Source organism: Carya illinoinensis, chromosome 10 (assembly GCF_018687715.1).
Source record: "Carya illinoinensis cultivar Pawnee chromosome 10, C.illinoinensisPawnee_v1, whole genome shotgun sequence".
In the NCBI taxonomy this organism is placed as follows: Eukaryota; Viridiplantae; Streptophyta; class Magnoliopsida; order Fagales; family Juglandaceae; genus Carya; species Carya illinoinensis.
In genome coordinates, this window is record NC_056761.1 from 5,386,712 (window position 1) to 5,507,349 (window position 120,638).

At 36.6% G+C, this 120,638-nt stretch overlaps 9 protein-coding genes, 3 long non-coding RNA genes and 1 pseudogene across 34 annotated transcripts; 5 read left to right on the plus strand and 8 right to left on the minus strand.

The window, feature by feature from the left end:
- The first annotated feature begins 7,246 nt into the window (after window positions 1-7,246).
- On the plus strand, window positions 7,247-15,433 carry LOC122279580 (transcriptional corepressor LEUNIG-like). 6 transcript variants are annotated; one of them, XM_043090284.1, is made up of 18 exons: window positions 7,247-7,483; window positions 7,586-7,651; window positions 7,783-7,880; window positions 8,363-8,472; window positions 8,586-8,824; window positions 9,189-9,228; window positions 9,315-9,405; window positions 10,079-10,137; window positions 10,285-10,464; window positions 11,615-11,689; window positions 11,876-11,929; window positions 12,041-12,059; window positions 12,448-12,554; window positions 12,637-12,786; window positions 13,483-13,638; window positions 14,196-14,312; window positions 14,393-14,593; window positions 14,873-15,433. In XM_043090284.1, the coding sequence occupies exons 2-18, from the start codon at window positions 7,617-7,619 to the stop codon at window positions 15,017-15,019; spliced, it is 1,878 nt and encodes a 625-aa protein (XP_042946218.1). In that variant the 5' UTR covers window positions 7,247-7,483; window positions 7,586-7,616; the 3' UTR covers window positions 15,020-15,433. The 6 variants fall into 6 exon arrangements, with proteins under 6 accessions (XP_042946218.1, XP_042946217.1, XP_042946214.1 ...); XM_043090280.1 differs by having other exon boundaries at window positions 7,249-7,483; window positions 12,041-12,191; XM_043090281.1 differs by having other exon boundaries at window positions 7,251-7,483; window positions 10,088-10,137; window positions 12,041-12,191.
- Window positions 15,434-15,435: 2 nt separating this feature from the next.
- On the minus strand, window positions 15,436-24,508 carry LOC122279581 (annotated as a pseudogene).
- A 265-nt stretch (window positions 24,509-24,773) lies between these two features.
- LOC122279582 lies at window positions 24,774-30,015 on the minus strand. 8 transcript variants are annotated; one of them, XR_006229630.1, is made up of 4 exons: window positions 29,806-30,015; window positions 29,619-29,650; window positions 27,553-29,527; window positions 24,774-26,401 (listed from the first exon to the last, which is right to left on the minus strand). It is a non-coding gene; the product is annotated as an uncharacterized LOC122279582 (long non-coding RNA). The 8 variants fall into 8 exon arrangements; XR_006229634.1 differs by lacking the exons at window positions 29,619-29,650; window positions 29,806-30,015 and having other exon boundaries at window positions 24,930-26,401; window positions 27,553-27,886; window positions 29,217-29,260; window positions 29,408-29,422; XR_006229633.1 differs by lacking the exon at window positions 29,619-29,650.
- Window positions 30,016-30,500: 485 nt separating this feature from the next.
- On the plus strand, window positions 30,501-31,849 carry LOC122278302 (ABA-inducible protein PHV A1-like). The gene is made up of 2 exons (XM_043088489.1): window positions 30,501-30,684; window positions 30,785-31,849. The coding sequence occupies exons 1-2, from the start codon at window positions 30,547-30,549 to the stop codon at window positions 31,538-31,540; spliced, it is 894 nt and encodes a 297-aa protein (XP_042944423.1). The 5' UTR covers window positions 30,501-30,546; the 3' UTR covers window positions 31,541-31,849.
- Window positions 31,850-33,921: 2,072 nt separating this feature from the next.
- LOC122279426 (dof zinc finger protein DOF1.4-like) lies at window positions 33,922-36,289 on the plus strand. Its single transcript, XM_043090084.1, has one exon. It carries the CDS (start codon window positions 35,044-35,046, stop codon window positions 35,971-35,973), a length of 930 nt encoding a protein of 309 aa, XP_042946018.1. The 5' UTR covers window positions 33,922-35,043; the 3' UTR covers window positions 35,974-36,289.
- Window positions 36,290-42,612: 6,323 nt separating this feature from the next.
- Window positions 42,613-44,798, minus strand: LOC122279427 (dof zinc finger protein DOF1.4-like). The gene is made up of 2 exons (XM_043090085.1): window positions 44,625-44,798; window positions 42,613-44,444 (listed from the first exon to the last, which is right to left on the minus strand). Exons 1-2 carry the CDS (start codon window positions 44,682-44,684, stop codon window positions 43,437-43,439), a joined length of 1,068 nt encoding a protein of 355 aa, XP_042946019.1. The 5' UTR covers window positions 44,685-44,798; the 3' UTR covers window positions 42,613-43,436.
- A 9,146-nt stretch (window positions 44,799-53,944) lies between these two features.
- LOC122279050 (squamosa promoter-binding protein 1-like) lies at window positions 53,945-65,022 on the plus strand. 4 transcript variants are annotated; one of them, XR_006229433.1, is made up of 4 exons: window positions 53,945-54,476; window positions 58,794-58,944; window positions 64,783-64,854; window positions 64,995-65,022. XR_006229433.1 is itself a non-coding variant. In XM_043089362.1 (3 exons), the coding sequence occupies exons 1-2, from the start codon at window positions 54,151-54,153 to the stop codon at window positions 58,921-58,923; spliced, it is 456 nt and encodes a 151-aa protein (XP_042945296.1). In that variant the 5' UTR covers window positions 53,945-54,150; the 3' UTR covers window positions 58,924-58,944; window positions 64,783-65,022. The 4 variants fall into 4 exon arrangements, 3 of the variants coding, with proteins under 3 accessions (XP_042945296.1, XP_042945294.1, XP_042945295.1); XM_043089362.1 differs by having other exon boundaries at window positions 64,783-65,022; XM_043089360.1 differs by lacking the exons at window positions 64,783-64,854; window positions 64,995-65,022 and adding an exon at window positions 61,432-61,722.
- On the minus strand, window positions 59,348-64,829 carry LOC122279051. 3 transcript variants are annotated; one of them, XR_006229436.1, is made up of 4 exons: window positions 64,178-64,829; window positions 63,912-64,001; window positions 63,480-63,710; window positions 59,348-62,875 (listed from the first exon to the last, which is right to left on the minus strand). It is a non-coding gene; the product is annotated as an uncharacterized LOC122279051 (long non-coding RNA). The 3 variants fall into 3 exon arrangements; XR_006229434.1 differs by having other exon boundaries at window positions 63,480-63,769; XR_006229435.1 differs by lacking the exon at window positions 63,480-63,710 and having other exon boundaries at window positions 64,178-64,699.
- A 2,919-nt stretch (window positions 65,023-67,941) lies between the features above and the next one.
- Window positions 67,942-74,835, plus strand: LOC122279054 (putative E3 ubiquitin-protein ligase RING1a). Of its 2 annotated transcripts, XM_043089369.1 has the most exons (10): window positions 67,943-68,257; window positions 68,398-68,443; window positions 70,758-70,816; window positions 72,115-72,196; window positions 72,361-72,481; window positions 72,574-72,615; window positions 73,035-73,577; window positions 73,757-73,864; window positions 74,027-74,236; window positions 74,413-74,835. In XM_043089369.1, exons 1-10 carry the CDS (start codon window positions 68,164-68,166, stop codon window positions 74,467-74,469), a joined length of 1,362 nt encoding a protein of 453 aa, XP_042945303.1. In that variant the 5' UTR covers window positions 67,943-68,163; the 3' UTR covers window positions 74,470-74,835. The 2 variants fall into 2 exon arrangements, with proteins under 2 accessions (XP_042945304.1, XP_042945303.1); XM_043089370.1 differs by lacking the exon at window positions 72,574-72,615 and having other exon boundaries at window positions 67,942-68,257.
- A 653-nt stretch (window positions 74,836-75,488) lies between these two features.
- On the minus strand, window positions 75,489-77,387 carry LOC122279055 (auxin-repressed 12.5 kDa protein-like). Its single transcript, XM_043089371.1, has 3 exons — window positions 77,168-77,387; window positions 76,801-77,023; window positions 75,489-75,860 (listed from the first exon to the last, which is right to left on the minus strand). The coding sequence occupies exons 1-3, from the start codon at window positions 77,271-77,273 to the stop codon at window positions 75,824-75,826; spliced, it is 366 nt and encodes a 121-aa protein (XP_042945305.1). The 5' UTR covers window positions 77,274-77,387; the 3' UTR covers window positions 75,489-75,823.
- Window positions 77,388-79,493: 2,106 nt separating this feature from the next.
- LOC122279056 lies at window positions 79,494-86,455 on the minus strand. Its single transcript, XR_006229437.1, has 3 exons — window positions 85,022-86,455; window positions 84,706-84,943; window positions 79,494-84,627 (listed from the first exon to the last, which is right to left on the minus strand). It is a non-coding gene; the product is annotated as an uncharacterized LOC122279056 (long non-coding RNA).
- Window positions 86,456-89,392: 2,937 nt separating this feature from the next.
- LOC122278348 lies at window positions 89,393-91,520 on the minus strand. The gene is made up of 4 exons (XM_043088545.1): window positions 91,489-91,520; window positions 91,338-91,393; window positions 90,425-90,891; window positions 89,393-90,337 (listed from the first exon to the last, which is right to left on the minus strand). The coding sequence occupies exons 1-4, from the start codon at window positions 91,518-91,520 to the stop codon at window positions 89,393-89,395; spliced, it is 1,500 nt and encodes a 499-aa protein (XP_042944479.1).
- An 8,954-nt stretch (window positions 91,521-100,474) lies between these two features.
- On the minus strand, window positions 100,475-107,752 carry LOC122279052 (protein FRIGIDA-ESSENTIAL 1-like). Of its 5 annotated transcripts, none has more exons than XM_043089365.1 (5): window positions 107,184-107,752; window positions 105,286-105,760; window positions 102,421-102,653; window positions 100,778-102,345; window positions 100,475-100,702 (listed from the first exon to the last, which is right to left on the minus strand). In XM_043089365.1, the coding sequence occupies exons 1-5, from the start codon at window positions 107,551-107,553 to the stop codon at window positions 100,673-100,675; spliced, it is 2,676 nt and encodes an 891-aa protein (XP_042945299.1). In that variant the 5' UTR covers window positions 107,554-107,752; the 3' UTR covers window positions 100,475-100,672. The 5 variants fall into 5 exon arrangements, with proteins under 5 accessions (XP_042945299.1, XP_042945301.1, XP_042945297.1 ...); XM_043089367.1 differs by having other exon boundaries at window positions 102,421-102,644; window positions 107,184-107,751; XM_043089363.1 differs by having other exon boundaries at window positions 100,475-102,345.
- Between the last annotated feature and the right edge of the window lie 12,886 nt (window positions 107,753-120,638).

A 120,638-nucleotide genomic window follows, 5' to 3' on the forward strand; every position in this document is an offset into this window, starting at 1 on the left:
TCTCCACTCTCCAAGAAATCTATTGATGAAGAAATAGAAGGTATAAATAACACAGAAAGTCTCAATCTCAACAAAGAGAAAGCAATAGAGGAAGTTCAACATGGAGCCATCAGGAAAGATCATCAAAATTTAATACAAGATGCAACCAAACAGTGGAAATTTGTGAAAGATCATCCAGTGGAACAAATTTTGGGAGAACCTTCACAAGGTGTAAGTACTCGATCATCTCTTAGAAATATTTGTAATCATACTGCTTTTCTATCTCAAATTGAACCCAAAAATATTGATGACGCACTTCTTGATGAATCTTGGATTCTAGCTATGCAAGAAGAGTTGAATCAATTTGAAAGAAATGATGTTTGGACACTTGTTCCTAGACCCAAAAATTATACTATTATTGGAACAAAATGGGTTTTTAGAAACAAGAAAGATGAGTCTGGAGTCATTACTAGAAATAAGGCTCGACTTGTAGCCCAAGGTTTTAATCAAGAAGAAGGAATCGATTATGATGAGACATATGCACCTGTCGCAAGATTAGAAGCTATTCGAATGCTACTTGCATATGCTTGTTATAAAGATTTCAAACTTTTTCAAATGGATGTTAAAAGTGCTTTCTTAAATGGTTTTATAAATGAAGAGGTATATGTTGAGCAACCTCCAGGTTTTGAAAATCATATTTCCCCAAATCATGTTTTCAAACTCACAAAAGCACTATATGGACTTAAACAAGCTCCTAGAGCTTGGTACGAGAGACTCAGTGGTTTCTTGATTGAAAAAGGTTTTTCAAGAGGAAAAATCGACACAACTCTTTTCATTAAATATAAAAATGATGATATTCTTTTGATTCAGATTTATGTTGATGATATAATATTCGGTGCTACTAATGAAAATATGTGTCAAGTTTTTGCTAAAACTATGCAGGAAGAATTTGAGATGAGCATGATGGGTGAACTTACATTCTTTCTCGGATTGCAAATTAAGCAAGCAAAAAGTGGGACATTCATCAATCAATCAAAATATATTAAGGAATTACTGAAGAAGTTTGGGATGGAAAATGCTAAGGAAATTGGAACACCAATGAGTCCATCAACTAAACTTGATAAAGATGAATCCGGTAAGCCAGTTGACTCGAAGATATATCGAGGTATGATTGGTAGCTTATTATATTTAACAACCAGTAGACCAGATATTATGTTTAGTGTGTGCTTATGTGCACGTTTTCAATCATCTCCAAAAGAATCACATTTAATTGCAGTTAAGCGCATTCTTAGATATCTTAGTGGTACAATTAACCTAGGGTTATGGTACCCTAAGCACACATCTTTCGATCTAATCAGCTACACAGATGCAGATTATGCTGGCTGTAAAATAGATCGAAAAAGCACTAGTGGAGCATGCCATTTCTTAGGTCATGCATTAGTTTCCTGGTTTAGTAAAAAACAAAATTCTGTTGCACTATCTACTGCTGAGGCAGAATATGTTGCTGCGGGTAGTTGTTGTGCTCAAGTTCTCTACATGAAGCAACAACTTGAAGATTTTAAACTCATGTATAATCACATTCCAATCAAATGTGATAATACAAGTGCTATAAATCTTTCAAAGAACCCAATACAACATTCTAGAACTAAGCATATTGAAATAAGGTATCATTTTCTTCGAGATCATGTGCAAAAAGGTGATATAATGTTAGAGTTCACAAACACACACGATCAGTTAGCAGATATTTTCACAAAACCTTTACCAGAAGATAGATTATGTATGATCAGAAGAGAAATAGGTATGATGCATGCTATGAATATCTCTTAAAAGATAGACCAGAGTCAATAAAAATAGAGATAGATTTTTTTTTAATACTTTTACATAAATTTGAGATTCTTAGCCTCATGTTTGAGACGCTCATTCTCTTCATACAATATCATGTCATTCTTATTCATGGGAACCGGCAAGCGGAATGAAGAATCTAATAAAGATTTCAACTGTTTATTTTTCTGCCGAATGATTCCTTCCCTTGTGTGAGACTCTTGAACAATTTGTTAAAGTACAACAATTTGTTCTTTGAGCTTTTCAACTTCGTGATTTTTGGCTTGTAGCCACTGAGAAAAAGCTACAATAGAGGAAGAGTAGCGAGTCCCAAGACTCACCAAGTCATAAATAGCATCAGAATCTGACTTATTAGTCAGATTATTATTTTCTTGCTGCAACATGGCACCAATGGTAGCTGCAGAAAGAACAGGAGGTTGAGATGCAGAATACCTCATGGATGGATCTAGAGAAATGTTAGAAGAATGAGCCATTGAGAAAAGAATAGAAGGCTTAAAACGAGAATGCTGAAGGAATGCAGATGAGTTATAGAGATGAGATGAAAACTTGATGCGGATTAGATGAACTTCAGGACTGATTTTATAGAGATAGCATAAAGAATAAGACAAACTATTTTCTCTTCAAATCTTATTTAGTCAAAAGAAATACAAGATATGCTGGACACACATTGTCAAAAGTTTTCTTACTAAGCCAGCGAGATTAACAGTAGATTGTCCCTATTTTTCTAGTAAACGATGAACCTCTGCTGTTATCTGCCGATGTTGACCTTGTATCTGAACCCTTTCTCGTTCCAGCTCTTCTATTCGTGGTTGCAGATCATGAGCATACCAATCTGCAAATTTTTTCAACTCTTGGTTTTCTTACTTTAGCCTTTTATTCTCACTATCCTTATTAGCAAGCTTCTGTCGTAACTCAGATATTTGCATGTTAAGATGATCAATCTCACTCACCCTCGCCATTAACCTTCGAGACATGATCGTAACAGAGGCAGCATATTGATTACTGAGCATTCTTGATTCTGCAATAATCTCAGAATCAGCCTTACTAGAAAAACGGTTCACTGCTCCTATCATGGTATTGACGGCCTCAGGAGAGAAGATTGATGATTGATGCGTCAAGGGTTCCTGATTCAAGTCTGGAACATTAGTGGAAGAGAATTGCTCAGCCATTCTATCGTTGTGGAAAAACAGAACTCAGGTCAAGAAGTGATTATTTTTTTGGCATCCGATAGATGAAAATGATCATTTTTTTATAGAAACTCGGAGCCTTCAATCCCGTTTGTCAACAACATCAGGCGATTGTTTAAATCTTCAGCCGTATTAAATTCATAGAGTTAGGCCTCGAGGCTTTGCAGCACTTGTCGGGTCACGGACGGCTCCATTTTTCAACTATCTACAGTGACTATTAAACGCATCGTTTTCTTCAGTCCATTTTCTTGTTGCGGATCCTTTTTAATGATGCCAAAAGGGGGAGAAGTGTTAGACTAGAACATTAACATTGTTTAAATTGCTAAACTTGTTATATATGCTTGGAATTATATTTATACTTTTGCTTGAAAAACTAACGCATATTTTCAGGGGGAGCTTAAGTATTAATATAGGTTTCAAGTTCTATCAAATATTTGTCATCATCAAAAAGGGGGAGATTGTTGAACTCAAGATTTCAAGTTTCATGTGATTATAAATCTACACATGGATTTTGATGATAACAAATGAATTCAAAGAATAAAGAAGTCTCAAGCTCAAGTTGTCTACACAATGGAGTCAAGCACATCAAGGAAACAAGCATGAGCAAGAAGGGAACAAGTTCACATTAAAATTATAGAGTAATGTTGTAAATCTCTTCAAAATTCGAAATTAGGATTAATGCTCAAAATTAATATTTTATCATAAAGCATTAAAATACATTTTCCACATGTGCATGAATATTTTTGAAAATTAAATTTGAAAATTTTGAAAGATGATTGATTGTCATCTTTTGCATGTGCATGCCTTGATTAAAGGGTTGAACTTTGAAAATATTAAAGATGATTGATTGTCATCTTTCACATGTGCATGTTTTATTTGAATATTTTCAAAAGTAATTGATGCTTTTTTAGACTTATACAAAAAGTAAAAGATTAGGTTTGAATTTTTTGAAAATGAAAGTGTGCTCATTTTGTCATATGCCAAAAGTAAAAGATTAGGTTTGATTTTTTTGAAAAAGTGAATGATGTTGTCTTTGACAATTGAGAAAGAAGAACCTTTTATTTGAATTTTTTGAAAAAGTGAATGATGTTGTCTTTGACAATTGAAAAAGAAGAACCTTTTATTTGAATTTTTTGAAAAAGTGAATGATGTTGTCTTTGACATGTGAATCTTTTTAAATTTGAATATGAAGTCTCATATGCCTATAAATAGATCATTTGAGAGCTTCACATTCACAACACCAAGAGCATACAACATTCATTCAAAACTTTCATTCTCTCTTCTCTAAACATTGAGCCTTAATCCTTGTTCATTTTGAGAGATATAGCTTGCGCTGTATTGTTCTTATTTCACTCGTTGAGGAGTGTTTTCTGATAATCTACCCACTATCAGCTTTTGTATCAGAAAAAGGGTGTGTATAACCCTTGTGTGTGTAGAAAGTATTCTACACAGGGAATAGTTGAATCACCACGTGTAAGGTGATTGCAAGTGTAGAGGGTGTTCTACACGGATCCTTTGTAGCGGTGTTGTTCAAAGGTGTAATAGGTTTCTATCTCCACCTGAAGGAGGTTGAATAGTGAATTTGGGAATCCTCAAGGGGTAGCTTGAGGCGAGGACGTAGGCAGTGGGGCCGAACCTCGTTAACATACTGAGTTTGCTTCTCTCTTACCCTTACTCTTTATATTTATTGTTATTTCATATTTTGTTTATATTTTATATTATATATTTGATTTATAATTGTTATTTTTTTTTAATACAACTCAATTCACCCCCCCTCTTGTGTTAGTCATCTGGGCAACAGAATGAATAAAGATGACCATCAATATTTTGGGATGTGCCATATTTTGTCCAGATATCTGCGAGGAAGTCTATGATTCTTCATTTTTTTTCCTCATATTTTTTTAAAGAAGTGATAGTTCTTCAGATTAAGGACTCGGATTGTATGAAAATTGTCTATCTATACAGAAGAGCATAATACACTCGATTTCACATGGGGTGAGAATGACATGTAAAAAGGGTTATTTATACATGAATCATTACTCTTCACACAAACAGCTAATCAACGGTCAGTTTCTTAGGCTGTGTTTCTGAAGTGCCAACTTGTGGCCACTTTGGATAGCTTCTGTGTCTTCTGTTCTTCCCAGTTCCGAAAAAGAAAAAAAGAAAAAAAAAAAAATTCCAAAGGCGTTAAGCTCATATCTAAACAGCCTTAATCAAGCCAGGCTGGCTGTGAGGCATGCTAATTGCTATGAACTATTTGGATGAACTGGAAATTTCACCAAAGTGAGGCATCAGACCACTTGGTGAAATTTATTATCTGGAGACTGGAATCTTATTTTCATGAATTGTTGTTGGATTTTCTGCAGGTTTCTTGCACAGGCTGGTTTGGTGCCAAATGATTGTCCAGAGAAGCAGAAACAACAAATATTTGTCTCTCTTACGGCATCACGAGCAAATACGATATCAAGTTTGGGAAGAAAGAACTTCAAGAGGATTCTTAGTAACAATTCATTTGGAAGGACTGTATGATTATGATGCTTTCCTTTGGAGTAAGGAATCGTGTGAAGACAAAGGATGAAAGAACAGTAAGCAAATGACAGTATTTCTTCCATTATTTTTGCTAGAATTGCTGGAGTGCTTACATCTATGAATCAGTACTCTTTCCTTCCTTCTCCTCATGCTTGTTGCTCTTCTTGGCCTCGATGAAGCAGAAACACGAGCAGCAGGGTAACTGGAACAAAAAATTCATATCCTTCTGTTATTATGATTTCAAATGCTTGCAGAACATTATGCATATAGAACTCCTCCCCGACCCTGTATTTATTATTCATTTTCTTTTGCATTTATTCCTCTCCACCTTTGAATCCAATTCGTGTTTGTTGTAGATAAGAAATGCCTAGCTTCTCCATTTCCATTGCCATTGCCAGTACGCTTTTTCAATTGGAATATGTTGCTATTATATATTTTTTTAACTCTTCTAAACAGAGAGTAGCTTTCTTTATTTGCTGCAAAATAGGACAAAATATTGATATGCTCAGCAGTGATGTTGACGAGCCGCCCTTTGCCTTTTGTGATAGCATCTGTGTTTGTGCCGCTGTGCGCTGTGACTGCACATGCACCTACGCTTCTTGGCATAAATTATGTATCCAAAGAAAAATGACTAATAGAATGCGTATCGAATAAATATGAAATGTATATACAAAAAAATTAATTTATAAATAGTAAATTTTATTTTTTTTAAAAAGAATGCATAATATTTACATATCTCATAAATGTAGTCAGACTCAGTAGATTGTAAAGGAGGAAAAATTTTCAAAAAAAATTTTATGTAATATATTAGATTTATTTTATAATAAAAATAATTTTTTAATCTGATATTATTATATTAAGAAAAATACTATACACTATATTATTATTTCATTAAGTAAGATGTGTCATATTTATAATTATTGAATGATTATTTATTGCATGTTTTTTTTTATCATTCAATGATGATGAATGTATCACATATTACTAGATATGATAAAAGTAAGGTAAGAGTGATGTATAGCATTACTATTATATTAAACTTTCATCTTACTCTTTTTGGCTTAAGAATTAATATTTTGAATATTATACTGGATGTCGTACCGATCAAAGCACTGGAACGAAATATTTCTGTATCGATACCGTTTCGTGTACCTTTTGAAATAGTTGATATATCAATAAATTATATATATAAATATATATAAATTATATTTTAAAATAATAGTCTATATATGAATAAATTATATAAATTATAAATAGTTTGATCTGAATGATGGGTAAAAAATGAACTTGTAATTTGGAAAAAAAATAAAGATTGAAATATTGACCAATACAGGCCGATATTAAAACCAGTACGAAATAAGTAAAATATCTATATCAGACCAATAACCGATACATCACATAGCGGCCGTACCGGTACAATATAATATTTAAAACACTGTTAAAAATTGTTTAAGAACAGTTCATCGTTCTTTGAACCATCATCATTTTGATCAAATAAAAATATTATGGTTAAGATAAAATAATAATGGATAGCATATTTATATAGAAAAATAGAATGGAATGCGTAAACAATGACTACGTATAAAATTTTTAAATTATATTAAAACTTACTACAAATTCTGCTAATAATAATAATAATAATAATAATAATAAAGCATTTACAATGTGTCTGGGCCCTACAAATGGTTCGTACACCCTCTCCGTACAGAAGCTGCTCCGTGGACCGTGGCAATGGGGCCAGAAGCGCACATGGTCTACCGTCCATCCAATTTCTTCGCCTTGTATATAAAGTCCCGCTGACCTTGTCTCTGTCGCTCTCTCGCCAAGAAAATAATTCCATTTTCTTTCTCGCTTTATTTTCGGTTCGCTTTTGCATGGCACTGTCACTTGCTCCGGCAAGGTCGGGGTGACTATCCTCTCCATCTTGTCTGTGTAAGAAACCCCAGGTGGGTCACGCTAGAATTGCATATACTAAATATGGATGTATTGCCGTCCATTTTTTGTATTTATATTCCCAACCCACTTTTCATTTAATCTTTTTGGTGAAGGCTTGAGAAGGTGGTGTGTTGGAAAGAGATCATGGCTGGGAGTGATGGCTGGGATGCAGGGAAGATGTGAGTATCTTTCCTTCAACGGTGTTTAATTTCCACAGCGGTGGATATATGGGTCACTTTTTTTTTTTTCCCCTTTTTTTGTCTTTTTTTAATGCTTAAGTGGTGTTGATTTGGTTTGACCGGGGCCATAGGTTTGAGTTGTATTTGCATGATTATATGGTGAAAAGGAAAATGCACAAGACTGCTGCAATTTTCAGAAATGAGGCCAATGTTGGCGACACTCAAGTTGGTAATGTTCTTTCTTTTTTCTTTTCTTTTTTTGAACAGGGTAATGTATTTTTCAAGAAAGAAAAAAAACGTTTTATGTATTTTTCTTTCTTTCTTTTTCATTTCAACATGCTTCTAAAGGATGAAATAAGTTATTTAATTATTACTGAGATGTACTCATGGCGTTGATTTCCTTAGTTCTATTATTGAAGTTATATATTATCTTCTTTCTATTAGCTGGAGTATTTATTGCTTAATTTTGTTGGTAAATAACTTTGACTGCACTCCTTTTTTTCTTTGTAATTTTCCTGAAGAATTGAGAATTTGGGGGTATCTGTTTAATGCTTGCCCCCTGAGGTATTAGATCTTGCAATATAGATCATTGTAATTGTTCCCTTCTGATTAGGCGACGCTTCTTGCTCTCTGCATTGCAAATGATATTTTGGGTCAGTTTGATGTTTACATTGATAAGTCAATCGTTAGAAATGAAATTCTCGTCTGCAGTGGTTGATTCCACCGAAGGATTCCTGCATGAATGGTGGTCGCCGTTTTATGACACATATGCCTCTAGGCAACTGAAGTATCAGCCAGCCAAGGAAGGGGCCCCTATTCAGGTGGTAATTTTGTCAAAATTGGGTTTTATTTTCTTTAATTTTGTTGTAACATGGTGCATTGTAGGAGGTTCCATGCTTTATCAGGTTACCAAATGACACATAATGATCAACAGAGAACCCCCCCTTCAACAATCCCACAGGTACCGATGAATCGGCACTGGCCCGGACCTTTACCTGTTATTGCTGACCATGCTGACCATGTCAAATTTGGGGCACCATCTGCTTGCATTTTGGCTCGAAAAATGTATGAGGAAGACTGTCTTAGACATCATACTGCAACCTTTAATCCCAATTTGGGTCCACTTGATGTGAATAAACCGAGTTTCCCAATGTCAGCTGCAATCGGTTCAAGGTAGTTTTGAAATACATTTGCAACTTTGTATCATGTCAAACGGATTTCAGTGTGCGGCTATTTATACAGTTTATTTGGTTCCAATACACCCCATGTACCCATACAGAGGATTGGAACTTATCATTTCACCTGAAAAGAAATGTTTTCTCGGAGTTGTCTTTGTTCAATGAAAGGAGCATTAAACTCCTTAGTTCCGCAGCTCTAGTATAAATGAAGTTTTTCATGGGGACTCTCAGAAATTATTTCCCATACATCAAGAGGGTTGAATACATGATCCCCGTTGCTATTAATTAGCTTCACTTAAATGTGGAGGGTTTTATTTATTTAACCTTGTCCCTTTGACAATTTCTTATTCATGTGTCAGCCATCCACAGCAACAAACTCTTAAGCGGGCTCAAATTCAGGTTGTAAGAGGATTGTCAAACCTTTTTAAATTCACGAAAATTCCAAGCTTCTAAAACTCTGAACATTTTCTTTATTGGGCGTGCAGGACATTAGCATGGAGAAAACTACACCTATGGACTCCATGCTGTATGGAATACCAGAAGCCGAACTCCCAATAACTGGGCCATATGATGCAGGTTTTGTTAATCTTACTTCCTAGATTTGCGTTTCTTCTTTGGAGAATCTTGGGTATCAGCTTAGCTAATTTACCTAACTGTTAGTTATCGACAAAACTTATTGCTACGGAATTGAAAAGATAGATGATATGTGCTGTTTGCTTTTTCTGCCTTTTGTTGTCTTAAGAAGGAACTACACCAATGATATATTATATTGCTTCTATTGTTAATCCACTGTACTCTTTACAAGACCTCGATGCCTTCAACATCAAACAAATGCCTCTTACGTTTATGTGGCCTAACAACAAAGCTACAAATTGTAATTGAGTTCCTTTTTCTGTCTTTTTTCTTTTCCTATTTTCTCTGGGGAGTGGTCCAGGATGAGTAGGGATTTCTTGTAGAAAGTGATGTGCATGATGAAATGATGAGCGGTTATACTCCATGGTGGGAAATGGTGGGCATGATACCATTTAGTTTTGGTTGCACCCTGTCTAAGTTTTAATCAAGCAATCATTCAACCAGTTAGTGACACTGGATACAAATGGTTTGATAGGCCTTTTAATTTGGCACTTTAGCTCTTTTAAGTTCTAGCTTGCCAATAAATGGAAGGAAAATTAGAAAGGAATATTTCATTGATTTACATCATTAAAGGGCATGGTTTTGTCTATTTGACGTTTTAATGCCTAATTTTTAGTCTTTGTAGGGATGAATCAAGGAATCAATTCTGCACCACTGAACGGATGGCCTTTAACTGTAAGTTGTGATCACATTCTTGTTTAAGGAACTCCGTAGTGGGCATTTCTGCATTCTATCTTGTCACTGTTAATAAATTCTGTCAAGCATTGATCAGATTCATCACATTATGTGACACGGACACCTGGTACCAAACTCATTTTGCAGGTAGCAAATTCTCAGAAACAATTTCAGATGTTGACACTAGAATGTTATCAACCACCTTTGGCTCAAGTACTGTCAAGTACACATGGAAAACAGGCATCCACTTTTCCGGGAAGCCCTGTCAATTTTGGTAGTCCAAATCTGATGCTTCCCAGCATAGAATCCTCTATGAAGAATGGGCAGGTTAGGGGAAACAATGACTTTCATGTTCTATCTGATTGGTTTTCCTTTTTATGAAAGAAGCTGGAGTTATGACATGACTTTGTTCTGGTAATTTTGTGCTAATCATATAAAAATGTGACAGCCACACAACCACCCAACTATTTATTTCACATGCTTGCATTTGGTGTGCTTTGGACTAGTTCCACTAGACTTCACTTTTGCGGTGAATAACTACATGTTCATCTTATAAGTAAAGAATCCAAAAGCAATAGCAACAGCTGCCTAAGAAATTTCTTACTTGCCAACTCCTAACACTGAAACAATATCCTGATTATTACATAGATAACATAATCATATATTAGTCTTCTGTTGATTGTTTACCCATCATGTTTACATACCAAGAACTTCTCCTGAACAGTTACTTGGAATTATCTCCAATGATAAAGATATAAAAGCATATGCACTCTGTCAAACTTATGATAGACATTGGATCCTAAAATTTATTTAGTGAACATCATTTAAAGTTGTGGAAAATTCAGTCAGCTAAGCCGGCAAAGATTGGGTAGCAAGAAAATCATAGCGAAGATCTTGGACTTAAAGTTGATTTTCGTGTATTCTTTATCTCGTGACTGATCCCAATGCCAACCAGGATATGTAACTAAAACAAATGTTATAGAAGAGGAACACGACCATTTATGGTACAATTCCTTTTCATAGACCTTATAAGGATGTCCACTTTCTATTGTATATAGTTTTAATACTTTATGACCAACCAAAACAAGAAACCATATACAGAAGAAGTAAATTGCCATGTGATGGCTTGGAAAAAGCTATCTTCATCATGCACTCATGTAAAAATCTTAAACAGAAGGACAAGGGGGCAGCCCCAGAAATGTCTGTTGACATAGAGGAATGACATCATGCCTATAATATTATTGAAACGTGGCCTTGATAGATCAGGATTATCCAGAAAAAGTAAAGGAGCGAAGCTTATATTTGCATTGATGCCTTTCTCAGTTGAATTTAGATGTCATCGGGTACGGAGGCCTTTGATCTATTATAGGAGAAATTCCTTGTCCCAGTAATGGTTTTCAAAGAGATTTTTGATGCTTTTGACATTCCATCTAAAATTTTCAGAATCCATTTTCCTGATAAGTTGATTATGACTCAGACGATGGTCCAAATGAAGCGAACTTTGGAGAACCAGTTCCAACATGACGAACTAGAGCATCAGCAGTTGCTAGAAGTGAGCCGTAACCCTCATTTTAGCCTTTTTTTTTTTTTGTTAGGAAAGTTAATGATGAATGATTCCCTTAGGGGTGGAAGATTATGGTTTCTTACATAAATACATGCATTTATATTTACATACGTCAATTTTTTTGCAATAATTTATTTATTTATTTATTTTCTAATGGTACCCATTCTTGATCAGAATGGCAGAAAGAGGAATACAAAGCCATACTCAAGAGCTCAAGACCATGCCTTGGTAGGTCATACTCCTTGGGAGGAAACATGAAGGCTCTCTACTTTACTTGGCCATCATATTCATAGATGATGTCTTCTAATTTCTGCTCTCTTAATGATCTCCCCATGACAGGATTTTAAAAACACTGAAGGTAAACCTGTGGAAAATGTTGAATCTTTCTTGCCCCATAATGATCAAAGTTCTGAATCTTCTGATAGTACAAGCACTCCTTTTGGAAGTTCAAAACATCGTTCTGTTGCTTGCATTAAAGATGGGTATAACGGTAACTCCTCTATCCTTGCAGTAGCTTGTTGGGAAGAATATGGTATGTATCAGAATTATGCTGAAATACTTTCAATTAAATATGCGTGATATAGGGTACTGAAATGGAAATGATGCAACGTTAGCAATAATATTTTTCAAGATCTTTGAGTAATAATAAAGTTTTGTTTACCTATAAAAATAAAATAAAAAATAAAAAATAAAAATTCAAGAGTAATTGATATTTGGTCTAAGACAATGGTCGTCAACATCTGTAGGCTTCACTTTTGAAGAGGTTATTACCCTCCAATGCAGCAACGGCTTGTCGTGCTGCCACTTTTCATCAGATGGAGAGTTGTTAGCTAGTGCAGGGAATATAAGAAAGGTGTTTTTGATGTGTTTCGTCATTTAAATTTAGTTGGTCTTTCTTTTGCACAAGTCCTGAGCTATTCATTTTCCACTGCCAGGTTATGATTTGGGACATGGAAACTTATGGTTCCATTAGTACTTCAAAAGGGCATACTTTTCTCATCACAGATCTTCGGTTTAGACCAAGTTCAACTCTTTTTGCTACTTCTTCCGTTGATAGAACAGTGAGAATATGGGATGCAGCAAGAGTAAGCTTTTTTCTTGCCAGTTCTGACGTTAATTGTTTGCGTCTGTCTTCTTGTTTTGGACGTCAGTTCTCTTTTACTTTCATTTCCCATCTAATGCCCTTTTTCTTCTTTGTTTACCCTTAGAATTAATGCAAGGAATTTTGACATTGAAGGTCCTAATTTTGGGTAATGGACCTAGATTTGTCCCCTATTTTTGTTTTGTCTTCTTCTTTTCCCCCAAATTCAGTATCTTTTTTATAGCTTAATCTCATTTTTGGTTTATATCCACGGCTGCTTGCTCTTATCTATATGAAAATCCAGCATGAAACGCTCACCCACATTGCCCTTATCTAACATACTTTTCTTCAGTTCAAATTGTGTCATAGGTCTATAATACTTCGAGGTTTTAAATTCTTTATAGTAACAGATATACATCATTCGTGTATGTTGCTATGGCCTACTTGTATGTTTAGTTGGAATTTATTTTTAAATTTGAACATTCTTTTACTTATATAGGTCCAAGCTTTGCATTTGTTGTTCTACCAACTATTTAATTGTAGTTTGTATTCTGAAGAATATCAATAAGAATGTGAATGTATATATATTTTTTAAGAATTTGATTCTATAGGTTAATGTGCTTTATCAAATTGAAATGTAATTGAATAATCAAATCCTTCAACACTAGTAAGTTATCTTTTGGTTTATGATTTTATGTAGCCAAACAAATCATTGTACAAGCTTCTTGGGCATGCTCAACAAGTAATGTCACTGGATTTCCACCCACAAAAGCTAGACCTCCTTTGCTCTTGTGATCTAAACAATGAGATTCGACTGTGGAATATCAACAACCATTCTTGCACACGCGTCTCTAAGGTCAGGTCTTGATCTTTCCACTTATAAGAATATAATCAAAGCATCAAAATATGCTAAAATTCAAGTAGCAACAGGTGTGTAGTTACATTTATTAGTTGTTGGCACTAATATCAGCTTAGAAACACAAAAGTACTACGGTGCATGATTAATTTCATAGTAGCATTAAAGTGAGTGGCTGTAACCAGTTATATATCGTATTGGTGTTTTCAGCATTTCTTGTGATTGATTTGGTTCCAAATGTTGAGAAGGGTCAACTTAATGATTCCCTTGATTTTTTTAAAGGAGATAGTCATATAATGAACTGCCTTAATATGTGTACAGTCAAGGGAAATGCCAAATGAGGCTTTGAAGAGTGAGTTAAATCCATAAATTATATTGTCTTCATGGCAGGGATTTGTTCACATGTTTGGAAAAACATTATGAAAGCATGTGTTTTTATGTCCTGAAACTTTTTCACATTCTTTAAATCATTTTGCCGCATACTAGTTGGTATGTAGTCAAACTTTTCTTGCATTTCTATTTATCAATGTCTCAATCTACCTTTGGAGTAACTGCAGGGAGCTACTAAACAAGTCAGATTCCAGCCACAATTTGGAAAGATTTTGGCCACTGTTGCAAGAAACATTATCAATTTAATTGATGTAGAGACTGATAGCCTCCAGTTCTACTTGAAGGTAAATCATACAATCATGTAATGCAGATAGATTATTATGTTTGGATTCGTTCTCTGTTCTTTACATTTTGTTTCCTTTAGGGACATGTCAAAGATATTCTTTCAATTTGTTGGGATACTAGTGGGAAGTATATTGCCTCTGTTAGTGAAGACAGTGCACGAGTTTGGTCGGCTATTTCAGGCGGTAAATGCATAAATGAACTTAGTTCGAATGGCAAGAAATTCCGGTCATGCACATTTCATCCGGGATATTCACAGCTCCTTATCATTGGTGGCGATCGGGTAAATAGCTCATTAATCTTAAGTTCTATTTGTTTGTCCAACTAAATGATAATAATTAGAATGTGATTACATGATAACTGGAAATATAACTGCAAAGAGAAGGAAACATGTTGGCGGTAAATGCAATAGACTAGTGTCTACATGTCGTTTTGTCTCAGTTTTAATGACTAGAGGCCAACTTTAGCAGTCACTTATTTTGTAATCTGTTACTGCTACCTTGATGTTTCTGTACACAATATCCTCCTCTGGTTAGATTTAATGGTCCATGATTTCTTGCAGTCTCTGGAGTTGTGGGATCCAACTGAGAACAATAAAACATGTTCAGTTCCAGCTCATGATGGGTTAATTGCTGCACTAGTAGATTCACCGCAGACTGGAATGGTTGCCTCCACATGTCGTGACGACTGTGTGAAGTTGTGGAAATGAGACTTATCAGTGTGCACATGGCGGTGCACCCCACCCCATCTGAAAATGCGCAGGTTTTGTAAAGTGGTTGATAGTTCCAGTTACATTTCGTGGTTCAGTATAGAGGCAAAATTCGCAAAACAGTCCCGAGTCAATCGCCAAGTGACAGTTAAAGATAAACCTTCTTATTTTAGAAGAAACAGTTCAAAAGGATGCATATACTTGTTTTCAATCTATCCAGCTACAGTTTTTTTTATTTTTATTTTTTTATTACAGCATAGAGCACTGCCTCATTTTGCTTTCAGATTGTTTCTATAACGAGTTCCAAGTTGCAATGCTACACCAAGTGATACATTGCTTGATTTACTTGGGTCTTGTTGGAAACTGCACATAATTTAGAATTCTTTTCAAGTAATTGATATTCTTTATTTTAAATTTTGCCCCTCTTGATGTCAGGAATGCTTCCAATGACTTCTGGCCTTGAGTCATGACCATCAAAACCTAAAATCAGTGGTCAATTCTTATGATCTTATTAAAGATTGTGAATATATCCATAAGAAAATGAGTAATGTTAGCTACACGTCTATGTAGGCCTTTGTAAAAACATAGATCCTGCTAAAAAAAAAGTGATTTTTTTAATACTTTTTCATTATGAAGTCAACTATTTTTTTTTTTTAATATCTGTGAGTATCCGCACCAACTTGTGTGTACTTCGACTAATCTTACAGGATCCTGAAGTTAATGGATAAGTAAACCTCCAGTGGCCTTATGAGACTCGAATTGGTGACCATTGAAGAACAAACCTAAAGCCTAACCAACTGAGCTACCCTTAAGATTTGAAGTCAACTATTTTACAAAGGGCAGTTCGGAGCATTAGACATTGTGTCTTGGATCAAAGCTGAATGGTAAATAAGCATGTTGGACTCTACAACCAAACCTGATTTGGAATTTTCATCTAATTTGGAATATGAAGTAAAAAGTCAAAAGAGTCATTTTTTCTTTGCTTCTTGTATCTAATTTTCTTCCTCACCAATACAAGAAGCCTTCGTCACAAAGTCAAGTGTATAAAATCTACAAAGAACAGCTTCTGCAACTGCAGTCACTTCCACAACTCTACCATTGGGATCTCTCACGAAAAACATCACGGAACTGTCTCATTTTTTGCACTGCAACAACTGTCGCTCCAGCATTGCTGAGGGCATTCTTACTCCTCGATTTGCTTTCCCAAAGCATTCTCAACACCCGCCTTTTCAAGAACAATTCTCACAGCCCCTCCAGCAATCACTCCAGTACTAGGAGAAGCAGGTCTTAACTGTTGGGAGCTGTTCTGACACAGAGACGATTCTAAATAAAGGAGGGACGAAATTTAACGTGGTTCGGCAATTGCCTACGTCCACAGCTGTTGTTATTTCACTATGAAATGATTTTTACATAAAAACTCTCTCTGCTCACCCACTCTCTACACTGTCTGCACACACGCAGCACACACTCTCTGTTTTCTCTCTGCACTTCTCTGCTGCACACTCCACACACTTAAGCTCTCCTATTTATAGGAGAGCAGATCACTACATTGCAGCAATTTGCTGCATGATGCTTGGGGAGGTGGGGAGGTGCCTAACAATACAAAAGAGCAAACGGTGCAACGGTGCATTCGGTGTCTTTCGGTGCACTGTTCACTGTTTTTGTCTCCACCTGCAACAATCTCCCACTTGGAGACAAATGAGTCTACATATCTTCATAGCAACTATCACAGCAACTTCAAGTCATGCCTTTAAGTACGAAGTCCAACTGAAGCTATACACAGCTTCAGTTTGTCAGCAGTAACTACTTTTGTGAACATGTCTGCTGGATTCTCTGTTCCTCGAATCTTCTCAAGTATCAGCTGTCCACTATCGAGAAGAGATCGGATAAAATGGTATCGCAACTGTATGTGTTTTGTTCTGGAATGAAAGGCTGGATTCTTTGCAAGAAAAATAGCACTCTGACTATCACTGTGCAGAATGCCTTTTTCATTCTTCTTTCCCAATTCCTCCAAGAATGACTGCAACCAAACCATTTCTTTCCCTGCTTTAGTTATAGCAACGTATTCCACTTCTGTAGTTGAGAGAGCAACAATCTTCTGTAACTTAGAAGCCCACAATACAGCTGTATCACCCAGCGTATACACAAATCCAGTAGTACTTTTTCTGCTGTCAATGTCACCTGCTAAATCAGCATCTACATATCCCTGTAGTTTTAAACCTGCTTTTGTAAAGCATAGTGACGTATTTGAAGAGCCTTGTAGATATCTTAAAATCCACTTGACTGCTTCCCAATGCTGCTTTCCTGGATTACTCATGTACCTGCTCACAGCTCCCACTGCTTGTGCAATATCTGGCCTTGTACAGACCATGGCGTACATAAGACTACCAATAGCAGATGCATAGGGTATTCTGTTCATGCATTCTTGCTCTTCCTTTGTCTTTGGCGACTGATCCTTAGTTAGTCGAAAGTGACTAGCTAAGGGTGTGCTCACTGGTTTCGCCTTGTCCATGTTAAACCTTCTGAGCACCTTCTTTACATACTCCTCCTGAGAGAACTTGAGAGTATCATTAGACCTGTCTCTAATAATTCTCATACCAAGGATTTGTTTTGCAGCACCCAAATCCTTCATCTCAAACCGCTTTGACAACTGCTTCTTCAGTTCATTGATTTCCTCGATGCTTGACCCTGCAACGAGCATATCATCCACATACAACAGTAGGATGATATAAGACTTGTCAAAGTTCTTCATATAGCAACAATGGTCAGCCTGCAGTCTTGTAAATCCATTACTGCACATGAAGTTGTCAAACTTCCGGTACCATTGTCGTGGAGCTTGTTTTAGGCCATACAAGCTCTTCTTCAGTTTGCAAACTAGATTCTCTTTTCCCTTCACTGAGAATCCTTGTGGCTGGTGCATATAGATGTCTTCCTCCAAATCACCATGAAGGAATGCAGTCTTCACATCTAACTGCTCAAGATGTAGATTCTCTGCAGCCACAATTGCCAACACTAGCCTGATCGTTGTCAATTTTACAACTGGAGAGAAAATGTCTGTGTAGTCGACACCTTCCTTTTGTTGAAACCCCTTCACGACCATTCTGGCTTTGTAGCGCTTGCTACCATTGTGCTCTTCCTTAATTCTGTACACCCATTTATTGTGTAAAGCCTTCTTGCCTTTTGGAAGCTTAGTTAGCTCCCAAGTCTGATTTGACATCAATGACTCCATCTCATCTTGCATGGCTTTCTCCCACTTGATCGAATCTTCAATTCGTAGAGCTTCATCATAACTTTCCGGTTCACCACTATCTGTTAACAAGATGTAGTATAGAGATGGTGAGAACCGCTGTGGTGGCCTGATTGTCCTTGAAGATCTTCGAGTAGCAGTGAGTGGTGTACGTTGTTCGATCTGTGTATCATCATTTTCTTGATCCTCGTTCTGATCAGTGTTGACTCGAGTAACATCAAAATCAACAACCTCAGGTTTCTTTGGCTGTTCCTCAGATTCAGCTTGTGACTTAGCTTTGTACAGAATCTGCTCATTAAATATCACATTTCTACTTCTGATGATTTTGCGATTTTTATCATCCCAAAATCGGTAGCCAAATTTTTCATCACCATAACCGATGAAAAAACATTTTCTAGATTTGGCTTCTAACTTGTTACGATCAATAGAATCTATGTGAACATATGATAAACAGCCAAAAACTTTCAAATGGGAAAGATTTACCTTCTTTCCGCTCCAGACTTCCTCTGGTAGATCGAACTTTAAGGGAGCTGAAGGTCCCCGATTAATCAAATAGGCTGCATGTTAATTGCATCAGCCCAAAAACATTCAGGCAATCCTGAATTCAGCCTCATGCTTCTGGCACGTTCGTTGAGAGTTCTGTTCATGCGTTCAGCTACGCCATTCTGTTGCGGTGTCCCGAGAATAGTCTTCTGAAATTTAATCCCATTTGCAGCACAGAATTCTTTGAACCCTCCGTCGATGTACTCTCCTCCATTGTCTGACCTCAGACATTTTAACTTCAAGCCTGTTTCATTTTCAACCATGGCTCTCCACTTCTTGAAAGTATCAAATGTGTCAGATTTATTTTTCAAAAAATAAACTCATACTTTCCTGCTTGAGTCGTCAATAAAGGAAATATAGTACCGCGATCCTCCAAGAGAAGTGACTGGGGATGGCCCCCACAAATCTGTGTGCACCAACTCCAATTTTGTAGATTTTGGAGTTCTACCATTTTTCAGGAAACTAACATTTTTCTGTTTCTCAAAAATGCAACCTTCACACATGTCGAAATGAGTTGATTCTAACTTTGGTAACTTCCCCTTGGATAATAGTACCTTCATTCCTTTCTCACTCATGTGACCAAGCCTTTGATGCCATAGGTTGGCATTTGCATCAGCAATTGTAATAGTATCTCTAGTGCTTAAAGTCATATATAGAGTACCTATTTTTGTGCCTCGAGCTACTACCATAGCTTCTTTTGTTATCTTCCACGTGCCACCGGTAAATAGTACCAAATGCCCATCAACATCAAGTTGTCCTACAGAAATCAGGTTCCTCATGAGCTTGGGAACATGTCGCACCTTTTGTAGCAACCATGCACTTCCATTGGGCAGATTGATTGGTACATCTCCCATGCCTTTGATTTCCAACGTTTCACCATCTGCTAAGTACACATTCCCGAAATCACCAGTGACATAATTCTGCATGATTTCTCGGTGTGCTGTAGTGTGGAACGAGGCTCCTGAATCTAACACCCAAGATTCAATTTGGTTGTCGACTGAAAGGAGTAAGGCATCTCGGAGCTCTTCTGTTGTGGCATTAACAGAGTCATGCTCATTCTTCTTCTTTGCTTCCTTGCAATTATTTTTGAAATGGCCAATCTTGCCACAATTCCAGCACTGTACTTGTTTTCCGGATCTAGATTTACTTCTGCCTCTTCGGGACTTCAATCTGCCCCGATTTGAACTTCTACTAGCTCCTCTACCTCTCGTCTCGAGGTTTAAGGCAGAACTGGAAGTTGATGTTTCTCCCGTATCTCTTCTGCGAACTTCTTCGCTAAGAATATGGTCCCGGATATCTTGATACTTCATCTTTGTTTTGCCATAAGAATTGCTGACAGCTGTTCTCATGGCCTCCCAGCTCTTTGGCAATTGAACTAGAGCAATCAGTGCACGTACTTCATCATCAAATTCAATCCCCACTGAAGCTAATTGATTGATGATGGTGTTGAACTCATTCAGATGCTGAATAACTGGAGTTCCTTCTGCCATTCTCAAGTAGAATAGCTTGTACATCAAATGCACTTTGTTATTGATTGATGGTTGCTCGTACATGTCCGATAGAGCTTTCATCAAATCCGCCGTGGTCTTCTCATTTCTCACATTATGTGCAACTGATCTCGACAGTGTTAGTCTAATGACTCCCAACACTTGTCTATCAAGGAAACTCCAATCTTCATTGCTCATGTCATCTGGCTTTCTTCCTAGGAGTGGAAGATGTAGTTTCTTCCCATAGAGATAATCCTCTATCTGCATTCTCCATTAGGCAAAGTCTGTACCGTCAAATTTCTCGATACCAATACCTTTAGCTTCTTCTCCAGCCATAACTTTACAAATGAGTTCAAATTCAAACAAACAAAGATCACCGTTGCATCCGAAACACTCGAATTAGTTGGAAACGAGTCCGGAATGATCCAAATAGTTTGTCAGCACTATTTGATCGTTGCGATGGAACTCCAACTGGCGTGATCTAGCCCAAAATGATCTGCAACACGTGGATGGTTCAGATCCAATGTACTGATGCCGAATCTCAAAATTTCGACCGTACGGATGAGTCCGGAATGATCCAAATAATTGGAAAGCACTATTTGATCGTCGAAATCGGACTCCGAATGACTTAGATCTAGCCAAAAACATATCTGAAAAACGGACGGTTTTGATCTGTCCGGCGCGTGAGATACACGCGCTGCACAGTGCGCGTGGGCGCATGTAATACACGCGCGTACAGTACTGTGCGCGTGGGAGAGAGTGAGGTGCGTGTGACACACGCGCTGAACCTCTCTAGGGCGCGTGGGGGCGCGTGGGCGCGTGTCCTTCACGCGTCTTCAACCTCTGGCGCACGTGGGGGTGCGTGGGCGCGTGTGGTGCACGCGTCTTCAACCTCCGCAGCGCGTGGGGCGCGTGAGTTGCAGCAGATGCACTTGTCGATCTTCTAGGGGCGCATGTAGCCTTGTTCGACCTCCGTTTTCGATTCCGTTTGCGGCAACGGATTCGTCTCGACGCGAGGAACACCGTGGAGTTGTCAAAAATTGATTTTGAACAACTTGAATTTTCGGACAGCTCGAACCAGTGCTCTGATACCAATTGTTGGGAGCTGTTCTGACACAGAGACGATTCTAAATGAAGGAGGGACGAAATTTAACGTGGTTCAGCAATTGCCTACGTCCACAGCTGCTGTTATTTCACTATGAAATGATTTTTACAGAAAAACTCTCTCTGCTCACCCACTCTCTACACTGTCTGCACACACGCAGCACACACTCTCTGTTTTCTCTCTACACTTCTCTGCTGCACACTCCACACACTTAAGCTCTCCTATTTATAGGAGAGCAGATCACTACGTTGCAGCAATTTGCTGCATGATGCTTGGGGAGGTGGGGAGGTGCCTAACAATACAAAAGAGCAAACGGTGCAACGGTGCATTCGGTATCTTCCGGTGCACTGTTCACTATTTTTGTCTCCACCTGCAACATTAACATCACTTTTGCTGCTCCGTAATCTCCCTCGGATCTGCAAAACATTTGCTCAACAAAATAAGCTCTAAATTCCCGCAACCCAACCAATGCCTCCACTTATTTTACAAGACAACCCATAATTTTCTCTTTCTGTGGTTCAAGTTCAACTTCTGGAATTTTCAATGTACGTTCCGAATGCCAAATTGAAGAACTGAAAAACATCCAAATATTCCTCATTTTTCATGTCCACAAACTCCCCTGTACTCAATGCTGTAAGGGGAGGTATAACTATGTATTATGAGACAAACATATAAAACCACATCTTAGTCCAAGATTTGGGCCAGTAAGAGCATCTCATTCGGTTTCCCATCTCCTCTGTTTTCCTATTATTTATTGAAATTTTTAGGATTTTTCCTAAAACCAGCCCTCCATCCGGTTCCTTAAAATGGGGTTCTAATTTTCGGGGTGTACAGGAAATCCCCATCTTTGGGGACATACTGTACATCCCCAAATCTCATTTCCGCATCGTGTCCCGCATTGTGCGAAGCCTTGATGGTTGGTTCCTTCCTCGGACTCGAGCCAATGAATGGGTGTGAAAAGTGAAAACAGCAAACAGGGGAAATTGAAAAGTCAAATGTGGCTCACCTTGGAGCTCGAGGCACTCGGACTCCGTCCGATCCAAGAAGCCGACGATGTAATTCAGATCGGCGATCGACTTGAGAATGTACTGTTTCTTACCGGCCGAGTTGTTGGGTACGATACAAGCCTGCAACTCGGAGAACTCGTCCGGTCCCCTCCGAATCCGGACGAGAATCGACGTCTCCTTCTTCTTGTAGGCGTCATGAAGAACCCTCTGGACGCCGCTCTTGCTGTTCTTGAACAAGGCTGTGAAGAGGAGGAGCATACCGGAGGTTCCCATTCGGCGGGAGGAGGAGTTGTCAATGCGGAGCTCCTCAATTATGTCGCCTGTCTGGAGGAAATTGCCGGTCCACTCGTCAGCTTTGGAGCTGCCTTTGGGGCACTCGATGGAGAGGACGGTTGGGGAGGACCTTGAGTCTGAGACGGGCTGAACTCGATCCATAGGTATGAAGCTCTGCGAATACGACCCACTTCGACTAAAAACTCCATCCAAAATCACACTTCCATTACTTCACAGTAGAGCTTGAGAGAGAGAGAGAGAGGTACACCCCCTGTTTGTTTGGTTCCTTCTTCTACTGTTTGGGAACCCCGAAAATCATCCATGATATAAGCTGTCAATTTTTCCTTCTTTTATTGTTTGGTTGCTGAGAAAAGATTGATTATTTGGTTGGTTGCCCCTGTTTGTTTGGTTCATTCCTCTATTGTTTGAAAATCCCGAAAATCATTCATAATAGCTCACATGTATTGGATAGTCAAAATCTCCAAGAAATATTTAGTAGAATTTGATATTTGAAAAAAGAAATAATAAGAAAAAAGAGTTAGTAGTTAAGATTGTAAATTGAAGAGAAAAAAAAAAGTAATAAAAAATTTTTTAGAGATAAGGATGAGGAATAGAATGTAGGAGGTTTTTAGAAAAATAAATTTTAGGAAATAATTTAAAAAAATGAGTATTTAAGTTAAATTATAGAAATGAGGATGGAGAATTGAATGTGATGCTCTAACGAGAACATTGAAATGGTTATGAGATTTCTCACAAATCTTAAGTAGGAGTTTGTATTAACAAGATAACTATACCAAACAAATTGCAAATTGACTCGAATTCATTTTCTATTTTGCGCACATTCTTGATTCATTAAAAAAAAAAAAGTACCAAAAAGTGGAGACGATCCAAATGGATATCCGAGAAAAAGGCGCTAGATTTTAGAAACCACAATTTACCTGTGTGGGAAAGTAAGGTATTTGGTCGTTGGCACCGAGACAATGTTCCGCCTGGCATTCACGGCGGACTTCTGAACAGCCGTAACAACCTCCTTGGCCTTCCCAACCCCAACACCCACTTGGCCTTGCTTGTCACCCACCATCACAATGGCCTTGAAATGCAGTTGCTTACCTCCTTTGACCACCTTGGTCACCCTCCTCACCCGCACTACTCTCTCTTCGAATCCATCTTTCACCTTCTCCTTCTTCGCTTTCGACCCGAACCCAGTTGTCTTCTTGACCTTAAGAGTCCATAACGTAGATGTCATTTCCCAGATAGCTCTCTCCACTGTACGTGGGGCCGTAGAGTTCTTCTTAGGCTATGACAATTTCTTCTTCGGTCTCCATAGGACCCTCGTCGAAGGAAGGTGGAGGAACAAAATCTTCGGGAGGTTCAGGAGGGTTGAAGACGGTGTCGTTTTCATCGTTGGGGTTGAAGTTGTCGAAGAAGGAGGTGTCGATGTCGAAAGAATTGGCTTTGAGGGTTGGGATTGGGCTTGCGGAAAAGGAGTGGAAAATGGACCTTTTGTAAGTTCGGAAAAGAAGCGTCTCGCGGGTTTGGAGAGGAAGGAGCGAGGAGTGGTGGTGTAGAGGGAGAGAAAGGACAGGGAAGCGAGAGTTGCAGAAGTAGCGGCCATGCTTCTTGTTCTTAGGTTTGGAATTTGGGTTGGCTTAGGACAGTGAGCCAGAGCGTGGATGAGGCTAATCAAAATGTCATCAATGTATCCAAATGCCTAAGAAGGATCAGCAAGACGACGATGACGTATGAGAGAGTGAATCGATAATTTTTAATTTTAGACGATAATTAAAATATTATTATTATTAGTTTAGAATTTACAAATGTTAAATTAGAATCAGAAAAAATTAAATTATTTATTATATTTAATATAAAAATTTAAAATAATAATAAAATAAAAATTTTATATTTAATATGAGAATTATGAGTTACCAAATTTTTGAGAGAATTCTTCATAATTTATCGTCCTTAATCATCTCAAATGATTTATCGTCCCATTAAAACTCAATAAAAAGTTGAGGATGAAAATACGATGGATAATATTTTTACGAGATTATTATATTAAATATGTCTATATATATATATACACACACACATGTGAAGTTGGGCACTAAAGATTACGAAAAAATGGAAAATACCAAACAGCTTTACAATTATTACATGATTAAAAGTTACGAAGTTACAAGGGAGTAGATAAGAGTTGCCATTAGAACGTCATCGGGAAGGATTGGCTCCTGCAATAAAATACATGTGATGACTTGGAAAAAAATTTGCGTTTTCATTCATATACTAGGCAGGTAAACATCTATTCAGACCGAGACTTCATTGATGATGATAGGCAACATTTGAGGTCTCATCTGTGTTCCAGTTCCACATCATCCTAAATAGGATTGTTAACCAGAATTCTACAGCAATCTCGGCAACTGCGGATGAACAGAATTTGGATGTGGAAGTTAACAGTACAAGCAGTTCCAATCAGCAGCGCTTGAATTTTGAACAGACAGCAACAACAATCGAATTCGAATCATAAACAGCTGCAACGTTCAAAGCAGTAGCACTTGAATTTAAAACATGGCAGTCTCGGGTGATGAAAGTTCTCAGCAACAGTACAGCGTTAGAATTCAAAGTTATCACTGAAAATCTAACATGAAAACTCTTCCTCTATTTTCTCTTAATGCAGTAGCCTTCCAGTCACCGAAATGGACTCAATAAATACATGTACAGGTAGAACCCAAAGCGTGGTGCTTCTACTTTGCATAAACAGAGTGTATTGTTCTCTTTCGAGGGTGACAAAAAGTTCATGAAAGGATTAGAAAATATCATTGGCATCCGCCATCTGGTGTGCCAACGACCATTACAATTTAAAAGCTTGTTGATAATGTACTGAAAGGAATCTCAATGGTTCATAGAAGGAGAACTAGGAGGTCTGAGGACAACCCGTCTTTGCTTGCCTCATACTGGCAATGATTGCAGCGGATGTCAGTGGTGCGTGCATGGTGTAAATGAGTGTAATGAAGTTTCGCTATTATCAAAATGAATATAAGGAGAAATTAATGGTTGTGAAGAGATTAGCCTGCCAGAATGTTTATTTGTTTTTCTTTTTTTTTAAAAGGTGGTGAGTTTGTTTCCAGTTTGTGAGGTTAGTCTGCAGAGGCTATGCGGCCATGCAGAGGGGAGGAATGGAGCGACAGCCATCCTAGGAAAGGAATGGAGTGACAGCCATTCTAGGGAGGGAATGTGTGTGTGAGACTTGGCGCCCCATGGTAAACATGTGGGCGAGACTTGGGCTTACTCTGCAGAGGAAACAAGCAACCACAAATCACCATATATTCATGGTCACCCTTCAAAAAGCAGCCGGATTCCTCTGCAGCATCCCAAGGGCTATACACGCGGTTGGAGTGGCTGGGTTGTAAGTATTGATTTCAAGGAAAAGGGTTAGGGGGTTTACAGTGTTTGCTGTTGGTGTTTAAAGGTTTTTAAAACCTGGTTCATATAATGTTAGGAATGTGAGTAAAAGATTGTGATAATGTTTGGAATGTGAGTAAAAAAGAGCAACTCTTGATTGATGAAATTTGTGCTTCAATGACGAATGACTTCTCATTTTGAACCAACTCAAGTCTCAAGGTGGTCGTTAATGGAAGGGGATTGTCATCTTGATGCCATGTCTGGCTTGTTTGTAATCTGTTTGACCAGATCCTGAGGACCAAAGATGCAGTCAGGTCCATCCTGCAAAACAAATCTCTTCGTTAATCATAGTGCTGAAGAAGCTAGCAGGCTTGGTTCAACGTTTGAAAAAAGAGAAAGATTCGTATAAATCCTTATCATTACACTGTAATAGTCCATGACATATGCTGTAAATGCATGCAGATGCGGATAATGAAGGAAACAAAGTACAAGACAATGGTATCTTAATATGCCCCTTGATATGTTAACCAGTCCGAATATGTGGCCTATAATCCCCAAAAGAAAAAAATCCAAATGACTTATAGCAGTACGCATGAAGATAATTCTGTGAATCTGTGATTGACCATCATAGCCTTTCACTCAAATGAAGTGTGATTAATATTTCCCGACAAATGTTTTTAACATTTCATACTTCACAATCAATACGAAAAAGTTGACATTATACAAACAGGAAAAAACAGAAGTAAATTTGCAGTCAAAGTAATCGATTTGCTGATGTAATTAGCATGGAGATCTTTGTACAGATGCATGTTTAGAGCTAAGCGGTATTTTAATGGATGATCATAGTTGGCCCTTTCTGCACCTTTTAGGCCTAGAAAGGATGATTAACATCAATGCCAAATCATTATCTGAGTTGATTGAATGCATTTATGTTTGAAAAAGAATGGTTGCGTGTATTTATGTTTCCAAAGAAATAGTTTCACATGCATTTTCCTTTCAAAATGGGTGAAAGTAATGGCCATATGTTCTTTATATTCTTTCCTTATTTTGCTTTCTTTCTTTTACTTCCTCTTTTCCATTCAGAACTTTCATGTCAACCATACCCAACCAAATTTTTATACAATATGCTAAAATATGACCACAAGTTTCAAAAGAAATGAGGTTTGTATGCAGGATCATAGTGTGAATCTACAGAAAATTTTGACTTTTAACATAGAAAAGTATTCCAATTCAACATGCAATCAACTAGAGGTCCAAACAATAGGCATGGTAACTAGTCCTTCATACAAAATTCAGACATAATACCTTCCTCCTCAGAAGAAAGTTAATCATATGATGATACTAATGATGAAAATGGAAATGCAACTAGCTTTGCTTAATAATACTGAGAATAAAGCTTCATCAGGAAAAAGAAATCATATTAGACAGAACTATAGAAGGTCCTATCATGCAGCATGGGGCCTCTGACTTACAGGGAAAGCCACTCTGATGAGGAAGGGTTTCCATCAGAATCAATTGAGCTTACAACCATCGCTATGTTGGTATTCCTATGTGGAAAACTTCTAGTACTACAAGAAGAAAAGAAACTTTCATAAAACTAAAAGAAATGAAACTGAAGGATTAAGTTGTACTGGATGAGTTTTAGAAGAGACTCTGAGCCTTTTTATAGGGGCGATCCAGTGAACTGCATGTAACCGAAAGCTTTAGGTGATAACACCTGCCTAAGTCTGGTCTATAGCTGTCCATCAAAGCGATAACGCCTACAAGAGTCCAGTCTATAGCTGTCAATCATCGGTCAACAGTTACCTGCATCAATTAGCTGTCAATCATCTAGAATGTAACGTTAAATCCATCCAATGGTGGCCAAAACTTTTGTGGTATAATGACAAATGGGGTAAGCTGCAATGAATTCATCATGCATGACTTCTTTATGTGTTATTTTGTTAACATTTCTGACCATGAAATTGAAAAACCACTACCTGAAAATATTCAAATTTACAAGCATGCCCTATTATCTAAAACTAAATGTAGTCTAGCCATCAAGCTAGCATTCACTGCCTTGAGAAACATAAATCTACATGCAGCCTGAGAGAGAGAGAGAGAGAGAGAGAGAGAGAGAGAGAGAGAGAGAGAGAGAGAGAGAGAGAGAGAGAGAGAGAGAGAGAGAGAGAGAGTACGATCATGGTAACATTCCATAGTCAGTAAGAGAATCAACAATCTTAGTTTTGAACCAAAAGTCTAGGTATATGCTAAAAATGAAATTAAGCAGTAAAAGGCACGAGTTACACCAATCATAGAATATGAAGTAGCACACTATGATCAGTCTCCAATGGATCAGAGTACACTACATGAAAAAGTTTGCAAACTATATAGTATTGATCTATTTATCTGACGTCCAAGGATAAAAAAAAAGTGAGTGTTTTGTGTAAGTTGCATGAAAGTTTGAAACAATGTTGGTCACACAATAGAAAGCCATTCCCAGATTAGGTCCAAGCTAATGTTAGAGAGAAGTGGTTTATAAGTTCTTATGCAGGGGGGATTGTTCAATTATTCTTTTATATGAAGCCAAAAAGAAACAGTGAAATGATCCTTCATTTGTAAAGACCAATTCAAATTCCATTTCATAATAGAAAGGGAATCTACACCAGTCCTGTTCCTTTATAATGAAATGCCATGTTTACATGTTCATCAATCTGTTCCCAGTTTTAAATCAGACTTTGTGATTCATAAGTTCCCAAAGACTTCGCATAATGGGATAAAATGATAATGTAAATCAGTTTGAGGATTTCATTAGTGCTTCTTCTAGAAATAAATTTTGAGCTTCTTAAGGCTGTTTGAAATAGTTTTTAGTGTTTAACTTCAAAATATCTAATCCCATGGAAGTGAAGGGAAAGTAAAAAGAAGATGACAATGCTGATGATGTTATTGAGGGTAATGAAAGGAGAAGAAAGTAATTTAATCACAAAAACTTACTGACAAATAATTCAGCTAACTATCTTGAACTCATGCTTGTTCACTTGAGAAAAATGTATGAACTAGGATTTGTAACCATAGTCTTTCACAAAATAAGCTTCAAAATCAACTTGAGAAAACCATATAATGCAGAACTCGTTTAAAAAATTTGAGCCAGGTCTACCTGAATAATCCACTCTCAGCCATCAATTCCGAATACCCAATGCCCTATTGAAATGGTAGCATCATGCAAAGAGAAACATCCACTGCTGGTAAATTTTTCCAATTCCATATACGCATTACTAGTCAAACACGACGATTTTTGAAGAAATTGACTACTTTCTTGCTAGGATTTATATTATGTAGATTACGTACTCCGAAATACTTAATATCCTCTTTCTGGGTGAGTAACAGGTTTCAATTTAAGCTCAAAACTGCCTGCAGTTTCCCTCAACCATACTGATATTGATCAGGATATTGTCTTGTAGCTTTAAACTGCAGCACATAATGTGCATTGCAAAATGCAAAGGGGATCAATTGAAATTATATAATTCAAATTTTACAATGTTGCAGAAGCATTACTGACCGAGAACTGTCAGCTTGGAACTGATAAAGAAACTGCAAAAAGACCATGTTTTGCATTTTACAACTCTGTTCATAACGTAAAAAGATCACAAAAATATATTCGGCTCAGCCTAAGTTATTCTCACAATTGAGAGTGCTAGTGGGTAATTAAAGAGATTAAAAAAGATGGCGTTTTTCATGATTGTTACCTGGAATTCGTCACATTATATGCACTTCCCTGCATGAGCAATGGCAGCGGAACTTGGTAAAGTAGCGCAGGGGCACGCTCCTCACCCTGGCAGTTTGTGCAAATGAAACCGCCACGCAAACGACGTCTCTGGCAAACTCCTACGTCCAAAGCCAACTTTAACACCGGTTCCGAGACAAATACAAGGCTTTGACATTTTTTTGGCGTCCAAAACAGAGGTAAATGTGGAGTGAAGCCTACCTGTAACTTAAATATCTCTATTTTGACATGAGTTTGAATTATTAGAGGTATTTTATTTTTAAATCGGTGTACGAAACGTATTTTTTATATTATTTAAATAACAAAATTTAATTTAAAAATTTTCAATTTTAATTTTTTAAAAATTTAATTATATTATATAAACACTTAATTAGATAAATTATTAAATATAATTTTTAATTATTATATATCTTTTTAAATTAATTGAAATGAAATTGTATAATTATTCTTAAGTTTCGAAAATTATATTTTACAGTTTGGGAATACTCCCGGATACTTAGCACCACGTGTTGGCTACTACCTTAAACCGACCGACAACGATTTAGCAAATGTCAAAACACGTGGCTCAATCAACCCACGTGTGAAGGCTCTACGCTGCCACCTTCCCCTCCTCCAACACCTTATAAGAAGCAATCAAACAAGGCATGATCAAAATCCGTGTAATCTACACGAAGAAAAGAAAAAAGTGAAGACAAAGAAAACCATGGCAGCCATGTCCATGACAAGAAACGCAATCTTCAACTTCTCAAAGGCCTTCCCTACGAGAAAATCTTCACTCTCCTTCAGATATTCCCGCAAAGTCTCGAGGGTTTGCTTCACGCACTCCTCTAAACACTCCGAGGTAAAACTCATATTTCAAATTTCTTTGAGGTAGGACGAAACCTTAATTTGCTCATGCTCTTCTTTCTCGTCTTTTCTTTTCTTCTCTTTTTGCGCTTCAGGGCCAACATGCCTCGGAAGGAAACAGAGACTCGGCGCACTGGTCCAGGGAGGAGCCCGTGACCGAGCCTGGGGATCGACATGTGACCGACGAAGCAAAAGAAGCCGCGAAGGAAGGCTTGGAGAGAACCAAAGAACGTGCACACGGAGTGAAAGAGAAAGCAAAAGAGTATTCTCAGGATACCAAGGAGAAGACGAAGGAAGGGGCATATAGAGCGGCAGAGACGGCAGAGAGTGCAAAGAAGAGAGCCAAAGAGTACGCGCACGACGCAAAGGAGAAGACTAAAGATGTAGCCGGTTCGGTGGCTGATAAGGCCAAAAAGGGAATAAATAGAGCGGCCGAGACAGCACACAGCGCTAAAGAGAAAGCAAAAGAGTATGCTTACGACGCCAAGGAGAAGACCAAAGACACTGCGAGGTCTGTCTCTCAAAAAGCTAACGAAGGGGAGACAAGAGCGGCCGAGACAGCGGAAGATGTTAAGGAAAGGTCCAAAGACAATGTCCATGGTGTAAAGGAAAAGACTGAACATGTGGTGGGGTCAGTTGCCGAGAAGGCGGCGGAGGCAGTGCAGAATATCGGAGAGAAGGCGAAGCAGACGGTGAAGGACGCGTGGGGTGCCGCCAAAGAGACTACGCAGAAGATTAAGGAAACTGTGGTTGGGAAAGACGATGATGATGATTTTGGAGGGAAAACTATGGACGATGATGTGGTGGAATTGAGGAGGCGTGCTGGAAACCCAAATAAACAGAGCGATTAATGGGGGTTTTTCTTCTTGCTATATTTCCATAGCTCTATAGATAACTGAGAGGTCATGATGATATGATGCTTTTTCTTTCCAGTGTTTATGGAGTTCAAGCTGTAACAGAATTATTTTTCGTTTTTTAATATGATCATATAACTGCAATTAAATAGAAGACCGGAGGCTTCTTGCACCGTATGCATGAGAAATTGGGAAATTTTCAATCTAGTTAGTACAATTGAAATCCTGTTTACTTTAAAATTTTAAAATTCATGTAGAGCTCTTTACTTTAAAGAAGATTGGTTGGACACTTTGAGCTGCGCTGAATTCTCATTTCTCTCAAGATTAATATTTTTGTGCTGTGTCAATTGTTCTTTGTATTTTTGTGCTGTGTCAATTGTTCTTTGTATGTCTGATTAGTAAAGAGCAATACTATATACAATCGTGGAATTGTAAATTTTTTTAAAAAAAAGTAGAGTCCACGATTAAAAAGTTAATTTTTTTTTCATGTGAATCTCATATTAATTTATTTTTTTTAAAATGAATACATACCGCTTGTACAACTATAACTGTAAATATCATTTCTCAATTGATAAAGGAAGTGCTGTAGCATTACTAGTAGCATATTACGGATTGTCCCGAAACAAATTGGGTTAGAACTTCATTCACTGGATTCTTTGAGCCCAGCCCAGACTTGAATAGGAATTCTGACATTTGGGTTCCATCACCCAAAACCCAACAACGCTCCCATTTCAATTTGGGGCAACCTTTAGCCATAAACGCTTGTCAAGACTTTGCACATACATCAGGAACATGTTTGGGCAATGGATGGAAGTGTCGTCCTAATCGCCTCCTACTCCTACCACACTGACAGCACCCACTCAACACTTTCCTTCAGTCCCTCGTGCCAAATATTCTCAAACCCTCGTGCAAAATGCTCCCATCCAAATCAGTAATACCATGCGGAGTGTGTAAGTGTGTAAGTGTTTTGTAAGTGTTGTGTAAAAGAGTAAAATTTATTATAAAAAATTAATTATTTTATGTGAATTTTATATTTATTTAAATTTTTTAAAAGAATTACTTAGTAATTACTTACTCTACTACTACAAATATCATTTCTCTTTATAAAATCTTTGTGATATCTTCCTCTGCAATCTTCTCTGCCGAACACTCTCAATTGCCAATTTGATTTCTTTTCCTTACAAAATCGAGTGACAAAATTAGATTTGAAAGATATGTTGTAAAATTAAAACATATTGCCACTATTGCATACTCCCATCAGCCATCTTCCCCAACCAAAGAAAAGAATCCTCTTCCAACCATTCCACTCCTCCAATCCCTGGATGACGGGCCTTTCGAATACGACCGTTACAAACAACAGGTGTTACACTTTTTATTTTTGAATAATCGTTTGATGATTTAAAATCGAGTAATCTTATATACAATTATACCGTATATAAATATCGTAATTTTAAAAAATAATAGAATTTATAATTAAATAATTAATTTTTTTCACATAAATATTATATTTATTCAGTTTTCCAATTATCATTTACCTTTTTAAAATAAGGAGGGGAACGTATATGCATGGTAGGTGCTCCTTTCGACTGAAGGGAACAGGAGTTACAAAACGGTAGCGTCTGTTGACAGAGTGACTGGTGTCCGTGGAAGAAGCAGTTGTAACTTGTAACCCCTGAACGGACGCCTGCGTCACCTGGTCCTCCCCCTCCCACTGTCTGGGCATGCTCCTCTTCTTCGGTTACGTTTTGCTTGGAGAAGGGGGAGGGAGGGGAGCACGTGGCACTCCCACACTGATGATATAACACCTGCCCTCTCCTTGGCCCCCCCATTTCCAACTTCAGACTTGTCCCACACCCACTTCATACTTTATAGGACCTTGACCCCCTTGAAAATTATCCCGTTTAAATTAGCAGTATGTCATGTCAGTATGTAAATTTCTTTATAGGATTCCTTTTATCACTATTGTTTTTTGTAATATATATATATATATACACGTGCATCTTTTGATACTTTATCGTTTTCTTTTTGAGATGCAGGGCATATGAATTGAATGTCTCGATCGAGTGCTATAATGGTATCTCATTATATATCATCTACACCTGAGATGTGATCATTTTGTTCATCTGTCTTTGTTTGACTGTAGACAGAAAACTATAATTTCACACGTACGTAACTCTTGTTATGAAAGTTCTTTGGATATTTAATTGAATTAAAAAATGATTGTATTAAAATAAACTAGAACCTTCCGGTACTCATCATGTTTCGATATAATTATTTGTTGAAAGCACAACGAGATCCTGTCCTGAGATTGGTCTTCACAGGTAAATACCACGACGGAGAAATTCTCTAAAATGTTGGGGACACTATCGTCTATGTGGAAAGTGGGTGCCGGAGCTATCAAGGAAGGGTGCCCGAAAGGCACAAACACAAACATGGTGGTGTCAGTCAGAACATAACTGAAAAATAAATTAGAATAAAAATTAGAATAGAAGACTAGTCGAGATCAGAGATTGTACATGAAATGAAAGAGAAACGAGAGAGAGAGAGAGAGAGAGAGAGAGAGCGAGAGAAGAGTTGTTGATGTCTGACGCAGCCACCACCCATATTGACGACCGTCATGCTCCGTTTCTTAGCCTGCTCTTTCGCCGCCTCGTGCTTTCCACCTTTTTCTCTGGTGGTTCTTCCTCTAATCTAATTCAGTAATACTCTTCGCCTTTAGTTCTTGGGTGTGATTGTTATTTTGGATCGGAAATATTACTCTTGGTTGAGTAAAGCTTTTGAGTGAAAGATTTGAGCGTTTGGAAGATTCAGGTAGAGCTAGCTGCGATGTGATTTGTGTGTACGGACGTGTTGTGCCTCTCTGGTGAAAGCAGTCAGCTGGGGGTTTTCCAACGCTGTATAAATACCTGTTTCGTTTTGATCGTGAGGGTTGGTGAGAGAGGAGAGTACTGAGTCTCAAACCCCGATTGCCTTAGATCTTTCCTGCCCTCAAATTAAGATCTCTGCTTTTCTGGATTCATCCACGTACACACTTCTCTCTCCAGACAGCGGAAAAAACAGCTCTTTCTCCTCTGTCTTTCTGCCTCCTTTATTAGAGTGAGAAAGGGCCGAGCTGGTGAAAATCTTGGGGGATATTGTAGGGTTTGCACAGAGATAGAGTTATTAATATTATTACTCTATTATTCTTTGTATTTGGTAGGCAGGTTGGAAGGAAAGGATTGCATGCACAAGCTGGTAACGATGGCCGTTAGTTTTTTACACTAGAGATTCTCAAAGCTCAGAGACAGACACGTCGAGTTTCCAAAACTGAAACGCTCAAAATTGACTCCTCCCCAAAAACCTGCATGCTCATCAATTAACGGAAGACAACACCACACCCCCCCCCCCCCCCCCCCCCCCCCCCCCCCCCCCCCCCCCAAGCCTTTCTCGATATATAGACGGAACCACAAGAAGAAAAACCACACCTCAAAAAATAAGAGAGACGATTTAGAGAAACAAAGATGCACCAAGAGAGAGATGGAGGAGGACCAGAAGACATGAAGGAAGAAGACTCGAAACTAGAGCCTATGCAAGCTGAAAATAATCAGCAGCATCATCCTCAAAAATGCCCTCGCTGTGAGTCTCTCAACACCAAGTTTTGTTATTACAACAACTATAGCCTGTCTCAGCCCCGTTACTACTGCAAGGCTTGTAGAAGGTACTGGACTCAAGGAGGAACCCTCAGAAACGTCCCCGTCGGAGGCAGTTGCAGGAAGGGGAAGCGTACAAAAACCTCCTCATCTGCTGGCGAGAATTCTCGGTCTCAGCAGCCCCCACAGCCGCAGCAAGTACAACAAAATTTTACGAACCCACCAGCTATAATCCCCTCCGATCCAGTTTTCACCCCAAGTCCAGCTCTAATGACCACAGAACCCGGTAATTTGGCTTCACAATCTGGAGCATCGATCCATTCAACTGGGCCGTACTATGCGGCAGGTGGGTATTTATCCTCTTTGGCAGCAATTCAATCGTTGAATCAACCACATTCTTTCAGTCAAGCTCTCACTTATGCTAGGGGAGGTTTGGAGGGTTCTTCAAATTTGGATCTTCTACAAGGCCGGTTTACTGTCCCTTCGTTTGGGTCACAACAGCGGCAGCGACAAGTCCAGCAAAGGCAATTTTATCCCATGGGTAACATCGATAGAGGCATGGAACCGCTCCATTTTACTGGACAAACATGGAGTCAGTCAAGCAGGCAGACCAACACTTCTTCCCATGACTGGCATCAGAGCTTTCTGATCAATACTAACGCCAGGGCCGCTGACACCACTCTGTGGAGTATTAGCACCGCCGCCACCGCCACTGGTAACGCTAACGGCAATAACAATGCTGCTTCTACTTCGAATCCGAGTCAGTGGCCTAATCTCCCTGGATTTGGTCCTCCACCATGACCTTCTTCGCCCATTCTTAGAACTCCCTCAAGCTCCATAGATCAAGCAGCTACATAATTTGGTGGAGTTTTTTTTTTTTTTTTTTTTTTTTGCTTTGTATACCCAAAAAAAGAGTCCATTAAACCTCTATCTGTCTACCCTTTTTGTCTTGTTTTACTTTGGATGTTTTAGGCCCTCAGGGAATGATTCGGTTCGTCATAGTTAGAACAAAGAGAGTTGAGCATCTTGTGATGCGATTAATCGTAGATGAAAGAATAGCGGCGTTAATCGCCGCCTTTTTTTATGTCATAAAGATTTCCTGGCTTGAGTTTTGTTATCTCGAACTTCTTAATTTTTTATGCTAAGGTATATGCTTGAGCTTTAATTTTGTTTGGTTGTCTTAATTCTCGGCTTTATTATGCACATATGATTAAACTGATTCTTAATTAAAATTTGGGAAAATAAATGTTATTTATTGCTAATTAGCAACCAAACAAAAGCACAAAAAGACTGGCTTTCCTTCTAAGAGAAACAAAACTGGTCAAAAAGGAGAGAGACCTGATAAGAATGTAAGCTACATAGATGGGGACAGACAAATTGGTTCTTGTTCGTTCATGCATTTGGATATATGACTGAAAGTCTGAAACCTTTTAACTTTTCAGTTCCAAATGCTCATTTGCAGTATCACTTATACAGTCTCGTACCCTTTGATTGTTCACTTCACATTTTTAATGCCTTTTACCCATGAGCTCCAGAGTTCCAGTTCCATTACATTCAACTCATGTTGTCCTGTCCTACTGTACACGTCTTTCTCCGTGTCGCGCTCTCTATGATCTGGTCACATGCTGCTTCAATTCGTGCATGCTTTTGTCGTGCCTGACGTACAGATTAATGAAATGGCTGATGGTGGCGTGCATAAGTGCAGCTTGCATGGACATTTTCTACCCAACAGTACCGAAAGGACAAGCACGTACGTAACGCAGAAGATGAAATGATCAATGATATTGTTTGCTAATGAAGCAGACACACCCGAATTAAGCATCTAATTTGAACTGAATCCTTGCTCTTGATGCCTTCAACAAAACTAATAAAGAAACTGGGTTTATATTTTACAGCTAGCTAGGTTAAATTTCCATCTTGATGAATTGTCAAATCGCTCAACAATATTACACTGTCAAAGATGACGATTTGAGAGAACATGTATTTTAATTTATCTTATAATTAAAGACGTCTTAACAGTCTAATCATTAGGTTGTTATTATTTCAAAAGAAATAAAATCATTTATTAAGTAATTTTTTGCTTGAGCTTTTACAATTCATCAACGTGACATTTTAACATAATCTAGAATATATTAATTTTTTTTATAAATATATACTAATATCAGATTGTATATTCAAAATATGTGATAACAAAATTAAGAAATATACAAATATGGTGGTAAAGTAAGTTTGAGGTCCAGGCCAACAGTTAAAAAATTATAATTCTCTTTTTTATTTTTAACATAAATAGGAAATAATTTAAAAATAAAAAAAAAAATTTTGTTATCTGCCAGACAATTTTTGTAATTCGATTTGATTCGAACATTTATAATTAAATTTGGATTTGAAATAATGACATTCAAATCCGAATCCCTCTTTTTAACGTAATTTAAAATCTAAGATTCTGAAACGTCGTCAAAATCTGATATCTAAATCTAATTTTAAATACATAATCCGAACTAACGCTCTAGATTTTAAAGATCTAAATTTAAATATTTTGCCTTAAATTCAATCGTCCAAACGCATCATTTAAAAGTTTCTTCGTAAATAGTAACATTATTTATCATAAGCAATTACAAACCAAACAACTAGAATTACACTACCAAGTTGATAATTTAGTTGATACAAGCTTGAATTCCATGACTTTGAGTTAGGACGTAAGTTGAAATTAGTTGTAGTAGTAAATCTTAATTTTTGGATCATAAAATGGACTTTAAATCAATTGGATATTTTGAGAGTGTTGTGGTAATGGACTCGCCCTTAGAGTAGTAACTATGACTCAAATCAGACATTTTACAACGGAAATGGGCTCATATAGTCACGTCCAAAAATGTTACTACGTTAGTCGCCCTGCCTCCCCTTTTGTAAAGGAAAAAAAAAAACAAACAAACACCTAGAAATACAAAATACTTTTTTTTTCTCCCTTCCCTGTATGGGGTTGATTACCCAACCCACAACCACTGCACCACCGCACCCACGAAATTCCCTGACAACCAAACTCTCACGACCACCCCAAAACCAAGTCTCCACCTCACCAACTCCCTGACTGCATGGGTCAATGAAAATATTGAAAGATATAAAAAACATAAAAAGAAACATTTTAGGAAAGTATTAGGATCAACTAACAAAGGGCATAAATTATGCTTTAGTCCACCTTCCGATTCTAATAAAGGCCTTCAACTCTAAACGTTCTCTAATCATAGTTCTTAGGGTAGCTCAAGAATAAGTCCTCCCTAGTTTGGATCGAAGAAACTGGCCTGCACACTGCTTATGTAACTCAAGTACCAGTACTTTAATTATGCAGGAACCTGATCATTGATGATCTAGTGGACCATTTTCGATCATTATAAAATTTCAGTCAAGTCAATATAATGCTTTTGATCATACTTAAAACTCCATGGTATAATACATATAATTTGGTACTTTATATTGAGAAATGATATTTATAATTGTGAGTGTATAAGCTACGCCATACAATCACTTTAAAAAAAATAAATAAATACGAGATATACATTAAAAAAATTAATTTTTTAATAATAGACCCTACTCATTTTCAAATCCACTGCATGGTACTTGCACACTTCGCGATTAATTGTAATATTACTTTTTTATATATACAATCAAAATGATCAAGATTAACATATCATTGTTTAAGAATCTAACATCAATTTCAAAAGAATTATATTTATATGATTCCTTTTATTTTCCATCAATATAATTTAGAGTTGGGCAGCTAATTTATACATATTTAAAATCAGAAAGCTCGACAATATATAAAATAATAAAAAATAATAATAAACTTATAACTTTTCTATCATTCTATTAAAAGTGAATGATATTTATATAAAATTAAAATTTTATTTTTAATAAAATGAGATGATTAGTAAAGTAGTTAAATATTAAATAGATTATAAAGTGAATATTATAGGTGCATGCATTTTATTAATGTATAATCAGTATGGGTAAGTTGATGATTAACCCTTTGCCCTCCTATTCTTCGTCGACTTAAGTAAATTCCCACGTACGATCGAAGTCACGTTCATGCGGTGCTTTGGAGATCGGTCGATGACAAGCATGCAGGAGGAACAATCCAGTGTCTGGCTTTACCACCACATGATCTACATGTCCATGATTTTGGAGTGCGTGTGGGGGACCCTTTTTATCTTCTTTCGAGTGTATCATTAGCATCAATGCAGCTGAAACGGTGGTTCCTACTTTCCATCAAACATCCCATCGATATGGAAAGGTAGGCCCCGTTTCACCAAAATCTTTGGTCAGTGAGTCTTTAGATTTCAGCACTTCCTTGGGACAAATTGGTTTTTTGTTCTACCCTTTCTCTTTAATTTGTATGATCAATGCACGAACGTGGAATAATTTGCCACCTTATGTGATGTCCTTGGCATTTTCCTTCGGAGTTGTTAGAATGATTTAGAAACTTTAGACGTTACTGCATGTTTTGACTATAAACGATCGAATTAAGGTGGCTGGTGGTAAAGAAAACATCATGATTTCGAGTTCCTACTTTCAGTTTATTGTCATCTTGTTTGATTGTCAACCAAATGACCCATGTTTTAGCTCAAAATTTTGAAGTACATACGATGGTACTGTTGAAAGAGAGAGGTTTTTTTTTTTTTTTTAAATGCCAATTAATAAGAGAGGGGGCCTCAAACATTCGTGTGTTGGCGTTTGCTTGTGAGCAAAGCTTTGACGCCGTTATATATATATATATATATATATATGTGCGCGCGCGCGTATCTGTGCATGCTTGTAAGCAAAGGTTTGACGCCAATGGTTGTATTTGTGGGGATGTGTCATCGCCAACATGCACCAATAATCCAGTTATTGAATTACTTAATATTATTAAAAAAAATCCTCATGACGTCTGGCCTATTTTCTCGCCTATCGGGCTACTTGTCGTCTTTCATTTGGCTCATCGAATGTGAGTTTTCTGTGAGTTCTAGGATAATATATATAATACTTAACATTATTACGACACATTTAGAAAAATATTATATCTTCTGTTTTCAAGACCTCGTCAGTACTCATATATGTATATATAAGGCCCACATTAAGCACTTGGGCCTCAGGCAGTAGACCCATTAAGCACTTGGGCCTCAGGCCGAATTAATTGCACTTTTGCTAGGGAAAAAAGATCAGATAAATGCTTACGTACGTTGGGATGAGCCAGATTTAGATCTAAAACATTAGATCGAGAACTTTCAATATTTGCATAGAATATTGTACTGATCACAAGATAGTGGTTTAATTATTTGACATGGCTACTAACTTAAGATGGAAGATTTCGTCGTGAGTTGGAATCACTAACGGGAAATAGAGGAAATGATGGTGTTTGCCTATGATGTTTGTGTTGATGGTGACTCCCACTACTTCAATTCGTACGTAAATTCATGCTGATAATTTGTTTATATATATATATATATATATATATGCGCGCGCGCGCGCATTGTCACAAAGTTTCGTGGTCTCGCGATAGTGCTGCTTTCATTTCCATATAGAAATTAATTAAACGACATGCAATCACATTAATATAATATGGCAGTTTAGGTCGAGTAGGCCAGTCGTATAGCTAGCTAGCAGCTAATTAGTCGGAAAAAAATAGATATAACTTAACAGAAATGATTTGTGCAGTCGGGAAATGCAGTCGGCGTGCAGTCGGCTGTAAAAAAAAAATTAATACAGGACCTACATGAAAAGAAAAAATTATTTTTATAGCTTTTTATAATTCATGCAGGTCCCCCTGAATATAAAATAATTTTTTTATAATTTTTTTTTATTCATTCCGTACAGCTGATTGCACGCCGACTGCGTTTCCCGACTGCGTGTAGCAAAGCCCATAACTTAATATCGTGATCACAATTATTCGAAATATATCTTTCTAGGCAATTGGGGTTAGCTAGCTAGCTAGGGACATTCGACATGACTCATGGGTGGCCCACACCGTCCCATGCTAAGAAGGTGCCATGCACTAGCTAGGCCATGCAGGGCCAATGATATTGGCGTACGTAACAATTGGACAATTACTATGAAATTGTATGAATCAAACGCTAGTTTGAATTTTTCAACTCCCTATGCATGCATGGGGTCAACTAGGACCGTTAGATCATGTCTTAATATACATGTGACATTCGACACTTTCTACGAGTTTTCCAATGATAACAAGTTAGGTAACTTTGAACATGGTCAAAGTACTGTCAAATTAAGTGGTAATTTGTCATGCAACAATAATATGTGCAACAATTAACGGGCGATCAGAATTACTATTTATAATGAAGACATATTTATTTTGATAAAAAATAATTATTTTCGTATGAAATAACAATTTTCTTAGAGGGACCCTCTCAACCCTAGCTAGATTTTTCTCTTCATATTGTTGAGCAAAAAGAACAGGAAATTAAAACCCATGTTTGCAATTATGCTCTCCCCCTAAACTCTATAAATCGTACCTAGCTACTGCGGAGCTAGGATCAATTGCTACGTACGAGTAGTTATCTATTCAGCAGGGAGCTAGATAATAGGAAAATTAATAGTACGATGAAAATTAAAGGCATTAATGAAGATTAGGGAATTAATGGGCAGCCATGCACAGGCTCTTTACCACTGAAGACTCGGAGAAATCAGCTGATGATTAAGTAGTGCGGTACTAAAAACTTAAAAGTTGTTTCCTAGCTCCGAGGTAACGACTCTATATATATATATATATATATCCTCAAACATTATTGTTTGGAACAAATTTAGTTTCTGTTTATGCAATGCAGTTCATAAAATGGTGCTGAAATAGAATTCTATAATGTGCAGATCGAAGAGATCAGATGTTCTTACTTTATCGATCAATGTATACGTTTTAGATTTTTCCTTTTACAAATGATATCAAAGACTCGTTTTTAATACATGCATGTGGTACTCGATCGGACAACTTGTGCACGTACAGGAGTAGTCCTGAGGAGATCGATATCAGAGATTTGAGTGAGGAAGATAAAGTTCATGGCTTGATGAGGCATGCATGCAAATTCCTTAATGGTTGGTTGCCTACTAGGTAATACTAATTGGCTTAATTTCCTGCATGCTTAGATATTATTAAGATGGATCGAGCAGATTGATTGATGATACTGTTTGAGAATGGACTCAACTCCAGATGCAGTCTCCCCACACCAAGTCCCATTTGAATCTTTCGAGACCAAATCTTCTTCACCAGGTAACTAGCTAGCATCCTGAACTAAAGTATCCCCGGCCCTCTCCTGAGTCCCCTCCAAACTGATCTGAATATAGGTATATCAGAGAATAGATTGCAGCTCTAAATAGTAGAATGAGTTATCACTGCATGACCAAGATTTCCCTAGCTCTCGGACATGCATAAGCGTACTAATACATGATCCATACATATTAGGAATGCTTAATTAGTTTCCACTTGAAAATATAAGCATTCTTTACCAAAAGAACAGTACTTCCTTACCAAATAAACAACATCAAAACAACATTGTAAAGCAACATACCAATACCAAGCACATACACTAACTGGTCACATTGAAACAACAAATCTCCCTCTCTTTCTATACCATATTATACCCACCCTTCCCCATAAACACTTCAAAGAAGGGAAAAAAAAGATAAAATTAAGTGAAAAAAAATATAATTAGTTCCTCAGATGATCTTCATTGAGGACTGCAACATATACCCCCGACCCCATCTAGCAACAAATAGATAGTAGGAAAAAAAAAGACATGGTCATGATATATACAATAAAGTCGAACTTTCTAAGCTCGGAAGTTTCTTCTCCGAAGGATCCTCAATATTTTCAACTAAAACTAACCTTCCATAGTACTGCGTACGTAAGTAATTGTGACGATGATGGTTATACCCAAGTCGATGAGATGAAGATCAGGATCCGAGGTTCCTCTCAGCGCAAATATTAGTGAGTCGACTCAACCTTGATAATAAAACTAACAGGCTGATCTTTTGCTGCTGACATGATCGCTCCGATCCAAGCTCCTCTCAACTTTGCTTCAATGAAATATCTTGCTCCTTTTTCTTTTTTTTTCCTTTTCTTTTTTTTTTTTTTCAAACTTTGCTTTTGAAACCCGCTCCACTGTGACCATAAAAATTCACTAAAAAACAGGAGTAATCAACAGAAACCTAAGTAACCAGCAATGACCCAGATAAGATGACTAAAAAGGAGGGAGACAAATGGAAAATGATTTTTGGTTATGCTAGATCAGAGAAGTGACGGAAGACCCGATGTTTCCCGGATCATTCCAACCACCAATATTGGTTGCATTCCAGTAAAAGGAAGGATCCGACAGATTGATTTGCTCCATTTGGTTCTGGCAAGAACCATTCCAATTCAACCTGTGTTGGCCGTTTTCTACTTTCACTTCTCTCATGGCAATCTGATGAGCTTCATTATTACCCACTATTTGCAAGCCTCCAAATGGCGCTGAGCTTTGGAAATGATTGGGTGCGCGAGTGTCTTTGATACCATCATTGACGAAATTTTGTTGCTGAAAGCTAGAGGCAAGCAGGGAAGCGATGGTTGGAGTAGTGGTAGTAGCAGAAGCTGAGGAGCCGAAGATGGAATAACTTGAGAGGAGCGAGTTTGATGTAACCACATCTTGGATTTTCTTAGCACGATTAAACCCATTTCGGTAATCATGATTCTCACCAGCAATATCATTAGACATAATTCCAGAGGAAAACCCTAGTCCAAGAGCACTCAGCTGGGGCTGGAGATCATAATTACCAGAAACAGTTTCCACGTTGGAAACTCCGGGATTGAATCTGGAAAATGGAAGACTCATATCAGAAGGGTTACGGGCTAACCCATAAAACAAAGGATTGATATGATTTGTTGTAGTTGAAGATATATCAATGTGTGGTTGAGATGGAGGATCTGGATTTGCACTATGAGCTGAAGAAGAAGTGCCATCAGTGGCAGAAGCTGCAGGCCTCTTCACGCGCTTGTTTTTCCTGCACCCACCGCCTACAGGAACGTTTCTCAGGGTACCACCTCTTGTCCAGTACCGCTTGCAGGCCTTGCAGAAGTGCCTAGGCTGAGACAAGCTGTAGTTATTGTAGTAACAGAACTTTGTGTTAGATGAATCGCAGCGAGGACACCTGAGGGCTTGCTGCTGTTGCTGCTGTTGTGGTTGGTCTAGAACTAGTTTTTCCATCACCCTACCCGTAGAAGCCATCAAGCCGTTTCGATCATCTATTTGATTCTGCACAGGGAAAAAGAAAAGAGAGAGCTTGAAGTAGCGTTTTAGGGTAAAATAACCACACAGGAGACATATTCTCTTCCAAAAGCATAGCAACAAAAATGAGGGTAGGGGTCATGTTCTGTCTAATAATTGAGAGAGAGAGAGAGAGAAAGAGAAACGGTGGCAGAGAGAGAGAGTAACCTGTGACCATTCGTTTGTAGTTGGAGGGATGACTACCATCTTCTCACAGTTACCCAACATTTTCTGATCTCGCAAAGGAATCGTTGAAACAAAGAGTAAATAGACAAAGAGCAGGTGGGGACGTGAGTCTTTCTTGCCGGGGTTGAAATATTACGAGTACGAGATCAAGCCCGGGGGGGAGAGATAGATTAATTAGTAATTACTTTGCAACTACAATTTTTTTAACCTAATTTCACGTGATGGGCGCTGGTCCAAAATCGAATTTGAGTAGATCATCATTATTTTAAGAGGATTTGAATAATGAAAAGAATATAGACATTCGAAATTCAAGAAAAAGACGGGGAGATAAAGTAACATTAGAGATGAATCTTGGGGAGAAGTTCAAGAAAGAAAGAAAAAGCATTAATATACGTGAGAGACTGACTACACATATCCGCATCACTACGTCGTAAAATTCCTTTGTACAGATTGAGATGTCGATGGATAAGAAGAGAGGGAATCCCTAAGAACTAGCTAGCTCTAGCTCAATACCCGATGCATTCACACACGGCAAATCCCACTTCTACTTTATTTATTCGCTCATCATCATATATTCTACATGACCACCCATTTCAATTATTTTTGGCTCTCTTTAACTCATTGTGATCTAACCCCAATTAATCTTCTTTCTGTGCTTGATTCTACCATTCTTCAGTACTGTACCCTTATTTCACCGTCACAATAAAGTGTTAGCTTTATCATCAATTATCACAGGACGATCGAGACCCATGCATGCAGCTTTACCGTATTTATTTGATGTTCACCGAATTTGTAGAAAAAATACGTTAGAGATGACTAAATATAACTGTTTTAAAAGAATTTTAATGAAAATATTATTAACTAATCTTTTAACTCGAGAGAAATTCCTTGTAATGTGATTCTAATAAAAGGTCTAAACTACATGTTTTATACTCTAAAATATTAGTTAATAATATAATTAGAGTTATATTAAAATATTATAAAGAGTAATTAAGAACTTATCTATTTCAATAATGTAAAATGTCATATATCACCTATCATTATCCTTATTATAGGGTATATTGCATTCCCCCTTTTCGAAGAGTTGTACATCCTTGATATTAGTCGGGATTTTATTCTCGAACACCCGTGCCATTTGAATAAATAATATTTAAACAATTTGTACAAGGTTTAATTAAGGATAAACAATTTAAATGGTTTAGATTCCCATAAATTATAGGTTATATAGATTAGACATGAGATCATGATCCGTTTATGAGAGAGAGAGAGAGAGAGAGAGAATCAAATTGAGCAGCTTTTGCACTATGGATTTAAAGATGAATTTGTTTACGGTACGCACTATGTCGCCTTTGGACTAATATCGATGCAGGTGTATGATACTTTTACTTAACAATATTACATAAGATGACTATTAGGGCGGAGACGAGCTGGAGGCTGAAGAAGAAGAAAGCTAAAGAGAGACTTCATTTTTTGTTATAATTGACTGCAAAATTTCCAAAACGAAAAGACAGATCTAGATGTATCCCCAAGTGGCAGTCCACATCTCAGATGGAAAACATAGGAAAACCTCGCTCTGTTTGGCAATGGCTAGCTAGTCTTTCTGCATGTGTCTGATTCTTTCACCCAGTTTGGCCTGTTAAAAAAAAAATGACAAACCAATTAAATATAAGGGAAAAAGAAACCGTTAATGGCTTCTGGGGGAGAGAGAGAGAGTGGAGCCCTGAGGCGCAGAACCATGTGGTGGGCAGCTCAGCTGCTGGGAAAAAGAAGAAAAAGCGAAGAACAGTTTGGGGAACAAACGGATTTTGTAGTCCCCCAAGGGATCTTCTCCTCCACCCTAAATCACATCATTATTCTTCCACAGATCACCTCTGATGGTCTGCTTGTTGAGCTTTAACTTGATCTTTATAATTAAATTGTAACAAAAATATTAACTGACAGATTGCTCTTTACAAAGAACATGAGATTTTACTATTCTTAATTGAAGTGTGGAGAAGTGTATAATATGTAAACTTGCAGCAGGTTTTAAAGTATATAATTTATTAGCATGTTGGATCATATTGATCAGCTTGCAGAGACATGATGCTTGTACACCTAATATGAAGAGATCTATAGGGGGCGTAGGAGGACTCAGTACTTAGTAACAACAACTGGTTACGATTATGGAAACAACAAATATTGCTATTCCTTATAATTCCTGCAAAGGAAGGGGTCGACTGGGGCCAAGTGACAGTGCGAAAGATGCAAAGGAACGATTCGAGTAGTCCATTCAATGCATATCCAAAACAGGGTACTCTTCTGGTCAAGTTAACCTAATTTTTTTGTAATTATAAATGCTGCTTAGTGTAAATGAGGTTAGGGAGGCATATTGGCATTGGAGTGAGTCAATTTTTCAGACGTGGATGTGGAGGTGCAGGTGGGCCCTATCCACCCACACCAGTCACCACCCCACCACCACCGAGCAAGAGATTCCAATTTTGCAAGCATGAAAGAAACCCAACGTGCACGATAAAGGTAATAAGTCTGCAATTTGAGAGAGAGAGAGAGAGAGAGAGAGAGAGAGAGAGAGAGAGAGTTTGGGGCCTAGCTTAGGGGGACCAGACCAAAGCATCTAATCCAAGCCAACTGTATCCATCAAAGGCTGACCATATTGCACCCAAAAACAATGTGCAGAGACAAAGATTCACTCTACATTTAGTATGGCTTCTTTTCATTCCCGCCGCTTACAGTGTTAAGAAGATAATATTATTGCCTCTCAAAAGCTATATATTTTTAGAGCAATACTAATTACAAGCTTCAAATAAACAAATCTCACATAAATTATCTGTAAAAAGTTAATTCCACTAATAAACAACAGCTTTTTTACACCTTTTTAAACTGTGATCTACTTTTTTATAAGATGATCACTTAATACATGCATAACTTTGTTGAATAAACAAAGGCCGCCGAAGACTATTTATTTTTTATTAAAATGATTATATTTTGTTAAAATTGATTTATTCTAATCACAAATAATCATTCTCATCCTAAAACTCGTCATAAATATTCATTTTTTATACAGTGGGCAAGGGGTTCTGGTAATTTCAGATATTAATGGAAAATGTGAATAATGGCTTCTTTCGATCGATGGCCATATATTTATCGCAGACTTATCCATCATGTACCTGCCGGATGTACTACCTATACGTGATGTTGTATGAATTACGTGGCGATGGGCTGTTAGAAAAGACCAAAATAGCTTGTCAAGTGGAAGAAACACATGCTGTCGTTCACTACAGCCCAAGCAGACAAATCTCATGATGCATATTTCAAAGATGGCATGCAGTTCTACTTATTAATAATTTGGAGCCATTTTACGTTCCCATTAGCGGCCACTATACATGAATGATCTGTCATGAATACAATTCTATATCGTGTAGGGGGGGCTGCTCGTAAATCGAGAGAGAGAGAGAAAAAAAAAAAAAAAAAAAAAAGACCGTGGACCATATGATGTTTGTTGTATATATAATTTGAAGGGTCCAGTACTTCAAACTGCAAAGGCAACATAGCAATAAAGACCCGCAAAGCTTCCACATCCACATGCAGACAATCATGCTTCTTTTCTCTGGCAAATTGATACTCATGACCAACAAGTTTTCAGTATCTGCATGATTGATCCTGCCATTAACAAAAAGGATATTAATGAATGAGAAATATTGTAGTCTTTCCTAAAAGTAAATTCGTAAATTAATATAATACGTAACCTATATTATAAAGTAGATCATCTAATATATCATATAAAATTATGTCAATTTTAAATGTAAAATTCTATTTAATGACATCATATACATCATTAAATTAGAACGTATTTTAATATTGATAATCATGAATATCATCAATATGATTGAAGGCTATGATCCTGGCCTGTGCATGCATGGGCTGTGGCATTATTGATGATTGTGCCACTGAAACATGATAATGAACAGAAATTGACAAGAGAGTCAAACCTGGGAAATGTCCCAGAAGGAGCAGTGAGAATGGAAAATTCTAGCGAGGTTGTCATGTTCATATGTGGTCTTTTAATTGGAGAATCAAACGCATGCCTTCACAATGTATATATGGTTGGACGCTAGCAGCTGATCTGGACTGTTGCTTTTGGAAGTTTCAAATGGCGCCGGTCCTGTGGGACCTTGAGAATGTTGAGAGGGCCGATTCCTGTTGTTATTATAATTGCGTATGCAGCCGTAAACAAATTATATAGTTTTTCTCAGAGATAGTCCAAATCTTGAAAGACTCAAAGGTCTATAAGAATATAGAAACTCATGAGAAATGGAGTTCTTTAATTTGAGTCTTTTCCACGGCCTTATCGATAATCTAAAAAATTAAAAAAAAAATTATATATTTATGAAAGGACGTGATTATTATATTCTGAGAATGAGGAGAAAAATAATATGAAAATGCTATGGTGGTAAGATGGGTCTCTCAAGCCGTCAACTTCATATCTACAAGCAAATATTATTAAGAGATCTTCTCTGAATTATATATAATATTTTCATAATTAACCTTGTCCAATACTCATGTCCGCAGTCCTCAACCATCGAGCTAGATTTTTGGTCGACCATATTATATATATATATATATATATATATGGTTATCATAGTGGAATATTGTATATAGAGAAATGCTTTATGTCTCGATAAAGTGTCCTGATAATTTTTTATTTTTATTTTTTTTTACTTAGTGATTAAGGAAATATGTTTTTTTAGTGATATTGTAATTTTTTTAAAAAAATATTTAAGAATATAAAAAAAATGAATGAAAAATATCACAATTTTTTTTTTTAAAAAATTGTTCTTCTCGAGACCGAACTCGTGTGCATAACTTATGCTACAAATGAACAAACAAGAGAAGCTTGCCTTATCAAATTTGAAGACTCACATTCAAAAAGCATGGAAGAGCTTAATTAGGGTCGGCAATGATAGCTTTCAAAGGGAGAAAATCACACAAGTACTACTCCGCCATAAAGAGTTCATTGGATAACTACTAGTAGATATATATATATATATATATCTATAGAGAGAGAGAGAGAGAGAGAGAGAGAGAGAGAGAGAGAGAGAGTTCAACGTTCATCGTCATTAATCAAAAGTACTCATTTTTTATAGGAAATTTTTATAGATCGGGAGACAGAAATAGTTATACTTAATTCAGCTAATGAATTGAGGTCACTGAAGTTTGGAATATTTGACTCTTACAATAGAACTTAAAAGCCAAATATTGAAAAACATAAGCGCTAATCAAGCATTTATATATGCATGGGTTGAAAATCTCAGGCAGTACCGACTAGCCCAAAACAGAGACTTCGGTCCTACAATTTGTAGCAGCCCATGCAGGTCATGAGGCAAATAGTAGCCATACACACTTTGAAAAAGTAAAATTAGCATAGAGATCGGATTTGATCAGAAATTAGAATATTAAGCAAATAATTAATTTTTCATTTCACAATTATTAATACAATAAATAAATATAAGAAATTAACTTTGTATTTCATAATTATCAAAGTGTACGTACGCCTAAATCCTAACACTAATGCCAAGCGATGAAATATTATAACTATAAATTTTTTTTTTAATAAATATATATAAATTCATATATCGATATAATTTCTTATAATATATTAGATTTATTATATTACATCAAATTATATTAATATATTTATTTATTTTTATAAAATCTGTATAAAAATATTTTCTTATATTTAAAGACCTCCCCCATTTGAATTCCAGAGGCTTATTTTTCCGTACGTACGTGTGGCCCAGACTACCACGCACGCACTTATTAAGAGGGAGGAGTAGTACACTGTACACCTCCTAATTGGACATATATGCGCAGATTTCGAAGTCCTGAAAGATTTCAGGAAGAGTGTGCTACATCTACCGAATGATGCAGTTCGTAAACATCAAATAAGTTCAAAATGTTTTTTTTTTTAATTTTTTAATTTAAATTTTTAAATATCTTTTTAAAATAAAAAATTTAAAATATTATAAAAAAATATTTCTTTAATTACTAAATAAATAAATAAAAACCATTCAAAATACTATTTCAGTACCCAAATTCAATTATTCAAGTATCAAAGTATTCATGATAAAGTAGTCGCTCCAAAACAACTCGACCCTATACACTAATTAATGGAAAGAACAGCAATAATTCAGGATTAAAAGCGAAGATAAATGCAGACATAAATTAGATAGGTCTCTTTTTAATAAAATTAATTTTTTACTAATTGACTCAATTTTATTTAAAAAATATATAATAATTACACAATTTATAATTATATATGATATTACTTATAATATAACACAAAAATACTTATTAGTTTTTTCACCCTGAAAATGATAGTTAGAGTGATGCTGGCCGCATCGATCCCACCATGGACGGACCAGAGTGGAACACGTTTTTTTATTTTTAAATATTTAATTTTTTAGCATGTCACTACAAGAGAAGTAGATTTTTATAATCAAATTTTAGTGATTAAAAGGATTATTTCTTATAAAAATTATGAAAAATAATTATTTTAATCATTAAATTTTGATCACAAAAATCTACTTTTTTTTGTAGTATCATAGGCACGATACCATACCTATTTGGTTTTGCAATTTTAAGTGACTATGATAATGTTGGGACTCGTATTAGAAAAATGCCAAACCCCAAAGCCCTAGGCATCATCATCATGATAACCTGCGTGTAGGATTGGGACCACCAATTGATAACTAAAGCCTTATTTTATAATCATGGTTGATTAGGGGTCAAACTCAAATAATTTTGTTTTTAACTTGAATTTATTATTATTATTATTTATAAAAATATCTTGCCAAAAAGCCATTAATCAAGCCGCATTTAGTCCATGATGTGGTCCCTAAGTGTGCACCGTTTAGCAAACAACTTGGCCCTACTAGATTAACAGATTGATCTGGTCTAATGGCCCGTTACAATCTCTGGGCTATTGGGCTTGTATTATTCGATCGGAAAGCACACGGGCCCTGTCTTATAGATCATGAAAGCCCAAATGCTACTTTGGAAAGCTTTTAGCCATCTGAAATTCCGTGTATACTACTTTGGAATTTGAGACGAGTCAACAATGAGAAAAAAAATGGCAATAATGGATGGTGGATACACTTTATAACTTTTATTGTTATTATTATTTTGTTCTTTTTGAATTCAGATCATGACTTTTTTATGTAATTTTTTAAAAAATAAATTCAATTAATCAATATAATTATATAATTTAATTAAAAAATTAATTTAAAGAATATGATGTTCTAAAATTTTTAGTTCAGATTCAAAAATAAAAATAAGAAAGAATAATTGAGTAATAAAACAAATTTGTAAGAATAGTACAATACTAGAAAAGGAGATGGAGGGGGTAGTAGAAAAATTCTATTCAACTTTCTACTATTCACACAATCTTCAAGCATCACATTTTTATTTTAATTTTTATTATTATTTTTTTATCAAATATCTAATATATGAATAATGAATAAAATAATTGAATTAATTTAAAAAGATTAAACTCAAAAAAATATTTAAAAAATATTAAAATTTAAAAAATAAAAAAAATGGTGTGTGAAGATTGAGAAATTGTATAATATTGGTCGGTATAGTAATTGTTTTGGAAGTATTTCATGAATTTATTGTTTTATGAATAAATCATGTACGGATGATCCTTCCGAGGTGAGACGCCCTTGCCAAGGATGGTTTTAATTCCCGATCAGATTGTGGGACCTACTTGATTTTGTAACGGCAGAGAGGGATGGAGACTTGGGTAGTAACCAACACCTCGCCAGATTAACGAATTTAAATTTGATGGCTACAGTTTAGATCAATTCGGATGAATTAGAGTAATTTTATCTATAATTATAAAATATGTAAATGTAATATAATTATCTTGAAACAGAATAAGTTTTATTATTAAAAAATTAATTTTTTTATGTAAATTTTATATTTTATTTACTTTTTTTCAAAACAATTACGCAGTAATTATATAATTCAAAATTGTAAATATATTTTCTCTATTTAGTTTATTCATATTTTTATTGTTAGAATTACAATTCTATACATATACTCATATTTGTTATTTGTATGGGTTATAATATTGGATTTATTATATATTAAAAATTAAAAAAATATTAATATTTTTGGTTAGTTGGTAGTCTTTTATATATATTTATATATTATTGCTATTAATTAATAAACATAAATTTTAACTTTTATGTAAAATTATGTTAATCAGATTAAATAATTTATGTGTATTAGTTCAACTCATTTATATGAAACGAGTTTAAATGGGTCATGTTGTATTGACTTATTTATAATTCATTATTAAACGAGTCAAAACGGGTGATTTGACACAACACGTTATCTAAATAGATGAGGTCAGGATTTAAAAATTTGTCACATTTAGCTTAATCGGTTAGGTTTAAATTGATGTATATAGTTAAATATTTATAACTTGACACAACACAAACACGATCTATAAACACAAATTGCCAACCCTATTAGAGACGTCGGTGCCTCACCTTTGATATCCATGATTCTATATGTTTATCTTCATTCAGTACTGAACCATCAATGAAAGAAAATCTGACATACTTACATACATCATGTGTGTGTGTATATGTATATATTTATATATAGATGTCAATTGTTCATTCGAGAAGTTTGGGATTTGAAGGCAAGAAATTGTTCACATCATGCTTCCCCTCCTCCGCCTAAAAAATTTATAACTAAGGAATTTAAAGGTAATCAAACCTGTTTTTGATGCACAGATAATATCTCAGCCCATCAGGTTAATATATTTTACCAGTATGACCAAATCTTGAATCTTCTAGACCCTAGTTGAAGCATGAGTCTGGTACACTTGAAGAGATGGGACCAATAAAATATAAATACGATAATATATATATATATATATATATATATATAGGCGTGGTCCAAAGTAGATGATGGAGAGGATGTAGTTGGCCACTTTGCTGCGAACCAGTTGGCTAGCTGCCTCCGAAATCTGCAATGTAAAAACAAAGGGCCGAAGAATAAGATGAAAGACATCAAGACATGGTCGTACGAACGATGGAGACAGACGCTATGAATCAGCATGTGTAGGCTGAGGCTGAGAGGTGCATGTTAAATCACTGTACCAAGCAAATTAAAGAACTTCAGTACCTTTCGCCACAGAAATATGCATAAATACATAAATACATACATACATACGGATATATGGTATTGTTAAAGCTAAATAATAGTAGCGCAGCCCTATAAAGTGAAACTATTCATGTTACTACTGTACGTCCAGACCGATTGGTAATGTGCTCGCAAGGGGAAAATATGGAGCTTGTGGTCCTCTCATTAAATTCTTCTCCTTTTTCATCTTTTTATCAAAGGGTTGTAGTCTTCTTCCTCTTGACTGCTAGCTAGCTAGTTTCATCGATCCTTTCTTTATCTCCTTTCCTCGGTTGTCTTCCTTCGTTTTGCAAAAATGGCAACACGCAGAGCTGAGGGAAAGAGGAGCTTCAAGTGCAAGGCAGTGGAGGAAGAGGAAGAGGAGGAGGAGGATGTTGGTAATTTAAGATTTGGAGAGGACGAGAAGAAGAAGCAGAGAGAAATGATGAGTTCCTCTAGCACGAGAGCTTATGGCAGTGGAGGGTCAACGCCGGTCGTTGTTTGCCAGGTGGAGAATTGCGATGCTGATTTCGCTGATGCCAAGCCGTACCACCGGCGTCATAAGGTTTGTGAACTTCATGCTAAGGCTCCGGCTGTCCATCTTCATGGTCTCCAGAAAAGGTTTTGCCAGCAATGTAGCAGGTTAGAAACCCTAGTTTTCCAATTGTTGCCATTTAGTTTTGTTTCCTTATGCAGCTATGCTGGTCCTCAGATTTGTATGTTTTCTTCATTGAAGTTGCACATGGGAAGAAAAGAATATGTTCTGGGTTTTCTTAAATTTCACTTGACTTACTGCCGTGAGATTAGAGGCAAAAAAGAAATGATCATTGTGAAATGTATACATACTTAGTTGAGAGAAAATTGAGAGAAAAAAAAAAGGTAAGATTTATACTTTTGATCCTGAACAAAGTGTTTAGAGCTAACTGTTTAAGCGCTCATTCATACTTAGTGATGTACATATGACTTCTGATTGTTTTAATAATATATGTTTAATATATTATATGCTATTGATGTGTTCCCTAACCTCAATATGCATTATAAGATGTCAGCAACAAAGTCAAATTACTTTCTGAGAGTGTTTCAATGTTATATATGTTAATGTCACACACATGAAATTAAGAAATGAAATATCTTTAAATAGATAAAAGAGGATAAAGTTATCACCTTTCAAACTTTGTATCCCAAAGTTTTGGGGGGATTTGTGGCCCTCTCCTGCCCTCAAGTCCTCCACTGATTAGCTAGATTGATTCTTAATAGAAACATCTCTGGGTAGGAGCTCAAGGGCGCTCCTTGGACTTTTTTGGTGATACCTTTGACCAGGGATATTTTCGAGGACTAATTCATACAGATAGATAGGGTTTGCCTTATGTTCGAAATTGTTGATTTTATTTTTTTAGGCTGAGTTGTTTATAATATGGTTTGGATTTATTTTGATACCTGAGTTTGGTTTCTAATATCCACATATCCAGTTGTTTACACGGTTTTCTTCCGTCATAAATAAGGTCTTTAATAAATTTGGGGTGTAGTCCTCTTTATTAAAAAAAAGCTAGTGTTCTTATCCATTAAGTTGCATGACAACCCAGAGCTAAATCTTATTAGTATTTTTTATTTTTTTTAAAACAATTTAGTCATGTGAGGACATACCATTCACATTGTTGAATTGACAATTTAATTTACAATATTTATGTTTCTTTTGTAAGTATCAAATCATGCCATAGGAAAAGTGTATGTTTTTCTAATCTTAAATACCCCAGTATTAATGACTATATATAGGTCCTTCTACGTACAGATCTGGTATCTTTTCCTATAACTTTAGGATTTCTAATCGTACCACTTGACGCAAGTTCACTGATGTCCATTTTGGCCGCCATAATGAGGTTTAATAGACACATGATGTCATGCAAACTAGGATTATCATGCAAACTAGGATTCTTTGCATCATCGTAATATTGATTGTCTCGAGTGTCTGAAAGTCCTATTATGGGCAGCTATTTATTCTTAAAGTGATGCTAATTGGTATATTATAAATTTTAGTATCATTTTATTTTTAGAAAGAGTACCGTTTTTCAATTTTATTTTCATGGTTTATCTATATTAATTTGTGTATTTGATACATATGGCGTAACAACACGAGTTTGGCTTACATCCTGTTAAAAATTCGTTGAATATATTTTTCAAAGATGATGTATTCAATAAATTAGTCGGGATGTAGTTCCTGGACACTCAGTGCCAATAAAAAAGATTATTTTAAACAGGATGCAAACCAAACTCTAACAACACAATATGCAATAGTTTGTAACAAAAAGTTCAAAGGAATTATGAGCCTTAATATTTTTTTTTCAGCTTATTATAGGAAATTGTTTGCCTGTGAAAAATAAATTTGATTTCCTAACCCTAAGAACTAATTTGAAATCTGTGTGAATATGTGCTTCCGTATATATCTTGAGGTCTTTAATTTAATCTATAGGGGATGGTTTGAAATCATGAAATGATCAGACATAGGTCTAAGAGAAAATACACTACATTGCCACATAATTATCCTTGTTTGGTTCAAGTAAAAAATTACCACAAACCATATTGACACCTGGCCTGCATATATATGTGCATATTCAACATCAAGGTCTTCTCAAATTCTTGACCACTCGCTTATATCATCGACCTAGCAAACTTGTCAGTGTCTACTAGCTTCCTTCTCTTTACATGCACGAAGGCTTGACCCATGATAGTCATGTGGTCTTTGTAAAGAACTTTCGCATCAATATAGAAAAATTCTAAGCATAAGCTACACACCACATACCATACTTTTTTTTTTAATTTTTTTCTTTTATCAAATGTTTGGTATATAGATAATGAGTAAAAAAATTTAATTAGTTTTAAAAAAATAAACTCAAAAAAATTTGGAAAAAATAAAAATAAATAAAAAAATGTGTGGTGTTTGGGCTTATGTGTAGCAAAACTCATCAATATATATATACTTTGCATGTTTGATTAATTTTATGAGTTACAATTTACCTTTAGCTTACATGACTTTATATTTCAAACCATTAAAATGGCGCATCACACCATCAAATTATCACAAATTGATAAGAAAAATTAATCATCTAAATGTAATCATTAAGATAATTAATAATAATAGATAATGTGACATATATGTAAGCTTGGTCACTGAATCTTGACAGAAGTGTTACCTGACTGCATTGATAATTAAAAGGTGTAATATATTAGTTTTGATCGCTTTTTTGTAAGTACTAAAACTAATAAGGAATAAGTTTGATAATCTATGATGTATAATGTAAAATACCTGATAATCTAGGGATAAAAAGTGTTATGTAACAGTAATATATATATATATATATTCAATTGATTAACGGTTTCATGTCATATTGTAGATAAACCTCTGTCCTAAAGATTTTGGCAGACAGAGTTTCTATAGTTTCTCATGGAGCTTCCGACTTCTCTTCACCGACTTTACACAAATTAAGTCTCATAGTATACATTGTTTTCCCTTTTGTGATGGGGGAAAAAGATTGTTTCCGTATGCGAACAATGGATTCAAATCCAATACTTTCGAGTTTCCGTATGCTAGTACACTCATAGCATAATTACAGTCTACGTACTTATACATGTGAAAACCCATTTTTGACCATGGCCTTCTTTGGGCTGAAGTGACCAAATCCTCGGTATCACACTATCTTTTTATAAGGCTTTTTAGGGTGTGCAAGAAATTGTTTCTTATGACAGCTCTAAAAAGATGAGTGTAAGTCGAATACAATAAAAAATATGCGTCTTTTCTAATACCAATTGATTTTTAGGTAGGTTGGCATCTCACATTCCGACAAATGATACCAGAGTCAGACCTGCATAGGGTCAAGCCACGAAAGCGTCACATGCAGTGATTGTTGGGATGTGTCCATAATACTTGTACCTGTGAACATTGTAGAAAAGGCATGTGGAATGCGATATTGAATGCCTTAAAAGGCTTAAATGTGTGTTTTCAATTTTCAAGTAGATTGACAACTTATGATCCGATGACTTGAACATACCCAGCTCTGATCTTACTTCATGATCATCCTTGTATATAAATTATTTCTTCTATATTTCTAGATGTGCTTTGAACCAACCTTTCTCGATAAGATCAGATGAATGTGAATGAATATCTGCTAGCTCATAATCTTCATCTTTAGCTTTAATTATGTTTGATATTAATCCGTCTAGTGACAAGTCCTATGGAAAGGAATGTATTCCCTCATAATTTGCCGGATGATAGATTGATCTCCATTTTTCAAGAGCTTTTAACAGGATCAAAGGGCTTTTGAACACGAAGAAAATTAAATAGGACGGTTCATTTGTACGTATGCGGCCACATTCAAACGCATTGCAATAAACCATGTCGATGTAATCTCATCTTAACATGAAATGTAAATTTTAAGGTGATTCCACCTTAATTAGGACATGAATTATTCTTGTCGTGCATGGCTTGAGTGATGTGCTTGCACACGACAATTTATGGTGAATTTTCTCTAGTAGAATTGAATCCCATCTTATTTTTCTCTCTTTTTCATATATAGTATCTGATTTTCTCCTTTCAGTTTTCTTATAGGCAATCTTGGGAGAGTCCCCTCCCTCATAGAGGTGTTTAGACATGGTATTTTTGTTTTTGGTTTTTGCCTAATTGCTTACAAACTACAGCATGTTGCAAGAAAACATATACATATATATTTATATTTACACACATATATCTGCTTTATTTGCATTTCCTGGATTGGTGTAGATATATATATGCCAAAAGACGCAATACTCCCGATAGGTTTGCTTCTAATTTCTTTGCCTTGAAGTTAGTGATAATTGCTAAAGAAAATAAGAAGAGTTATACCACCTAACGAGGAAGTAAAAGATGGACAAACTTTGCTTTACTTATAAATAATATAACCTTTTCTAGAAAATAATGGTGCATTACAGGTTCCATTTGTTATCGGAGTTTGATGAAAACAAGAGGAGTTGTCGGGAACGGCTAGCCGGACACAATGAGAGGCGCCGGAAAATTTCTTCTGATGTCCATGAGAAGGCTCACATTGAAAAGGATGATTAACTGTAGGCTGCAAGATCAGAGGTACAAAGATCTATTGTGAAGGGCTCTCTCTCTTCTGTCAGTTGTTAATCGGCAATTCTCTATGCATTTATGCTCTTGAGTCTGTTTTTACAATGATACACTAATAATTCAAATTCTCAAATTATTCAATATTAATGACTAACCTTTAGGATAAGGTTTCTATGTTTGTTCCTTTTAAACGAGCTTCTTGGCACAAAATTATTACTCACCATCCCTAATCCTCTCCATCTGCTTCACCAAATGAAATTCATGTGTCCTAGAATTTTAGTTTCTTACCCATTTTAGTGGTGAACTTTGTTGTAGACATTACAGGTAGTTTTCTTTGGTACTTTAGGGCTGTGGACATCAGTCATATGTCTTGATTATGAAATAAACACATATTTAGTTGCATGGAGCAGGGTGGTACGTCAAACACTATGGCACGCAAACATGCATTTATGCTGTTATAATATATTAGCACGAGAAGAGTTGCCTTTCTCATATTTTGTCTAAAATGACCATTCCTTGTTTGTTGCTTTGTGATACCGATACCCAGCCAAAAAAAAAAAAAAAAAAATCATTGGACCCAAACATGTACACACCCTCCAATTTAAAAGCAGAAGTAAACCCATGTAGCTCGCCAACCAGTAGTCCCAGGTGTTGGAAATTTGGACCTCTTAAATTCACCCCTGCAGAATCTACCATTTGCAGGAATAACAAAAAAATAGATAAATAATAATAATATAAGATTTTACATGTAAACTCTTAAATCGGGAAAAACCCACCAGACCTAGATAAGAAAATCTACTATGTAAAAAATTGTTACAATCACACAATTTCTCTCATCACCCTTTTACACTCACAAAAGCTTCCCCATTATCAAAATTTTAACTCTTACCTCTTCTCCTTTTAGCTAAACTTCTAACAAGTACACTTTACCAAGAAAAATTAGCCTCATTTATAGGTCTTGGGCCCTTGCTCTTCCTTCACTCACAATGTGGGACAAAATGAACAAATCCTAACAATCTCTATTTTGCGACTTTGATTGGTTCCACAACCAAACTCTACCTCAATGAAAATCTATAACTTCCGCTATCATACTCCACCATAAAAACATATTCACTCAGAATAAAACAATTCCAAACATTTTACTTTGGCCCATGTCGAAAATAACATTGTTGAAAATTATGGTGTAACTTTCACGTTTAGCTTTCCTGAAAGTTCATCAACCATCGATATGAATTTCCAATACACTTTGCATCAATGCCAAACCAATACCTATGTGCAAACTTACGGATCCGCTAATATTAACACATCCTCTATCATGACAACTTTGAAAATTAGCAACATGTCATAAGGATATACATGTCCATTTTTCATAGAGAGAGACAACATTAGCATCAATACTAGTATTTCTATTTACTGACTTGGAGCCACTTGCTGAACCTGCTCCTACTACTAGCCGTTTCACCAGTCGCAAGTATCACTGATGACTTCAGGGGTTGATCTGCCATTCAACACCTTGTGTAATCCAACTCTCCAAAACATCCCGACATTGCCTCAATGAATTTTTACCGTAAAAATGAATAGTACCTCACTAAGTAAGTTCCAAGGAAAGATTGGAGGGTCACAATAGACACGCTTAAAATTTTTAATCTATTAGACAAAACCTCCTTAAATGGTACGTATCCACCTTACCACACCAAAACTCCACCCCTATCAAAAGAAACTAGCTCTTATACCACTTCTTGAAAATTTGGACCTCTAAAATTCACCTCCCTAAGATTTACTATTTGCAGAAATAACAAGAAAAATAGAGAAATAATAATAATATAAGATTTTACGTGAAAACTCCAAAACCGAAGAAAAATCACTAGACCCAGAGAAGAAAATCCACTATGTGAAAATTGTTACAATCACACAATTTCTCTTCTCATCCCTTGACAACCACAAAAGCTTCTTAACTATCAAAACTTTAACTCACATTTTCCCTTTTTACAAAAAAGGTCAATAGAGAGAGTTTACTATAGTCAAAAGTTTTTAACTAAACTTTTGATTGGTGCACTTTACCAATGAGGATTAGTCTGCTTTTATAAGCCTTGGGGGCATTGCTCTTCCTTCACTCCTAACTCATGCAAGACAAAAGGAGCAAACCCCAACACCAGGATCTGGCAATATTGTCAGTAATTTTCTAATTGAGACGCCATAGGAAATGGCAAGAGAAAATTGGAAAATTTCATAATTGGAAAGACCATGCATGCTCAATCATGCTTGATGCCTACGGGCAGGTTTAGAAGATATATCTCAACTCAAAAGTCTCATCTTATCATTACAATTTTTTCAAATTCTTATACAAAATATAATAAATAATTTAACTTCTTCGAATTCTAATTCAACTTTTTCAAATTTCAAAACAATAATAATACTCAAAAATAATATTTTAAACTTTCATCTCAACTTAAAATTCTTATCTTACTTGCCAAACCTGTCCTAAACTTTTATTTCTAGTTCCCAGGTGACGATTCCAGCTGCATTGGCAGGAAATGCCCGAACCATGGTAGGACCCAGACCTGCGTAGCATCCTTTTAAGTCCAGCCCTCCTGTAAATCCAAAACAGAAGACCCATTCAACTTCTCTCCTCTAGGCTCCATGCCCAAAAAGAAAGGCTGCTTTTGTTCTCTTTTCTTCCTTTTTGTAAATAGAAAAAAGAGAAGAAGGCTGTCGTTGATGGCTATCATGAAATGGAAGATGGATTACGAAGCTCAAAATATGGAAAGGATTCCTTGAAGTGCTTTTATCTGGGTCAATCTCAATTATAGTTTTTGCCCCATCCAAAGGTAAAACAGCACACCAAAACTGGAAGAAGGGTGGGGGGAAATTTCACAATATGAATGGTTGTGGAACAGAGACTGAAATATATGGGGAAATGGTCAAGGAGGCTTTACAGCTACGCCACCAAGGCCACCGCTCATAATCCCAATCCCACGTCATACTTTTAGTCGTGAATGCATGTAATAACGGACATACTCATAAACGATAAAAAAGACCGCATTCCCGAAAGATTCTCCTAGCAATGTCGGAATACCTCCACGAAAGATGCCAGTAATCAGAAAGAAATTACGTAAATTTCAATAAGTTCTGCTGTCTACAACTTCTGTAGATCTATTTTAGCTATAAAAAGAGAAGTCAAATTATAAATGCTTTCTTATGCTAGGTATAATGTGGCAGGCTTCATATCAACAATGTATCTAGCGTGTCTCGATAAATAAGTTCGCAATTAGAATCTTTCCACAATGCTGCATGGCTTGTAGTGTTGTCAAATGCAGAGGATTTTCTCCCCACAGTTTTTATGTTTTTTGATGGCACAATTAAGGAGCTTTGAAGAAATATATGGACCTAACTCTTCTTATTAAATCGGTTCAAAAAGAAATATTTATTTCAATCTTATAAATATGTCCAAGACCGTCTACATAGACAATGTGTGATTTATTCCTTAACATCCTCCTTCAGCAGGCTAGTAATTTATTTATTTTTGTCCTTGTCACGGGATAATTAGTAGTGTAGATCCTATTCATCTTGTAGCAGGCTCTAATATTATGAAAAATTTTGTGAACTTAATTCATCTCATTAAACCGGTTTAATAAGAGAGAGTTGTTCATTATTTATAAATATACTTAAACCTTATTTACAGACAATATGAGATTATTCCTCAAGACACTTATCTCTTTAGACTTATAGAAACCGCAGAGTCCGTGACATGAATTTGCATCCTGCACTGAAGAACTGAGTGTCACGTGTAGCATCAGTAACAATAGAGCAAATCTGGAAAACGCTCCGTTACCCTTTACTTTCACCAGCTCCGATGGACACCACAAAACTGATTAGAGCTCCACTGTAAGCCGCAGAAAGAATTTACTACTTGGAGTTGTGGGTCACTACTCTGTACACCTCACTTCATAAGTAGAGCAAAGACAAAAAATTAAATGTGTCTCTTTAACTTCATAACAAATGCAAGACCCTCCAGGAAAATAAATAAATAAATAAATAAAATAAAATCTGTACACAAACTGGTAACACATAAAATCAATATGAAGCTTAATCCAACTAAACTTAAAAGCAAACCTGTAGTGACTTCTTTGTTATTGAATAAATGCCAAAAAGAAGTGAAACCTCAAAAGATGATGTTGCCCCTCTGTAAGGTCCTTTAATCTATCAAGGACAAGTTTAACTCAGTTTCTCCTGGGAAAAAATACCCGAGGAAATTTGAAATCGTAGCTACACATCCTTGATCCACTCCTTCCCCCCAAGATAGGTCTTGGAAGCAAAGACAATATATATTCTAATAGTTTAGAGCAATTTAAAAGTTGGCCACACTTGAAGCATTGCACTTCATGAATTTTTTGGCATAGATTGCAATATAAAAGGGACCAAAGGTTTGTAGAATACATTGGAATCGCTTGATGTGAAAGATAGTATCCAATACATTGCCTTACTGTAATGTCTTTAGATATTAGGCTAATTGTGAATTACGAAAGGGACACTGATTTCAGTCTCACCTAGCCTCAATGTTGAACTGACAATCATAGCTTAGCTTCCACTTTTGCCTCCATAATGCAAGACATGACATTCCGCAAACTTCCCTAGGCCATCACAAAGCTTTGAAGCATGCACCTTAATTCTTATGAGGTTAAGCCCGTGTATTTAGACCAAAAGGACGATTGAACTTTAGAAGGTGCATGGAAGGTTCCAGTGAGAATAGGTGAACGTCACCAATCTTGCAGACGGGACTAAAGAGAAAAGAAAGGGGCCCCGCGGGGGGTATTCAGAAGTGTTTCCAGCAGTAACTCTGTAAATTGTAGAAGGTAACTATCTATAGTTCATTTCAGCTGCTATTTGAAACAATTAACTAAAGAACCCTAAAATGCATATATGGAGATCATCATATAACTTAAATTTTGTCATTTGAAGAACAAGTTGAAGAACCATACTCCTTCGATCTTAAGTATTCTGGCTGTACAATCTAAGCTATTCCTGTAAGTGATCCCATGAGCTTCGGTGTTGTGCTTTTGCAGCTTCACCTAATGCATGAATTGATCATGGAGGAAAAGCTTCAAAACAGTGTGACTGAAATTACAATACTTAAAGAAATGTTTCACAATATTTAAAGAAAAATGCTTGGTACAAGTTGAAGCAGATATAGCAATGTATCGGTACATTATATGCCAATATGAAATATCTGCCTGTATAGAATTACCTTGACAGTGTCGAAGGGGTGGCCGGTGATGACAGTGGAGATTCCGACGACCAAGCCTCCCACGTACTCCCTACAACCCGAACTCTCCACCATCTCTCTCTCTCTCTCTATCTCTGGTCTCTCCCTCTCGCTCTCTCCATTTGCTACTTCGGGACCATCGTGGAAGTCCTTGTGTCCATCTGTTTATCGCTAACTATGTGTCTGCGCTGAAGGTTACGAAAAGTACAACAAAAGGCATCACGACTTGCTCGCCCAATCGTCGTTAGATTCCAGGTCTGAAATGCACTGGATTGGCCAGACAAAATGACAAGTAGCAGAACATTCTAGGAGTAACCGAAAATAAGGTGCACATAATCTTGTTTAATGGGTGTTTCAACAGTACCATAAAAGATGTAGAGGCTACAGCACATAATCTTGTTTAATGGGTGTTTCACTCTTCTTAATTATATCAGATTTTCCAATTTCTTGCTTATTTTCCCAAATGGATTTCGATGAAAGATTCACTCCATATTTCTCGATAAATTTAAAAACTGCTCTGAAAATGAAAGATGTCGGTTATTTTGTTCGAATCCAAATGTTCAAAATATTTCTTATCCTGAATACAGGACTCCAGATTTGGCACACTTTTTCATGGGTTTCAAGCTTTTCTACATCGAGGCACACGTAGTTTACCTGTGGTGGGTTTCAGAGCTTCGGCATCACACTCTTTGGTTTCTATACTCTAGATGGACATACTTGAATATTAAATTAGTTAACTTACCAGTATTCAATGACGCTGATCTAATCATATTTCGGACTTTTGTCTGCAAACTTGCAGTTTAATTCATCTCCAACTATTCATTCTTCGTCCTATCTGTGAGACTGAAAGCCAACAAAAACCCATCACTGATAGCATGAATTGGACCAGACCTTGCTCTTGCCGTTGATAATCCATTGTTCAGTTCAGAAAAATTGGCAGAAGACGCTCGTAAACTTGCTACGGATAATATGATTAGAAACTTGAAAGCCTTTCTACCTCGCCAACTTGGGAGGACTTATTAATTAAGCAACTCCTGGCTTTGAGCCGCAAATTTAGCAAAATGGGAACCTTTTCCCTGCTTTGTCGTTATCTTCTACTAGTGACTGCGGCAGATTAGGGAAACGATGGGACTTGGGTTGGAGGGATAGCGGAATCAACTCCCGTATGGAGAAAAGGAGTTCATTTGGTTGATCGAGCAATCTGGGAATCAACTCGGGCCTGCCATGCAATGCTCAAAAGCAGAAGCAAATGCACTAAAAATCCAACCTTTTGAATTGAACTAACCAATCAGTGACATTATTGTACAAATGCTCAACCTCAGCCCAAGTTCCAACGGCACTGCCCAAGTTCTTCTAACGAGCAGAATGTCTAATTTAAAATTATGAAATGTTCTGTTGGTATAATTTTCGGATGCCAAAGACTGAGACCTCCTTTCCTGACTGGTATCGCCTGCAAAGATAGAACAAAAAGCTCGCCGACTAACTTCAACATGAAATGCCTCTAATGCTTATGTTGGGTTGGAAGCCTCCAACTCTGATAGTGTTGAGTACCTTCACTAGTCACATTTAATAAGCCTCTTCGACGTCAATCCTCTACTTGATTGGGACCTTGGGCATCCGATGCTACAACTTAATCTCATTGTGTAAAATGTAAGTTCTTACATCTCAAGTGTATTTAATTTCTTCTTTAGGCAATTCGGTACTACTATATTAAGAAAAATGCTAATTGTATTTAAGAAAAACTTACAAAAAAACTTACTTTTCCACGTTAGTTATTAATATGCTGAAAACGAATTTGTCCAAAATATTTAAATATAAGGGGTATTATATCACAAGAATATGACCTCTGCATTTTCGGCTGTACGTGAATGTAAGAAGCATGTCGACCCTATAAAGTGTATGCTAGCATGCATTGGATATACAACTCATATGTATAGCATGAAGACCAGTTCCCCACGAATCACTTCCCTCAATTTGGAAAAAGAATCATCTGTTCGAGCTTCTGATACAATCCAATGCATATATGATATCAATTTGCACCATCTAATTTCAACTCTCATTGTGTGACCGATTGACATTATTGGTATTCACATAGCATGAGTAATCTTTTTCTTATTATATCTGTCAGTTGCCTACAAGTTACTTACATTCAAGTTATGCACATAGAACTGATGTTTATTTACCAACTTTAATTAGCATTTTTCACAAAGTTGAGGCTTTAAATCTAAATACAATCCATCTTATCTATTTAGTGTAAAATAGAAAACAGTTTAATCATTTTATTTGACAATCTAATCAAATGAAATAAACACAATCATATATCCATCTCAATCCTGCATTATCCTTCATATAATTTAAAGCTCCACAGCTCGATCCCAACGAAATTAACTTATTAAAGGATGATATTTATAATCAATGTGCACGTTGATTTTGACAAAATCTCAAATGCCTACTCTCCCAACAAGTATTGAATCAATTTTATTACTTATATGGTTGTCGTTATATAGGGAGCATTGTAATATAGTTTTCTCCATCCCCCACCACCCCCCTGGCCGTGCGAGATGGTTAATGAAAAGAAAAAAGCACATACATATATATAAGTAATATTATATACAGTTACTTTTACTTATTTCTTATATATTTTATTGATATAATTGACTGGATTAATTTTTTTAATACAAAACTAATTAAATTGATAAAATATATAAAAAAAATAAGTAGAAGTAATTATATATAAAATTAATATATATATATATATAATTATTAGGTAAGTTGATGGGATCTGGTAGATAGCACATCCCAGGAACAGACCCCAATTTTGTAACCTAAGCAGCTTCATTCGGTCTGGTCTGGACAGTCACTGTGGAGGACAATTCCTGACAAATAATAAAAAGCCATCCATGATTGGAAATTGGAATTACTCCCAACTCTCTTACCCACTTTTTAGCTATGATTTTACCAACAAAATTCACCAAAATATCGACTCCCACTGCACAAAACTTGATGGACTGATATCCTTGTGCTGACGACATTCTCGCCCTCCCTTCCAACTCTTCCACTAATAGATTACAAAGAAAGGATTACTCTGTTTCTACCTCCAATTATATATGTATTTTATAAAAAGTAATGCTATATACAATTATTTTTACGTATTTTTTTGCACTCTACTGATATAATTGGTTGGATTAATTTTTTTTTAATATCCAACTAATCATATCATTAAAGTGCATAAAAGAATGCACAAAAAAAATCGCACATAACATTTTTGTTTATAAAAAAGTAACGTTAGATATGGTTTCATTTAATTTTTTAAAACAAATTGAAATTTATTATTAAAAACAATAACTTTTTGTATGTTTAGAGACTTAATTTTATAACATATTTTTTGCAGATCTAATAATTGTCTAAAGTTGATGATTTTACTTTTTTTTTTTTATTATTATTTTAAGAAAAAGTTATAAATTTAAAAGAATTTAAGCAAAAGAGATAAATATATATATTATTAATTGATATTCCTATCTGTTTTAAGTTTTTAACCGCAACTTCTTGTAAGAAGCGATTACAGAAATTCAAGACGATCTCACGGTTGCAGAGGCATTTCACGTCAACAGAATTTTTATTTATTTTTTTCTCTAAGCCGTGATTGTACTAAAATGCCCCTAAAGGTAACACGTGTAGATCAAAGAAGTAGGCTGTGCTGTTGTTCTGCATACACCGGGGAGGCATTACGATTATCTAACAAATTTCTACAAAGAGAAATAAATATCGGTGATTCCACGAGCTTTGTAGTCTCCCTACCCCTCCGCCTCTCTGTGTGTTCCTGAGGGTCAAGTCCGCCATAACCACACTGCGCCACCTCCATCTTTCTCTTTCCCCCTCTATTTTTCTCTAACCAGAGTAACCACCGATTCCATAACCGTGTACAAACCTTCTTCAAGATTGTCTGGGTTTTGCTTCGACCGAAAGCAATGCCGGCTCAGAAGCGAGCTCTCGATGTTGCGGAGGATGATCCTGCGCAAGATAACCCCAACAACCACCATGAACAACCGGAGGACGCCGAGGGTACGAGTTTTACTTTAGCTTCCCCAAAATCACCTCCCGGAAACTCGAAGATTTCGACGACAAAAAGAACCCGTTTGCACACATTTTACTTTCAAATTTTGACTCTTCGTTCGCTTAACGCCGTCCTTTTATTTTCTCAGAATCTGATCGAAGCCCTTCGTCGAGTAACGGGGAAAACAAGGACGAGTACGTTCTTTCTTTGTGCTATTCGTTTCGTAGTTTTTTTCTTTCTTATTCGGGGCGTGTATATGTGTGAGTGAATTATAGAGCTTCATGGTGTGTGAATGCTGTGTTTGGTTTGGGATCTACGTGCTTTGTATGGTGGCACTGCTTCTTTGTTGTATTCTACATGTATTTTCTCAAGGAAGTGCTACACGGGTGTTCGGCGAGTGATAATTGTGAGTGTGTTTGAATGGTTATGGTCATGGTTTGTGGTTATTCTGTGATGGGTTTTGCTCTACGTGCTCTGCTAATGTGGACGCTGCCGCGTCGAGTTCGATGAAGGATGGTGGAGATCGGGTTTGGATCGTCTGGGTCGTGGAGATTTTGACTCGAATTACTATATATGCATGATAGTTGGTTGCATGGTAGGCTCTGCGGCAGCTTGGTATTGGGATTTTGCCTCTCTGTCGAAATTTTGTATGGAGCTGCTGATCAGGGATCTTTTAATTGCATCCTCGTATTGATTGCATTTAGTCATGTGTTGCTCTGACATGATCCACGTAGATTGGTCGAGGAGTTGGTTAAAATGGACACCTTATCATTGGTGACCTCCTGTACCGGCCGTTTTGTTCTTGATTATTGGTGATCAAAAATTTTGGAGGGCTGTGAAGGCTTGTTATTGTGCTCGCCATGCGTGATGATGATTATTACGTTTTCTATTTCAATTCCAAGCCAGGGAACCATGTTGCCTTTTGTTTACAGGAGTTTCCATTAACTGTGATCCGCTATTTGTTGGGAAAACTTTAAATGTTGTCCTGACCATGAATTTAATTCGTCTGAAAGCTCAGATGGGTTATGTAAATCTTTTGCACGTGAATTGTTTGGTTTGATAGTGATGCAGTACTGGACAATGTTAAACGGTGAATTGATAGTTGTTTTCCCAAGAACTCTATATTGGCGTTCAAAGGTGTGAGAGCCACCCATATGCGACATTTTCATATTCATCCATATTCCTGGTGTATATTTTGTAAATCTGAGATGTCAAATTATTTTTTGAACAGTATCTTTATTAACCTTCTAGATCTTGGGACATTGAAACATGTTAATTTTTTTTATATATATTTACTGGACATGTCAAATAGTTCTAACATGCAAAGTCTTCCTCTCTGGTTTTTGTATGCTTGACCTAATATGTAATCCTCATGGTTTTATCAGAATGTATGAGTCAGTGTTTCGCTCAGTAAACACTGACTCATAGTTATTAAGATGGGTTTGCCCTCTAGAAAATTCATACTTTTGCATCATGAGTGATTGCTAAAACTTTGAGACTGCTTCCTTTGGAATCTGGAAAACTGCAACGCCATGGCCAAGTTGCTAATGTAAGTCTACATGTCAGTCTTGATTGGCGTATTAACAGCATAAGGGAACATTTGTTTCTGTAATCTGTTACCATTCAGGTGAGTGACAAGTTTGACCCAGGGACCTTTGGGCCCTGAATGTTCTATTTGTGGGAAACACTTGTGTTGATACTGTGGTTCAGGTTGGTATTTCAGGAAAGCCTTTCCCCCAAATTCCATCTTGGAAAAGGGGTTCGACTTGCTTATATAGTGTTTGCTGGAAGCTACACTATTTGTCTTATTCTCTCTGTCTTTATCCTCAAATTTTGTGCTTACACAAAGCTATTAACCTGCTCCATTGTAAGAAAACCATATTAAATACTGATTCCTTGCTAACCGCTTTTGTGAAAATATACAAGAACTTGTTTCAATGTAAGTGTTACAACTATAGCTTGAACATGCTTTCTTTCACTTGGAAATTATTATCAATTGCATGTGGTATCACGTAATTGAGGTGATCTTAGACAGATTTAATGGAAAAAAGCAGCAATTTATACATTCTTTCTTCAGTTATTTTTATAACATGAGAATGATATGATATCTATTTGCATTTTGAAATGTCTGATTGTATGATCGCAATCTCATCTGTTGTGTGCAGCTTAGTTGTGGTACCTTTTTCTTTTTTCCCCCCATTCATGTTGCTTTTACATGGTGCTTGACTATATGTCCTGGTTATATTTACTAAGATATAATAATATCAATTTAAGTAAGAAATACAAGCAATAGAAGATGTTGGTCTTTTGGTTTGGGTGTTGGGAAGTAGGTTCACCTGAAGGTCAATCATTCCCTTTCTGCAGAGTTTCAAATACAAATTCTTATTGTTTATATATCTGGGAGTAAGTTCTATAAAGCATACTTGAGTATGAAGTGCATACAACAAGCTACCTATCTATTGATTAACGGTGAATGGTAACATTATCTGTCTTGCTTTTTGCTTGCAGACTTGTTGCAGTGAAACTGTCAGATATCCGTAAGGAAGTACAATGTCCAATCTGTCTAGGTAACATTTTGTGATTTTTTGCTAAATATAAGAAATAGTTGCATATGGTGCTCTTCTACAGCCATATGGAAAGTTATTAATTTGCTTTCCAAAGGGTGATGCATGCTCGCTTCTATTTAGATATGGTGTTCGTGTTTGATGTAGTATTAAATAAATTTTTTTGAGAGAAAAATGTAGTATTAAATAAATATGGTCTGAAAGCACCACATATGTGCATTTGACCATAAACATTCAGTGAATGCCCACTAGTCAGGTAGTTGATATTTCTGAAATTTCTTGTAGAATGGTTGTTTCAATAGAATCTACCATGTGAGCACTATTGGCATCAACATAATACCTCGGATTGACTAGAAGAAGGCGGTGAATGAAATTCCACATTGCTTAGAAGTGATAAATTGTTGCCCTTTATAACCATTTCAATGGACTCAAATTGTATTATTTCTTTTGCAGTATAGGCCCATATGTGGATTGAGCTTTTCCTAGATCGTCACAAATGGTATTAGAGCCAATTCTTGATAGAAAGTGTGGGATTTGAGTTGTGCCACCTATAATGGAATGGCCTCATGAGAATGCTAGGGATATAAAGTGGGAGATTGTAATACCCCGGACAGAGTATAGGAAAATGGTGAATGAGATCCTTCATTGTTTAGAGGGAGAATTTCTTGCCCTTTCCAATAATTCCAACGAGCTCCAATTGTAGCATTGACCTTTTAAAGTATATGCCTGTGTGTGATTTGAGTTTTCCTTAGGTCGTTACAATCTATCAAATGTATCTTTGCATGATAACTTATTCTAGATGTAGATATATGGAGACTAATCTATTTTCTATCTGGTTTCCATCCAGGGACCTATTTCTAGAAAATACACCTGTCAGTTTATTTTCTTTGTTAATGACTACGTTTGAATTTGGATGCTTGATTCCTCTTTGCCTGTGTAAATCATAGGGATATGTCTATGAACTCTAGATCCTTTCACTTGTGTTACTGTGAGATTTACTCTGTTTGTAAACAACAGGTGAACGTTTTTGTTAGCACTCTTACTGGATGTTTATTATTATTCCTTAATTACATTTTGGTGTTTATCTGTAAGTAGCAGTGATATGTGGATCTTCAAGCAGACTAGGAAAAACTCACTGCAAAACCCGTGCTCTTAAATGAGACCTAGATACTTGGCCTCCATAGGATAAAGTATCATATCTCTTAAATGGTTTAGATGTGATGCCATTGATTGTTCACTGCTTTGAATTACCATCCTATTCTTTTCGGGAGTAATCATTTGTTCCCTATTTTTATGTGTAGGGATCATTCGGAAAACTAGAACTGTAATGGAATGCCTGCATCGCTTCTGTAGGGAATGCATTGACAAATCTATGCGGATGGGGTATGTCATCTTCTTATCTCTCTTGGGCATGTTTGATTCATTGAAACACCGGGATCAAATTTCACCAGTAGCACTGTTTGTCCTGATCTTATGAGTTTATCAAAAATTTTAACTGTAAGCTAAAATATTTTCTTATTTTGATTGGTAATTGTTATTCACTGCAGGAACAATGAATGCCCTGCCTGCCGGACCCATTGTGCCAGTCGTCGCTCCTTAAGAGATGATCCTAACTATGATGCCTTAATTGCTGCTTTGTATCCAGATATTGACAAGTATGAGGAAGAGGTATATTCTAATCAAATATGGCATCGCTATTAGAATTTGATTTACGGTATCATTTTCTTATGTCATGCATTCGAATTGTGCGTCTGCCCTAGGAACTGGCTTTCCATGATGAGGAAATGGCTCGCAATAAGCAGGTATAGCTTTTGAAGTTCAGCTATGAAGCCTTGTGCCCACCTACTCCTGTCCATTTATTTGGTGTTCATAAGTTCATTTATTATTGTTCCCTGGGTCACGTATTTGTGTTCCAGTATTGCTTCTTAAGGAAAACCTTATTGTCACCAGGACAAACAAAAAAGAAGAAGCAAAAGAGGAGAAAATAATGTGCTTTTCATGTAAAATCATGGCATACGCCAGTGATAAAACCACAGGGATATGCCTTCAAATTTCAACCTCTATTGTTTTAAATAGTACAGTGCCTTCTGATAGAACGGTACAATATCATTGATTTTGACCATCTGAGGATTGGGCTTCCACTTGTAATTATTGACCAGCAGAACTGTTAATCAACTTATTTTTCCACCTATACATTAGTCATTCAGCTTTATTTTGATAGATTCAAGCTTCCATTGCGCAAACTTTTCGGCGGCAAGCAGAAGCTTTGGGTAAGAAGCGGTCAACAGCTAAAGCCACTGCAGTTGCATTTGTTAGGAGATCACGGGGCTATCGAAATGCTCATTTGAGAGGAAGGAGGAACTATAGAAATGCTGCTGAAAGTCAAGGATCTGATGAGAATGAGGATGCAAATGGTAATGATGGAGGCAAAGATTCATCTTCCGCTGATGAGCACACCGAAGTGAGACCAAAAAGAAGCAAAAGATGGGGAGGGGCTCGATTTCCTCAGCCTTCTCTGGCAGCTGCTGGTGCTGATGGAGGTGGTGACGAAAATGATTCTGAAGTGAATAAAGAATCTAAAGAATCTTTGGGTGCATCTGCTGGACTTGTTAGCAGCTCAGAAAGGCTTGCCTGGGGCAAAGGTGGCATGCGGAGTCACACACGATATGGCAGTATGAGTGGCGGAAATGGTAAAAGTGCTCGAAACAGCCGCCTTTCAAAACTGGTTGATTATCTACGCAACATAGACAAAAATGATGGTGAGGTAAAGTATATTGAATTATTTTCTTGGGACTTGGCTGATAAGGAATTGAGAAATCCATTTGTGGTTTCAACTTGGCTTAGGTTATGACGTTATTTTCTTTCTTTTCTCTGAATGCTTCTAGCTCTCTGTTACATTAAGAGTGTTCCTTGTCATGTATAATATTTTCTTTGTTATTACAGTCGACTATCAACCTCATGCTCGTTTCATTTGATGAACAAAGCATACCCAGTTTGGAGAGACCCTACCTTTGCTGCAGGCCTACCCTGTCAGTTAGACAGCTGTGCCAGGTATTATTTCCAAACCCTATACCCTGTTTTTCTTTTCATGTTTTTGTTGTGGCATTATTGTTTTGAGTTCTATACCCCGTTTCCTTATTTGATTTCAATTCATCACATTTTAAAGCATTGTGTCTTCTCTACTGAGTCTGGTTCTCGTGCCTGTTAATATAGTATGTAGCCATGCAAACTGCAACCCAAAATGATGAAGTAGCAATACACCTGGTAAAAGAATTGCATTCAAAAATCAACCTTTCGAACTCTGCAAGTTCTCCACTGGCCATGTCCCGTATAATTGATCCAGACAAAGACAAGTTGCAAATCTTAGGGGAGGAGGAAACTTTGGCAGGACTTGTACCTAACAACTTCATCCATGGCTATCTGGTAATCACTTCTAGAATTTTCTTTTACAAGTGATACTTTTGCAAACTGTACGCACTCATGCCAACATAGAAGAAGCATTCAGACTTAGTTTTTTATGTAACAGTTGTTTAGGCATATGTTCTGGTTTGTGGTTGGATTCCTAAATTGATCCTCTTGTTTTAATTGTTATCTTTCAGCTACTGGCATACGAGAGGAAGTCGTGGAACTCCAATCTTGTGACGGGTTTGTCCTGAAGAACAAGCTCTCTCATCCTTCGGTTACCAAAGTTAATGGTACATAAAACTATACTACCAATCAATGGAGATCCCAGCGCTAAGAGTTTGAAGAAGTCGAGAGATGCATAAAGATTAAAGTGGACACAACGACTTGTCTCCATCCAGCTTATTAGAGTACTTATCAAGGTTCGATAATGTTTTTACGTCCGCAGATCAGTCAAATGTTGCTTTCAAGCAACGTGGCTTGGAACCGCCGACAACACGCGCACCGAAGTTCATATGTTAACGCGGCTCACGATTTGCATGAAAATGTGTTTACAACTGACTACTCCTTTACTCTCATGACTTGTGTACAATGATTATTCACATCCCAGTTTTTACACATATCCCATCATTAGTTCAACAAATTCCATTAGAAGTTGAGAGAGAGATAGATAGAGAAAGAGGTCATTGCAGAATATACAGGTGGTCGGCTGAAATGGTTGTTTTGGTACTAGCAGTGGGCTCTTTTCAGGTATATAAACAATTTTTAAGAGACATTCCATTACACGAATTAACCAAATAAAAAAAACATATCACGTTTGCGAAATTTCCAAGTTTTCTCCAACGTAAGAAAGAGTAGATCTAAGTAGACATCGTATTTTTAATTATTTACTAATCCGTTCTATTGACGTTGATGTTTCGCATAAGAGTAGATATAAATATTCGTTGTCGTAAAATACAAGCACACAGGGCCAGAGATCGACGTCCCTGCCCAAAGTCTTCGTTTATTTTGGGATCAGCATCGACAAAGAATGAGCCAACTACCCTGTGCTGCAGGCTTCAGCAAGATGGTAGATGGTCCCTCTTTCCCTCCTTATCCGGCATTTGCATGTGGGTCCTATTATTATAAAATTGCAGTGGTAATGTAGTCCTTATCCTCAAAACCAATCCCATTGTATAACCCACTCGTACCAGATTTAAACTATTATAATCTCAGCTCATTTTCTGGATTGAAGAAATCTCCAAGCAAATTAAAAGCAAGAAACTACAAACAATTCAATATCAACATATTTTATTATATTATTAATAATAAAAGTAACCTACCACCATCATTACAGAGCAGATGGATCTGAGTTACCAAGATCAACGTACAAACAGTAACACCGTTCGAAACCCTAGCTAGCATTACTCGCACAACCCCCGCTCTAGTCAGCTCGGAAAGCAAGCCTAGTTGAGGGCACGTAACCAAAATACAACAGAAACGAGACTGCCAGTAAATTAAAGATAAAACGCTATTGCACGTAACCAAAATACAATAGAAACGAGACTGCCAGTAAATTAGACATAAAACGCTATTTACATGCAACCCTGGGTAACCAACCCCAACACCTCAGCGATGCTTGCTCCGGGTCTCTCCACTGTAAAGCCTGTCATCATGTATTTATTAGAAGCGTCAAATTGTGTTAATAAATCGTATTTATATAATATCAAAACATATATATTATAAATTAACTATAATCCGACAGTCAACTCATTAAACTTATCATATTAAAATTTTAAATCTTAACATAATTTTTTAACATCGTTCATGTCGACTCATTTTTTAACCCATTAATAAATATAACAAAATAAATTAACACAATACAATATAACATATTTTGAATATTTATGCAAATAGATTGAATATATCTAAAGTTATCTTATTTGACTTATTAAATTTAATAAAATTTTAAAGAATTATTAAAATTACAATATCTATAAAAATTTTAAAACTAACTATAAATTTAAAATTACAATTCAAATAATAAAAATATCAAAATTAAAATTTTAATAATTTTATTTTTATAATTTTTAAATATAAAAATATAACTTTAATTTTTTTAAAATATTATAACGTTTTATAACGAGTAAAAATAATTTGATCCGATATTAATCCGTTAATTAATCTATTTTAACTCGAATCCGTTAAAATATATTAAACTTTAATTTATTATTACCGTGTATGTTCGTGTTAATTTATATTAAATTAACGGGTAACATATTGAAACACTAATATTTACCAGTCAGATTCAAGCCATCCATTAACAATAAAAATAAAATAAAATAGAAAACGTCTCTCGTATAAAATATTTGACGAAAAAGGAAAATCTTATAACGTGATTGTACAAGAGAAGTGCAAAACAGATGATTTGCACAAAAAGTCGGCAAAAAATGGGTGTGCGCGCTGCAGCTTGTGATCCGATCTTCTCAAGAATTTGAGTTTATATTTGTTTCCAAATTCCAAAGAATCTCACTAGAGGAGCGTGTGTACGACGCTCTGCCAAGAAACTTACATGCAAATGCTTGAATTAATATATATGTACGTACCAGTCATAGACAGTGGGAGAGTTAGGCTGTGGCTTGTCGAACATGTCTCCACCGATTCTCTTCGTTGCAAGGTTGCTACCTGGGTGGAACACGCTCCTCCAAACGTTGTCCTTACGCGCCGCAATTGGTGTTGTCGACGAAGGCGTTGTCGGTGTCGTTGGTGTCGCTGGGCTGGCCGGTACCGACACCGACCGCTGGAACTTGCTCCCCTCTCCTTCGATCTCTAAATTAACACAAAGCAAAGACCATCGATCACAAGTATTATATATATATAAACCATGCATGCACGCACACAACTTCAATGATCCTAACAAATTAAAGATAAAAATACATATATGAAATTACTGCGTTCACCACACGTGCGTACCTTTGATGTTCAAGGGCTTGGTGGTGATTTTCCTGAGCCTGCCAAGGCCACGCTCAGGCTGAGGTCCAGCCACAACGTCGTCCCAAAGCTTCTCCAGCAGAACCATTTTTGGTTTCTGTATTTATTTCTCCAATGGGTCAGCCCCTTTGATGATGCATGTATATATATATATAGAAAGAGTTGCTGCTTAATAATTATTAATATCCATCTCCAGATGGGCGTTTTACCACCTCCAAGTGTCCTTAAGTTCTGCTTTGTCACTGAAAATGTGGAAAATAAATAAACAAGTGGAAAAATAGAGATGGGGTTAGATAAGGATGAAGACTTGGCAACGGGGGACCCGCAAAATAATATCTCTTCAAGATCGGTATGGGAGTAGGTTGGGGGTTTCTTGACAAGTGTACCCCTTGAAATTAGGCTATGCTTTGTCCTATTCCTGGGATCAAACGAGGGGCGGCCCAATGTAAGAAATGTGCTTCGGATGTGACAAGTTGGGCCTACCTTTGGTCATGGAATCTTTACAAGAGAATGATTTAATAATGCTCAATGGAATGCAATACTTTTTTGCTATACTGCCATATACTCATAAACGGTGGTGATTTACAGTGGTATATTGAGCTGCTTGACTAAAGTGGTGGGATTGTCTTTGTCAAGAGTGATTCCTCGGAAGGATTTAGCCTTTTGGTGGGACAACGAGTATTCCAGGTAAATTATATGAATGTAATAAAGGAAAGTAAAAACAAAAACAAAACAAAACAAAACAAAAAAAGAGGTAGTTCTCACCGGTGGCCTTTGCTGAACACTGATTGCTTTTTTGTCGCCATTTTGAAGACAAAAGTGTCTTGATTAGTTGATTTTAGATGCTCATATCACCAAGAACCAATGATGCTCAAGGCTTTAAATAAACAAACAAAAGAAACCGCATTATTCTTTTATTGACACATATGCGTGTGTAATATATATTTTCATCATCGATAATATAGTTGAAATGTAGTTGTTTTGAGCTGTTTGACCTTTCAAAATATGAAAGTGGAAAGGGACTCGGCCTCGCTACCAAAAACCAATAAAAATATGAAAGAAGTTAGGCAGTAAACATCACAGATATCTTTAAAGTGGTAAATTGTTAGCCCAAAAGATAGAAAGCCTTTGAGCATTGGGGTTTAAGCTGCTAGTCCAGATTGTGGGGCCGTTCCAGCAATTAGATCATACAGGCCAAAGCCCAGCTGATCTCACGCGTAAATACGATAGTAATCCATTAACAATAAAAGATAACTCAGTATCATTTTCAATCCCACAGTTTTATACAGGAGAAATGATTTGTAAATAGACAAGCCTAACACAAGTTCTTATAAAAAAAAAAAAAAATTGTCTTGAAAATTTGTAAAAAATAAAAAATAATATTAATTAATTAATGGAACTCAATTTTTTTTATAAAGAATTTGTATAAAATTTATCTATTTAAAACTTGTACTTACTGTTACTCATATAAGAAACACTTATTTAAAATTTCCATCCGTACAACGTTTCTAGTTTAACAAAAACATTATGGATGGAACGTTACGGACGAAGAGATGACCAAATAAGAGAACAACGTCAATCCTCCACTAAGATCAATCTATTTCTACTATTTCCTCGTACGCATCAAAAACTCAAGCAATCTTTGGAAGTACGTATTTAAAACATACTAAACTCAGTTTTTTAGAATAATTTTTTTTTTTTAAGAAGATGATGGTATCTTAATTTTATTAATAGCCCTCACTTATGATGAAAAAATATCATGATTACAACCAAACACCTGTGGGTTATATATAATCATAAAATCTAAACTCAGACATCAAAATAAAATATAGAATAACTCAAACACTATACAATATACTAAAATAAGTATATAAATCAAAAGCATAACAGAATACATACCTGAAAAATTCAACTAAATCTAAATAACCTGCATAAAACATTTTATCCATGTCGAATTATGTGTAAACTAGCTTGATCCGGTCGAATAACTCCCAGAATATCTTTCGGAAGGCTATTATTATTCTCAAAAATCGCCACTTGACCACTAGAGTCCAGCTTGGTTAATCTGCGAAGCGATACGCTTTCCTAAAAGAATAATAGATCCTTACCACTTTCGAGCCTGCATTTTTGCCCCATTCCAATGCATCTAACTCCTCCAGGGGACAACATAAAACTACGATTGGATCAATAACAGGCTCAACATAAAACTACGCCACCATTTTTTGGTATGTCTGCCAAAAAGACGAACGAAATTCAAGATGCTTGTAATGACTAGGAAAAGGCAATTTGAATGTGTTTACTTTTTACCTTCCAAATTTCCCATCATCCAGGATAGAATAAATTGCACTTATCATAAACTTCAATAAACTCACATCTCCTGCGTTCCCAGCGAGTGGCGGCAACAAAGAGATTAGGAAAACAAATAAGTAAATCCAAACAGACCAGATCCAATGCTATATATATGCGCTGACTCTAGCAAACCAAGTGTGTTGCAGAATCAATGGCAACTCACCTGCAAAACAAAATTTATGTGGATGTCGCAACAGACAAAAATTCGGATGACTCACTCGCCTTTGCTGGCCTCGTATGTGTTCAAGATTAGCAATCTAAATCACATTATACCATCAGTGCCAACCAAATAAAATAGACCCAGAAATTTGAATTTTGGTGCACTAGACAAGACTTGGCTGTTACTGATTCAATCAAATATTTCCCAGCTGATCGGTTGCTTTTCAATGCTCACGATGAATCTGATGTGAATCACGTGACAGCTCAGTTGGCCCAAGGCTTGTTCCCATCATTCAACTCTCTTCACTATCCCCTCTTATCCTAATAACTTATTTTGGAATTTCTCCTTCAAGAGCTATTAAGAGAGTCGAGACCTCTAATTTTCCGATGAAAAATATCTGATTTCATTAAATGAAATTGAATGATAAAGTTACTTTATATTCAAGACCCGTACTTAACTCTAACTGGACAAATACATTAAAGAGAAATGCAACTAACTTTCTGTCACACGGCTGGGCAAGTTAAGAGCAGAAGGGAGGTCGGCGGCTTGAGGCATGGCACACGAGGAACAGACAGAACTTAGGGCACACGAAGAACTGAAGACTAGAGTTCAGCTTATGTCGTGGGCTGCTGGTGGAGAGGCCTGCTGGTGGGCCGAACCAAATAAGAAAGAAGCTGGGCCGTATGGGCCATGAGCTGCAGAAGAGTTGATCCTTTTAAGTAAACTGTAAGGGCCTTTAGCCCAGTTAGATTAAGGACTTTTTAGTAAAATGCATATTATAGTACATAAGGTCTCTGTAAGAGATTTAACCTATCATCTGGAATATTCTACTGTTCATCGCTACTGTGGAGGTCCTTTCCCTCGAAGAAAGTGTTGCTACTGCCGTGAGGCTTTTTTTATCAATATTACAGTCCCTTATACATTCCATTATATCCACTACTACTATTAGCCTATTACAAGTGGTATCCAAGAGCCCAGATCCTGCTATCCTGAAACTCCAATGGCTGAAGGCACTAGATTGAAGGACCTGCATGAAGGATTTTCATCATTCAAGAAATCAACTGAAGCCTACATAAAAAATTCTGAATCACAATTTACCAACATTAGTGTTGAGCTGCAAGCAGTCCGAATGCAAATGGAAACAATGATGCACCAGTTTCAAGCGTTCGCTTCTGAGATGCAAAAATCACATGCAAAAAGCAGCAACCATGGAGAAAACAGTGGACAACATATGTTGCCTCAAGCGGGTGACATACAGCCTCGATCCGTACGGATTGACTTTCCAACCTTTGATGGGGATGATCCACAAGGCTGGCTGTACAAGGTAAAACAGTTCTTTGCATTTCACAATACTTTACCTCACCACCGTTTACGTTTGGTATCATTTCACATGGTGGGAAAGGCTTTGGTTTGGTTTCAAGGCCTTGATGAGTCTGGGTTGTTAACTGAATGGGATGATTTTGTGAATGCTTTACTGATCCGTTTTGGCCCTAGTAGCTATGATGATCCGGTGGAACAAATTACTAGACTAAGGCAGATGGGTTCAGTTGAGGAGTATAAGACTGCCTTTGAGTTGATTGCCAATAGGCTAAGGCGTTTGGATGAAAGTGACAAACTAAGTTGCTTTATCAGTGGATTAAAAGACGATATCCGTTTGACGGTTAAAATGTTTAACCCTCACACCCTACTCACAGCTTATAGGCTGGCTAGAATTCAAGAAGAAAAACTATCCCTCCATAAAAAGCCAAACCCACGACCAAACCTGTCCCAAAATATTGAACCAGCCTCATTCAAATACCAACCACCACAGAACCCCAACCCTTCAGAAAATCACCAACCATATAACAAGGCAATAGTACCAGTGCAGAAAATCAGTCCAAATCAAATGAAAATAAGAAGAGAAAAAGGCTTGTGTTACCATTGCGACTCGAAATGGCACCCAGGACACCGATGCAATAGCCCAAAACTTTATTTAATTGAAGAAGTTGTAGAGGAGGAGGAGGAGACAGTGGAAGACACGGGTCAGTGTTCTGTCCAGATTGACAAAGAAGATGTGTGTGAGGTCGGACAGGACATGCAAAAGACTCCAGAGATTTCCTTACAGGCTATTATTGGCTCATTGGGCCCAAAGACTATGCGGGTGAAGGGGAAGATTGGCCCTAAGTGGGTCGTTATTCTCATTGATTCGGGAAGTACCCATAATTTCCTGGATCCAGGAGTGCTTACAAGGGTTTCCATACCCATAGTAGCAGAGGATAAGGTCAGGGTTAAGGTGGCTAATGGGGAGTTAGTAGACAGTGAAGGTAAGGTGAAGGGAGTACAAGTTGGGATTCAAGGAGTTGAGTTTTTACTTGATATGTATGTTTTAGTGTTGGCAGGTTGTGACATGGTTTTAGGTGTCCAATGGTTACAAGGACTGGGACCAATTCTTTGGAATTTCAAGGAGTTAACTATGCAGTTTACTTACCAACAGGCTGTTGTGATTCTTAAAGGGCTCACGGGGCACAAATGGATTGAAGAAGGCTCCATTCAAGACTGTAACAGCATGGAGAAAAAAGGGGTCATGTTACAGCTCATCGACGACTCCAACCGAGTCACACCAACTCAAATCCCAGGCAATATACAGAACCTACTCAACCTATACACTGACATTTTTGCTACCCCAAAAGGCCTACCCCCCAACCGTTCCCATGACCACTCCATAACTTTACAACCAGGTACAACACCCATTTCTGTCCGCCCATATCGCTACCCATATTTTCAGAAAGATGAGATTGAGAAGATTGTTAAGGAGTTGTTGAGCTCGGGGGTGATTCGTCCTAGCCAAAGTCCTTATTCATCTCCTGTTTTGTTGGTAAGGAAGGCTGATGGTACGTGGCGGCTGTGTGTGGATTACAGGGCGTTAAACAGTGCTACGGTTAAGGATAGATATCCGATTCCAGTGGTGGAGGAACTGTTGGATGAGTTACATGGAGCCAGAATTTTCTCTAAACTTGACTTAAGGTCAGGTTATCATCAAATCAGAGTTAAACCAGAAGATGTTCCGAAGACTGCCTTCCGCACTCATGAGGGTCACTACGAGTTCTTGGTTATGCCCTTCGGGTTAACTAATGCCCCCTCAACGTTTCAGAGTTTAATGAACCAGGTTTTTAAACCTTTCCTCAGAAAATTCATTTTAGTTTTTTTTGATGATATATTGGTTTACAGTCCAGATGCAGCAACCCACTTGGGCCATTTAAGGGTCACTTTTGACATGTTACGACAGCACCAGTTGTTTGCTAAACTCAGCAAGTGCAGTTTTGGGTGCGAAGAAGTTTCTTACTTGGGCCATTTAATTTCTGGTTATGGTGTAAGAGCTGATCCGGAAAAGATCAAGGCTATGCTAGAATGGCCTAATCCACGATCTGTTAAACAGCTAAGAGGATTTTTAGGCCTCACGGGATATTACCGAAGATTCATCAAAGGCTATGGAGCTATAGCGGCCAGATTGACTGACCTTTTAAAAAAGGAGAAATTCCATTGGAATGAAGGAGCCCAAGAGGCCTTTGAAAGGCTCAAAACAGCAGTAACCCAACCCCCTGTATTGGCCCTACCAGATTTTCAGTCTCCCTTTGTGATCGAGTGTGATGCCTCGGGTGAGGCGATTGGGGCTGTGTTAATGCAGAAGGGTAGACCCTTGGCTTATTTCAGCAAAGCCTTAAAGGGAAGAGCTATGGGAATGTCTACGTATGAGAAGGAGTTGTTAGCACTAGTTTCAGCAGTGCAGAGATGGAGGCCCTACTTATTGGGGCAGGCTTTTGTGATTAAGACTGACCATCAAAGTCTTAAATTCCTACTCGATCAACGAATAGGAACCCCCATGCAGCAAAAATGGATATCTAAGCTATTGGGCTATGACTTTGTCGTGGAGTTCAAAAAAGGAAAGGAGAATGTAGTAGCCGATGCCTTGTCTAGGCAAGGAGAGGAAGCTGAGATCACCTTGTCACTCATTTCATTACCAACTTGGGACTGGATAGAGGATATCAAGGGGCATTATGGAGAAGACTCAAAAGTGCAAGAATTATGGCAAAGGCACCAAAAAGGGGAACTCACTAGTCCCTATACTGTCAAGAATGGTATGATGCTGTACAAAAACAGGTTGTACATTCCAGCTAATCAAGGGTTAATTCAGAAACTACTAGAGTTAATTCATAGCAGCCCTATGGGTGGTCACATGGGATTTGATAAAACCTTACACCGGCTAAAAAGAGATTTTTATTGGCCTGGACAGAAAGCGGATGTGAAGACTTTCTTAAAGAATTGCGACACATGTCAAGTGGTGAAGGTAGATAATACTCTACCTAGTGGACTTTTACAGCCCCTACCCATTCCCTCAAAACCATGGACCGATATCACAATGGATTTTGTCGATGGGTTGCCTAGGTCTGAGAGATTCAACTCCTTATGGGTTATTGTGGATAGATTTACAAAATATGCTCACTTTGTACCACTCTGTCACCCCTACACAGCTAAGGATGTAGCGAAACTGTTTATGAAACATGTATTCAAGCTACATGGTATGCCAAGCTCAATTGTTTCCGACCGAGACTCCACTTTCACAAGTAGATTTTGGAAGGAATTATTTTCTTTGCAGGGAGTGCAGCTGGCTTTTAGCACAGCTTACCACCCTCAAACAGACGGGCAAACAGAGGCTGTTAACAAGTGGGTTGAGAACTACCTAAGGTCTTATGTTGGGGATAAACCTAAGAATTGGTCTCACTGGATTGAATTAGCCGAGTGGTGTTACAACTCAAGCATGCATGCATCTATCAAACTTACGCCATTTGAAGCATTGTATGGCTACAAACCTCCAAAACTAACAAGCTATGTACCAGGAACCTCAAGGTTAGAAGAAGTAGAGGTTACCTTGCGTGACCGTGAGCAGCTGTGGGTCCTGTTAAAGCAAAATCTCATTAAGGCACAAGATAGAATGAGTAAATATGCTAATCTGAAAAGGAAGGAACAAACGTACCAAGTGGGGGATTGGGTATTTTTGAAGCTCCAACCGTATCGGCAATCATCCCTCACTACTCGGCAGAACCTCAAACTCAGTCCAAGGTTTTATGGACCGTTCGAGGTAGAGCAGCGAATCGGAGAGGTGGCATACCGTTTGAAGCTTCCAACCACTGCACAGATCCATAACGTGTTTCACGTTTCACAGCTGAAACCGAGACTCAATCAAGGGGCTTTACCCATAGCAACCCTTCCTCCTGTAGACAAACAAGGGGCCATTAAAGTGGAACCGGCTGAAGCATTAAACCGGAGGTTGAAGAAGGTGAAAAACAAACCGGTAGTGGAGGTTTTGGTCCGTTGGCATGGGCAATCTGCAGAGGAAGCTTCCTGGGAGATGTACCATCAGCTTTGTGAAGATTTTCCCCACCTTGTGGGCAAGGTTTTCTGAAGGAAAGGGGAGTTGTCACACGGCTGGGCAAGTTAAGAGCAGAAGGGAGGTCGGCGGCTTGAGGCATGGCACACGAGGAACAGACAGAACTTAGGGCACACGAAGAACTGAAGACTAGAGTTCAGCTTATGTCGTGGGCTGCTGGTGGAGAGGCCTGCTGGTGGGCCGAACCAAATAAGAAAGAAGCTGGGCCGTATGGGCCATGAGCTGCAGAAGAGTTGATCCTTTTAAGTAAACTGTAAGGGCCTTTAGCCCAGTTAGATTAAGGACTTTTTAGTAAAATGCATATTATAGTACATAAGGTCTCTGTAAGAGATTTAACCTATCATCTGGAATATTCTACTGTTCATCGCTACTGTGGAGGTCCTTTCCCTCGAAGAAAGTGTTGCTACTGCCGTGAGGCTTTTTTTATCAATATTACAGTCCCTTATACATTCCATTATATCCACTACTACTATTAGCCTATTACACTTTCTATACACGTGTAAAAGATATAAAGCATATGTACTCAAGTCTTAATACTCCCCTTCAAGATGGACTATATATATTTACTAGTCTCATCTTGCCAATTAGGTGATTAAACTGATACAAACCAAGTGCCTTGGTCAAAATATCTGCTATTTGATTGTTGGATGGCACATGAAAGAGTTTGATAATTCCAGCTTGTAACTTTTCTCGTACAATATGACAATCTAATTCAATATATTTTGTTTTTTCATGATATGCTGGGTTTGAAGAGATGTGAATCGCAGCTTGACTATCACAGTACATCAAAATAGGTTGAGAATGCACAATATTAAAATCTGCCAACAAATTTTCAACCAAGCTATTTCACAAACAGCTGTTGTCATTGCTCTATACTCTGCTTCAGCAGAGGATCTGGAAATAGTATGTAGCTTTTTTTATTTCCAGCTGATCAAATTATCCCCCAAGAAGATAGTGTAACCAATCACAGATCTCTTCGTGTCAGGGCATGCTGCCCAGTCTGAATCTGTGTAAACTTTCAGCTGCAGATCAGTTGAAGAGGAATAGAAAAATAAGCCTAAACCAATAGTGTTTAATGTATTGAACCACTCTATGAGTTACTGCCATATGTGGTTTTCTAGGCTTGTGCATGAATTGACTTAATCTCTTAACTAAAAAGGCAATGTCATGCTTTGTAATAGTCAAATATATCAACCTTCCAATCAATCTTCTATATTGAGAAGGATTTTATAATGAGAATACCTTAGAGCCGGTCGGGCTTATAAGAGCTTAAAAACAGCCCACCAACCCTGTGATGCCACGTATGAGGCAAACCCATTTAACTGTGACCGAGATGCATACAATGAAAAAGTGAAAAATGCCTTTTCAATTTCCTGATACCCTCTCCGCCCCCCCCCCCCTCTCTCTCTCTCTCTCTCTCTCCTTCTCTCTTCTGTGTGACCTAACCCACCAAAACAAAAGAAATCGAAGCCCCTCGCAGCACACCCCCTTCTGTGACGGCCGCCCCATTACGCAACGGTGGTGGTGAAACGACTGCCACTCTCGGCCTCGGGAGCTCTCATCTTATTTCGCGACGGAATAGTAAGTAAAAAAAATTATTTCTTCTCATCTTCTTCTTCCATTTTCGTTGAGTTGAGCAGTTTTGAGCATAATTTTGTTGAAAAAGAGAGGCTAACCAATCTGTTAATGTCTTCTGCTGAGCTTTTGGTTGAAGAAACTACAAAATCTAGAAATACGGTGCGGAATGCCTAGATAATTCATTTTTACTTAAAAGTAATTTTTTTTTTATCAGTAAGGATGTTAATGATTGCTACTTTTTTATGAAGTTATTGCTACCCCAATAAATTGATATGTTGGAGAGAGTAAATTGATCTCTTAGGCTATCATGGGCTCTATTGCAGAGAGTTTTCAGGAACTGTCGGCATCGGAATGAGACGTGTGGGTGTCGGCAAGAGATGGTCTGAGGTGGGCGTCGGCAGGAAACGGACTGAGAGTATCTTCGAAGAGGGAGAAACAATTTTGAAAAGGGGCTGTGTGAGCTTATGATTGTCTGTGGGTGTATCTTGTATTTGTTACGTGTAATGTCTGATGTGGCATATAGTTAGTGAAGGGTTGTTTCTATACTAAAAGCAGCCGGACCGGCTAGAAGCGTCTCTGTTTTCTAATTCATCACCAATGTCTGCACTCAAAGTTAAATTCTATTCCATTGGATAACAAACTGGTTTACATCCAAGTAATCCACAATCTTCAATTATCTCTAGAGAATATTTTCTCTGACACAAATATATTCCCTTGGAGGACCTGGCTGCTTCTAGACCCAAAAAATACTTCAAAGGGCCTAAGTCCTTCAATTTAAAATGAGTATTAAGAGATGTTTTCAAAGAATCCATAGCTGAAACACTAACAATCAAAATATCATCAACATAGGCTAGCAACATGCTGATGGAAGAATCCTCGGTTTTACTAAAGAGAGGGTAGTCTGACTTGGATTGAGTGAAACCAGTAACTAATAGAGTGGAAGAAAATTTAGCAAACCATTGTCTTGAGGCTTGTTTTAAGCCATACAAAGATTTTTTGAGTTTGCAAACCAAATTCAGCTCCCCCTTGCTATCAAATCCAGGTGGCAAAGACATATAAACTTTTTCATGCAAATCACCATTCAAGAAGGCATTATTTATATCCATTTGAATAATATGCCAGTTTTTTAAAGCAACTATAGACAAAAATATTCGAACTGTGGCAAGCTTAGCTACTAGACTGAATGTGTCATAATAATCAAAACCTTCAACCTGAGTGTAGCCTTTAGCAACCAGCCTAGCTTTGCACCTTTCCACACTACCATCAGATCTAAGCTTCAACTTATAAACCCACTTACAACCAACTGGATGTTGACCAGCATGTAGAGAAACCAAGTCCCATGTAGCATTTTCTTCCAAAACTAAAATTTCTGATTTCATGGTAGCCCTCCACTCAGGATATAAAAATGACTTGAGAATATGTCTTAGGTTTAAACAAGGTTAAGGTAGCAAGAACAAAAATTTTGTGAGAATGAGATAATCTGTCATAGGTCAGAAAATTACTGAGGGTATAGGGAATGCTCAATGTAGAACCAACAACTTGTTGACCATTGGAATAAGATGAGTGCAAGCTAGCTTGTTGACAGTGATAAGATCTGAGATAGGCAGGAGGATTTGTGGATTTAGTTGATCTTCTAGGGAGAACAACTTGAGGAATGGTATTTTCTAAAACTGAAATGGGTGATGCAAGAGAAGTATTTTCTAAAACTGAAAGAGAGGAGGAAGGAAGTAAATCAGAATTTGGTGCAGGAGATGGAATGGAACAATTAGGAGAACTGTTCTCAGATTGTAAGAAAGAAGATGAAGGATCTGAAGGTGTTGAGGAAGAAGTATCAAAAGGAGAAACTTCTCCATGGAATACTTCATCTCTAGAGATGTAGCAAGTCTGATTTTCTAGGTTCAAAAGTTTATAACCCTTAACACCAAACAGAAATCCTAGAAAAACATACTTTATGGCTCTTGGTGCAAACTTGGATCGATTATGAGAGAGTATCATAATCGATCCAAAGCATAGACAGCCAAACACTCTCAGATAGGAAAAAGAGGGTGTTTTATGGTATAATAGTTCAAAAGGACTCTTATTCAAGGGAAGAGGGGTTGAGGTTCGATTGATAAGATAGACAGCTGTAAGAATATTGTCTCCCCAATAAGAAATAGGTAGTTTAGCATGAAATAAAATAGACCTTGCCACATTGAGAATGTGTTGATGTTTGCGCTCCACGACATAATTTTGTTGTGGAGTAGCAACACAACTCAACTGATGGAGGACTCCTTTATTTACAAAAAGTATTTTAAAGCAAACTCAGGTCCATTTTCTGATCTTATTGCTTTAATTTTGACTGAAAATTGTGTTTCAATGTGAATGAAGTAAGACTGCAAAAGATGAATAGCCTCAGACTTTGATTTCATGAGATAGACCCAAGTGGCCCTAGAGTAATCATCAACAATGGAAAGAAAATACTTAAAGCCATCATGAGTAGGAGTAGCCATGGGACCCCAGATATCACAATGCACAAGATCAAAAAAGCAGCACATTTATTATTGCCAACAGGAAAGGGCAAACGTCTCTATTTAGCAAGAAGACAAGTAGTACATGAATCCAATTTGAAAGGCAAACAAGGAATGTGCTAATGCAAAAGTTGCATTCTAGAAAATGAAGGATGTCCTAATCTAAAGTGCCACAAGGCTACATTAGATTAAACAGACAAACAGTTAAAGGAATGTGAAACAATAGGAAAGACAGAACTAGAAGTAACCAGCTTGTACAGACCATCTTGCAGTTCACCCATCCCAATCATCTTCCAAGTTACTAGGTCTTGCAGAAAACATTTGTTAGCTTTAACAATCAAACAACAGTTGAGAATACTAGTTAATTTGCTGACTGAGATAAGGTTGAAAGAGAAGGTAGAGACACACAAGACATTGGTCAAGGTCAAGGTAAGACTTAAAACTATGTCACCAACATGTGTAACCTCGGCATACGAACCATTAGGCAATTTGACAGAACTAGAAATAAGATGAGGAGGGCTAGTATAAAAAATGGAAGAGCAAACCATGTAATCAGAGGCACCACTATCGATTATCCGTGAACATATAGGGACTAAAGTATTAGCAGCACAAAAGCTTGTAGAGTTACCTGAAAAATTAGGAACTAAAGCCATGTTAACAGAAGGTTTAGTAGCAGCGGATGAAATTGATTTCAGCAGAGCCAACAACTGTCGGTATTGATCCATAGTCAAAGACATGTTGGATGAAGGATCAGGAAGCATAGCAGAGTGTTGATTAGCATTAGCAGAGGCTGGAACCTTTGATTTATCTCTAAACTTGTAATTGGGAGGATAGCCGTGAAGCTTATAACATTTATCCACTGTGTGACCAATAAGACTACAATGACTACATAGGAGTTTATTACGTGGATTACCCTTAAAAGTCTTAAAAGAAGTATCTCCTTTAGTAGCTAGGGCTACTGATTCAACAAAGGCAGAAGAGGTGCATCGAGAACTAATAAGCTTTTGTCTCTCTTCTTGAATAACAAGAGAAAATACTTTGTTAATAGAGGGTAAAGGATCCATCATCAGAATCTGGCCCCTCACATTATCAAAATTATCAGTAAGTCCCATAAGGAACTTCATGACATAGCTCTAGTGATGGTAAGCAGCAAAAGTCTTAGTAGAATTACACTTGCAACCTTTACAATAACAGACAAGTAAAGGTTGGTAATTCAATACTTCATCCCATAGAACTTTTAATTCTATAAAGTATGTACTAATGTCATGTTGTTCTTGACATAGGGTAGAAATAGCATTTTGTAATTCGAAGATGCGAAGGCCATTACCTTGTGAAAATCTCTCTTCCAACTCAAGCCACATTGCGTAAGAAGAATCAACATAGATCACACTTTGAGCAATTTTTGGAGAAAGAGAATTAAGCAGCCATGAAAGTACAATAATATCACACTTACTCCATGGCGCAAACAGAGAATCAGTTTCTGCTGGAATAGGAAAGGAGCCATCAATAAATCCAAGTTTGTTGCACGCTTTCGACGAGAGGAACATTGATTGTGACCAAGAATGATAATTGTTGTTGCTCAATTTCTCACTGACGAGAAGAACACCAGGATGATCAGCATTGGATAGAAAATAGAGACTACGACGATCAGATTCAACAGCAGAATGAGAAATTTTCTCAGAATTAGCTATGAGGAGAAAGAAGGAAGACGAAATCAAAGGAGTGACCTAATTTTCTTCTGATACCATATTAAGAAAGTCGAGATCTCTAATTTTCATATGAAAAATATCTGATTTCATTAAATGAAATTGAATGATAAAGTTGCTTTATATACAAAACCCGTACTTAACTCTAAATGGACAAATACATTAAAGAGAAATGCAACTTTCTATACACGTGTAAAAGATATAAAGCATATGTACTCAAGTCTTAATAAGAGCTTCTTTTTATCACAATCTCACTTACTTTCTGCAATACCACCTATACAAAACTATCTCACTGTCATTTTATGAAATATATGGCATGGCAGTCCAAATTTAGGAGCAAAAAAGCTTGCAGGGCCTTATAATCATCATATGATATAATTTGATTAGTTCTTCGAGGGGCAATAGGTGGCACAACTCCTTAGAATACTCATCCTCCACGCCATCTCATTGTCAAGGCCGGTAACCCAATTCAATGGCTGGCCGCTACATAAGGTAAACCATGCACAAAAATTAGGGATCAAAGATGCAACCTTTGCTAAAGCAGAACTGTCAAATGGTAAGAACTAAAACCAACATACTATTTATCTCTTGATCTTAAATTAGCCGGCATCTTTAACAAGAAATTTTCCCTTATAGTGTCACAGAAAATATAAATGTAATCCACAAATAAATACCATGGAACCTCATCCCAAATATGCTCAATCAGCCCTAAAAACAAAATTTTTTTCTTTTTTAAAGGGGAACAAATGTTAACAAGTATAAGCCCCTAGACTAAGTGCTTGTTTGATTAAATTGATTTCTAGAGTGCAAACGGAAGACATAATTCTTGGAAATTTTTCTTCGTTAAACTAATATCTAAATGTGAAGTGGTGTTTGGAGTTATGCTAAATAAGGTAGGTAGAGGAGAGACAAATTTAAGGATCTAAATCTAGGGATGAGGAAAAAAAAAAAAAAGAAATGAATAATGAGAAGGAAATGAATAACATAAAAATACAAAAATATAAATAATAAGAATAACAAGGAAATGAATGAGATTGCACTTAAGTGAAATACAACATGCAATAGAGGAAGCACCACTGGTAAGGGTGGCATGAAGTCCCAGCAATAACATCAATGGAGGGAGCACATCATGAGAGTATTTTGGAAGACTCCAATGGGGTCCAAAACGCGCTAGAAGACTCCAGAATAACCTGGAGGGTGAAGGATCTAGGTAATCCTAGAAGACTCTAGAGAAATCTAGAGTATGGAAGAATGATCTAGAGAGTGAAGGTTCTAGGTGATCCTAGAAGGCTCTAGAGAAGTCTAGAGTGTGGCGAAAGATTCCAAAAGGCTTTACAGTGTTCTGGTGATTTCAAAGAAAGTTCTAGAGAGTAGAGTCTCTAGAATGGTGAAGAGATGCTCTAGAATATTATAAAGTTGATGGACTTCTCTCAAAGGGTCTAGAAAATCCATGAGAGCCATTGGGTCAAATTGATCTCCACGGTCCATTGAGGAGGTGTTTGGCTATAAAAGGGGAAGAGGTCTCATTTGTGAAGCATCTCATATCTCATATCTCATCTTGTGTAAGAGGGAAGAGAGTGAGAGGACTTTCAAGAGTCTTGAAAGGGTGAGCAAGCTTGGGTGTGCTTGGAAGAACGGAACTAGGATTTGGGGTTTGGGGGGCCGATTGACAAAGTGTTTTTTGCACATGACTATATAAAAAACAATATTCATACGTCATAAAATTGTATGCAAAAAATACATATCTATAAATCATCTTGTAAGATAATTTTCTTTAGGATTTCCGTAATTTGCTAGAGACCATTACAAAAAGAAAAGAAAATGAAATATCAACTTAGGATTTCTCCTTCAAATTAAGCTCGACGACGATCTTTTATATAATAAAATTCATCTATTATCATCTTTGAAGTGAAATTCCTGATAACTTCTTTTTCAATATAAACTAGTAAATGATTTGTAAGAAACTCATCTTTCATTCGAGTACGTAATCTAGATTTTATAAGTTTTATGGTAGAAAATATGAATAAAATTTTTCAAACTCATTTTCGAGGTTTATTGATAAATTGAAGATTTGGGTGTTAGTTAAGTGAAAAATTAGATTGAAACTAGGTAAATATTGTGATTTGGGAGGATAATTTCAATAAAAGTTTTAGAAGCCTAAATATTGGGGGGCAATTTTTTTATTTTTGATAATCTGGGGGGCAATTTTAATTATATATAAAAAAATTATATATATTTATATTACATGAATTTTTTGGAAAAATTTAGAACTTGGTACAAATACCATGTATATAATTCTTGTATAGTGAAATTCCTTCCGATATTCTCTTGTGTGCCTTTGTATATGTGTATGTGACTTTCCTCTAAGAGTGAGCAAGAGGGGTTGGAAGTTTCGGGAGTAAGTTGACTTGGGCATTTTCGGGGAGGAAATTGCCGAAGTGCCGCACATTCGCGAGTAAGCAAATTCATACGAGTCTCAATCCGTGACAATGGGGAGTGGTTTCGCGAGAGAGAGAGAGAGAGAGAGAGAGAGAGAGAGAGAGAGAGAGAACCTTTCTATAAAAAAAGTCAGAATTTTATTTTATTTTATTTTTTTACGTGTCAACTAATTAGAAGTCATTCATGATGCCGTTTTTTTTTTCTTTGTAGAGTTTAAGAAACCTACGGAGAAAATAAAACACACTTTTTTGCAGTAAAAATCGATATCTGTTGACTTAGATTATTCTAAGGGCACCAACTTCCCAACTAAAAGACCGGTTTAACAGAACCTATGACGTCAGACTACTACAGAGTTTAATAATCAACAATAAAGTAAATGCATACCGTGGCAACATGCATTGGGTCAATCTTAATAAACCAAAGGGGTTGGAACTGAGAAAACTAAGCGGCGGCCAAGGGGTCCTCTCCTCTGATAGAGGGTGAGGTGTTAGTCTTTGCGAAAGCAAAGGTGGTCTCTCCAGACAAGTTGTAGGTGGCAGAGAGTGTGGAGAGGAATGAAGTCTGAACTAGAGAGGTTGTGGAAAAGTTTTTCACTATCGGACCAAGAGAAAGATGGGGTAAAGGTTCCACAAACTGAAGTAGACAAAGGGGTAGGCAAAGGGAAGTTGTGCCTCATGGTGTTGGCGGTCTCAGAGAGAATGATCAACAAGGAAGCCTTCCACATGACAATGTCAAAGGTTTGGAACAAGGTGGGATGGATACAGTTCAAAGATATGGGTCCAAACAAGTTCCTGGTTGAGTTCCAACATCAGTAGGACAAGCTGAAGGTTCTTCTTGGTAAACCGTGGACGTTCGATAGGTTCTTGGTTTGCATGGAGGATTTCGATGGGACAAGAGCTCCAGGAGAAACATCCTTCTCTTCTGAGGTCTTCTGGATTCAAGTTCACAATATGCCATTCGTGAGCATGACTAACGAAATAGGAAGGCAAGTAGCCTCTGGAGCAGGGAAGGTGATGGAGGTGGATACTGATGGTTCTGGCAATGCATGGGGCCCTTTAATGCGTATTAAGGTAAGAATATATATCACGAGGCCTCTGATCAGAGGGAGGTTTCTCAAGGTAGGGGACAACCAGGTTTGGTTGCCTATAAAGTATGAAAGGCTCCCGTCCTTCTGCTTCCAGTGTGGAGTGATCAAGCACCAAGTTGGAGGCTGCTCGAAGGGGAAGCAATGGTCGAAACACCAATGAATTTGGCCCCTGGCTTCGAGCAAACCAACCAAAGGCTGGCAGTTCCACCACCACAAGATATGAGGAAGATGGTCGGAGTTCTGAGCCTCAGGTCCAGCAGGGTAGCTAGGGAGAAAAAGAGGGTGGTCCAACCAAACCACACCTGCAACCAGACAACCAGGGCCCTACTGCAGGTAACCTTTCCAATATAGAACCTAGATACGCATGGGAAACCTATCCCAAAAAGGAGCCTCAACAGGAAGACAAAGTTGACTTACCAAAAATGGAAGGACAGCAGAGGAACCCACAAAAGCAACCTTTTCTGTGGAAGACCAAAAAGGTAACTCTTTCAGAAAAATGGAATCTGACAAAAAAGATATCGATGAGGGCCTCTGTGGAGGTCCAAATCCTAGTATGAATCAGGTAGAGGAGGCCAGTGGGACCCTAGGGACCATTGTTGGGTCTGTCGTGGCTAATGTGCTGTCCCACCCAGAGCATGAAGCAGTGTTTAATAAAGATACTCAGGGATCCTCATTAGCGAACCAGGCAAACTCCATAAATCAATACTTTTCTATGAAGATACAACAATTATCTAGTGTTAAGAAGAATTATCAATGGAAAAAAAGAGCACGGGCACAGGTCTTGGCCCCAAAATAAAATGAGCAGGAAATAATGGAGGAAAGCCTAACCCACAATCCCTTAAAAAGGGACAAGGCCTCGAGTCTAGATGAAGTTGTTTATTCTGACCCACTAAAAAGACAGAAACATATTCTGCCTCAAATTGAGGCAATGAAGAAAGAAAAGTTGTTGGTGGCACCAACAGCCATGAATTGTATTAGTTGGAACTGCCGAGGGTTTGGGAACCCACAGACAGTTCAAGAACTTCACCTTTTGGTGAAAACTAAGTTCCCTAGTCTCATTTTCTTACTTGAGACCAAGTGCACCAGGACTAAAATGGAGAGAGTGAAATTGAAACTAGGAATGCAGAATTGTTTTGCAGTGGTCAGCAAAGGGGCTAGTGGTGGTTTGGCATTCCTATGGACAAATGATCTTAATGTGGCCTTAAGTTCCTTTTCTTCTTACCACATTTCCCTAAAGATCAAACAAGGGAGAGGGGAAAGGGGGGGGGGGGGGATATGGTGGAGTGGCTGCTAACAGGATTCTATGGCCACCCAGTGACCTCTCATAGGAAAGATAGTTGGAAATTATTACAAGCCATTAAACCTGAGGCCGATGTTCCTTGGTCATGTATTGGCGACTATAATGAGATTCTTCATAGTGGTGAGAAGTTTGGAGGGGGGGATCAAACCATACTCTCAGATGGATGCTTTCAGACAAGCCTTAATGACCAATGGGTTGAGTGACTTGGGATACATAGGAGATAAGTATACGTGGTGCAATAACAGACCTGGGCAATACTTCACTAAGGAGAAACTAGATAGGGCCTATGCAAACTCCAAGTGGATTGAGCAATTCCCAGGGACTATAGTGAAACCAGAAGCTGCTCATCAATCAGACCACAGACCTTTAACTATTTCCATTTCAGTACGAGGTCAATTCTACACTAAAGGGGAAAAACCATTTCGATATGAAGCATGCTGGGTTATCAGAGAGGATTGCCATAAGGTTGTGGAGGAGGCTTGGAAGAGGCCAGGCTTGGCAGGAAACATGATTGAATGGACTATGGCAGGAATACACAGATGCCAAGCTAAGCTTGTTGCTTGGGATAAATCAGTTGCTAAAGACTCCAAAAAAGAAATCCAATCTAAGAGGCAACAACTGTCCAATCTACAGAAGGCCAACATTGGGAACCTAGCTGATATCATAAATAACAAACAACAAGAACTAAACAAATTGTTAGATGAGGATGATACAAAGTGGAGACAAAGGGCAAAACAGCAGTGGCTGAAAGAGGGTGACAGGAACACCAAGTATTTTCACCAGTGTGCCTCTCACAGAAGAAAAAGAAATTTCATAAGGCAGGTGGCAGATGAAGCAGGAAACGTGGCAGCAACAAAGGAGGAGATAGGAGCAACATTTCAAGCCTTCTACAAGAACCTGTTCTCTACCTCATGCCCTGAAAACATCCACACATGTCTTCAACACATATCCCCTCCAATCACGGATGATATGAATTCTAAGCTCCTTAGAAAGTTTACAAGGCAAAAGGTTGAAGATGCTATCTTTAGTATGAACCCTCTAAGCTCTCCAGGGCCTGATAGTTTCCCTTCGGCATTCTATCAACAACATTGGAGTATAGTAGGTCAAGAGGTCAATGAAGCTGCCCTAACCATCCTCAACTCAGAGGGTCAGCTTGGTGAGGTAAATGCTACTTACATTGCTATTATTCCTAAGATAAATAACCCCTCCAAAGTCTCGGATTTTCGACCCATTAGCCTCTGCGATGTATTGTATAAGATTGTTTCAAAAACTGTTGTTAATAGATTAAAACTGGTCCTGCAAGATATCATCTCCCTAACTCAATCTGCTTTTGTCCCTGGCAGACTTATATCTGACAATATCATAGTGGCTTTTGAGGCCCTTCACTCCATGAATTGCAGATTAAAAGGGAAAGAATGCTACATGGCTTTGAAGTTGGATATGAGCAAAGCTTATGACAAAATAGAATGGACTTTCCTAAGAGAGGTGATGAGGAAGATGGGGTTTGCTGAAAGCTGGATCAGACTAGTCATGAATTGTGTGGAGTCTGTCTCCTACTCTATTCTACTTAATGGCTCCCCCCAAGAACCATTTAAACCCACTAAAGGGATTAGGCAGGGAGACCCTTTGTCTCCTTACCTCTTCATCCTCTGTGCAGAAGCCCTAAGCTCATTGCTCAATCATGTAGTTTTGTCAAAGGCAATTTTGGGTGTTCCCATAGCTAGACGCAAAATCCACATCAACCATCTTCTGGTTGCAGATGATTGCCTCCTGTTTTGTAAGGCGTTACTCCTTAGAGTGGAGTAGATTGATCCATTTGTTGAACATCTATGAAAATGCTTCAAGTCCACTCTTGAACAAAGAGAAGACCTCAATACAATTCAGCAAAGGACAATCGGAACATCATTTTAAGTATTGCAGGGGTGAGATCCAGCCAGCCTTATGAGAAATACCAAGGACTTCCTGCCTTAATATGTAGATTAAGATACCAATCCTTCAAGTCCATCTTGGATAAAGTTAGACAAAGACTCTCTAGCCACCGAGTCAAGTTGCTATCACAGGCAAGAAAAGAGGTCTATCTGAAAGCAGTGGTACAGGCTCTACCTTCATACTATATGGTGGTTTTCAAACTCCCTTGGTCTCTGTTGAATAAGATAAACAAAGTGATGAGAGACCTCTGGTGGGGTCAGGCCGAGAATGAAAGAAAGGTACATTGAATCTCATGGCAAACAATGGGAAAGTCAAAAAATGCAAGTGGTTTGGACTTTAGGGAACTACATAGCTTCAATCTTGCAATGTTAGCCAAGCAAGGGTGGAAGCTAATGCACCAACCCCAAGCCCTTGCCTCTCAAGTGCTAAAAGCTAAATACTTTCCTCATACTAATTTCTTCTGAGCAAAGTTGGGCAACAAGCCATCTTTTATCTGGAGAAGTATCTTGGCTGCTAAGGAAATTTTGAAAAGGGGGACTAGTTGGAGAGTAGGGAATGGGTCCTCTATCAGAATCTAGAAGGATAGGTGGATTCCAAGGTTACCAACTACCTTGGTAAGGACCCCAGTTAATGGCCTCGACACAGATGCTTATTTGAGGAACTTAATTGACCCTCTCACTAAACAGTGAAAGACCAGCATGGTGGAAGGCATGTTATTGCCTAAGGAAGCATACTTTATCAAACAGATCCCTATAAGCTACAAGAACAGCCCTGACAAGCTTATATGGACTGATTCAGCTCAAGGGGCCTTCTCTGTGAGAAGTGCTTATCACCTGCACTTGAACCTAGTGGAAGCTGAGAAAGGCCAGGCTTCTTGCAGCACCAACCAGGGGACTTTCTGGTCCAGTTTGTGGAAGCTTCAGGTTCCCCCTGCAGATAGAATGTTTATCTGGAGAGCCTGTCATGAGGGACTGCCTACTAACAAGAACCTCTATATGAAGAAGATAATAGATAAACCCTGCTGCCCTATATGTCTAATGGTGGAAGAGAATGTGATACATGCCATCTGGAACTGCCCTGCATCCCAGGATGTATGGCACCAATGTTCAAGACCCCTACAGAAAAGCTCCTCTCCAAAAACCACCATTCCGGAGCTTATGCAAGAGCTGTAGGATACAGGAGGCAAAGAGCTAGTGGAGGAGTTTGTACTGGTTGCTAAAAGAGTGTGGATGAGGAGAAACCAGTTCATATTCAAACAAGAATTCAAGTGCCCCAACTCAGTTGCTTTGGCTGCAAAGGACACGCTCGATGAGCTCAGGCTTATATCAACAGCAGCTTCAAACCAAACTAGCCTGAACCAAGCTTTGACCACTACATGGAGTCCTCCCCCTACCAACTTCTATAAACTTAACTGGGACGCTGCAGTGGACAAGGCCCAGTGTAAGATTGGGATCGACTTAATTATCAGGGATTGGAATGGGAGAATTGTAGCTACTCTGAGGAGCCACAGACCACTATTCCCTGATCCCTTCTTGGCTGGGGCTTGTGGAGCTATGGAAGCAGCATGTTTTGGACAGCAGATGGGACTTAAGAAGATCGTCCTTGAAGGGGACTCAAAGGAAGTTATCTCAGCCATTAACAGTAGAAAAAACAACTAATCAGCAACCGGGATGATCATTGAAGATGTTAAAACTCAGTTAAGTCTCTATGAAGATTGGTCACTTAAGTATATTAGAAGAGAAGGAAACCAAGCTGCCCCTAGGCTTGCTAGGGATGCTCTTTTACATTCCATTTCATCTGTTGATGTGGGGAATTTCCCCCCAGTATTTTTTACTCGATTTGAGTTTTGGTAATGAAGGTTTTATCCCTTTCAAAAAAAAAAAAAATCTTAATAAACCAAAGGTATATCAAGTAAAAACGTGACAAGTACCTCAGTCCACAAAAATCTCCACATATGGGCGAAATAACCATGTAACAAAACATGCACATATCATATATAATCACCCGAATTCATCTGAAAACCATAACTAGAAACTATGATGACCAGAATCAACAACGGAATAAAATTAAACTTACTATATACTCTTATAATATTGCAACTCAATTGATCCAGGAATCAAAATTTGAAATGCCCATAGGTTTCTAATATCTACACAACTGCTAAGAAACCAATTGTTTGCAACTTCCATGCTGTGTGCAAAAAATACTGCTCAGCAGGTCATAAGATCAGAGTTAGCCTAACTGAAGGCACATCAAATAAAGAATTGATCCTAAAGCCCTATGAACGAATGAACACAGAATATAGGGTCTCGACTTTGCTGAAAAATAAAAAGTTCATTTTGTATTATCATACCCGAACACCATGATTTTTTTTGTTCAGCAAAAGAAAAGGACTTCAGGAATTTAAAAGCAGAACAAAACAGTTAAGTGACACCTAGGAAAGGGCCAGATAGGAATTTTTTCAGGTCACAAACCCTATAAAGCAAAGCTATTTTTATCTTTTACAACGAGTCGGAGACTGCAAATCTAATGTCTTTTACCCGGTTAAACCTAGACCCACGTAACACACCCACATCACATGGATCAAGTAAATCATCGGCTTTTCACTTATGGAAAGTAGCCCCTAGTAATTGTTCACACTCTGCACCCAAAACTCCCAAGATCAAAGCCCTTACAACTTGAGCAACACCCTAGAAGATGTAAAGCAGAGCTATTAGAAGCAAACTAAATATTAAAGTCAGGTCTTTTAGGCAATATCGATGCATCAAATAACATAACTAATACAAAGTAGAAGAAAGTACACACAAAATATGCTCCCAAATGGATGAAAAGATTCAAAACGGGAAATAAAAATAATTAATGAAGCACAACACTAAAAGGAAAACCAACAAATCATATATTGTCCAAGTTTAAATGTCATAAAACATAGCCTTGGACAAATTGATGATGATTCCCACTAGTTTGCAAGCATATGAACCTGTACAAAAAAAACACTCAGCCTAGAGCCTTAAGATTTGCCGTATTTCTCAACATATCCCTGCAAGTAAAAAATTTTATTGTTAATTTCCAGGACCAAGACACTTTTTCTTTTCTCTAGAATCAAGACACTCACCTCAACAAGTTTAACAATTTTTGGACGTGATGAAGAGAGATATTGCTTCGATTCCAAGGTAGTTGGAACTTGGTGGGATTGTAAGGTTTTAAGAACCTTGTCTACCACTTTTTTTACTATCATGTTATGTGCATCCTTGCTGAGATGGCCATCACGCCAATTTGGTTTCAACAACTCTTTAACTAAATCTATTAGGGCAGCACGAAAATGTCTCAGTGCTTTTGGTTCACCGTGAATATTTCCATCTGTCTTATGCCCAACATCCATTTCATTGTCTTGTCCGCCCCTACCTACTTTTAAGTCCTGATGTCTTGATGCATCATTTTGATGACTTGAAGGACGACAATCATCGAGCTTGCTCCGTTTTCTCCTATCATTGACATGAGAGAAGCCCAAGGGATTCCCTTCTTTAGGCATCATCCCACTTTTCCGGTCAACAGCAGAAGTTCCAACTGTCTCTGCTTCAGTTTTAAGAGAACCTCTTCCATGATGGTGTTTTTCTAACACATTCTCATAAACTTTATTATGAGAAGATACAGAAGTTGTATCATTGTGACATTCTAGGCCCTGCATCTCAGTTAATGCAGGATTACCATATTTCCTCTGGAGCAATGTGTCCATGATGGATGCCCCATGACTGTCAAGAGAAACTCCAAAGGATTGATCTCCAATCTTGGGTAGCTCAATGCTATCATGAAGAGGATCATATTGGCGATCTGGAGATGATATACCAATAGGAGGAATAAAAATAGATGGTCGGAAAGGTACAGAAGGCTCCCAATCATTTGACGAAAATTTTGTTTTATGTTCAGCACAGTGCAATGGTACACTGGCTAGAGGTAGATTTTCTGATTTAGAACCAGAGAAGGGAGAATAACTAAGCAGCAAGGAAGATGATTCAGAAGCATGGCATTCTTTCTCACTGTTCAACAGCCTTTGAACACCAAGAGAACTTGTACTGAAAGAAGAATAACTAAAGGGCAATGAAGATGCTCTCCAGGAAGAGGTACGGTGAGATGGCAGCATGCCAGTACTCTGAAGATGAGTATTTGAGCTTGAATTCAGAGAATGGATCCTAAGTGGTGAATTACACTCACTGTGCACATGCTGGCTCTGTAGAGAATGAGAAGAGAAGATCTCACTGTGGTAATTGCGTGACAAAAGAACAGAGCTACTTGAAGAAAATCCATACTCAGGAAGCAAGTTGTTCTTCACTAACGAACTACCTCTACTGTTTGACGAAGCATGGTCACCATAATTATTAGCAGGCCAATTTTCTCTCTGACTCTCTCCCCCTACATCCTTAAACGAGACAGAGACCGGATCGTCCTTAGACGAAGGCAAATGCTGGGAGTCAGGATTACTGCACGAAGATAAGTCCTCTTTCTCAACCAATGGAAGTTTATGTTTTCGATGAAACTGATGCCACCTTTGGCTTTCTTCAAGCTCCCTTGGCAGGATTGTTTCAGAAGAGATGTGTAAAGAAAATTCCAGGGTATTTCCAACTGAAGATTCCTGTGGCTCAGGAAAACCAGGCGACCTTGATCTCTCTGTAATGTCTCTCAAACCTGTAACATGAAATGCTGCTTATCAGAATCAGCATAGAAGAGAGACATCCACACTCCAAAAGATATACAGTATACCTTTGTCCACCTGAACTTTTTTCCAATTCAAAGCATCTGCTTCTACCTTGGACTTTTGGGTGGTATTATTCAAGCCATCTTTTATATGAAGAAACCTACATGAACTACCTCTGATGCACCACCCTTGTGCAAAAAAGTCACAAATAACAGCCGGGCGTTTGTTTCCTTCCTTAATCTCAGCACCAGGGGACAGACTTCTAGTCCTTGTATCTGCAGTAGCCAATCTGAAAAACCTAATGGTTAATAGGATTTGGCTCAATTCATTTTGAAATGGGTGAAAAAGAAAAGAATTAATTACTTAAATAGTGCATGTGATCTTCTTATTGGACAGAATGATCCTAGATTGCAATTTCGACATTTTATTTGTCAGGCTACATGTTAAAATAATTGTTTAAAAGTTAACAAAAATACATTTTAAAACTTAAAAATAAAAATCGAAATTTGTTTTTTAAAGTTTGAAATGACCCAACTATCTTTCAAAGGAACCCCCCCCTCCACTGCTTTGGATTGAGGGGGGAATCCCATTGGGTGACATGGCCGTCCCCTAGTGGGTTGGTGGTTTGGATCAAGGTGGGGGAGACCCCCTCCACCTCATTGAGGTGGATAGAGGATAGGCAGTCCCTCTACACCCATTGAGGAGTGGCTCTGCCACTCCATAAACCCCAATGTTGAAAAAGAGATCCTCTCTTTCCCTATAGAAAGCCAAGGAGAAAGGGATGCCCCTCCCTTGCAACAAGCCAATCCCAACCAAGAAACAATGAATGGGGCCTCCCACACCTCCTTGGGTGGGGAGGGGTTGTTACTGCCCCTCTCCTTCTTTCTTTCTTTGTTCTCAAATTTATTTATTTTTTAATTTTTTCACCCAACTTTTTAAAAAATTGATGTGGCTCAAAAAATGACATGTTTCCTAAGACTATTGATGCTATTGTGGTGCAACTAACGGCTCACTAACAGAACATTCACAAAATGAGTAATTTGATCAAATTTGAAAGTTCAAGCATTAGAAAATACAAATTTAACTCTTAATGATAACTTTGTCCAAAAGGAAAACCACAACAATCATTTTAGTAAATTAACCCCAAAAAAATGTACAATACACTTCGTGATACCCCATTCTAACAAGTAATAAAGGTAGTTAGTGTATGGGATCCCACATTGCATGAGAATGAGAAGTTTTTGCTCTTTATAATATCCTAACAAGACTCCAATTGTATCATTGACTAGTCCTTTTAAAGTATAAACCATGTAGTTGGGCCTTCCATTGGGAAGTTACAGATGGTCTCAAAGCCTATCCTAACCAGAATTGTGTAACTTGAGTCATGCCACATACAACAAACTGGCCCAACGAGGATGTCAGTGATATGAGGAGGGAGATTGTGATACCCCATTCTGATAAGTGATAAGGGTAGGTGGTGTATAAAATCTCACATTACTTGAGAATGAGAAGTTCTTGCTCTTTATAATGTTCCAATAGAGCTCTAATTGTATTATTGACCAGTCCTTTTGAAGTATAGGTCATGTGCCTTAGGCATTCCATTGGAGAGATACACACTTTACCTTCCCTCAAACTACCACTAGTCTTTGCATTATGTCCACAAATTACCAAAGTAGTCACCTAAGGGACATTTGGACACAGATGAGATACTAGGGGCTGATTTGGTTACACAAAACTAAATTATCTCATCTCATCTCATATCATATAATCATTACAACTTTCACAAATTCTCATACAAAATATAATAAACAATTCAACTTTTTCAAATCTCAAAACAAAATTAAAATTAAAAAAATTATATTATAATAATGTTTTATTCAATTTTCAATAAAATATCTCATCTCATCTCATCTGAACTGTGTATCCTAATAAGGCTTTAAAATTCTCAAAATTCCTCATAATTTTACTCTCAAATATCACTCAAACACAAGACACTTCAATTTCAAATTTTCAACTTTTTCATCTAATCATTAAAATACAAAAATCAATATAACTTTTAAAAACTTCAAAACAAAACACAAAAATAATACTTCTACAAACTTTAAAACAAAAATAATAATAATAAATTATTCAAATAATATTTTATTCAACTTTTTTTTTCTCATTTCCCAAAACCCAATAAAACATCTTAACTCAAACCATTTCACCACTACTCACAGAATTCTGAGATACTCCAAGTGTCCAAACAAACCCTTAGCCTCATTTGAAAGATAAGTTAGAATTTTCCTCTTCATTAAAATCTGACAATTAAGATCAACAGGAAAACGATAACGTGACAAGATCTTAGCAGTTAAATAATAAAGTGACAAACAAATTGTAACTTATGTTTCAAGTTAAGCTGTCAAGTGGCAATTTTTGTACCTAGTGATCATGTTGCAAATGAATGGTCAATTTTTTTTTGGTCCCAAGGGGGGAGGAAACCACAAGAGAGCTAATAAGCAATTTGAGCAAATATTTTGGTTGTATGACAAGTAAACTTCAAGACTAAGGCCTCGTTTAGATGTTGAGATGAAATGAGAAATCTATGAATAGTAATTAAATAGTTTGTGAATAGTAGTAAAATTGTTTGAGTTAAGATGTTTTATAAGGCTAAGTTAAAATATTGTTAGAATTTAATTTTTTTAATATTATTTTTGTTTTGGGATTTGAAAAAGTTATTTTTTATTTTTTATTTTGTTTGTATTTTGTTTGGAATTTTGGAATAGTTGTAATAATTAGCTAATGATTAAATAAAAATTTTAATATTTGAAATTGAAAAGTATTTATATTTTAGTAATGTTTGGATGTCCAAATGAGATTAAATGAGATGAAATGAGACCAGACCAACTTAACATCCAAATGGGGCCTAAATTTCGCCAGCATCATCTTACCTTGATTCCATTTGATTCTTGTCATGCCCTGATTGCAAGTCCATTTGCTTAATTTCTTCCCTAGTATTCGAAACACCATTGGGCTCCTCACCTAAGTGATCTTTCACAGGGAAAGCATTAGCCATATCATTTCTTGTGCTGCTAAAAAGAAGGTGGGTTTCAACATCGATAATGTCCTTAGTGCACGAAAAGACCTTGCTATCACAATGTGATTCACTACAATCTTTAAAGACCTTGTCTTCTGAAACCATATCTTTTCCCATTTCTTTATATTTTGAATCCTCATAGTTCAAACCCAATTCTTCCTTTTGTGTTGTCAATGGCTCATTTGAATGACTAGAAAATTTGGAATTACCATTACTTTCCTCTACAGCAATGTAGTCAGATGAGATCTTCACTTCAGATTTTTCTAGGGTATAAGAACTCGATCTCAGTTGCCTGTCATGCCCCTCAAACTCCATATCTTGACTAACATCTACATGGAGGAAACACTAAATCAAGAAATAGAGTAAAAAAAAGTGCATCCTCTAAATAAAAGCTTGAAGCCAATATACAATACTAGATTAATTCCTAAAGGACGTTATCCAGGAATGAATATCATTAAAGGAACAAGAGATGTGGGCTATGTAAAAGACAATATGGATATATAAGAAGAAAAAACTTTTAAAAAAAACCTAGTACTCCATCTAATAGGGATTTGCTGGAAAGAAATAAATGAAATGGGCTTAGCCCCAAAAAAAGGTGAAAGGGAAATGAAAGTATACACCCAAAAAAAGTGAATAACCCTAAATATACTTACGCAATCAATAAGTGGTCGTAGGAAAAGTTCAATTCCCTTAGAAGCCCTCTCCTTCCAAATGAACAAGGAATACATCTATGACCTTCCATGTGACAATACTTTGGTGTCTATTGAATCAATCTATCCAATCTATCTAACAAGCCAACCAATCCACCAATGCTCTAGGCATATCCCACTAACCAAGGAAAGACAAGGACAATAAATTCCCATGCAACACAACAATGTTACACTGCTAATGACGCACTATCACTATACGCGCTTTGCACATACAACAACAGTTTTTTTTATTGGCACCGGGTGTCCAGGAACAACGTCCCGACTAATTTCAGGGGTGCATAGGCCCTCGGCAAGAAGTTTCCCGCAAGTGTACCTTAGGTAATTCAAGGAGAAAATCTCCCAATCCGATGGCCCATAAAAATTGTTTGCACCCAAGGGGATTTGAACCTTGGACCTAGGGGAAGCATACCCCCAAGCCCACTCACAACAGCCACTCACAGTAATTTGTCCAGCCATTTCCAATGTTGATCACCTAAAATAAACTATTCTAAACCGAGGATGAACCAGGATTTAAGCGTAATATTAGCATTCCAGCACCAGATCCTTCCCACCTTTGGCCTGCTGGCGCTCTTAGATCTTTGGCGTAAAAACCAATGCGAACAAAAGAAAAAATTAGATTGTGCTAATTAGTAAACCTTCCTTGCTCACCTCCCACTTGAGACAAAATATTAGTGGAAATCTCTAAGAAATCAAATTAGAACAGAGACAATATCATCTACGACCAATTTAGCTCTAGTAGCTAGATATGCATTTCAAACACCTAAAAATTTGATTTACTATATAGCAGTTCTCCATGAGCCCCTGGCATGTTCTCTCTTCTCTGTACCAAACACGTAAATCACACAATTTCCAAAATGTCAAAATGTTAATCGCTCTATCCCATATTAAGGAGAAACTCTCACAAAATAAAATGCACAAAAACAGAAGTTCTAAAGAGGGAAAAAAACAAACAATATCATGCATAATCAACGCGTATAAACATAAAACAATAATGCCAGAATCATTCACATAAGCAAATTATTCAATTACAGGAAAAACTTACCGTTAGGATCCTCATCGGCTTCAATTGAAGAATCTGACGCATCCACCTCGTCCTTCTGATCCACCTTTTTCCCCTCCACTTCCACTACTACTACTACTTCTTCTTCTTCTTCTTCTTCTTCTTCTTCTTCTTCTTCTTCCACTTCTTCTTCTTTCACTTCCTCTACTACTTCTTCTTCTTCTTCTTCTTCTTCTTCAACCTCTTCAACTTCTTCTACATATTCTTCGTATTCTTCAACATCACCATCTTCTTCCACTTCTTCATATTCCGGTTCTTCTTTCTCGTAGCCATCGGCATCTGAAACTTCAGCGGGAGCACCGTGATCCTCATCATCGTCGGAGCGCGTGGCGGCGGAGGCCGAGGGAGGCATCAGAAGTTAAGAGCCCCTAAAATGCAGAGGGTATTTGGCTCGTACAGTACCTGGCCAGAGGATTGAGAGGGATACAGACGCCGAGGTGCAGTCGAGTGAGAGTGACCACGGTTGGGCGCTAGGTCAGCTTCCTGTGTATTTCGCACAAAGATTACCCATTGAGAAGTGCCGGCCAAATTACGTTTACACGAGAGAACATATTTCATACTACACACAGTAAAATAAAGATATTTTTGTAAAGTGATATTATTTTATAGAATATTTAATAAAAGTATGATATATTATTATGTAAAGTACGGTAAAAAAATGATGTGTTTATCATTTTTCTCACCGTGTAACGTCTGTACGAGATTCTTAAGTTTTTTTTTTTTTTTTATAAAAAAACTTTCATTTATTCATTAAAAAAAGAATTTTACTATATATAAGTAAAGTTACATATTAATCTGCATACTAATACTAATTTATTTATACTTAAATTTTAAATTAGCATTGTTTTCAATAAAATCTACTTTTTATCTAATCACAATAGATTGATGCACATATTAGTACACAATTGTGATTTCAATTATATTTTTTCTTAAAAAATTTACATCCATAATCAAATATATTTTGAGATGTCCATGTATTAAACATGATAAGATAAATTAAAATAATGTATTTAGAGCTTCATCAGTAGATTATTTCTTTTTGTAACTAGTCTAATTTTCACTATTATCGATACTCTCTTCAGACAAACGTCTAAGAGACAATACACTTTATTTAAATAGAGACTCAACCTTACTCTTTATAGAAAGATATGACTCAACCTCTACAGACAAAATTCTGTGAGATTAACTCTCTTTCTTTAATTTTAATTGACAATAAAGAAACAAAAAAAAAGTAAGATAAATGCGAAAAATGACGAATTACAATTTGGACCAAATCTGATAGACTTCAAAATCTGTAATAGCTCGTGAAGGCAGCACACTTGTCTATTTTCAGCCACAAATGTCAGATCTTAAAGTTCGGGTGGTGGTGAGTCTGGTGATTTGACGTGTATGTCGAGAAAAGTTACTAAAATAGGTGGTGCGTGAAGATCACGTGCAGATGTGGATAGTGTGTGAGAATCACGTGTCATGATTTTTGCAAAACCATCATTTTTTTCTAAATGATTTTCGATATATGAATTTGTTTATGCCGCATGTGTCTTTTAAGAGTTGTTATAAAGTTATAGATCTATCTTTTTTCGATCTTAAAAAAAGCAAAAAAAAAATTATTTATAGACAATATGAATGAATGAATAAGGGAATGAAGAACTTCCCCACAAAATCAGATTTGGAGTATTTGAATTTTTTTTTGGGAAACGCTTCAGACCGGTCGGGCTGTTAATCACACAAAAACAGCCCGCCAATCATCTTATGCCACGTAGGAAAAAGGACTAAAAGGTTAGTAGACCGTGAAGCAGGGAATCAAGACGTTTGCTCGGCGTTTTCTCCCTTCCGGCACCATCATCCACTTCCTCGGCGTTTTCTCCCTTCCGGCACCATCGTCCACTTCCTCCGACCACTTCCTCCGGACCGGCACCATCATCCACTTCCTCGGCGTTTTCTCCCTTCCGGCACCATCATCCCACGATCGCGAGCCACGGGTTTTCTCCCTTCTGCCATTTGTCTCAGCCCGACGCCGACGGACGGCCAAAATCGCAGCCCATCGCCGACGAAAGTATCTCAGCCCGACGCCGACCAGTCCTAAGGATTTCTCGGATTTTATAGAGATTTGCGCCGTCGTTCCTGTGCTCTGTTTTCTTCAGTTTTGGTCTTCTAAAATCGGTCTTCAGTTTTAGAAGACTTGGATCCTCCACCTCTCTCTATTTTCGTGAGAATGTTTCTTGGATTTGCTCTTTCTTTTTTGCAATTCTTGATTCTGAATCAAAGAAAATGTGAAAAGAAAAAGACTATTGTTTACACCAGTTTTCTCTAATGGTGTTGGTCACCATCCCGACTAAAGTACTACTTTTCCAACCTATGTAAATCTGGGGGCTGGTTTTATTGGAGGGGGAGGACAGGACATGTTCACGATGGAATAGAGAGAGAGAGACGTTCGGGAAGAGGGGGGAAGAAATTCGTCTGGGTTAAAAGGGTGTTCAGCGAGAGGGGTGTGTGGCCGAGGAAGAAGAAGTTTCGTCTGGATTCAAAGGGTCTGAAATTAGATAAGAAATAATTTGGTGTAGACGGATCCATCTGTTATAAAATGAAGTGGACACGTGGTGGGTCATAATTGGAGGGCTGTTATTAAGTGAAAAGCAGCCCGACCGGTTATAAGGTTTTGCCTTTTTTTTTTTTAAGAGAAAAGGGGAAGGAGGCGCCTACGAGATTCCCAAGTTTATTTCGTAGAAAATGCTTCATTGTCCTTGAAATGTGTTCTTAAAAATATCTCTTGGTGTATTTTTCTTTTTAATGTTTAAAAAAAGTTAATATTAATGAATTTGTGTATGTGTTTTTATATTTAAAAAATAAAAAATAATAAAATGCAGTAGGGGCACTTTTGAGACACAGTTGGAGGGCAACCTGACATCACCTTTATTTTTATGAAATTTTTTATGATTAAAATATTTATAATTTATCCAATTGTATTCTTAAAAATTAGTTACTAAATAATTATGCTTTAATCTGAATAAATATTATAAATTCGTTCCCAGTTTAATTCTTTTTTGGTGAAATGTTTTCCTTCCTTTTGAATAAAAAGTCTTGGCAGCATTGTCTACCCATTACTTTTAGACGTGTCGTATGTAAATAAATATAGGAGACTTCTTCCTCTCGTTCACTCAATAGGGGGCCTATTGCCACACGAAGGCAGCTCCAGCAGGAGTCAAAGCGATCTGAGGACACATTGATGCAGCTCTTGGTACTAGCGGCGGGGTCAGGAATTTACTATGGCCAAATAAAATTAAAATAATATATATAATATTTTTTTATTTTAATTTTATATAATTTTTTTACGTTATATAATAATCTAATAGAAAGATTTATAATAAAAATGAAATACGTTTAATATAATTTATATATTAAAAAATTATTTGATATGTCAAGAATAATATATCATTAAAATAACATAAAAATATTCATACAAATTTATTAAACAAAAAAAATACAAAATATATAAAATTGTAATTTACGTTCTTTTAAATAAATAAAAAATATCAAGTATTAAATTTAAATAAAAAATTTTAGTTATTTCTCTTTAAATATGGACAACTAAATTATTTGCTAAAAATTCATTTTCAATCTCGTTGCGAAGTATTGTTTTAACAATCTTTCCAGTTGAAAATGCTCGTTCATGGGTTGGTATAGACACTGGAAGAGTTAAAATTAGATCAATCAATTTATCAATAAGATAGTATGTATTTGATTTCTCTGTCTCTACCAATTTTCGACATAAATCTATAATAGATTTCAAATCTTGAAATTCTGTATTGCTAAGCATATCAACTTCAAAATCTTCAATTAAAACCTTAAATTAATTTTCTCATTCTCAGAAAAATCAAGAGGATAATACTCTTCTGTAATACAACATATATTATCAATATTAAAAGATTTATACCCGTCCTTTATATCTAAAGCTGAACTAAGAGTTAAAAGTTTTGTCATTCCTTTACCAAACCTATTATCAAGATCTTGCATTTGAAAATGGAAAAATGTTAAAAATACTACTGGTTATTGTTAGAATTTTTTAAAAAATTTTATTTATAATAAAAATATGTATTTTATTTTATATGAGATATGTTTCATTTACTTTATTTTTATATCAGATTAAAATTTTATAGAGGGACCAAAATAATTTTTAGAGGATAGACCAATATATAATAAATTAATATTATTTTATTAAATAACAAATTTTTTCAAATTTATGGGGGCCATGGGCCCCTCCCCAACGTGGTTCCACCACTGCTTGGTACAAATCAGTATTATTTACTTGTTACATCACTTATTTATTTTGAGTTTTAGGTATTGTTTGAATTGCAAGACTCTGTAATGTCATCTCATCTAAATGTCTCAACATTGCCAATTTTTCATCTAATTATTACAAGTTTTTCATACTTTCAAACAAAATATAAAAAATGATTTAATTTTTTTAAATCTCAAAATAAAAAATATATTAACAAATTATATTATAATAATATTTTAATTTTGTAATACTTTTATTCAACTTTTTTTTCTTTTTTAAAAACTCTATAAAATATCTTAACTCAAGTTATTTTATTATTATTTACAAATCATTTTTTTACTATTAACATATCATCTCATTTCATCTCACTATCTAAATAATAACCTAAATCTCTATCGTTACTATATAAACTCTAACTTCTAAGGCGTGTAGAGTACAAAAGAGATATAAAATGAGTTTGCAATGCTTATTGTATTTAAGAGAGACAATCTTTGCATATCTAATACCCATTTAATTGCAATGATTGATCTTATCTCGGGCTTTTATGCATACGATTTTTAAGTTATGGTTTAGATAGTAAGATAAGATGGTTTTAAATTAAATTTGAATAAAATATTATTTTTTAATATTATTATTTTAAAATTAAAAAGTTAAATTATTTATTATATTTTATATGAAAATTTTAAAAAAAATTAGTGATAAGATGAGATGAAATGAAATATTTTCACTATTTAAACGAAATACGAATATTGACTTTTAGATGTTCTAGAATATGGATGGCATATCATCAAAATTACTTGCATAATCATGATCATAATATAAATAGAGTTTTGCTACATACAAGCACAGTCGCGCACTAATCAGTGTACTAATATTGATTTATTCATACTTAAAATTTAAATTAACACTGTTTTCAATAAAATTTACTTTTTGATCAATCATATCACATTGGTGCACAAATTAATACATAATTGTACTTGCAACTATATCTTTCCATGTAAATATCTTCTTCTATTTTTCTCAATAAGAGAGTAGAGGGAGCGAATTGGAGGTGACTCTATTTGATCATAGTCACAGTAGATAACGAGAAGTCACATAGGCTCCCTCAATTAAGGTTTGAGCCATAACATAGAATTGATCTTATTAAGGAACTCGCTGAATCATTAAGCGGTTAATACTGATATACTAAAGGCCTGTTTGAAGTTACAGTATAAATTTTAAAAAGTGCTGAAATAGTCTTAAAAGTTATTTAATGGAAAATTTAGGTTGTTTGGGTATTACATATTAAAGTATATTTTAATCTCAAATAAGCTAACAAATATGTTTTAGGAAAAATATCATTATTTTTTCAGATAATTCAAAATGTAATTCAAATTTTAAAATTTTTGTTAATGGACAAAAATATTGTTGCCCAGATGACTAACACAAGAGGGGGGTGAATTGAGTTGTATTAAAAAAATAACAATTATAAATCAAATATATAATATAAAATATAAACAAAATATGAAATAACAATAAATATAAAGAGTAAGGGTAAGAGAGAAGCAAACTCAGTATGTTAACGAGGTTCGGCCTCACTGCCTACGTCCTCGCCTCAAGCTACCCCTTGAGGATTCTCAAATTCACTATTCAACCTGCTTCAGGTGGAGATAGAAACCTATTACACCTTTGAACAACACCGCTACAAAGGATCTGTGTAGAACACCCTCTACACTTGCAATCACCTTACACGTGATGATTCAACTATTCCCCGTGTAGAATACTTTCTACACGCATAAGGGTTATACACACCATTTTTCTGATACAAAAGCTGATAGTGGGTATGTTATCAGAAAACACTCCTCAATAAGTGAAATAAGAACAATACAGCGCAAACTATATCTCTCAAAATGAATAAGGATTAATGCTCAATGCTTAGAGAAGAGAGAATGAAAGTTTTGAATGAATGTTGTATGCTCTTAGTGTTGTGAATGTGAAGCTCTCAAATGATCTATTTATAGGTATATGAGACTTCATATTCAAATTTAAAAAGATTCACATGTTAAAAACAACATCATTCACTTTTTCAAAAAATTCAAATAAAAGGTTCTTCTTTTTCAATTGTCAAAGACAACATCATTCACTTTTTCAAAAAAATCAAACCTAATCTTTTACTTTTGGCATATGACAAAATGAGCACACTTTCCTTTTCAAAAAATTCAAACCTAATCTTTTACTTTTTGTATATGACAAAATGAGCACACTTTACTTTTCAAAATTTTCAAACAAAATCATCTACCTTTTGTATAAGTCTAAAAAAGCATCAATCACTTTTGAAAATATTCAAATAAAACATGCACATGTAAAAGATGACAATCAATCATCTTTAATATTTTTAAAATTCAACCCTTTAATCAAGGCATGCACATGCAAAAGATGACAATCAATCATCTTTCAAAATTTTCAAATTTAATTTTCAAAAATATTCATGCACATGTGGAAAATGTATTTTAATGCTTTATGATAAAATATTAATTTTGAGCATTAATCCTAATTTCGAATTTTAAGAGATTTACAACATTACTCTATGACTTTAATGTGAACTTGTTTCCTTCTTGCTCATGCTTGGTTCTTTGATGTGCTTGATTCCATTGTGTGAACAACTTGAGCTTGAAACTCCTTTATTCTTTGAATTCATTTGTTATCATCAAAATTCATGTGTAGATTTATAATCACATGAAATTTGAAACTTTGGGTTCAACAATCTCCCCCTTTTTGAAGATGACAAATACTTGATAGAACTTGAAACCTGTATTAATACTTAAGCTCCCCCTGAAAATATGCGTTAGTTTTTTCAAGTAAAAGTATAAATATAATTCCAAGCATATATAACAAGTTTAGCAATTTAAACAGTGTTAATGTTCTAGTCTAACACTTCTCCCCCTTTTGGCATCATTAAAAAGGATCCGCAACAAGTAAATAGACTGAATAAAACGGTGCGTTAGTAGACACTATAGATAGTTGAAAAATGGAGTCATCCGTGACCCGACAAGTGCTGCAAAGCCTCGAGGCCTAACTCTATAAATTTAATACGGCTGAAGATTTAAACAATCGCCTGATGTTGTTGACAAACGGGATTGAAGGCTCCGAGTTTCTATAAAAAAATGATCATTTTCATCTATTGGATGCCAAAAAAATAATCGCTTCTTGACCTGAGTTCTGTTTTTCCACAACGATAGAATGGCTGAGCAATTCTCTTCCACTAATGTTCCAGACTTGAATCAGGAACCCTTGACGCATCAATCATCAATCTTCTCTCCTGAGGCCGTCAATACCATGATAGGAGCAGTGAACCGTTTTTCTAGTAAGGCTGATTTTGAGATTATTGCAGAATCAAGAATGCTCAGTAGTCAATATGCTGCCTCTGTTACGATCATGTCTCGGAGGTTAATGGCGAGGGTGAGTGAGATTGATCATCTTAACATGCAAATATTTGAGTTACGACAGAAGCTTGCTAATAAGGATAGTGAGAATAAAAGGCTAAAGTAAGAAAACCAAGAGTTGAAAAAATTTGCAGATTGGTATGCTCATGATCTGCAACCACGAATAGAGGAGCTGAAACGAAAAAGGGTTCAGATACAAGGTCAACATCGGCAGATAACAGCAGAGGTTCATCGTTTACTAGAAAAATAGGGACAATCTACTGTTAATCTCGTTGGCTTAGTAAGAAAACTTTTGACAATGTGTGTCCAGTATATCTTGTATTTCTTTTGACTAAATAAGATTTGAAGAGAAAATAGTTTGTCTTATTCTTTATGCTATCTCTATAAAATCAGTCCTGGAGTTCATCCAATCCGCATCAAGTTTTCATTTCATCTCTATAACTCATCTGCATTCCTTCAGCATTCTCGTTTTAAGCCTTCTATTCTTTTCTCAATAACTCATTCTTATAACATTTCTCTAGATCCATCTATGAGGCATTCTGCATCTCAACCTCATGTCCTTTCTGCAGCTGCCATTGGTGCCGTGTTGTAGCAAGAAAATAATAATCTGACTAATAAGTCAGATTCTGATGCTATTTATGACTTGGTGAGTCTTGGGACTCGCTACTCTTCCTCTATTGTTGCTTTTTCTCAGCAGCTACAAGCCAAAAATCATGAAGTTGAAAAGCTTAAAGAACAAATTGTTGTACTTCAATGAATTGTTCAAGAGTCTCACACGAGGGAATGAATCATTCGGCAGAAGAATAAACAGTTGAAATCTTTATTAGATTCTTCATTCCGCTTGCCGGTTTTCATGGATAAAAATGACATGATATTGTATGAAGAGAATGAGCGTCTCAAACATGAGGCTAAGAATCTCAAGTTTATGTAAAAGTATTAAAAAATCTATCTCTATTTTTATTGACTCTAGTCTATCTTTTAAGAGATATTCATAGCATGCATCATACATATTTCTCTTCTGATCATACATAATCTATCTTCTGGTAAAAGCTTTGTGAAAATATCTGCTAACTGATCGTGTGTGTTTGTGAATTCTAGTACTATATCGCCTTTCTGCACATGATCTCGAAGAAAATGATATCTTATTTCAATATGCTTAGTTCTAGAATGTTGTATTGGGTTCTTTGAAAGATTTATAGCACTTGTATTATCACATTTGATTGGAATGTGATTATACTTGAGTTTAAAATCTTCAAGTTGTTGCTTCATGTAGAGAACTTGAACACAACAACTACCCGCAGCAACATATTCTGCCTCAGCAGTAGATAGTGCAACAGAATTTTATTTTTTACTAAACCAGAAAACTAATGCATGACCTAAGAAATGGCATGCTCCACTAGTACTTTTTCGATCTATTTTACAGCCAGCATAATCTGCATCTGTGTAGCTGATTAGATCGAAAGATGTGTGCTTAGGGTACCATAACTCTAGGTTAATTGTACCACTAAAATATCTAAGAATGCGCTTAACTGCAATTAAATGTGATTATTTTGGAGATGATTGAAAGCGTGCACATAAGCACACACTAAACATAATATCTGGTCTACAAGCTGTTAAATATAATAAGTTACCAATCGTACCTCGATATATTTTCGAGTCAATTGGCTTACCGGATTCATCTTTATCAAGTTTAGTTGATGGGCTCATTGGTGTTCCAATTTCCTTAGCATTTTCCATCTCAAACTTTTTCAGTAATTCCTTAATATATTTTGATTGATTGATGAATGTCCCACTTTTTGCTTGCTTAATTTGCAATCTGAGAAAGAATGTAAGTTCTCCCATCATGCTCATCTCAAATTCTTCCTGCATAGTTTTAGCAAAAACTTGACACATATTTTCATTAGTAGCACCGAATATTATATCATCAACATAAATCTGAATCAAAAGAATATCATCATTTTCATATTTAATGAAAAGAGTTGTGTCGATTTTTCCTCTTGAAAAGTCTTTTTCAATCAAGAAACCACTGAGTCTCTCGTACCAAGCTCTAGAAGCTTGTTTAAGTCCATATAATGCTTTTGTAAGTTTGAAAACATAATTTGGGGAAATATGATTTTCAAAACCTGGAGGTTGCTCAACATATACCTCTTCATTTATAAAACTATTTAAGAAAGCACTTTTAACATCCATTTGAAAAAGTTTGAAATCTTTATAACAAGCATATGCAAGTAGCATTCGAATAGCTTCTAATCTTGCGATAGGTGCATATGTCTCATCATAATCGATTCCTTCTTCTTGATTAAAACCTTGAGCTACAAGTCGAGCCTTATTTCTAGTAATGACTCCGGACTCATCTTTCTTGTTTCTAAAAATCCATTTTATTCCAATAATAGTATGATTTTTGGGTTTAGGAACAAGTGTCCAAACATTATTTCTTTCAAATTGATTCAACTCTTCTTGCATAGCTAGAATCCAAGATTCATCAAGAAGTGCGTCATCAATATTTTTGGGTTCAATTTGAGATAGAAAAGCAGTATGATTGCAAATATTTCTAAGAGATGATCTAGTACTTACACCTTGTGAAGGTTCTCCCAAAATTTGTTCCACTGGATGATCTTTCACAAATTTCCACTGTTTGGTTGCATCTTGTATTAAATTTTGATGATCTTTCCTGATGGTTCCATGTTGAACTTCCTCTATTGTTTTCTCGTTGTTGAGATTGAGACTTTCCGTATTATTTATACCTCATGTTTCTTCATCAATAGATTTCTTGGAGAGTGAAGAATTAGATTCATCAAATACTATATGCATAGATTCTTGTACAGTCAAAGTCTTTTTATTGAATACTCTATAAGCTTTACTATTAGTAGAATAACCGAGAAAGATACATTCATCAGATTTTGCATCAAATTTGCCTAAATTATCCCTGTCATTCAAAATAAAACATTTGCATCCAAATACATGAAAGTAATCAATGTTGGGCTTTTTCTCATTCCAAAGCTCATAGGGGTTTTATCTAACTTAGACCTTAGCATAACTCTATTTATAACATAACATGCAGTACTTACCGCCTCGGCCCAAAAATAACTAGGCAAGTTGTTCTCATTGAGCATTGTTCTTGCCATCTCTTGAAGAGATCTATTTTTCCTCTCTACTACCCCATTTTGTTGAGGAGTTTGAGGAGCAGAAAAATTATGCACAAAACCGTTTTCATCACAAAATGTTTCAATATTTTTATTAACAAACTCTTTTCCCCTATCACTTCGGATACTTGAAATAGTATAGCCATTTTCATTTTGAATTCTCTTGCATAACTTGGTAAAAGCATTATGTGCCTCATCTTTATGAGCAAGAAAGATGACCCAAGTATATCTAGAGAAATCATCAACAATAACAAATGCATAATATTTTCCTCCTAGACTTGCAACTCTATTTGGTCCAAAAAGATCCATGTGTATCAGTTGCAATGGTCTAGTAGTGGAAATATGTTTTTTAGTTTTAAAAGAAGTTTTTGTTTGTTTACCAAATTGACATGCATCACAAATTTTGTCTTTTAGAAAATTTGTTTTTGGTAAACCTCTCACAAGATCATTTTTTGAAAGTTTGGAAATAAGTTCCATATTAGCATGACCTAATCTTCTATGTCATAGCCAACTAGTTTCATTTTGAGCTGAAAAGCAAATAGCATCTTGTGAGGTAATTTCTTCAAAATCGATTGTATAAACATTATTGTTTCTAAAAGCAATAAAACAAATATTACAATCATGATCATTCAAAATAATGCATTTATCCATTTTGAAAGTAACTGTAAATCCTTTATCACATAATTGACTTATGCTCAAAAGATTATGTTTTAAACCTTCAACAAGTAGAACATCTTCAATTATGAGAGAAGATTCATTACCAATTTTACCTATTCTCACGATCTTCCCTTTCAAGTTGTCTCCAAATGTCACGTGTCCTTCTTCTTTAAATTTAAGATCAAAGAACTTAGTCTTGTCTCCTGTCATGTGTCTTGAACATCCACTATCTAAAAACCACTTATTTTTACTTGTGGATGACTTCATGCATATCTATAAAAACAATTAAAATGATTTTTCTTGGTACCTAAGTTCTTTGGGTCATTTATTTTTTAGTATTAGAAGAAACAAGATTTTTAGGTACCCATATGGCCCTAATAGTCATTGTATGATTTCTTCTAATAGGACAAGTATGATAATTATGACAATTTCTATTACAAAAATTACAAATAGCATGTGACATATATGAAAAACTTGAATGATTATAATAATATCCTTTTTTGACAAAATTATTTTTATGAAAAGAATTTTGAATATTAGTCTTTGATGTAGAATGATTATCAAAGAAATTTTTATAAGGTTTGTATTTTTGTTTTGGCATATATCCCAAACCTGCCTTGTCAAAAACACATCTTTGACTACTAAGAAGTTTTTCAAAATTTCTTTTTCCATTCGTAAAGTTTTCAACAATATTTTCTAAATCGGTTTTCTTCTTATTCAAATCAAGATTTTCATCTTTCAAAATGATACTTTCTTTTCTTAAAATTTCAATTTCATTTGTTAAAGAAGAATTTTTCTTTTTCAAAGCAGTATACTTCATACCCAATTTTTCAAATTCCTCATAAATCTCTTCTAAAACATTTTGCAATTCTTCATATGAAGGATTTTCAATATTATCAAGATTTATTACCTCAATGTCATCTTTAGCCATAAGACAAAGATTTGCTGATTCTTCATTGCTTGCTTCACTATCTGAGCTACTTGAATCATCATCCCATGTAGCTTTCATTGTTTTCTTGCCCTTGTTTCGATCTTTCTTTAGCAGAGGACAATCTGGCTTGATATGACCAGGTTTATTACATTTATAACAAATTAAAGTGTCATTTTTACCTGAATCTTTATTGGAAAACCTTTTGAAGGATTTCCTCGGAGGAGTTCTATTTTTCTTCAAGAACCTCTGAATTTTTCTTGTTATCATCGCAACTTCTTCATCTTTATCGTCATTTTCCTCATCTTCATTACTTTCACTTTCATGAGGAACAGCTTTAATCGCTAAGCTCTTCTTTGGCTTTCCTTCTTCTTCTCCTCTTTTCAATGTGTACTCATGGATGATAAGTGACCCGATGAGTTCATTGATTTCGAGCTTCTTGAGGTCTCTAACTTCAAGAATCGCTGTAACTTTTGATTCCCAACGTTTTGATAAAAGAGTTGAGAATTTTTCTTACTTTCTCCACCTTGGAATAAACTTTGCCAAGAGCTGTCAAGCTGTTTATGATGTTAGTAAAACGAGTGTGCATACTAGAAATAGATTCATCATTATTCATCTTAAACATTTCATATTCATGAGTAAGAATATAAATTTTTGATTCCTTGACTTGCGAAATTCCTTCATAAGTTACTTTCAAATTATCCCAAATTTCCTTTGCCGTAGCGCAATTCATTATTCTATTAAATTCATTTCCATTAAGAGCATTATATAATAAATTCATAGCAGTTAAATTTAAAGAATAAAGTCTATCGTCTTCACGATCAAACTCTTCTTCTTTCTTTTTGACCTTTACTCCATCAACCACTTTTGTTGGAATATAAGATCCATTTACAATACATTTTCAGATTTCTCTACCTTGAACTTGAAGAAATATTCTCATTCTAACTTTCCAGAATGAGTAATTATCTCCACAAAAGAGTGGAGGCCGACTGCTAGATTGACCTTCACCAA

Coding starts and splice junctions, on each gene's coding strand:
- LOC122279580 (XM_043090280.1), top strand. CDS start 7,617: ATGGCTGGGAGTGATGGCTGGGATGCAGGGAAGAT. Junction 10,138..10,284: donor TGAACGGATGGCCTTTAACT/GTAAGTTGTGAT, acceptor CTCATTTTGCAG/GTAGCAAATTCTCAGAAACA. Junction 10,465..11,614: donor CCTCTATGAAGAATGGGCAG/GTTAGGGGAAAC, acceptor ATTATGACTCAG/ACGATGGTCCAAATGAAGCG.
- LOC122278302 (XM_043088489.1), top strand. CDS start 30,547: ATGGCAGCCATGTCCATGACAAGAAACGCAATCTTCAACTTCTCAAAG. Junction 30,685..30,784: donor ACTCCTCTAAACACTCCGAG/GTAAAACTCATA, acceptor TTTGCGCTTCAG/GGCCAACATGCCTCGGAAGG.
- LOC122279426 (XM_043090084.1), top strand. CDS start 35,044: ATGCACCAAGAGAGAGATGGAGGAGGACCAGAAGACATGAAGGAAGAA.
- LOC122279427 (XM_043090085.1), bottom strand. CDS start 44,684: ATGTTGGGTAACTGTGAGAAGATGGTAGTCATCCCTCCAACTACAAAC. Junction 44,445..44,624: donor CTACAAACGAATGGTCACAG/GTTACTCTCTCT, acceptor TTCCCTGTGCAG/AATCAAATAGATGATCGAAA.
- LOC122279050 (XM_043089362.1), top strand. CDS start 54,151: ATGGCAACACGCAGAGCTGAGGGAAAGAGGAGCTTCAAGTGCAAGGCA. Junction 54,477..58,793: donor TTTTGCCAGCAATGTAGCAG/GTTAGAAACCCT, acceptor GGTGCATTACAG/GTTCCATTTGTTATCGGAGT.
- LOC122279054 (XM_043089369.1), top strand. CDS start 68,164: ATGCCGGCTCAGAAGCGAGCTCTCGATGTTGCGGAGGATGATCCTGCG. Junction 72,616..73,034: donor AAATGGCTCGCAATAAGCAG/GTATAGCTTTTG, acceptor TTATTTTGATAG/ATTCAAGCTTCCATTGCGCA. Junction 74,237..74,412: donor ACTTCATCCATGGCTATCTG/GTAATCACTTCT, acceptor GTTATCTTTCAG/CTACTGGCATACGAGAGGAA.
- LOC122279055 (XM_043089371.1), bottom strand. CDS start 77,273: ATGGTTCTGCTGGAGAAGCTTTGGGACGACGTTGTGGCTGGACCTCAG. Junction 77,024..77,167: donor CAAGCCCTTGAACATCAAAG/GTACGCACGTGT, acceptor GTGTTAATTTAG/AGATCGAAGGAGAGGGGAGC. Junction 75,861..76,800: donor TCTCCCACTGTCTATGACTG/GTACGTACATAT, acceptor ACATGATGACAG/GCTTTACAGTGGAGAGACCC.
- LOC122278348 (XM_043088545.1), bottom strand. CDS start 91,520: ATGCCGGCTAATTTAAGATCAAGAGATAAATA. Junction 91,394..91,488: donor TTAAGATCAAGAGATAAATA/GTATGTTGGTTT, acceptor TACCTTATGTAG/CGGCCAGCCATTGAATTGGG. Junction 90,892..91,337: donor TGAGATGGCGTGGAGGATGA/GTATTCTAAGGA, acceptor TTCTCCTCATAG/CTAATTCTGAGAAAATTTCT.
- LOC122279052 (XM_043089363.1), bottom strand. CDS start 107,553: ATGCCTCCCTCGGCCTCCGCCGCCACGCGCTCCGACGATGATGAGGAT. Junction 105,761..107,183: donor AGCCGATGAGGATCCTAACG/GTAAGTTTTTCC, acceptor TCCTCCATGTAG/ATGTTAGTCAAGATATGGAG. Junction 102,654..105,285: donor AAGAATCAAATGGAATCAAG/GTAAGATGATGC, acceptor ATTAACCATTAG/GTTTTTCAGATTGGCTACTG.